This window comes from Aristolochia californica, unplaced genomic scaffold (genome assembly GCF_029961685.1).
Source record: "Aristolochia californica isolate CCGP_79_NKW_82.1479 unplaced genomic scaffold, dmAriCali1.0.hap1 SCAF_16, whole genome shotgun sequence".
NCBI classification, from domain to species: Eukaryota; Viridiplantae; Streptophyta; class Magnoliopsida; order Piperales; family Aristolochiaceae; genus Aristolochia; species Aristolochia californica.
In genome coordinates this window covers 14,547,696-14,691,874 of record NW_027181837.1, presented here as the reverse complement: position 1 = coordinate 14,691,874, position 144,179 = coordinate 14,547,696, and the positions used below count along the sequence as shown (strand labels likewise).

The window sequence follows — 144,179 nt, the reverse complement described above, 5'->3', positions numbered from 1 at the left end:
TTCCAGTACTTGGAGTTTGAGATAGAAAAATATTTTGGGATTCTCCGGTGAAAATGTGGTGGGTTTTTTGGTTCATTTAAGTGCATTAGGTGCATGAAAGAGGAGATGTAAGAGAGGAGCAGTTTAGAGCTGGACTTTCTATATCCAATTAATGGAAATTGGAGAGCCCCCCCCCCCCCCCCCCAATCAGCTATCACAAGTTTCCCCTTGGTCAGCAATCACAAGTTCCAAAACTTTCTTCTCCTATAGAGAACCTTACAGCCTTGTGGCCTTTGCCCAAAAGAATCTAAATAAAACATACTTCTTTGATGAATAAAAGAAGTATATTTATGTCGATTCTATTCAGGAAATGTTTTACAAGCATTAAGGATTAATTTTATGCATTGGGACTACAGGGTGGTCATTTGCTCTGTGTGCCACTTATGAAAAATGTTCCATTTACAATTTCATGTTCCCTATAATCCGAACTGTGAGTTTGAACAATGGCAAAACGAGGAGTTAACTATAAACGAAATAAGATATGTAATGGATCCCTTCCTTCCTCAACTCCATGCTAAAAGAAAAGGTAGCTTCTGTGGCGGAGTAGTGAAGCCGACAAAGGCTATTAAATTTTAGCATAGCTTAAATGCTTAATTAATCACATAATTTTAATTTATTTATTCGTCGGCACTTTTGGTAATACTCTTAAATATAACTTAATTATCCTTTTAATTTTGTATTTACACCTAAAAAGTTTAAACTATGGTGTTATGATTCGTTGAACCAATCCTAATTGGGGCACATCGATTCGATTTTAAGATTAGGTTCCCAAGTTTAACTCGTAGCCTAACTCAGAATTTTAAAGACCGGAGTTGGGTCCGGTTCTAAGTCCCAGTACAGTTACACTTTGGTTAACTTTAAATAAGAACTTCTTTGGATAAAAATATATTTACTTAAAACCATTGCTTCGACCAGAAATGAAAAGAGGGTATTTCAGTCAATATAAAATTTTCTGGTGCGTTGCCACTTGTACCCGGCGCGTAGTGTCGAGGGTAATTTCGGAAACCACGAACTTTACAAAACGGGGTCAAGAAGAAAACGACGACTATGAAATATTTTTCCTGAACTGATCTCTTTTTCTGAGACTAGACGTTTTCATCAGGACCAGAACTCGCTTTCCTGATTTGAGTGTCGTTACGAACGTAAGATCCCACGGAAATATAAAAGGAAAACCATTGTCTTTTCTCTGCTGTCAAAATTTTATTTTTCTTTTCTTTTCCATATAGCTCCAAACAAACCCTTAACGAGGGGAATCCAGATTTTATGGGGCTGCCTCAGATGTTCAGAACCTTGCTGCAGGCTGCCACAATAGTTTGCCAACTTGAACCTTGCTACACTGCTTCTTCCTTCTTCAAAGGACTGTTACAGATGAGGAGAAACGATTATTCTGTGGCTTGACATGGAAAGGAATGCATTCAATTGGATGAATCTGTAGCTGGCCTCAATTTATGATTAAGACAAACGCATTACTCCTACCTAATAATAAATGAGTGGTCCCAAAACCAAGCTTTACTTAAAAATAATTTAATGGAAGAAACCCAACTTTAAGAGCTATGAATGCTCCTTCAATCTTACTTCTCACTATAGGGTTTCAATGTCCAACTATGGAGATTACAACAAATCCATGCAAATCCAACTGTTGTCGCAAATCTACTTGAGAGGGTTCATGAATCCAACTATAAAGCAAGCTGCAGCACTGGTTCAAGGAAGCTTCTCAGACTTGCTGCAAATACCATGAGGCTGAATGCCAGTTAAGTGAATGGTCCCCCACAAAAGGGATGACATGATTAAAGGCCTTAAAGTTGCTTTCAATCAAAGTGATCAACGTAGGAAGTTTACTATTTCCCAACCAACATTGTCATCTCATATATAATACCTCAATCAAAACAGACAACTGTAAGAGCATAAAGTCACCTTTGGATTATCAACCTTTCTCCTACCTAATTCAATGGCAGGTGTTGAAACTCAGAAAAGTATCTTCCCTTTACCATCTCTTTGCATAAGCTCTTTACATGGTGGGCTTACCAGTTGTTGGTTCTGCTTTTAACATTCTCTCTCTCTCTCTCTCTCTCTCTCTCTCTCTTCATTACCATCTCTTTGCACAAGTTCTCACATGGTGGGCTTACCAGTTGCTGGATCTGCTTTTTGCATTCTCTCTCTATCCATTAGCACTTGTTGTTGACATGGTTACTTCACAGTGATAGTGTTTCGTTTTACATTCTCTCTCTCTCTCCTCTCCCTCTTCATTACCATCTCTTGTTGAAGCTCATATCTGACGGTTCACACTGTAATTGTCTCTGTCTCTCTCCCACTTGCATGGCACGTGATGCCAAAATATAAGTTGAAAGGGAGAGCCATGGAGATTGATGACCAAGAGTTTGGGAAGACTAAATATACCCATCATTTGTAAATATATATCATAGACAGCTGCAAGGGTCTTTAAAGCTCCCTAAAATATATAAAACGGTTGGGAGAAGGAGACAAGTGAGAGCTCCCCAAAATATTTTATTTCTCTTTGGTTTGAAACCAAGATTTGCACTACCCAAGTTATAGCCTGGCCTGGCCTGGGAAAACGAGGGAATGAGAACATGGATAAGATTGCTTCATTTTAGAGCCTTATTCATTTGAATTTTTAAAATGCAGGCCTCACCATCACAAACTCCCTCAAGAACTCCAGTTGAAAAGAAGAACCAGAGGAGTCTTCTGGCCTCTCTCTCTCTCTCCCTGCTTGTCCAATACATTTCAAAAGCAAACCTATAGTGAAAAGAAAAGGACTCTCCTAGGTTCGTGGGGCCTTTGGAAAACAGAAATGATTGGAATGATATGAAGAACTTGTTTATCGTGTAAGAGGGTAGTGGATAAGAAACAAAAAATAAATCAATTGAAAAAAAGATTCGTTGCATGGAATGGTTGCTCTGTACTGCATATCAGAAACAGCAGCAGGGGATGATTTTCCTAATTCTATCCAATTGTTTAATATTAGTGGGAGAAACATGCCGCTTCTTCTAGTTTTCATTATTATGAGATTCTTATAGATAGTTTTTAATTACTTTCTGAGTAGGGATCTCCTTTATTCATTTGGTTCAGGAAATCCTTTATTCACGATTGCCCAAAGTGAGTAGTCAGGTCAAGAGGCTTCCTTAACTAAGTGGTCCAGGAGAACCCCATATCCACCACCACTACCACCACCACCACCACCACTATATTCATAGTACACACTTCAGACAACTTGTGAAGGGACCACAGTCCCTCTAATAGAACAGTTCTTGACCTCCCATGATGAGTTATGGGTCTCGTAATACAAAAGATAAGGTGGATACCTTTGTAGAAGTAATGGAAAATATACATACAATTGCGTTAGATGTGCTGGGACCCAATCCCTGACCCCAGGTCTGACATTTAAGTACCCTTTTGTAGTTTGTTTTGTTGTCAACTGCCCCAGATTTCTTGAGATATGGATACCGATTGCATGACAACAAGAGACCTCTGAACAAGAACAAAAGAAACAACTCAAATGTATTTAGGTTTCTTTGTTTTGATTTATATCAGACAAGGTACAGTGAAGCAGGATGGTTGAGTCTTGGTCTTCTACTACTTTCAGCTTGCCAGTGCATTCCAGCTTGCTTCCCTTGCTGAGAAGAAAGAGAGAGAGAGAAACAGAGAGAGCTTTTCAATATAGAGGATTGAGTTTTATGGTCAACTGACTTGATTCATTTCAGTTCATTTTAAGACCACTTGACCTAAACTAGTTGCTGTTTTGAACTGGGTTTGAGTGTAAACTATATTTAAGAAACATTGTTGCCAGCTGCATTTTAAAGAAATCGTCTCTGTAAACCTTATGAAGTCTTCAGAGATGTTCAAGAGAAAACAATTCGTAACGATTGAATCGTAAAAGTGTGTTTCTCAAACTTAATAAAGAAAGAATCCTGGAACCCATCTCTCAGAATCTGCTTAACGGACTTCTTATCATGCTACTTTCATACCACAAATGCCAAGACGATCCTAGTGGTAGAGCCCAGAGATTTTTCAGACAAAAGGGTGACAATGCAGCACTAAATTCAGCTCACCAGCCGCTCAGTAATACCTTATCGAAGAATGGATTTATCATTTACCACAGTATCGATCGTTTACGATCTGTAAAACCCAGTTTGTTTTTATTAACTCAGAGCATACATTTCAAAATATTTGATCAAGTAAACACTGCCAGAAAAGCTGACTGGTTTCCTGGTAAGCAACCTTTGCATGGAAGAATACAGAAACATGTTGTTTTTGTTTTTAGTTTCCTTCTCGTTTATTTCTAACCCATTTTCGTTCTTCCTCAGTCGTACAACATTAGCTGTTCAAAGACTGTTCATTTCGTCCATTTACCTCCTGGTTCATTCGTGGTACTTTGCTCTATCATTCCATTCCCGTCCACATTAATTGAACGTCAACCATCAAACCTTCTCAGCGTCCATCATTGCTCAACTGTCCATTAAGCTTTTACTTGAATGATCCTGGGTTTTACACAGTTACAGTGAATAGAGAGAGATAGACGCCATTGGATTCCCCTTACGGATTCTGCGCTTACAGCTGTCTCGCTCGCAGACTACGCATTCGATTTCTGCTGCCGCGTAACCACAATGGAAACGCAAGGAATTTACTTTAACGCCCCTTCCACCTCTCGTGATATCCTCCGGCGAGCATTGCCGTAGTCTGTTTTTCTGTTTTTTTTCTTCTTCTCCGATTTTGTCGTCTTGATCGATTCGGGCTCTACTGGATTTCTCTAGCGTATCTTCTGGTCTCATGCTCGGCCAAACGGTGAAAGAGAAGAGTAGATGAAACGAGAATCCGTAGTTTTCTTAGTTGAATACAAGAAAATGGAACAGATGCGGTTTCGTAACTTCGGTCCACATTCACGTATACGGAAGGGTGGCTGATAGTTCGTAACTATAATGAAAAAGAAGGGTCTTTCCGGAGAGTAAAGAAAAGGAGAAAAAAAAATTGTATTTTCAGGTATTTTGTTTCTGCAAGTTCCTTGGGATCTCCCAAAATTTCTATATTTACAGCCAATTTCTTCTCGCATAAAAAAAGAAAAAATGGAGAAAAAGCCATCTGGTCTGTACGAATGTCTTCCTATTCCGCAATTGCACTCAACTTGGCATCGAAATTACGTCCTCTGCCATTTCTGCATCGAGCGTCATTCCTCGTCTTCACCAAATTAACAGCGCCAGCCCGCTGCGAGCCAATTTCTCTTCGGCAAGCAATAGCCGGAACAACGGCAGTCTTCCTACGACAGGCGCAGGGCGATCCTCCTCCGCCGCCGCTCTTCCTCAACGCGGAGCTGGCTTTCACTGCCAATGCCGCCATTTCCTCCGCCTGCAGCGGATGCCTCAGCCAGCTGAGCGGCAGGGCGAAGTAGAGCTGCCCCGGCTGCAGCTCCTCGTCGCCGCCGATCGCCGACACAAATTCGTCGAAGTCCATCTCGTCGGAATTGCAGATGAAGCAGGATGGGTTCCTCTGCAAGACGTACGAGACTTTCACCGGGTACGAGAACTCCTGGAGTTTCCCGTCCTGGAGGATGAGCTTGGCCGTCGCGATAGCGGTCGAATCGCACGAGTGGCAGATACCCATTGCGGATCTATCACCGGTGTGTCGCCCGAGAGAAGAAGCAGCGAGATTTTTCTCTTTTTTTCTTCTTTCTGTTTTTCCCGTTTTTCGCTTTTCTTCTCTTCTCCGCCGTGTCGTCGTAGCTGGAGCCTGGGGGGAGATTCTGAGGAGAATTTATAGGAGGAGGAGACGAAGAGGGGAGCTTTATGACGTAGTTAGTATTTTGTCGCCACTTCAGAAATTGTCGTCTTTCGAGGCGCTCATAGACAAAAGGAGCAGTGCGAAACCAACCTGTCATATACTCAAGACAGTTGTATATTGGTTCTGCATTGTCTTTTTTACCCTAACATTTTGCTCAACTTTACGGGAGATGGGACTCTTGGTAGGGGATCTAGTTAGAACTTGATTTAAATATTTTGAACTCAAGTCAGTAGCCTCGAACCTAAAATTGTAATCGAGTTCGAGCCCAATAATTGTAATCGAGTTCAAGCTCGAGCTCGAGTTGAGTTCAAACTTCAACCTACATTTAAAATTTTGCATAAAATACATGTCAAATAAATTATATATAAAATTATGCTTACATTTTACATAAAATTACGCATAACGTATATCTATTAACCCTACATAAAATTATCTATATACTATGTATAAAATTATTCATAAAAGTTTCATAATTTTTAATAAACTTTATTCAATTATCAAACACAAAAACATTCATTTGAAAAACAATGTTAATTTTGTCCATTTGTACTCAATCACATCGTTCTGATTCAAGGACTGGAAAACCAGATCATCAAGATAGATAAAAAATTTAAGAAAAATGGTTTTAGATGATAGAGAAGAAGGAGAGAAAGTTGCGGGAAAGGCTCGCCAATGATAAGGATCGGCGATGACAGACGGGGGGAGGAAGAAATCGAAGAGGAAGAAAATTGTCGAACACTGTTTCCCTATTCCCCCTGATTCCCTAGAAGTCGAGAGAAAGACGAAACACCTCCCGCTCTGTGCTACCGGGCCCTCGTTGAGATAACGAGCCGGCTCGCGAGCTTTCGAACTGAACCATGGTTTAGTCGAGCTCAACTCATTAACTTAAATGAGCTTGATCTGAGATCCAGATTAACTGAATCGAACTAAGCAGAGCTCGAGCCGCTCGTGAACCGACTCAGTTCGATACAACCCCTGTAGCCAACCAAGAAATTTTTTAAACCATTTATCAACTTATCTAAAACATTAATCAAGCTAGTAAATAGAGATTGAATTAGGTGAGAAATTTAGCTACTAGACCAAGAAACTTTAATTCTTGTTATTTTTCTTTTGTTTCAAATATATACCTTTTACAATAAAGTAAAAAATGAAAACCTAAATCTATTTAAATGAGGTAGATCTAATTTTTAATTTAGCCGACAATTGAAATTGTATGTCATTAATTTCAAGGATATTCGTCTCCCTTGTAAATAATTTCTATCCCAAAAGAGGCTCCTGGAACAACCAAATCGAGTTGCTGAAGACAACAGCAGCAACCAATGATTTCCACCCACCCCCACCCCAAGAGGTTCTGTCGTGAACAGCCAAAATAAAAAGCTCTTTGCTCTGAATCTACGAAAAGAATTCTAATTGTTGGAGGAAGCAACAATGATAAAGATAATATACCTGACAGGATCATGGAACATCCACACCCGAGAGTTCCAAGCTCTGAGAATGACGACCACCAATATGCAAGAGAAGTTTGTGAAATCGGAGATCCTCTTCCCCTTTTCCTTTCTCTATTTAAACATAGAATTAGGTTTAGGTTAAACAAGATAGCCCATGGATTTAATTAAAATATAACCCATATAACTTATTAACCTATATACATGTAATTATCTAAACAACTAACATTAATATAATTTCCAAAATATGGTAACATCCCCCTCAAATTGATGCGGGTAAGTCAACCAGCAACAATTTGCCAACCAGAAAATTATGGCGGTGTTGAGTCATGGCTTTGGTGCAGATATCAGCCACTTGGAGATCTGAAGAGATGTGAAGAAGAAATATCTCTCAACACTCCAAGGTGTCACAGATAGAATGATAATCAACCTCAATGTGCTTGGTGCGTTCATGGAAAACATGATTGGTAGCAATCTAAATAGAACTAGAGTTATCCGCATGAAGAGGCATAGAGGTGGTCTGAGGAAACTCAAGTTCTGCAAGGAGACCATGGAGCCATATAATTTCAAAACATGCAGTAGACATGGCCCGATACTCTGCCTCAGTAGATGACTTGGAAACACAATCTTGTTTTTTACATTTCCAAGAAATCAAGGCATTTCCTAAAAACATACACCAACCTGTAGTAGAGCGACGGGTATCAGGGCACCCAGCCCAATCAGCATCACTGTAGGCAACAAGTTGAAGAGACGAGCCGGTAGAAAAGAATAACCCACGAGTAGGTAGGGGTGGCTTCAAACCGAGCCGGTTTGCGAGCGGCTCGAGTTTGGCTTGGTTCGATTCGATATCTCTCGAGCTCGAGCCAAGCTCGAGATCAGAAATCGGCTTGTTTAAATTAACGAGCTGAGCTCGATCGAAGCTAGGTTCGGCTCAGGGGCTCGCGAGCCGGCTAGTTAATTTAACGAGCGGCGGATTTGGGGGGATTTGGGAAATTTTCGGTAGTCTGCCGTTTCCCATGCTAATTTTTTTTTTCGGTCCCTCTCCCAATCTCTCGCTCTCTTGGTCTCTTACTTTCCTTCTCTCTTCTTCCTCCGAATTTTTTTTCTCCCTTTTCCCTTTCACCGCCGTCGTACCTAATCCTTCCCCCTGCGCATCGCCTTCTCTGCCTCCCATCGTCGTCGTCGTCAACTCTCGTAGAGTCGGCCTCGCCTCATCATACCTCAGCTAGAGCAGCTGCTCTGAACCCTCTCCCATCGTCGTCACCCCCTACCATCGCCTGCTACCGTCGTCAGATCAGCCGACCACCGCTCTCGTCGGAACGGCACAAAACCCCCCAGATCAGCCGACTTCCCCCCTCGACGCTCTGTCCTGCACAACGTGCAAACTCGCACGTGTAGTTCTTCACACATACGAGTTTCGCGTGTGCGACTTTTTTATAAAAAAAAAAAAAGAAGCTTGCAAATCCTTTTCTCAGCCTGTTTTTCCTATGGACGATGCAATTTTGTTAGCTCTAACCGCCTTTAGTACTTTTTTTCCTTCGGACGATGCAATAATATGTAAAAATATAGTGTGTTAAAGTTAGCATATGATCAAATTTTCCTGTTTATTTATTTATTTATTTATTTTCTATAATTAATCATGTGCACAGTTAATTGGCTCACATAATTATTCTATTAATGTACAATAAACTGCAATCATTAAATAATATAATATCTAATTTAATTAATTAATATTTTAATTTATTTTAATTATACATTAAATTACTTATTAATGTTGTAATCATGTTTGTTTTACCTAATTTGGGGTTTAAGTATTATGTTTTAATTAAGTATACTATTATAAGTTCCTCATTTTCTTGTTTTTTATATTTTTCTCATTTTGGAACACTAACACTAGAAACTGTTTTTCGTGTACATGAACTCGTCCACACTAATACCAAGTTTGAAATTGAATTTCATGTAGATGAATGAAATGAATTTGAAGCAGGAGATGAAGATGAACTTCAAATTTTAAGTTTGTTGACTAACCCCACCCCCCTCCCCTTATAATTCTCATATCTGAAGTAGCTTCAAATTTTACATTTACTAATATACTCATATCGTTCTTCCTTGGCACCAAATACAGTTCAAACTTTGATTTGTGGCAGTGATTGGGTTTGGGCTCTTCACGGTGTAAAGAAAAATCAAAAGGTGAATTTCTTTGATTAATTATTTATTATGATATTTTTTTTGTATTTTTTTAGTTTTATTTATTAAAATTTTGTTTTATGATTACAGCCTGATAAGAAGAGTATAGAGATAATGCTACCAGCTGCATGATTTTTCATGTTTTTATCATCATGGTAATTTTAATATTTTTAACGACATTAAGTAACTAGTAGTGGAAGAGTATTTTTTTATCTAACAATAACTAATTTTATTTTTTTGTTTTTGTCATAGGTGGAGATTTTGCTCATGCAGGGACGTATATTATTTTCTAACATGAAGTGAAACAATTATAGTTTGTAAATTTATAATGGATTTATAGTTTTTATTTGGGTGATTGTAAATTGATAATGATATTTCATTTAATTTTATTGTGTTTGATTATTGTATGGAGTTTATTCATAATGTTATGCAGTGTATGAAGTGTTTAGACTATTTTATGGAGTGTATGGAGTGTTTATGGAATGTATAGAGAATTTTATGTAGTGTTTATGGAGGTATTATGTATATAAATTATGCCCAATTTTAAGTAGAGGTCATGCCGAATTTCATAAAGGTATTATATACATAGATTATGCTCAATTTTAAGTAGAGGTCATGCCCAATCTTAAACATGTATTATATATATAGGTTATGCCCAATTTTATGTAGAGGTCATGCCCAATTTTATGTAAAATGTATGCATAATTTTATACACAATTTATTTGATATATATTTTTTGAAAAGTTTTAAATGCATGTTGAAGCTCGAAACTTGGTTAAAATTTTTAGGCTCGATCTTGAAAACAATTTTAGGCTCGAGACGAGGCTCGGCTCGAAGCTCGGCTCAAACATAGGCAGGTTCGGGCTCGGCTCAGCTTGATGTCACCCCTATGAGTAGGAGAACCTCGAAGATAACAAACAATGCGTCGGACTGCAACAAGATGAAGATGTCGAGGAGAAGACATAAATTGACTGACCTGATGAATGACATAGGAGATATCCGGGCGAGTCGTGGTCAAGTAGATGAGACTTCCAACTAAACGTCGATAGAGAGTAGGATCATCAAGAAGGTCCCTTTCATCTTTTCGGTATTTTACATTCAACTCCATAGGAGTAGCAACAGAAGAAGTATCCGCCAAACTAGTTAAGGTAATAATATCTTAGGTATACTTGTGCTGATTTAGGAAAATACCTTTGGCCCGATGATGTACTTTCAGTCCTAAGAAGTATGTTAGCTATCCCAAATCTTTTATATGGAAGGTCGAATGTAGAAGCCGTTGAAGCATAATAATCAGACTAGAGTCAGTGCCATTAAGGATAATATCATCCACATAGACCAAGAGGAGGACAATGCCCGATGCCGACTTGTGAAAGAATAGAGAAGAGTCATATTGGCTTTGCGTAAAGATGTGGAAAAAAATTGCACCACAAAACTTCTCAAACCAAGCCCGGGGAGCTTGCTAAAGCCCATACAAAGGACGGTGTAGCTTGCAGACATCCTGAGGAGAAGAAGTAGTCATACCAGAGAGAATTTTCATGTAATTATCTTCTTGTAAATCACCATGCAGAAATGCATTCTTCACATCCATCTGAAGCAGATGTCAGGACTGTGAAGCAGTAATAGCTAAAATAGTACGAACCGTGGTCATCTTAGTAACTGGAGCAAATGTATCCTCATAATCAATCCCATATTTCTGCATGTTTCCCGGAGCTACGAGTTTGTATCGATCCAAAGAACCATCCGATCAAAGCTTTACACAAAAACCTCATTTACTCCCAAGAGGCTTAATAGGGGGGGGGGGGGGGGGGGGGGGGGGGGGGGCGCATTGCCTTTTCCCAACACTCATGTGCCATTGCCTCTTTGTAGCAAGAGAGAATCGAAATAGATGATAAAGTAGCCACAAGAGAGACAGTGGAGGAGAAAGCATACCTATCAGGTGAGCAAGAAGTGCGAGTAGACCGGCGAAGAGTGATGGAACCAGGAGGAGGAGGAGGATCAGGAGCAGGCGCCAGGTCAGGATTAGGAGGGGCCACGGATGAAGTGGGACTGGGCTCATAACAGCTAGGCAAAATAGATAAAGATGCAGATGGTAGCTCAACATGAGAGAGAAAGAAATATTGATTTTCAAAGAAAACCACATTCCGAGAAACACGTATACGACGAGCATGGGGATCATAGAAAACATAGCCTTTTTGTGATATAGCATAACCAAGAAAAGCACACTTAATGAATTTGGTTGTAAGTTTATGTCGTTCATGAGTAGGTAGATGCACAAAACTAACACAACCGAATGTTCGAAGATCCACATATGAAGGAGAATAACCAAATAACTTAAAGAATGGAAAAACATGATGCAATATAGGAGAAGGCAATCGGTTGATTAAATGTACCGAAGTGGACAACGCTTCACACCAAAAACGAGGAGGAACAAATGAATCAAGTAAAAAAGTTCATACTACATTAAGAAGATGACGATTTTTCCTCTCTGCAACTCCATTTTGCTGAGGTGTCAAACAACACGAACGCTGAGAGATGATACTTTGGCTTTGAAGAAAATCTTGAAACTCATTAGACATGTATTCACAGTCAGAATTAGAGTACAATACCTTGATGCTGGCAGAGAATTGAGTCTCAAGAAGCGCAATAAAGCATTTAAATATAACAAAAACTTCAGACTTAGCCCGTAGAAAGTAGACCCAAGTAAAATGGCTAAAGTCATCGATAAAAGTAACAAAGTACATATAATGCGCATGAGAAACAATAGGAGCAATTCCCCAAACATTACATAGAATAATATCAAAATAATGTGTGACATGAGATCCATGATGAGGAAAAGGGAGAACTTTACTTTTGCTAAGTTTGTATGATGAACAATCAAATGAAAGATCAAGAGAAGAACATGTTGTTCTTTTTAATAAACCAGAATTAAACACTATACAAAGTACATCAAAGTTTAGGTGACCGAGACGTTTATGCCACATTTTAGTTCCAAAACTAACAATATTACATGCAAAGGAAAGTAAAGAATCATGAGGTATACTGGTAGAGAGAAAAACTTGGCTGGGAAAGAGTCGTCCCACTTTAGGCCTCTTCGCGATCATCTTCCCTGGCGCTTGATCCTACACAATACAACCAGATCGACAGAACTGAACATTACAATTATTATCAACCAACTGACCAACAGAAATAAGATTTGTGGAGAGACCAAGGGATACAAAAATATTAGCTAAGGGAGGAGAAAGATCTCCAACAGCACTGATAGACAGATCTGCCATCAACAATGTTAATTTTTAGATTTTCATCATACTTTCTGACATTACAAAGAGAAATAGCAGTGTTGGTCATATGGTTAGAAGCTCTGGAGTCAAATACCATGGGCGAGTAGAAACTTTATTCTTACCTGAGAGCCCAAAAGTATAAAAGGCATAAATGATCATTTGTTGTACCATTTCAGGAGTGAGTGTACTTGGACTTGTTGAGACTGTAGAAACAGTATTCAGAGTAATCGGCATGGCAGGAGGCAAGGCAATAGAACTAGAAGCACCTGTGGAGGCATGATAAGTACTGCCCTTCTTCCTTGCTTGGCGAATAGGACAAGCGGCAAGGAGATGACCCGTTTGCTTGCAGTATCTACAGAACTTCTTAGTGTAATCCCGAGCAAAATGACCAAATTCTTTATAGTTGAAGCACTGGACGGGCTTCATGTCTCTACCCTGATTTATCCCTTGTGCGGCATATGCCACAGGAATAGGGGTATCAATATTAGCCCGATGTTCCATGGCGGCCTGAGTGGCAATACGTTGTTCCTCCCTTAGAAGCTCACCCAAACAAGTATTTAGAGATGGTACAGGATAACAATTCATTAGATTGAAACAGGCAATGTCAAACTCTGAACGGAGCTTCATCAAAAATTGGTCTCTCTTGCTTGTCTCATGCACGACCTAAACGGCAAAGAGAGCAGCAATTGGAACAATCTCATAAAAAATCTCAGCATAGTCAGCCCAAAAATTTAGAAACCCATAATAGAATTCTTCAATAGAGAGGCTACCCTGTGTGAAATTAGCCATCTCATATTCCAATTGAAACTGTTGAGCGGTGCTATTTTGGTTGTAAATCTTGTGGAGGTAATTCCACATATTAGCTGCATTTCTATAAGGCCGTAAATTAAGAAAAAAATGTGGCTCAACAGAGCCAAGTATCTAGATAATTACTCGAGCATCCATGGTTGTCCACTTTGACAAAGTTGCGGCCTCTTGATCTACCAGATTGCTTCCATTTATATGACCCTATAGCTCTTTTCCCATAACAAATAAACGGAATTGAAATGCTCATGTAGAGTAATTCTTACCAGTGAAACGAATAGGTAAAACATCTAACTTGTCAGTTAACATGATGAATATAGCAAACCACTCAGATACACAGCAATCCGAGTGCAAAATTGTGCTGAAAAGCAATCCTAGAGTCACTAATTTTTTTTTTTCCACCTAGAGGTTCTGTCGTGAACAACCAAAATAAAGAGCTTTCTGCTCTGAATCTACGAAAAGAATTCTAATTGCTGGAGGAAGCAACAATGATCAAGATAATATACCTAATAGGGTCATGGAATACCCACACCCGAGAGCTCCAAGCTCTGAGAATGAAGACCACCAATATGCAAGAGAAGTTTATGAAATCGGAGATCCTCTTCCCCTTTTCCTTTCTCTATTTAAACATAGAATTAGGTTTAGGTTAAACAAGAAAGCCCATGGCTTAATTATAATATAACTCATATAACTTATTAACCTATATACATGTAATTATCTAAACAACTAACATTAATATAAATTCCAAAATATGGTAACATCCCTCGCTATGGGTGCGCCACAATTTTGGAAGACTAACACGCCACCACTGCACGGCCACGGTACCGTACACAAGAAGAAAACCCATTCCTTAACGTGACTCCTCTCTCTCTGGTGATGGGGACGTCAAGCGACAGTGACGATGATAGTGATGGTGACGGTAGAAACGTTGGGGGGGGGGGGGGGGGTGCGGGGCATCGGCAATGGTGGTTGAGCAGAGTGGAGGCAGCGGGCGATGGGGATGGGGATGTCAGGCGGCAGTGACGATGACGGTAGAAACGTTGGGGAGGGGGTAATGAGAGATGAAGAAAAAGACCGTGACAGAGAACATGGAGAGAAAGTTGTGAGAAGGTCGAGACGAAGACGAAGCACCTCTCGTTCCTGGCTCCTAGGCCCTCGTTGAGTTAGCGAGCCGGTTCGCGAGTTTTCGAACCGAACCATGGTTCGGTCGAGTTCGACTCGTTAACCTAAACGAACCGGATCTAGATCAAGATAAACCGAATCAAACAGAGCAAGAATCGAGCCGAGTTTGAGCCTCTCGCGAACCGGCTGAGTTCGATGCCATGCCACCCTAACTGTGGGTACTCTTCAACACCTCTCCTACGTGAAATTACTATTCTATTATGTTGTTAATCCACTTTTTGTTCCTTAATAGAGAAAATACGGACATGGGTAAAACCGTAAACAAACATTTAAAAAACAAAAACAAAAAAAATAGGCCACGAGTCGTATCGAAGGAAAGACACCACCGAGGCGCACCTGGTGGACCTATAGTCTCAAGAAACGTTTAAATGACAACGTGGCCAAAATGCTACTCCACGTAACGGTCTACGTGTCTCACAGATGCGGCGCAATTCAGTTAGATACCAGGGGTATTTTGGTAAACGACGACCTCGTGCAACAAAACCACGTGGCGCTGATGCGGTTGGTGGGCAAGAGAGAGATCTCGGGAAGGGGAAGCGGCAGACAGAAGCGAGCCTCGAATTTGCCGGGCCGAACAAGCGCAGGGTTCGGTGGGACGAGAACTTCTTTTCTGAATGATTGCTTGATAATTGAACGGCGTGAAACTTTCGAGCTAATCGCCACATGAAAGGGTAACCCCACAAGAGTTTACCTTCGCCCCAACAAAAATTCGAACAACAATAATTTATTATAAATTGAATTAATTATATTTTATTATTTTAAAAATACATTTGTTATATTTCATATAGATTTTTTTTTTTTACTTTGATGATGAAATTCAATATTCTTTGTTTTTTTAAAAAACATTATATACATATGTTAAAGATGGAATAACATATGAACCAACATGACAATGGGCCACAGAGTGGTGATGAGATTAGCTGAGTTTTCCATTTGGTTGATAGAAGTTAAACTTATTGTACAATCACCTTCAATACTCAGGTATTTATTTTTACATAAAAAGTGAAAAATGAATTGATTCAACTTCAACTCATCCTTGGGTGTTAGTATAGACGAGTTCAAGTGCACTGGAAAACAGATTCCAGTGTTAGTGCCCTAAAATGAAAAATATGATATAAACAAGAGAATGAGTAACTTTTGGTAAAATACTTAAATAGAACATATACATAAACAGATAATTAACCAAAATAAGCATGGTTACTACACTTATAAATGATTTAATGTGTAGTATTAAAATATATTAATAAACTAATTAATGAAAGACTATATTATATTACTTAATGATTACAATTTATTATAAATTAATATAATAATTATGTGTGACAAGCATAAATTATATAAAAAAATTAAAAAATAACTTAAGCGAATGTAATAAATAACTAAATTATTTTATAAGTTAAATTTTAACATTAAAATACTAATTTAATACAATAATAAAAAATAAATATAATAAATAAATTATTTTATCAACAACATAATATATATTTTTACGTATTATTAATTAATAATATATTGCCACAAAATTTAAAACCATTGGTTTAATTAAATATAGCAATGGGATAATTAAACCAAAACAATTTATCAAATGTTTATTTTTAAAATATTTTAATTATGACTATTAAATCAATAATTTAATACAGTAATTACAAAATGAATATACTGAATAAATAAATAAAATTATTTTATAAATACAAATATGGATTATTATTTTTATGACGAGCTTCGTCTTCCTCACCAGTGGGAGACAACTGCGGGCCAGTAGGCAACGGTGACGGAGGGAGCACTCCGACAATACGTCGAGAGGGAGAAGAGAGGGATGCCTAGAGACTCGGCCTCTCGAGCTCTGTGATGGCGGCTCTATGACGAAGGCCGAGAGGGAGAGATGCTCTCTGCGATGCGTGTATCCATTCACATTCTTTGCATCCTGTTCTCAAAGTTCACTAAACTTCAGATAAGCAACATCTGCAAGTTAATGGTCATTACCATGTAGGGGAAAATTCAACAGGAACCGCTTCAAGAGTTCCTATAATATATAGAATAAAATATGTAAAATAAGAGAAATAACAACGAGAAATCATGAATAGAAAGAAAGAGAATTAATATCTATTTTTTACTTCTTCCAATGAGATAGATCATTCTCTAACTTCGACTCACTTCTGAATATTTAGAAAGCATGCACTCATCTACTTGTATAAGACTCCATGACTCTTACTTCCATTCCAAAAGTAACTTATTGTTTATTTTTAGAAACTAAATAAAAAAATCAATTATATTTCTTACAAAGGCGAAACTCCTATTTTCATTCCAAGACTTAAGTAGTTGGTCTATTTTGGAGTCTCTTTTGAATTAGGAAAGTTAATCTCTCTCTTGGGATTTGACTAAAACTTCTCGTGCCTTAAAAATCTCGATTGAGAAGGGTTTTGTATTAGACTCATTTTGAAAGTTGACCAATTATGTATGCTTACATTTGGTATCAGAGCCAGGTTTCAATCCTGGAACTTGTAGGCCCATAATCAACAAGTCCCAGGATTGAAACCTAGCTCCGATACCAAATTTAAGTAGTAAATGTTAGACACTTTCTGTAAGTTGACTCATTCTTAATGTTAGACACGTTCAATAAGTTGACCCATTTTTTCTACTTAAATTTGGTATTCGACCCAGGTTTCGATCATGTGACTTGTGGCCGATGACATAGAAGAATGGGTCAACTTATAGAATGTGTCTAACATGGCAATGGGCCAGAGAGAAGTGATGGGATAAGGGAGTATTGGAGTTAACTTTGTTAATGGTTTTTTTTTTAGCTGGACAAGTTTAATGATTAAGTTCACATAGCATTATTGGGTTCTAAAAACAGCCCTCTAATGCTCATCCATAGTGATGAATGTCCCCGTCACTATTACGTGTCCAAGGGTGGTGTTGGGACACCTTTTACTTGACAAAGCCCTTCCACCTATTTTGTGCCCCTTGAGCTGTGAGGAGTGGTAGTTTAATTTTTTAATAATTAAAAAAAATTATGAAGCAAATCTCTTCTCCTGATTGGCATAACTATAAACTATTTTTTAATTAAAAAAGATAAAAGTAATTTAGAGTTTACTAGCAGTACTGAAAATAATCTTGAAATTTCTACTGGGCTGATAGAAGTTAAACCTATTGCACAATCACCTTCAACACTTAGGTATTTATTTTACATCAAAAGTTATCAAAGCTCAATCATAATTCACAAAATGTTAGCAAAATATGAAGTTTTTGTTCTAATTTGACATGAATAGAAGAAACATTATAATATATTTATTTATGTGTCTGGTTGTTTAACATCCACAAAGAAATTTAATGTAAATCCTGAAACAAAACAAGTAAAACTAAATAAAGTAAAAGAAAATAGTGAAATAGCTGTGTAATATATTTATAGTATGTCAAATTATTGACATTTCGTTGTAGCAAGAGGCTTCTAAAATAATGGTGCTCTCTTAAAATTTCTATTGGGCTGGTAGAAGTTAAACCTATTGCATAATCACCTTCAACACTCAGGTATTTATTTTCACATCAAAAGTGATCAAAGCTCAAACATAATTCACAAAATGTTAGCAAAATATGAAGTTTTTGTTCTAATTTGACATGAATAGAAGAGGCATTATAATATATTTATTATGTGTCTAGTTGTTTAACATCCACAAAGAAATTTAATGTAAATCCTGAAACAAAACAAGTAAAACTAAATAAAGCAAAAGAAAATAGTGAACTACCTGTGTAATATATTTGTAGTATATCAAATTATTGAGATTTCGTTGTAGCAAGAGGCTTCTAAAATAATGGTGCTCTCACAAGAATTCTTTTCCGTCTATGACGACGTTTATTACAGATAGTAATCGAGCACAATTGCCTTGATATTTGTTTTTGAGATCGATCAACTTCTTTCCTCGCTTGTTCAATTATCAACTTGAGTTTCTTGTTGGACACCAAATGATGTTTTAGATGTGTGACATTCTGTCCCTCAACTCTTTGAGTCGATGGAAATTGAATCTGCAACTCTTTAGTTAAGTTGAACTTCTGGTTTGATTCCCCATTCTTTATTTGCGTCTCTTTCTCTCTCGGAGGTTTCTCAATCATCGAAACTGCAATTTGCAGTTTTGTCCTTTTTTATCATCCATTAATCAGCTCAAGTTTCTTCTTAGATTTGTCACCTTTCATCTGCTCGTCATTCTCTTTTGGGAGCTCAACGGGTACTTTAAATTTGAACCCCCTCTTTGAACCTCATGTTCTTATGTTACTTCAGTTGAGAGCAAGTTGCAACTCATTCCTTCGATCTGCAACAATTTGAGTTAGACAACTAGGAGTAAATAAAAAAAACACCAAGGTGTATAGTAGCTATATGGTATCCTTATATTATAGAAAATAGAACAGTTTGTAGTTGGAGTCATTTAGCTTCTTCGAACAATTGAAACAATAGTGACCCTTGATTGACTTTTTGCCCCATTCTCTGTGAATCCGAACAACTTGATAATGGTTTTTTACAAAAGGGATGGAAATTCAAAATATCCATTAACTTACTAATGACGCTTATCCGGAGTGAAGCGAACCCAAAAACCTTGTGAACCTCGAGAACGGGATGTGAGGAATGGGAAAGGGTACATGTGTCATAGAGAGCATCACCCATGCACTTCATGTAAAATCTTCTACACAGGTGGCCGTGAGATGTGCAAGAGGGGTAGAGGTTCGTGGATAATAGTGGCCATAGCCATGCAGGGGCATGTTCAATAGGAACCACTCCAAGAGTACCTAAAATATATAGAATAAAGCCTGTGAAATAAAAGAAATAATGACAAGAAATCATGAATAGAAAGAAAGAGAATTAATACATATTTTACTTCTTCCAACGAGATTAGCCATTCTCTAATTTTGACCCACTTCGGAATATTCAGATCATCTACACTTGTCTATTTGTATAAGACTCCATGAGTCCCAGTCCCATTCCAACAACAATTGATTGTTTGTTTTTACAAACTAAATGAATTCCGATTATACTTCTTACAAAGGAGAAACTCCTATTTTCATTCCAAGACTGTAGTAGTTGGTCTGTTTTGGAGGCTCTTTTGAATTAGGAAAGTTAATCTCTCTCTTGCAATTTGACTAAAACATTTCCTGCCTTAAAAGATTCAGTTGAGAAGGGTTTTGTGTTAAACACATTTTATAAGTTGACCTTTTTTTTTGCTTACATTTGGTATCTAAACCAGGTTTTGATCTTAAGACTTATTGAACCATAACCTACAAGTCCCAGGATCAAAACCTGACTTTGATAACAAATGTAACTAAAAAATAATGGGTTAACTTACAGAACGTATCTAACATTCTCCCTCTTGACTCATTCAATACTTAATATGTACCATTCAATATTGATATATCCTCAAAATCTAACCATAGATATAAAATTTTGATACCCAAATAAAAAAAATTAAATTGTATAAATCGTGACAGTAAGTCCTTTTAAGTATTTATTATCTTCCATTTTTTTGCAATGCAACTTTCTCCTTTGAATGAGAACTATATGTGGCCTATATCCGTAAAAATAAACTTCCAATGCTCATTCAGGATCACCTAAATTTAAATATTGTCATTCTTTAAATTTAATGTACAACTAAATAAGATAAAACAAATATAAAATTAATGGAGTTCTTTTTAAAATTGACAAAATACAATACAATCATAAATGATATCTCAATCACATATAAATTACATAGTAGAATTGAGTCTCATATGTTCAATATGTGCCTTATAAGCAATAGGTGGTCGACTTTTTGTCAACGGATCAACAATCATCAATCCAATGTTGATGTGCTCCAAAAGGACTTTGTTTGCTCTGATGTGTTCTCAAATAGCTAAATATTTTAATGTCAATGTGTTTACTATAACTTTCGCTCTTATTGTTATTGGCAAAAAATACTATAATGGAATTATCGTAATAAATCCTCAATGTCTTGGACATTGTGTCAACAATTTCAATCCCATAAATAAAAATCCTCAACCATATAGCTTGTGATGTCGCTTCAAGTCATACTACAAACTCTGATTTTGTGGTAGAAGTAGCAATCAAATATTAATTTGTAGTTCTCCAAGAAATGGTCCTTCTAGATAATAAGATACTGTGATGTTGACTTTCTCGAGTCAAGGTAGGTAGCAAAATCAGAGTCTAAATATCCAATCACCTCTAGATGATCAGATTGCCTATATGTAAGTTTCTAGTATTTAGTCCTTTGAAGGTATCACATGACTTTCTTTGTAGTTCTTTAATAGTCCAAACGAGGGTTACTTTGATATCTGCTCAACAGTCCAAAAACATATACAATGTCAAGTATATTGCAAACCGGAGTATGTATTAAACACCCAATCGTGGAAGCATAAAGAATGTTTTTCATGTGTTCCCTCTCCAAATCATTTCTAGATCTTGTTCTAAACTGATATTATCACTTTTGACAATAGTGCAACTCCAAATGAACAATTCTCCATACAGAATATCTCTAAAAATTTATTGATATAGGTTTATTTAGACAATCCCAATGTCCCTCGAGATCTGTCTCTTTCAATCTTTATGCCTATGACATAAGAAGCTCCACCCATATCTTTCATATCAAATTGGATCGAGAGAAATCGTTTAACCTCATGAAGTAAAACTAAATCACTTAAAATCAAGTAGAATATCATCTACATATATGACTAAGAAAATTATTTTATTCCCACTTATCTTATAGTATATACATTTATCCATGGTATTCTCCGTAAAACTAAATAAAGAAACATCATCATAGAATTTTAAATACCATTGACGAGAGGCTTATTTTAGGCCATATATAGATTTCGTAAGCCTAAAAAACAAGTGATCATTCCCCTCTAAAATTAAACCTTCAAGTTTTTTCATGTAAACCTCTTCCTCTAAGTCTCCATTGAGGAAAGTCGTTTTCACATTCATTTGATGTCACTCCATATCCAAATGAGCTACCAATACCATGATTATCCAAAATGAATCCTTCTTTTAAATAGGAGAGAAGGTATCGTGATAATCAATTCCTTCTTGTTGAGTGAATCATTTGGCTACAAATCTCACTTTAAATCTCTCAATATTGCCTAAAGAGTGAGTCTCTTTTGGTTATAAAAAAACCCACTTACAGCCAATGGCCTCCCCCCTTTAGGCAATTCAATAAGATCCCAGACTTGGTTATTAACCATTGATTCCAACTCTTCCTTCATGGCATCATTACATTATGTGGATTTATTTTCATTCACAACCTATGAAAACGTAATTGGATATCATCAGTATCAATGTCCATGTCAGATTCTTGAAAGTACACAACGTAATCAAAAGAAATTATAGGTTTCCTAACTCTTAAAGATCTTCTTAATATTACTTCAATATTTTTAGGTTGAGAATGTTGAATAATTGGATATATAGGAATATCCTCATGATGATGTGGTTCTTCAATTATTGGTTTTTCTTGAGTAATTGAATCCTAATGATTGTCATAAAATACAACCAATCTATGTGAAGATGTAGGATCACGTTGATAACTGCTATGCTTCTCAAAAACTAAGTTTCGAGGTTGGATACTCCAACTAATCTCATAATTATCAAAGAACCTTGCAATCTTAATAAGCGTTGTTGTTTATTTTATAGGAAAGATTATAATGACATGCTGATTTATTTTTTGAATTTATTTTCATGGGTAAATATTCAATATTTGGCTTCATTGTACATTTTAGTAAGTATTGTTGTTTATTTTGTATATTTTCAAACTTTGTTTGTTCCAAATTTTGATTTCTCCAATATTATTCGAAGGAGAAAATTCTCCTTGCATTGGGGTGCATGGACTTTGATTTGGCACTTCGAGTGGATGAACCTCCAAGGCCCAAGAAATCTACCATTTTTGAGAAAAAATCATATGATCTTTGGGAGCGATCCAATCGCTTAAGTTTGATGTTTATCAAGTCTCACATTTGGAAGAGTATCTATAGATCCATCCTTGATTATGCCAAACCAAAAGAATATTTTCAAGCATTCAGGATCAGTTTTAGACTTCTAAAAAGGCATTAGTAAGCACCCTGATGACAAAAATATGTTCTATGAAATTTAATGGCACCAAAATCATTAAAGTCAAGGGCCTCAAGGACCCATTATTTTTCGATCAATAAAGTCATCCAATTTAAATTATTTTTTTGGTATAAGGATATTGTTGTGTTCACGGACCATAGAACGAGTCACACAACGAAGGGAGAAATCGCCTTGCTGTTATGGATTGGATTCTGGTCGCCGAGACCCCTCTGGTCGACCTATGTTATCGATTAGGGATGAACGATGGTCGGAAATGGTTCGGAAATGGATTTTGGAAGTGAGAAGATGTAAGAGGTTATCGGAATGGGAATTTAGACTCGTCAACGTGAGTCTACACCGTAGGTTCCAGGGGAACGCTGACCTTGGTTCCTTAGGGAGAACGCAGATCCCAAATTCTTCCTTGATTTTTCATTCCAATCGTGAGCTCTTAAGCTCAAAATGAAAACAGAGTTTTTTACAAAATTGCCATTAAGGGTTCCTTCATTACATTCATCAAATAAAAAAAATACCTATACGGATAACTCCTTTTAAGTCCTATTCCTGAGCCAACTCACTGCGTCGCCTCTGGATGACTCGTCCTGCTATCGAGTCCACAACAGATATTATATCTATGGGAAAATTTTGAGGATTTATCAATGTTGGATGTACATATTAAGTATTGAATGGGTCAAGTGGGAGAATGTCAGACACGTTTTGTAAGTTGACCCATCTTTTTCTGGTTACATTTGGTATTAGATCCAGGTTTCGATCTTAGGACATGTGGGTTATGGGCCCATAGGTCCCAGGTTTTGATCCTAGGACCTGTGGGTTATGGGCCCATAGGTCCCGGGTTTTGTTCCTGGGACCTGTGGGTCTAATACCAAATGTAAGCAGAAAGAATGGGTCAACTTACAGAACAAATCTAACATTTTGGTGAAGCCAATAAAAAGGAAAGACTAACTCTAGGAGGCCATTTACAAGCAACTGAAGTGTCACTCAGAACCATAGGTACAGTAGAACAAAGACAAAAAGTTCAAGCCTTCTAACAATGCACCTTGCTATTTGGAGCATCAAACTCCCAGCTCGGATTCCGCATTGAAGGCCTCCTTTTTAATTGATAACATATGAGCTGATCACACCTTTGAATAGCTGGGATCGATTGCGTACGATAATGTGTTAAGCACCTAGCCAATACTACCCAAAAGACTGGCTTGTTAGGAGCGGAAGACATAGGTACTTAACCCCAGGACCGTAACATCACACCCCACCTTCGCGAGCCGATGACCATGGCGGCGCAACAACACTGGCCCAACCGGTGGCCTACTTTAGCGGCGGCCTACTCCTAGTGCCCCTTCACAGTTCTCCAGGTCGCCCCCTCCGCTAGGTCGCCCCTTCCAAACCTACCAGTAATTTTAATCCAGCCTTTGTGCGCCCCGGAACTCGAACTCGTGACGTGGGAGCCCGCTCTGATACCAAATGTTAAACACCTAGTCAATACTACCCAAAAGACCGGCCTGTTAGGAGCGGAAGACATAGGTACTTAACCCTAGGACCATAACACATTGTAGTGATTTTCACTTGCTAAATCCTCTTGTTCGACTATTAATAAAACTACCAAAACCCCGACTTAGATAGCTCCCTTGAGAAGAACAGTTCATTAGGGTTTTGGTGAGGACCACATAATGAATCTAGGATCGCTTCGTCGTTTTCCAGAAAAGGAGGCTGCTTATTGGCAATTGAAGATTCATCCAGCAACGATGGTTGTGGCTATTGCCATCAATCACATCATACCTTATGTTCTCCACTAGGTTAACAAAGAGAACAAGCTCAAGCTCGAATTATGATTCCATTTTTTTTTCCATTCCGACTATCTCATCTTTGTAATTTCATTTTCTTCTAATTTTAGCTTTGATTTGACTTTCTTCGATCCATGGAGCATTTTGACATAAATCGCGCAGTTTTGGGTTTTTCTTAAATGTAGTGATTGAGAATAGTGTGGAAAGTTTCAGAGGTCAAGATCCTGAAGGGAAGAGAGTGACCTTGGACAGTGAACCATAAAAATGTGTTATTTTTTACTTGGAGTGGAACAATACACCTATTGTACACTCGTCAATGTACCAACACAAAAAGGCAAAAAGTGAGGCAGATAGGACATGGGAAGTGAGATTGTCCTTAACTTGAAGAGATGCAAATCAATTTTTTTTTTTATCTTTGGAGGTTTTGTTAGGGAAATTTTGATGCTCTTAGCATTTGATGTCATTCTTTTTATTGATGTTATTAGCTCTTCAACCTTCTTCTATGAGGATGAATAGAAGTTTTTTTTTATCTTAAGAAAAAGACGAGCAAAGTTTATGACTTACCAAGACTCTTTAACCCAATCTATGGACTTAACTTTGAAAACTTTCAGCTTAATGTATATGAAATTGAAAATTTTCACTACCCTTCCATAGGCTTTGGAAACTAGTACTCCTGCCAAATTGCTTAAAAATCTCAATTACACGAATGGGTGTGCACTTGTATAGTTCCATAGAATTCAAGATGTGAGTGACAAAGATATAGAGACAACAAACAATACATTTTTCAAAATCTGAATCCTCATTGCCTAAGATGATTATTGAATATCCATTTATGGGATTCAGATTTGTTACCAAAAGTTGGAAGGAAACAATTGTTGAAACAGTCCTCACTTGCCATTTGTGTTTCATCTCATGAGTAAGTAAAAAAAAATGGACTCTTAAGGTTAGATACTTTGTTCAATGAACATGATTATGAAGAAGCATTGGAATGGTTCATATCATTCAAATGTCACACCTAAAAAGATAACACAATAACATCTAGGCTCATTCAAAAGTGACCCAGAGCATGATATAGGGAAAAACTATTGGATTATTATGTAGAATAATGAGAATCATATGCTTATAACATATTTTCATAGAATTGAAAGTAGTAAAACATTGAAAAATTTAATGGACAAAAAAAGGGGTGGTTCAACCAACTACTTTTAACCTGCATTTAGAAGTAGCTAATCTTGAAGGTTACCTTTTTTGGCATCTTCAATAGAAAAAAAAAATTATGACTCCTTTAATGTAATATCCATTGAAAACATGCAAAGTTTTGACACAACTTGCAACGAGTAGAAATTTTGTCACAACTTTGCCATGCCCCATTGAGATATCAAATGCTGTAAGACAAAAAGTTTTTTACCTCTCATTATACAATGACTTACAATAAGTCAAATCACTAGCCAAAGATGTGAGATAAAATCAAACCATTGGTGTTACCATTTTATTATCTTAGACTGACTTTGTATAAAGCTCGCAACAAGCGAAAAACCCTAGAATAACTCTATTACACCTCATTGACTGTCAAACCTAACATGGGGTTAAAACTTCTTGGTTGGGGGTTACATGGAGCCAAAAATAAGTCAAATCATTAGGGAAACAAGGAGATTGGGTCAAATCATTAGGGAAACAAGGAGATTAGGTCAAATCATCTATTTGATCATTGGATCAATCAAACTGTTTCTAGATCCAGATTTTAACAATAAAATCTGGAGATTGGGCCTTACACCCCAATGTTTTTTACTCTTGGCCATATCTCTTTGTAGAGCAATTCTTATGTTATGCCAACACTTTTGGTATAGAAGACGGTTGGCATATGAAGAGACATGACCAAGAGTACCAATGAAGTGTAAATTCCATAGAAAAATAGGGCAATAGGGTCCAATTCTCTGACATCTGTCTTCTGACTTGGTTTCAATAGATGGTTTATCCAGTTGGCTAATGGTTGGACCAGGTCTCCTTGACCAGCTAGCACCTTGAACTAGTTGTTGGCTGTTATATGATTTTGATGAGAAAGCTTTTTGGTCTTGTGTTACGTTTGATTTCTTAAGGAGGTGCAATAAAGTTGTAGCATAGTGTGGGCTTTTTACAAGCTTTATAGTAAAAATTTTGTAGAGGTTTTAAAGAGACCAGTTCTTAGTTGAACCAATGGTTGGATTTGATATCCTTGTTTAGATAGTGATTGATTTTATTGTTGGCTATTATATGATTTTTTACAAGGAAACTTTGGTACCATAGTTCGTTTAGTGATTGTAAGGAAACATAACAAAATTGTTATAAATTTTTTGTTTGTTGTAAGCTTTTTATCAAGATTTTAGATCCAGTGTTGTTTTAAAGATGTACCATTCTAAGACTTCCACTAGTTTCTTGCTTCTAAATTTTGATCCTACTCTAGAAAAAGTTTCTCCTTTTTATAGGCCAATGGTGGGTGGTTGAACAACCTTTTTTCTCCTCAACTATTATTTTTTCATGTGTTTCTATTTCCAGCGAAATGAAAATATGTCATATGTTATCTCATAGAATATTAATAAATATGTGGTTTCCATACTTTTACCTATAAAGCAACTTATCTTTATATTACAATGATATGTCACTTTAGGATAAACCCATGCATCATCCCTTTCATTGGCTGAGCCAACAAATCAGCAGTTGCCTCAAGGAAGTTGTTGAATTTATGGAAAATAAAAATACTTCATTGACATCAATAACTTATTATAATCAGAGTACATGAACCTCTATTTATAATAGAGGAAGGTAGTAGAGTCCAATTACAATAAAACTACCTTTATCCCAATTACACCCAAACTCTAACACTTAAAAATAAGTCCTAGCGTAATTAAATAACTCAATATAGATAAAAGACAAACATAACTCAAACTAGAACTCTTCTAGGATGTGACCATAAGATAAAGATGCCTTTGTGAGTCCTTCTTGATCTTCCAACTTATGTGATAAGGATGTTTGTGGTAATCATGGTTGAATTTCCAAATATAAACCTTACCTAACCTATGCCACCCCTCAATTAATACTTGAAACTTTCAAGGAAATTTCTTACTTGAATTTTTTGTTTATTTTTGCTGATTTTTTATTATAATTAAATTTTGGAGAATCAGTTTCCTGAAATCAGTTTTATGAGACCAACATCATTATAGGCATGGAGAAATCTCCCGTTTCTTGATTAGCCATCCCATCTTCAACCTTCTTCTCAATCTTGAGACCCTCAGACATTTTCCCCTCTTTTTGTTGTTTCTTACGAGCTCTTCTATAAACTTTATGTAAAAATCTAGACTTCAGTGAAGGAAGATGAGAAAATTGAGAAAAAAAGGAGAAGAAGAAATTTCTGAAGAACCTGAAAAGCTTCATTGGGAACTATGCATGAATTCACATACTTCTTAAATAAGTATTTTGAGTTACAAATTATAAAAATACCCTTATACACTTAATAAACCTTAATCTCCTTATATCTCCCTAACTACACATCCTAAGTACATAAAAATTTAACCACTTATATAATTTAACATACAAAACAAGATTATATAAAGAAAATTAACCACTACATTGGTAAAATGACCAAAATATTCTCGGATGTATATTTTAACACTCTCCCTCAAGCTGGAGCATAGATATCCAGGAGTCTCAGCTTGTTGCAGAATTATATAGATTCTCACTTGCCAAGGGCCTTGGTGAAAACATCTCCGAATTGATCTCTAGATCGAAGAAACAAAGTTACTACCTCCTTTTTCATCACCGCATCTCGAATGAAGTGGCAATCCACTTCTATATGTTTATTCCTCTCATGGAAAACTTGGTTACTTGTAATAAAGATCGTAGTCTGATTATCAAAAAACATGTTCATCGGCTCATCCTCGTTGAAACCCAACTTTTGTGAGACTGATGTAACCCACATCAACTCACTCACTTTGTGAGCCATCACCCTGTATTCAACATCTGCACTAGACCGGGCTACAACATTCTGCTTTTTACTTTGCCAACACACAAAAGTTTCTCTTTGGAAGACACAATATCCAAAGGTTGAATTTCTATCCAGTTTGGACCCTACATAGTCTGCATCAGAGAAAGCTTCTATCTTCATGTGATTGTTAAGTCTACAGAAAAAACTTTTTCCTGGTGCTCTTTTCAAATACCTCAAAATTCTTTGTGCAACTTCTAAGTATACTTTCGAGAATGTTCTATAAATTGGCTCACTTCACTTGATGCAAAAGAAATGTCAGGTCTAGTAACTATTGCATAAATTAAATTTCCCAATAACCTCCAATATTGAGTTATGTCATTTAATTCAACACTCTGTTTATCATGGAGATCATGTCCCACTTCTATTGGGGTATCAGCTGGTTTGGCTCCCAACAAACCATACTCTTTAAGCATATATGTAACATACTTACGTTGTGTCACACAACACCTTCTTTACTTTTCACCACTTCAATGCCCATGAAGTAGTTCAATGGTCCCGTCTTTAGTTTGAAAATGTTCAGACAAATAACACTTGGTATCTTCTATACTAGAAATATTACTCTCAGATAATATAATTTCATCTACATAAACCAAAAGTACCATGATTCTAGATGACCTCTTCATCACAAATAAGGAGTGATCACAATTACTCCTCGAGAACCCCATAGTTACCACAACCTAGTTTAAATTTTCAAACCGAGCACATGGACTCTGCTTAAGCCCATAAATCACCTTCTTAAATCTGCATACTTTATGTGTCTCCCCTTGAGCAACATATCCTAGTGGTTTCTCCATATATACATTTTTCTTTAAGATCACCATATAAGGTGTTTTTAATGTCCAAGTAACGAAGGGACTACCCCTGATTCATTGCAATTGAGAGCAAAATACAAACAGATGACAAACAAGCAAAAGTCAAAAAGGTTTCAAACACATCAATACCAAAGGTTTGAGTATACCCCTTCGCAACCAAGCTTTATACCACTCAATAAAATCATCCGCATTATACTTGATAGTATAAACCCATATGGTAGATCACATAGTAGCTAAGTATCCCGATCTATTAAAACATCCATTTCAACATCCATAGTTTGCTTCCAATGAGGAGACGAGAAAGCCTCCTGCACTAAAGAAGAGATAGTGCATGTAGAAATGGACAAAGCAAAAATTTTATAGAACTCAGATGAGGAACCAAAAGATACAAACTGAGATAACGAATACTAGGTACCTTTACCTTTCCAGACACCCTTATTGAGTGCAATAGGAAGATGTAGATCATTACCTCTCGGATATTGAGACGAAGTAGAGTTGTTGAATTTATGGAAAAGAGAAATACTTCATTGACTTATTTACAATCAGAGTACATGAACCTCTATTTATAATAGAGGAAGGTAGTAAAGTCCAATTACAATTAAACTATCTTTGTTCCAATCACACCCAAACTCTAACACTTAAAGATAAGTCCTAGCATAATTAAATAACCCAATATATATAGAAGACTAACATGACTAAAACACATTTAAATTGGATCTCTTCTATGAGACCTCCTTCCATAATAATTGTGGCCTTATGAGACTTCTTCTTGTGCAAGACTTCTTATTGTATAAGAACTCATCATCCCATAATTGTATGGGCCTGGGGCTTCTCCTTGGTCTATGGGTCTTGAGCCCATCTTCCACATCTGTTGGATGTGTGGGCCTTTCTTGGTCTTATGGGCTTGGGTCCATCTTCCAACACACTTGGATATGTGGGTCTTCCTTGGTCGTGTGGGTTTGGGCCTATCTTCCAACAAGAGTCTTGGTTTGGTGAGAGAGTCGATGATGATACTTATTTTTTCAATTTATATATTTATAATTGTTTCTCGATAGTGACAGCTTGCAACGATCTAACGGGCTCATCAACTGGTATAGGGATAACTGGTGCCAGTTCAGGTGAGACAATAAGATCAGAAGGTAACATCAACAGATACAAATGTATAATTGTTTTTCTAGTAGATAGGAAAAATATTTGTACCCCTTCTATGTGCGAGAGTAACCCAAAAATATACACTTAACTACTCGGGGAGACAACTTATCCCTAGAAGACCCTAATATATGAGCAAAGTAGGCACATCCAAACACGTGGGAAAAATTTCTATAATGGCATGGATGGCAAAATAACCTGCATAAGAATTTTTCCTTCTAACACAGATGAATGCATTCTATTAACCAAGAAACAGGCTATAAGAACAACATCACCCCAATAAGGCTTGGGCACATGCATATGTATTATCATTATCCTAGCTAACTCCAGTAAATGGTGATTTTTTCGTTCAGCTATGCCATTTTGTTGAGGATTAAAGACACATGATGTCTCATGAATAATTCCTTACTCATGACAAAAAAAAACTCAGAATTTATGACTCATGAACTCGAGGTCATTATTAGTATGTAAGATATGAAGCGAAGCAACAAACTAATTTTTTATTTCATTGAAGAAAATTTTGAATACATCAAAGACCTCAAATTTTTTCTTAAGGAAGTAAATCCAAGTAGACCTACTAAAATCATCGATAAAAAAAATAAAATACCTATGACCAAACTGACTAGTCACATGACTAGTACCCCAGATGTTTTAGTGTACAATCTCAAATAGATGGTTGGTTTTATGAGATAAGACTGGAAACAAACTTTTGTGATGTTTGCCCAGTTGAAATGACTTGCACTGAAAAAAAGATTTCGAAGAAAACATTGGCAAGACTTGAGACAATTTTGCTGTAGACGGATGACCTAGCCGTGTTGAAGAGAAAATATGGAAGAGTCTTACATGACTCTCACAATAAGAAGTCTTACAGAGCCAAAATTATTATGGAAGCAGGCCTCATAGAAGAGTTTCAGTTTAAAGGTGTTTTAGTTATGATAGTTTTCTATTTATGTTGAGTTATTTAATTATGGTAGGACTTATCTTTAAGTGTTAGAGTTTGGGTATAATAGGGACAAGGGTAATTCAATTGTAATTGAACTCTACTACTTTCCTCTAATATAAATAGGGGTTCGTGTACTCTGATTATATCAATTCAATGCAATTTTTCTCTTTTCCAGAAATTCAACAAACCGCAAGTGCCATTATAGAGGAGAATCTGTTGTATGTAACGTATGAATACTATTATGCCGATTCTCCAAGTAGTATAGCTCATCTCTCTCACATGCGGAACCAATCATCTCCCTTGTCACAAGATCCTGAAAAACACAATGAGTAGGATAAAATGTTAGAGAACAAGTCATTGACTTGGCTAGCTAATTAACCGAAAAAAAAATTAGAGGAAACTTCAGAACAAAAAGCGTTGTGTGAGGAGACAAAAATGAAGCAAGAGTAAAATTGCCTACTCCTTGAACAAGAGAGGTAGAATTATTTGCAAGATTAACATTTTTGACACACAAAGACTCTTTTAAATCGAAAAACAAAGACAACATACCAGGCTTGTGTTTGGAGGCTTCTGAATCATGAACCCAAGACGGTGACGAGTGAACATGATAAGTTGTCATACCTGAGTTAACACTGGGGGAACTAGGAACTCAGATAGAAGCATGAGCTACAAATGTTGAGGTCAAAGAAAAAATATCTTGGCCATGCATTGAGCAATCTGATACTACTACTGTATCAATTGTTGCATCTCATTTGGAGCACCCAATGTAACCGACATAGAAGAATCTAAACTCCCACTTCCACTATCAGGAGTTGTAGAATTAGCTCATGCAGGCTTGTCAAACTTAACCCAACATCTATTAGAATAATAATTATTTATGCCACAATGAACACACTTCATTTTTTACTTACCATCACCACATCCTCTACCTCTGCTTGGGCCCTCTCTACGTGACCTCTACCTCTTCCTCTAGAAGAATATATAGGTGTTGATGTAGTGTTGGAAGCATTAAGAGTAGTGGCTTCCATTATCTTACCTCATTTACCTGTTCCAGGTACAATAGTCTTTTCAACCCGCATAATCCGATTAAAAATGGTAGAGAGAGTAGGGATTTCGTTTGAAGCTAACACATGGGCTTTAATAGCATCAAATTCAGCACCTAAACCATTCAATTATTTTGCAACAAGCAGCTGAATTTGAAGTTTCCTCAACTCATTTTCATCTGTAGTAAACGAAAGATATACATTGCTCTCCTGCCATATGCCAAAGAATGCACTGTAATATTATGTAACAGTTCGATTTCCTCTTTTCAACCCAAAAAAGTCTTTATATAGCTCATAAACTCGAGAGAAATTACATTCCTGTGCATATAAAGATTCAAAAGACAACTACATAGCCTTTGTTGTCTCAAAGTTCATCATCTGATTTCTAAGAGTAGAATCAAACCATTGATAATCCAAGTCATAACTTGACTATCGTCTACCTCCCAATCATCATCTGGAGGCACCAGAGGATCGTCTCGGATAAACTTCAACTTCTTTTACCCTTAAGATACATTTTGACAGACTTAACCCAATTAAGATAATTAGGCCCTATCAATTTGCCCTATCAACTTCTTTTTCATTAAACCCAAATTTTTCTCTAGCTGGGGTATGAAATTCTCCTGTCCTAGCCATAATACTAAATATATGATGACAAAATAACCAATTTAAACTTTTAGACAATTTTTAGATTTATCGCAAAGGTGTGCCCCACTCAAAAAATTAGGATTAGGGCACAAAAATAAGATATGCTCCTATATACTTAATAAACATTAATCTCCTTATATCTCCCTAACCACATATCCTATGTACATGAAAATTTAACCATTAATATAATTTAACATGCAGAATAAGATTACATAAAGAAATTAACCACAAAAGTGGTAAAATAACCAAAATAACCCTAGATATATTTTCTATCACCATGTGCACTACAAATAAAGACTTGGATTTCATCCCGGACTTGGCATAAGTGTTCGCCTTCAAGATGCTTCCTAATGCTCCAATTCTGCAATTAACAATCATGCTAGCTCCTCTCACGCGTTTGACCTTTGGTTCCCGCTCAATTTCCGTTCCCTTGTCTCGGCTAATTTCCGTTGCATTTTCTTTCGCGGCTACCAGCTTCAATACCAAAGTCATGTCTCCTGTCCACTACATCCTGCACTCCCACTTGGAAAAGTGCTCAACCATGAAACATATCACTCAAATCCATGCCCAGATAATTGTCAAGGGGTTGTTCGAAGAGACGCTAACCGTTGGAAAACTCATCGCTTTTTGTGCCATATCTCTTGTTGGCGGTCTCAGCTACGCTCGCTTGATTTTTAATCAAGTTACAGAACCCAACCTGTTCATGTGGAATAGTTTGATACGTGGGTACTCAAATAGTGATAGCCCGAAAGAAGCCCTTCTGCAATACCATCAAATGTTGGGCACGGGCAGGTTACCCAATGATTTCACCTTTCCCTTTGTCTTGAAAGCCTGCGCGTTTGAATTGGCTTTAGCGGAAACACTAGCAATTCACGTTCAAGTTATCAAGCTCGGGTTCGTGTCTCAAGTTTATGTGCAAAATGCACTGCTCCATGTTTATGCGGTTTGTGGAACAATAGATTTCTCTCGCAAAGTGTTTGATGATATTATTGATAAGAATACAGTGTCCTGGAATTCAATGATTGGTGGCTATTCCCAGATGGGGCTTTGTCCGCAAGCACTTCAACTGTTTGGGAGAATGAGAGATTCTGGTTTGTATCCTGATGAGTTTACCTTTGTTAACCTTCTTACAGTCTGTTCTCAAACAGGTAATATTGAGCTTGGTCGAATTCTGCATCTTTACATTGAAACTACTGGGGTAAGAACTGATTTATTTGTCAAGAATGCCTTATTGGACATGTATGCCAAGTGTGGCTATTTGGCCACAGCAAAAATGCTATTTGATAAGATGCCTGATAAAAATGTCGTCACTTGGACGTCAATGTTTAGTGCATATGCCAATCATGGCCTCTTTGATCTTTCTCGCCAACATTTTGATGAAATGGCAGAGAGAAATGTTGTTTCCTGGAATTCCATGATTTCTTGTTATGCCCAACATGGTCTTTGTCGAGAAGCTCTAGATCTATATGCCCAGATGCAACTTTCAACAGAGAAGCCAGATGAAGTAACACTAGTAAATGTCCTTGCAGCTTGTAGCCAAATTGGTGACTTGGTAATGGGTAAGAAAGTTCACACTTACATATCTTCCAACATGATATCTCCTAGTATAACACTATATAATTCTCTTTTAGATATGTACACGAAATGTGGATCCCTCACCATAGCTTTGGATCTCTTCAACCAGATTCCAATAAAAAATGTGGTATTGTGGAATGTGATGATTGGGGCCTTTGCAATGCATGGTCTGGCCCAAGATGCTATTGATCTCTTTGAAATGATGAAAGACACAGGTCTTTGTCCTGATGGGATTACCTTTGTTGGTATTCTTACTGCCTGCAGTCATGGGGGCTTTTTGCACAAGGGTCGGTATTACTTTGAGGCAATGAACCCAGATTATGGTGTTCCACATGAAATTGAACACTATGCTTGTATGGTTGATCTCCTAGGTCGAGCAGGACATTTGCAGGAAGCTGTTCTTGTGATCGGGACTATGCCAATGAAGCCAGATGCAGTTGTATGGGGTGCCTTACTTGGTGCTTGTAGGATCCATGGCAATATAGAGATCACAGTGCAAATTTTGAAACAGTTGCTAGAGTTAGTACCATATAATGGAGGGCTTTTTGTACTTGTGTCGAATATATTTTGTGACATGAAGAGGTGGGAAGATGTGAAGAGAGTCAGGATTTTGATGAAGGAGAAGGGAATTAGAAAAGCAAATGCACTTAGCTTGATTGAAATTGATGGCAACATTCATGCGTTTCTGGTTGAAGATATAAGACATGAGCTCTCAAGCAGTATTTACTCCATGCTAGATGGACTAACTCATCATATGAGGTCTGTTGGATACTTTCTGAGCCCTTCCAGAGCATTTTTGAATGAGTGAGAAAGCTTTGGTGTAAATGCAGATATTTATAATTAATTGTATGCGGGGCTTTGGGGATCAATGCGTGAAGCATCAGTCAGCAGTCATGTGAGATGGGAAGAAGGGTGAGTGCTTGCTATCCTAGTATCTCAATTAATGTTTTGACTGTAACCAATGTGCCTGTAATCAAGAGTTGGTAGATTTCTGATGTGTGAAATCGGATCTGAAGAGATTACAGAACTTTCTAGCTTTCTGCAGCTGTTGGATGACATTTTCACTACTTGCCAGGGAGTAGACTGACTATCCAATGTGGAGCCTCACATCCCTTGGCACCTACTCAGTGGCACATACCACAACCCAATCACGGCCAACTTCCTGTCAGATACAGCTCAGGATGCCAGTCTACCATTGAAGTTCTGGCTCCACTAAAAATTTTACACTTCTTAAGGGGGCAGCAAGAGGCAGGAAAGCTCTTACGTGTGATGTTGCATAGAAGAGGTGAAATCATCGTCAAAAAGATTGCAAGCTTTATGAGAAAGTAGAGGAGCCACTAGATCACATTCTTCTTGACTGCTCACTAAGCTCCTGGGTTCAGGGAGCAATTCTCCATGTGTTCAGTGTTGGTGTCCAAATTTGCTTTCTGGAATCCATCCCCAAATTCTTAGCATAATGTTGTTCTGGTTTTGAAAAAGTGTAGAATTAAGGGATATAGGAATAATAGAGAGAGAGATGACAGAAAGAGAGTTCAGGAAAGACTCTCCTTAGGGGTTGAACCAGTCCCATTGTATATGTGGCCTGAAAGGAACAAGAGAACATTCAGCCGCACCTCTGATTCAAAATTGGCCAAATCATTGAAAACCATAATCCACTCCGCTCTCTTATGGATCATTTCACTTCAGAGACTACCATTCCCAAGCTTCATAATCAGAAGACACTGGAGGACCATTCCGACTTTCAAAGAACAGCCACCCAATTTGACATACCATGGCAAGGGCTTCTACTAGGACAGTGAAAGCTGAATTTCTTAGGCTTCTACTTGGATGATTAGGTGGAGCTATTGGGGACTATATTAGTACCACATTTCTTGTTCTCTCAGGCCCAAGCGGTGAATGTGATTCTACAGAAGCTGACATTAGAGCCTCCATACGAATTAATCTTTATGCTGGGAAATCTCAGAAAACAATTGTCGTAATGGGAGACCTTGCTCGTTTCTAGTTTCCTCTCCCAGCAGCTCCTTGCTGTTGGATGCTCCCACCCATTTTGTCGTGGAATTTGAAAGAAAGGTGCTCTTGCCCTACACCATCTCACTTCCCACACTCCCATCATCCTCGCAACCTTCTCTCTTTAGCTCTGTATTTTCTTGAATGTGGAGTAGGCCAACAATTGATCATATTTCGAGAAAGAAAAAAAAAGAAACTTGTCAGGAAGCTTATCAGTTGTTGTGCTTATTTTACACTCACCAATGTACAAATCAAATAAAGATGGTTTCTTTTGTTCTTTGGAGGCTTTAGCATGGCAAACTTGGGCTTTCTGTCTAATTGTCCATTTAGAGCCACCCTTTGTTTGGAAAAAGCCTTCCGTTGATTTTGAGCTCTTTCAAATTCTTGTGAGGAATGCCTAGAGGGATTTTTGCTCAGAGAGTTTCTTCCAGCCTTGTCAAGGTCTTGGATCAGAGACGAGGCAAGTTTATGAGTTAGTTTAAAGGTCTTATCTTTGAAATTTTTTAAGCTTATCCTACATGAGACAGAATTATTTCAGTGCCCTTCTCTAGGCTGTGGAAACTGGTACTCATGCTAAATTACTTTAAATTTCAATTATGCAACTGGTTTGCATTTCTCATATATGGGAGCCAGGTTTTTTACCCAAAGTCAGAAAGAAATAACTACATAATCATTCCTCAATTGCCATGTAGTGTTCCTCACATTAGGGACATTTTTTTTTTATTTACTGCAACGAAGAGACGATTAGTGATCTCTGTTCATCCAAAAGCTATTAAGCCCTCTGTATCCACTGACATGTGAGAAGGCATGACAATGCAATTGTCCTCCCACACTTCATGTGATTTTCTCTTGATTCATTGACCTTAAATCTTTCAAAACTAATTTGTGAGAATATTTGTAAAGTCGTGGCTCTAGGGGATATTTGCAAAAATTGTTTCACAATACTTGGAGTTTGAGACAGACAAATATTTTTGGGATTCGCCCGTGAAACTGTGGTGGGCTTTTCAGTTCATTTAAGTGCATTAGGTGCATGAAACAGGAGATGTAAGAGTAACAAATATCAATAAGCTCTTAAACAATGTTGCCATGGAGGTTGGGAGCTGGCCTTTCTATATCCAACTAATAACAATTGGAGAGTCCCCTCGTCAGCAATCACAAGTACCAAAACTTTCTCTTGCAGAGAACCTTACAGTCTTGTTGCGTTTGCCCAAAAGAATTTAATATGAAACACTTCCGAAGGGAAAAAAATAAAAGGGAAAAGAGAAATTGAACAGGGTTCTTCATCCCGGAATTGGTCGAGGGTGCTCACGAAACCTCAGTCGAAGTTTAACATGATACATAGCATCAACATCCGGTGCCTGTGCATCTGCCTGAGTCAAAATGGCAAGCCCCCGAGCGAAGGCAAAAGAGCCAGTACCACCCACGATCGTGAGCTCTTCTCGGAGCTTATTTCTAATGTTCTTGGCCTGAATGCTCAGGCTTCCACAAAACGCTGGCGTTTCGAGGGTGAGGTAAATGATGTTCAATGAAGAATGAGCAAAGTTTTCGATCGGAATAACGAATCCTTGAGCTCTTCCGACAACCTGTGAACTGTTCCGGGGGCCCTCTGTGAGTATGTGATGGAAGATGAGTGCTCCTTCAGCAGCAACGCTGGAGACATGGATGCTGGGAGTTGGCTGGTGGGGGCGTTGTATGTAGAGAGAGAGCAGTAGCCATGGCTTTGTCTGGTTCTTTTGTGACCTCCAGTGTGCTACTGGTGAGACCAAGGCCAAGAGGATAACTGCGACCGTGGCTACAGAGACTGCTGTGCAGAATACGATCTTGGGCAGCATTGTGGAGTCTGGGTTACGATTTGGATTCTCTCTGAACTACGTTATCTGTTGCTATTGCTGGGTTTTTATAAGTTTTGCCTGCTAGATACTTCTTAATTGAATAGCTGCTTTATTTTTTTATTTCTAATCTGTTTCGGTACTTAATCTACTAGGAGGATACCTAAACCATTGGAGAAGAAGAAGCACCTAACCCAGGAGAGTAGAGATCGATATCATTCTCTTTTCGAAAAAGATTAGTTGGTTTTCTAATAAGCATGTACCGAGAGCAGTCTTAACCATCATGCAAAAAAGAAGAAATGGAATGTTCTCCCAGGATTAATTAAGTGTAGTCAATCTGGCGTAGAAGATATGCAGGATGCTGCATGCTGCTCTCAACATGGCTGACTTTGTTGAAGATAAAATTGAAGATTGAAGATAAAGACAGATCTTGTAGATAAATAGAATTTGTATTTTTGAATTGATTCGGATATATCCCTTTTTATAAATCTGTCACCTAATAACATACACATAATTGGAAAACAAAGATTTGTTATGGTATCAGAGCGTACCTGGCTTCTTCCGACAAGAGGGACTCCAATTAGAAGAATCGCCATCGCCATTGTTTAGTATGCACTCAGCCAGTCTTATAGAGAACAAGGGTGAAATAGTTCTTCAGCGTCTGCTTCTCTAAAACCCAATCTATCCATAAAATCCGTCGTTGTGACAGGCTCTATTGCTAAAACCTCTTGGTTAACAAAAATCATGCATCGTGGCAGACCATCAAGACGGTGACAATAGTGGCAGGTAACGTTGCCACTTTCGGCTCCACAGCAGGCCTTATCGGTTTTGGGTTCACCACGATCATTTCCGACTTTGCGACCAGGCAACGTTCAAAGGCTAAAAATCCACAGACATAGACGCCAATGCGTCTCACTAGAAATTAATGTTTTCTGGTGTTTCGAAAGTGAAAAGCACATAGACACCGAGGCATCTTGCTGGAAATCGGCTCATATTTGGTTCCATTAATAGATCAGCACCGGTCATCGTTCACCGACATAGACCCTGCTCACCTCTCCCAAACATCAAGTTAAATCCCCGAGAAGATTTTCCTTCTCTGGCATCGATAGTACCAACCTGTGTGTGCGAAGCTCGAGAAGTTTATTATTCCTTTTTTTCTCTGGCACCGTTGCCAGGATAGACGTGTTAGAAGTCATAGGCAAGACTTTCCACTAATCTTTGGCTCCAAGGACGGTGCTATTACAACACCAATCCATTACATTTACCGCTTAATCGTGTGACCTTTCAACAAGGATATTGCAAGCATGACATCTAAACTTGCTAATCTCAATCACCCATTGTATCTTCACCATTCAGATTAGCCTGGGTGGTACTCGTCCCACAACTCCCCACTAAGGAGAATTATAGCACATGGAGTCATTCCATGACTATGGCTCTAACAGTCAAGAATAAATATGGTTTTGTTGATGGATCAATAAAGCAACCAAACAAGGATGTCGACAATGAATTGCAACAATGGATTAGTTGTGACAACCTTGTCAAAACCTAGTTATTGAGTTCAATCTCCAAGAATATTGTGATGAGTGTGTTCTATTGAGATAGAGCACAAGTAGTTTGGAATGAACTGTGCGAATATTTTTCTTAGGTAAATAGCGTTCAATTATTTCATATTGAAAATGAGATATATGATTGCGTACAACACAATATATTTGTTGGATCCTATTTCACCAAACTCAAAGGATTGTGGGATAAGAGAAATGCTATTTGTCTTATCTCAAAGTGTAGTTGTGGAATCATGAAGGAATTATCCTATCGAGAAACTCAAAATCAATCAAGTTTCTCATGGGATATTGACAATGAATCGTTTGCCAAAGATTGGCAAGGTTTATTCCCTCGTGCTCAAACATGAACAACAGAAAGATGTATCCACTAAAAGAAGCATAGTTCAACCTAAGGCATCAGTTTTTTTTGTAAAAAATTCAAGTAAGAAAGGTGGTACTTACATGTGTGACAAATGTAACAAATATGATCACAATGTTGCAAATTGTTGGGCACATTTGAAGTGCACTTATTGCAGATGGAAGGGTCACACAGTTGATTTTTGTCGAAAACTCAAGAATGCATAATATCCAACTCCTTTCCTTTCACTTAGGAGCAATGCCAGCAAATCAAGCAAATGCTCAGTAATAACAAGTCCTCCATGGAAAATCATGTGGGTAACTCCTCAACCCATGACGAACTCTCAGGTAAAGCCCTCTACTTCTCCTCTCAAAGTAAGAAAGACACATGAATTCTCGATAGTGGAGCAACTGATCATATTGTTTGTTGTCCTGAATTACTTAAAACTTGGAAAACTGGTAAGAACAAAATAGTGGAATTACCAGATGGTTCTCATGTCAATGTTACACATGTTGGTCAAATAGTGTTCTCTTCTAGTTTAGTTCTTAATAATATTTTATGTGTTCCAATTTTCCAATTAAACCTCATTTCTATTAACAAGCTTATTTATAATTCTCTCTATATCACCGTGTTCCTTACTCATTTTTGTGCAATACGAGACCTACACAAAGGAAGATGATTGGAATGGGAACTGAACAGAAGGGTCTCTACTACCTTAATTAACAACAAAAATCATCTTGATGTTATGTTCATTCTCCCTCTAGTCTTTGGCATCAACATCTCGAGCATCCTTCAAATAAAGTATCTGTTTCATTTCTTCTTTTTTTTAATAAAAACTCTTGTAATACAAACAATTGTATGGTTTGCCCCTTAGCTAAACAGACTAAATTGTCATTTTCTTTGAGCACAATCTCTAGCAAATTATCTTTTGAAATGTTGCATGTTGATATCTGGGGGATTACCAAATTGCATATATTTCTGGGGCCCAATATTCCTCACCATAGTTGATGACTTTACTAGGTGTACATAGATTTATTTTATGCGCCACAAATCTGAAAGTTAGACTCACCTAGCTAATTTTATTAGTATGGTAGAAACCCAATTATCTTCCAAGTACAAAATTGTACGTAGTGATAATGACTATGAAGTTACTCTTGCGGCCTATTACTTGTGTAGAGGAACGCAAACATAGATACCTACTAAACATGGCATGAGCCTTACTTTTTCAAGTCCTTCTGCCTAAAATTTTTTGGAAAGATGCCATTTTAACTATTGCTTATCATATAAATCGGATAGCTACACCGATTTTATAAGGTAAAACACCTTATGAACAGTTGTTTAATATTGTACATTACTCACATTTAGGATTTTTTGGATGTTTATGTTTTGTCTCCACTCATGCCCACAAGCCATCCAAATTTGATGTGCATGCAGTCCGTTGCATTTTTCTTGGGTGCCCTTATGGAAAAAAAGAAATAGAATATATGATCTTGAACTCCATAGAGTATTTGAATCTCAGGTGTTATGAAAATTGATCACAAACAAGGATAAATGGTAATCACACGACACAAAAAATTTACGTGGTTCGGCAAATTGCCTACGTCCACGGGAGCTGCAGAGGATTTTATTAAATCAATTGAGGAATCAAAATACAATGGAATCCATTTCTCACAGCAGAAACGACGGCTAACGGCGGCGTCGCAGTTTCACGTGACGGTGAGCAGAAGCATTGTCTTCTCTGCTCGGTCGAGTCTCGAGACCTTCTCAGTTTCTCTCATGGCGCCGAAACCAGAGCTTTCACGACTCTCTTCTTCTCCGACAACAGCGTCGGCGGTAGCACCAGTAACGATGATGGCAATGACGTCGTCCTTCTCAAGCACGCTCTCTACTGGCAACGACGTCGCCTGAAAGTCTCTCAGAAAACCCCTTCACGCTCTCTGTTTTTCGCTACCCTCTCTTCTTGCTGGATTCCGGGGATAGACACCATTCGGAGACCTTGACGACGATAGCGACGACTGCAAAACTCACTGAAGCTCCCTTTCGATTGACGCCAAGATGCTCTGCTCCTCCCTCTCCCTTTATTTTTTGTCGCATCGTCTTCAATTAAAAACCCAAAACCCTATTTTCATTAGTGTCGTGATAAGTTACCCTGTTTCAGGGAAACACGGGAAACCAGAGGATGGAAATTACCTCCATGCCCCTTGGGCCCACCTCTCTGACGGTGGACCAAACTCCATTCAACAATTCTCCCACTTGGAGACTGGTACACCAACTGCATTGCCCTCTTCGTCAAACATGATATCCTCCACCTCTACAACTCATTGCCCCTGTCTTCGTGCTAGAAGACCAACTGAAGTTGCGCACAACTTTAGTTTCTCAAGTGTAACACCCTTTGTCAACATATCAGCAAGGTTCTTACTTCCACAAATTTTCTCAAGTACTAATTGTCCATCATCTAACAATGATCGTATAAAATGATACCTTATCTGAATGTGCTTTGTCCTGGAATGAAATGTTGGGTTCTTGGCAAGGAATATGGCACTCTGACTATCGTTGTCGGGAGTGCCCTTCTGATTCTTTTTGCCCAATTCCTTCAAGAAGTCCTGTAGTTAGATCATCTCCTTTGTAGCTTCTGATACAACAATGTACTCAGCTTCTGAATTAGACAAAGAAATTTTTTTTTGTAGATTTGAACCCCATGAAACTACAGTACCACCCAGAGTGTAAACAAAGCCAATAGTACTTTTTATGCTATCAATATCTCCAGCTAGATCAGCATCAACATAGCCCCTCACCTCTAAGCTCTCTCCTGAGAAACACAAGCACGTCTCTGAGGAGCCTTTTAAGTACCTCAGAATCTACTTCACAACTTCCCAATATTGTTTTCCTGGGTTACTCATGTATCTACTCACAACTTCCACTGCATGGGCAATATCCGGTCTAGCGCAAACCATAGCATACATAAGTGAACCAATGGCTAAGGCATAAGGAACCTTACTCATGTAATCTTGTTCCTCCTTTGACTTGTGTGACTGATCGTTGTTGAGTCTGAATTGACTGCCCAAGGGTGTGCCAACAGGTTTGTCCTTATCCATATTGAACCTACTGAGTACCTTTTTCACATACTCAGCTTGCGAGAGTCTCAACGTACCTCTGACTCTGTCTCTGAAAATTCTCATACCAAGGATTTGCTTCGTAGCTCCCAAATCCTTCATTGCAAAGTGCTCTGACATCTGCTTCTTCAGATTATTGATTTCATCAATACTAGCCCCTGCAATAAGCATGTCATCCACATACAGTAACAAAATAATGTAAGAATTGTCAAAATACCTAACATAGCAACAATGATCTGCCTGACATCTGATGTACCCAACACTGCACATAAAGCTGTCAAATTTCTTGTACCACTGTCTAGGAGCTTGCTTCAGGCCATACAAGCTCTTCTTCAGTCTGCAAACTGAACCTTCCTTTCCCTGCACTGCAAACCCCTCAGGTTGGTGCATATAGATGTCTTCTTCAAGGTCTCCATGAAGAAAAACTGTTTTCACATCTAATTGCTCAAGAAATTAATCTTTAGTAGCAACCATGGACAATACTAACCTGACGGTTGTGATCTTCACCACTGGAGAGAAAATCTTAGAGTAATCAATACCCTGTTTCTATTGAAAGCCCTTTACAACAAGTCTAGCCTTGTACCTCTTACTACCTTCATGCTAAGTTTTCACCTGGTACACCCACTTGTTGTGCAATGCCTTCTTCCCTGGTGGAAGTTCTGTCAACTCTCATGTTTGATTCCCTAACAGGGAATCCATCTCATCCTTCATGGCTAGCTCCCACTTGCTAGAATTTTCATCTTGCAAGGTTTCTTAATAACTATGCGGTTCTCCACCATCTGCCAACAGAATATAATTCAAAGTAGGTGAGAAACGTTGTGGAGGACGAATAGTCCTAACTAACCTGTGAACTGCAGCTGCAGGAGTGGACGACTCTAGATCTGACTGCGGAATAATAGGAGTGGGTGCATTGGACCCACTCTCCCCGTCACTTGCATCTCTGCACTGCACTGTGGCCTCTGGTAGGTCATCCAATCTGACAAACTCGGACTCCTGAGGAGCTGCTTCAGCAACTATACTGGACTTATCCTTGTACACAATCTTCTCATTGAAGATCACATTCCTGCTTCTTATAATCTTTTGACCCTGATCATCCCAAAAACGATAGCCAAACGCCTCGTCTCTATAGCCAATGAAATAACATTTCTTTGACTTAGCCTCAAGCTTACTGCGAGCATCAGAATCAACAAGAACATAAGAAAGACAACAAAAAAGTTTAAGGTGAGAAAATTTGACCTCTTTCCCGCTCCAGGCCTCCTCAGGCAAACCACAATCCAATGGAACTGATGGCCCTCTATTTATCACATAGACTGCAGTACTGACTGCATCTGCACAGAAAGTAGGTGGTAATCCAAAGTGCAGCCTCATGCTTCTAGCACGTTAATGGTTCTATTTATACGTTCAGCAACTCCATTTTGTTGTGGTGTCCCAGGAATGGTCTTCTCCATTCTGATACCCTGAGCTGCACAGTATTCCTTGAACCCGCCATCAATGTACTCACCACCATTATCAGACCTCAAACATTTCAGTTTCAAGCCTGTCTCTGTTTCAACCATGACCTTCCAAATTTTGAACACATTAAATACATCAGATTTATGCTTCAAAAAATAAACCCATACCTTCCTGCTGTGATCATCAATGTACGTGACATAATAACGAGAACCTCCAAGGGATGCCATTGGGAAGGTCCCCACACATTTGTATGCACAGAGTCCAGTTTTTCTTTCTTCAGTGTTCTGCCACCCTTCAAAAAACTGACCTTCTTCTGTTTCCCCATAATGCAACTCTCACACATACTGAGATCAACTGATTTCAGTTCTGGTAGCTTGCCTCTGGACAACAATTCTTTCATGCCCTTCTCACTCATATGACCAAGCCTGCAATGTCACAAATCTGTTGTGCTTTCTGCAACGGTAGTAGCAATAGTGTTCTTCAAACAGGTAGTCGAATAGAGAGTACCAGTTTTGTTACCCCGAGCCATTAAGGTAAGATGTACGGAAGGAAGCCCCTGAATCCAGTATCCAGTCATCAACTGGACTATGAACTGCAAGCAATAGTGCATCCTGTACTTCTTTAGTAACTACATTAGCACTATTATTCTCAGTCTTCTTAGGGTTTCTACAGTTCCTTTTTATGTGGCCAACTTTGCCACAATTCCAGCAAGTTGCCTGCTGACCAGGCCTTGACTTGCTCTTGCCACTGCTGTTTGATTTTGATCTGCCTCTGTTTGAGTTCCTGTCATGTGATCTCCCCCGAGAATCAACATTCAATGCTGAACTCGAACATGAGGTCTCGCCTGAATCCCTCTTGCAAACCGCCTCAACCAAAATCAAATCACAAACATCATCATATATCAATTTTGATTTACCGATAGAATTACTGACAGCCATTCTCATGGCTTCCCAATTATTTGGCAATGAAGCCAATAGTATCAGTGCATATATCTCATCATCAAATTCAATTTCAATAGACAACAATTGATTTGTTATAGTATTAAAATCATTCAGATGTTGTGCAACAAGCGTACCGTCTACCATCTTCAAATTGAATAATATTTTCATCAAATAAACCTTATTATTCATTGAAGGCTTTTCGTACATAAATGACAAAGCCTCCATGAGATCCGCAGTCGTCTTCACCCTGCTGACATTGTGTACAACAGATCTCGACAGGGTTAGCCGAATAATCCCCGGAACCTATCGATCTAACAGATTTCAATCAGCCTCCTCCAATTTTTTTTGTTTCTTCCCCAACAGTGGAAGATAGAGTTTCTTTCCATAGAGGTAGTCCTCTATCTGCATCCTCCAGTATCCAAAGTTTGTGCCATCGAACTTTTCGATCCCTGATACCTTCACTTTATCTCTAACCATCGTTTTCCTCAAACCCGAACCTCAGCTCTGATAACAATTGTTATGAAAATCGATGACAAACAAGGATAAATGGTAATCACACGACACAAAAAATTTACTTGGTTCGGAAAATTGCCTACATCCACGGGAGCTGCAGAGGATTTTATTAAATCAATTGAGGAATCAAAATACAATGGAGTTCATTTCTCACAGCAGAAACGGCGGCGTCGGAACTTCACGCGACAGTGAGCAGAAGCATCGTCTTCTCTGCTCAGTTGAGTCCCAAGAACTTCTCGGTTTCTCTCACAGTGCCGAAACCAGAGCTTTCACGGCTCTCTTCTTCTCTGGCAACAGCGTCGGCGGTAGAACCGGTAACAACGACGACAACATCGTCGCCTGAAAGTCTCTCGGAAAACCCCTTCACGTTCTCTGTTTTTCGTTACCCTCTCTTCTGGCTGGATTCTGGGGATAGCCAAGGTTCGAAGACCGTGACGACGATAGCGACGACGACAAAACTCACCGAAGCTCCCTTTCGACCGACGCTAGGATGCTCTGCTCCTCCCTCTCCCTTTTATTTTTGTCGCATCGTCTTCAATTAAAAACCCAAAACCCTGTTTTCATTAGTGTTGTGATAAGTTCCCTTGTTTCAGGGAAACACGGGAAACCAGAGGATGGAAATTACCTCCATGCCCCTTGGGCCCACCTCTCTGACGGTGGACCAGACTCCACTCAACATCAGGATGTTATTATCTTTGAAAAAGAACTCCCTAAATACATTTCCGCTGCTAATGAGAGTCCCATGATTCTTCCTCCCATAACCTCCATTTTTTTATGACGATCCTATACCAGGCACACCTACTTAGTTAGAAAGTCATGAAATTTTAAATATTGATAATATTCCTTCTCCTCACATTCCTTCTCCCACTCTTATGCCACCCCATGCTCATCGCGTATCTACCAGACCAATTAATTGATCCACCTTTCTTCAAAATTTTCATGTGGAACCGACCCTAGTGTCACGATCTGAACAATCATTTGGCTCCAACATGGTCACAAAATCGGGTATACCTTATGAACTCACTCAATTTCTTTCTAACTCAGTTATCCACCTCTCATAAAAGTTTTTGCCAACTCATTAACCATTACCAAAGAACCAACTAGTTTCTTACAGGCCATGAAGGATCTTAAATGGCATCAATCCATGCATGATGAAATTCAAACACTACAAACTAACCATACATAGATACTCATGTCTCTTCCATTTGGCAAGAAACCCATTAGATGTAAATGGATACACAAAGTGAAGCTCAACTTTGATGGAACCATCAAGCGTTACAAAGCCCACTTGGTCGCCAAATGATACAACCAAGTTGAAGGGCTCGATTATCAAAAGAAGTTTGCCCCAATTGCCAAATTGGTTAGTGTACGTGTTCTACTCAATGTTTTTTCTATTCAAGGATGATATCTTCACTAACTTGACATCAACAATGTGTTCTTACATGGTGATCTTGATGAAGATGTATACATGTCCTTACCTCCAGGTTTTGGACGAAAGGGGGCGACTCGAGTATGCAAACTCAACAAATCATTATACGGCTTGAAATAAGCTTCTAGACAGTGGTTTTTGAAGTTTTCCACAACCCTAAAGACTATTGGATTTCATCAATCAAATGCAGACTATTCATTATTCATCAAATCCCACAAGGGAATTTTTACAACAATACTTGTGTATGTTGATGACGTGGTTTTGTCAGGTAACAATCTGCAACAAATTGAAGATGTGAAATAGTTATTATCCAAGCAATTCAAAATTTAAAGATCTTGGTCAACTTAAATACTTCTTGAGCATAGAAGTAGCAAGGCCTTCAAAGTGGATTTTCCTCTCCCAAATAAAATATACTTTGGAGATATTAGAAGATGCTAGATTTCTAGGAGGTATACCTCCAAGGTTCTCAATGGAGTAAAACTTAGGTTTTACACAATTTGATGGAGACCTAAATGATCCTTCATCATACAATCGTCCATGTTTTCAGATAATTTATGGAAAAACCATATACACCACACCTTGAGGCAGCACATATAGTCCTTAGATATTAGAAACAAACTCTAGGACAAAGTATTTTGTTATCCTCCATAAGTATACTTTAATTAAATATATTTTATATGCAAATTGGAATCACTGTAAGGAAACAAGAAGGTCAGTAACAGGGTATTGTATATTTCTTGGGCAATCACCCATTTCTTGGAAAACAAAGAAGCAAACAATGGTGGCTCGATCAATTGTTGAGGTAAAGTATCATCCTATAGCTACTACATGTTGCGAAATTATTTGGTTGAAGAATATTTTGAAGGACTTGGAAATCAAGCACACTCATCCAGTCATGTTATACTGTGACAACCAAGATACTCTACATATTGCCTCAAACCTGGTCTTTCATGAGCAAACTAAGCACATCAAAATTGATTGTCACTTAGTTCGTGAAAAGATTCAAACAGGCATGATTAAGACAATACACATATGAACCATCAACCAAACTGTAGACTTATTCACTAAGGTGTTGAGTTTGTCCCAATTTGTGGTATTACTCGACAAGTTGGGTATCATTAACATACACTCCAACTTGAAGGGGAGTGTTGAAGATTGAAGATAAAGACGAATCTAGTAGATAAGTAGGATTTGTATTTTTGAATTGATTCGGGATATATCCTTTTTTATAAATTTGTAACCTAATAACATAATCATAATAAAAAAAATTAATATTTTTTAGACTTTGCTATTCGTCCGTGATTCCGAAAGGGAAGAAACTCTTTTCCAATTCCAAGGTGCACACAAAACTTGGGAACGAAGAGTGGATCTGATAAACCACGAATAAGTCTTGGGCTACAACATTCAAAGTCCGATTCTTTTGGGAGTTTTTATTTCTGCTTTTTGTATTTAGTTTCTGTTAATACACGTTGGGTGTGGTCATGAGTTTAGGAAGAATTGTTAGAAATAGGTGTATTTAAATTCTTTCAATGAATGAAGAAGAGAGAAAAATTATCCCAAATTTGTGGTATGTTCTCACCCAAAGAGAGCAATTTATCCTTGAGTTGGGACCTATCAATGGTATTAGAGCTCGGATCGCCATTTTTTCCGGTGAGAAGCTTCTCCTCTGCGCCATTGCCATGCTTCCGATGTTGCCCATCTCTGCACACCGGCATAATCGTTGCCCTTCTAATTTTGTCACTGACACGTCGTTCAGCACCCCCCCTCGCCGCGACTCCAACTGAAAGCCGTCGGTAACCAGCGAGACGAACTGAATCGTCTCTATCGTGACGCTCTAGAGAAGCCTCATCAACGTTTTTTTATTTTTTTGAAGGACCACCGACCATCTCCGATGAGAAAATCGACTCCAGGTGAAAGTGGTCAGAGACGAATTGAATCGTCTCGGACACTCATTGTGACTCCAGCTAAAAGTTGTCAGTGACGAGAGAGACGTTCGCTTCTGTCACGACACTCCAAAGAATCATCAACGTTGGGATCACCGACCGTCTCCGATGAGAAAAGCGGCGCCAGGTGAGCCATTGGACACTCACCGCGTCTCCAACCGAAATCAGTCGGCAACGGGAGATATGATCACTCCTCCATCAACGTTTTAATTTTTTTTAGGGACCACCGAAATCGGTGTCCCACAAAATTTTGACATTTTAAAGTATTGAAGGACCATCGAAATCGGTGTCTCGCAAAAAAAAAATTAGCCGAGTGACCTTCGCTACAATGGCATCTAACAAAGAGTGGATCGAAGCTTTGGAGGCTGGGCTCGATGGAGTTCAAGAAGGAATGCAACGATTAGAGGAATTCATCAACAAGCTCTCGAAATTCCAGTCTACCAAAGAAACCTTTAACAACAACAACAATTGGCAAGAAGGATTTTTCCATTCGCATCGAGAGGAGAACCCCGTTTGCATCGAGAGGAGAACCCCGATGGCAGACAAATTTTCTCTTCCAAAATAGCAAAATTAGAATTTCCAAGATACTTCGGAGATGATCCAACAGAATGGTTCAACCAAGTAGCTCAATTCTTTGAATTTTAAGGCATGACAGACAACCAAAATGTCTCTCTAGCATCTTGAAGGAGAAGATAATCAATGGTGGCAATGGTTGCATCGCGCTTACCAGGAGGAAAGCCTCTTTGTGTCGTGGGAATTATTTGAGGAGGAACTGTGGGCTCGTTTTGGACCAATAGAATGTGAAGATTTTGATGAAGCCTTATGCAAAGTTTGATAGGTCGGATCCCTTCATGATTACCAAAAATAGTTCGAGAGACTAGGTAATCGGTTTCACGGTTGGTCACAAAAGGTGCTCGTAGGGTTGTTCATGGGTGGTCTGCGATCAAAAATTACTGAAGCGATTTGTATGTTCAAGCCTAAAACCTTAAAGGAAGCGATAGGCTTGGCAAACATGAAGGAAGAACAACTACAATGACAAAGGAGGGTCTCACGCCCGCCACTACCTACAAGCACCCCGCTGGCTCTACCAACAACAACAAACTCTTCACCTATCAAGAGACTATCTTGCGATGAGATGCAAAGAAGATGTGCACAAGGACTTTGTTTCAACTGTGATGACAAATTCTCTTATGGTCATAGATGCAAGGACCCTCACCTTCTTCTATTGGAAGCTAACATCGATAAAGAATCTCAAGGAGACAATAACGAGGCCAACACCGACCTGCCTTCTACTCCCGATATTTCATTGCAGTGGAATTGCAAGAAAAGCTCCTTGCTTTGAACCTTGAGGACAAGGTTCTAGTGAAAGTGGGGGGTATTGATAAACTACAAATAAGTCCTGGGCTTAGGGAGTTGTTATTTTTGCTTTCTATATTTAGTTTTTGTTAATACATGTTGAGTGTGGTCATAAGTTTAGGAAGAATTGTTAGAAATAGGTGTATTTAAATTCTTTTAATGAATGAAAAAGGGAGAAAATTATCCCAAAGTTGTGGTATGTTCTCACCCAAAGAGACCAATTTATCCTCGAGCTTTTACTGGGACCTGTCAGGATCCCTTTCCCAATTTGTTGTTTAATGAAACATGTAAGTGACTAATCCTTAACTAAATTATCTTAAATTAAATCATACTCTATAAAAATGGGGGAAACTTTTCTTTAGAAACAGTATCAGGGAGAGGTTAAAATACAAAACTCTCTCTTTATTCAATTAATAGATGTTCCATTTAATTATCAAATGGTAGGCAAATATTTAGATATGTAAAAATTTTGGTTAACAGCAATAGAATGAGTCACGTAAAAGTCTCACCCTAGTAAGATCCATGTTAACAAAATAAACTGGTAGAAGTTTTTCGATAATGAAAAACTAACAATAGAGTTTCTGGTAGAGAGAAGTGGGACAATTAATTCAGGTTTCCAATTTTACCACGGAGAAGTGCAGGTCATCGGTGGAGTTGCTTGAGATGAGCATGACATGTGGAGAGCTTCTGGCCTTTCTTTTAGCAAATGGCCATGGCCGCCTTTCCGTGCTCTTATTCTCCTTTGACTATCTTCTTAGCCACCCTTTTGCCTCTGCAGTCCACTCAATCTCGCTTTGCTGCCCACTTACTTTTTTTTTTCTTCTTAATTCAGGCATGTTGTCATGACAGAGGAATACCCATTTTGATTACATGTTATCACTGGTAAGTTATTAATTTGTTTGTATGGGCAAAGAAAGATAGGGCTTTCTTTTCTTTGTTTCTGTTAGAAAAGTCGTGTCGTCTCTTTCTTTGATGCATGAAGGCAGAAAGGCGAAGAGAGAGGTGACTTGGATCGTATCTGGAGTTTGGGCAGAAAAGAAAGGGTTTCCCCTAGTTTGTTTCTGTTGGCAAAGACGTGGACGTGGAAAGAGCAGGAGCAAATTTTAGCAGAAGCAGATGAACTCGATTCAGCCAATTGGAGCAATAATATTAAGCATTAAGGATTGGTAGGGCTTTGTAAGTTTTGACTTGTAGAGTCCTTTCCATTACTATCAACCTTTCATGGCCCTGTTTACCCATAAGAAAATGACTGATCAAGTATATTAAAAACTTTTTATTATTCTTCACTATGAAGATTAAACATCATAAACATAACTAGTGCTCTAAAGGAGAGTTGAAAAGGCTCAACGCTAGAACTCCAATCAAGCTCATCTTACGCTAACAATGCTGCTACTGGAGCATCAATCGGAATTTGGATGATTTAAAAATAAAAAATACTCGTAGGCCTGGACTCTATGCATCCATCCTTTGAATGCACGTTAATGTTCATCAAAAGTAGGAAATACTATAATCAGGTCACCGACAGAAGATCCGTCAGAGACGATATTCTCATTGTACACTCACCAACAATAACGAATATAGATTTCTCATTTTCTGATCGGAATATGTGTCAGATCCCAACTGCTCTCCACCCAATCTGACGAAATAGCCGCCGTCCTCCACCGCCGTCTCCCTGTGTACATCCCCAATAATCTCCGGAAACAGCACGCCCAGATATCGCTCAGCCCGAAGCTTTCCTGCGTCATCGTCGTCATCATCTGGACATCCTTCGCTTTTTATTCCTTTCTCTGTCAACAGGTTCTACTCCAAGAGTTTGGTTTTCTGGGAAGAGGATTCGAGTCTAGGAAGTTTTGACCCATGAGAGGCTTTGCATGGCAAAGGTGGAGAATTGAATGGGAAAGATGAGATATCGGGGAGGAAGAAGGATTAGTGTCCCTGGATCCCATGCACCATGGAGGAAACGCCTGGCTCTTTGGGGACGAAGACGAGCTTGTCCTTGCGGTTGGGGCAGGCAATCTTCTCCTCCGCTTCTCTGCTCTTCATGTCTGTTGGGGTCGAGTTTTACAGCTATACAGCTTTCTGGTAATCATTCATGCGGCTCCCTACTTTCTTCTCATATTTTCCGTTTGATTTGTATTTGTTTCTCTATCTTGATCCGATACATGTGAATGACCATTACCTATATGATTTCTGTATTCATTTGTCTGAGACATTCATGCCCTGCCTATTTTGATCGCCGGACATGGAGAAACCTCCAGTTTCTTCAGTACGAATAACACCATGATTCACCTGTGTCAATCCTTGAAATATGTCAAGCTTTTCAGAATAGATACATGTGAAGAGAAATTGTTACGGTAAAAATTAAACCCGTCCTTCCTTTCGATTTCATATGAAGCAAGCCAAGTTGCAGATAAATGATGTTTCTTTCAATCTCTTGAAATAACTTTTTTTCAAAAAGTCTCCAGAGCATCGAGCATTCCTGGCATTTCGGAGGTCAGGGAATACAGAGAACAAACTCTTGTTTTGTGTAACACCATCTTCACTGCGTAGTAGCTTAAAGAGTGATCCTAGCTAGTATAAGTCTTCAAATCATTATGTCAGAACCAACAGAATAGACAGGAAAAACTGTTTACCTACATATCTACTGAGTCCAAAATAATTGACAAAACAGCCATAATGACATGATTAATACTCAATATTTTCTGATTTTTAATGTTTTGACCATGACAACTCATCTTAAAATGAGAAATTTTGGTATGTTTTTCTTCTTTGGCAGAAAAGCAGTTGAGTATTCCATAGTTTAAAGCACCATTCTCACCTCTGGGGTTTGCAGTTTCCTACTTAGGAATGAAATTTACTGTGGCTCAGCAGGAGACACCTTCATGAGAGTATTTTTATGCCAGAATTGAACCCGGTGAAAGGATAACAAGCTATGGAGAGTCTTTTTTAAATGATAATCAGCACTTACATTGAAGAGTTGCATCTCCTTATCTGCAACGGTATTCGGAAGGATGTTGAGCCTTCGGTTGGAACATTGCTGGTAGGGGGAGAGCCCTCTGTAGATCCCTCACCTATTTCAACTTGATAATGCTGATCATGTGCTAATTGAAAGTTGATTTACGAACAGAAAAAAAGTTTCAAACTGGAACTGTGTCCCTTCCCAAACATCAGTTACTGTTGCTTGGAATCCTTTAGACAGACCTTCTGCAACAGCTGAATCTTATTTCTTACCATGAATACAGTTGTTTACCTCTATTAGAACATTAAACAAGTCTCTGATCTCTACTCTTACACTTTCTTTTGCAGCTATTTAGTTACAATTATGGGTTTGGTAATACCATGGAGTTTTACACTGGCAATGGTGGATGGATACTCACTCTTCATTCAGTGTCCTCTTAGGCAACCAAGCATCATGGTCATCATAGTTTTTGGAGATTGGGTAAGTCTCCAGTGCTGATGGTAAAACTTTTTATGAAGTCACTGACAAATCCTCTGCTCTGCCTCTAGATGACCAGATTATCTCTCTGCAGGTCTTATCCATGCTCTCATTGGCCGCGGCTAGTGCCACAGCCAGTAGTATAGAGCTCTTGCTGAAAACAGATGTGCCGTTCTGCGCCCCAAAGTTCTGTAGCAGATATGAACTCTCTGCTGCAATGGCTTTCATGTCTTGGATTCTAACTGGTGTTTCTTCTCTATCCAATCTATGGATCCTTGCTTCATGGTGACTGCCCAGTTATATCCAGCAGGCACAATCAAGAGAGACCTGGATTCTTCAAGATTGAATTTTTGTGTATAGTAGTAGCTCTTCAGAACTGGAGCTACAAGCAACAGTTAGTTATCAACATGTGTTGAATTCATTTTGATTGATTGCTGAAATGTGCTCACATAAGAAATGAGCTACCGTGAATAATTGCTCCTCAGATTTCAACATCGAATAGTTGTCTACCCACATAGAATGGAGATCTCCATAAAAGTCTCTCCGTTAAGTATGTAAGTGTCACCTCGCGATGATTGTCACTACTGCCAGTTCCGGAGAAGCCCATTTGAACCATTTCTTTCTCCAGTTTCTTTGCATTGTCAATATCCCTATTTTCCATATACCCTCCAATAAAGGGCCTGTAAATCTCCATGTTTGGGACATAACCTTTCCCAACCATGTCAGCCTGAAGCTTCAGTGCCCCTTCCATCACTTCACATAATCCCAATATCAAGGAAACATAACTCTTCCGACTGGGATTAAAACCTTTCCTTTGTGTATCGTTAAACCTTCAAACCTTCACAAATCCCTCTCTTCCTACATAATTCTTCAATCAGTTCATCAATTGTTGCAGCACATGACCTGAAATTCTGCGCATATCCTTGTAAGGAAGCATCAGTCCAATCTTACAATGTCCTTTTATGAGATGCTCTTAAGTTACACAGGTCGGCTGAATCTCTCGTAACGCCATTTCCCGTTGAATTTCTACCCACTTTGTCATTTTCACATAAACCTTCGAGTAAGGTATTATAAGCCATAATATCAGGCTCAATTCTCTTGGTATGCATTTCTTTCCAAAAGTTTTCAGCTTCAACGATCTTACCCTTGTCACAGGACGCTGTGAGGAATATACAGTAAACTAAAAACGTTTGGCCGGCAGCCGAATTTCTCCATTTCCAGCCAGATGACTTTCAACTTGCCCGTTTCTGGCGACAATAAAATGAAGGCAGCATTGTGTTGAAAGTCTGCAGATTTGGAGAAATTTTCCCACCGTTGCCGCCGAAAAGCTGCTTAAAAAGCTTTCTATCCGTCCTCCGGTCCTCTGAGCTGAGAAACAGATCGACTTAACAAATTGCAAGTAGGAACCATCGGAGAAATCCATCTAGACCGCAACATCCGGGCAATCTTAATCGCCCGATCGATCTTCTTTGCCTGCAAACAAGCATTAATGAGCAAATCAAAGACAAAGGACGCCGAGTCGCAAAGCCGGTAGGTTTCGGCGAGAACCCGGAAGAACTCCGGCGGCTCCGGACGGCAGAGATTCAGAGACACAGATGGCCCCCTGGATTAGGGCTTGGACATCAGACATGAGGCGGGAGCTGGCGAGAATGTGAATGAAGATGGAGTAGGAGAGGAGGTCGTGAGTGCAGAGAGATGTTCTCCTCGGACCAGAGGAAGCAGCGAAGCGCGAGACGAACCTTTTGGGGGGGGGCGTCATTTAATGTCTTTTAATGTCAGAAGCAGAAAGAGATAAACATGAGGTTAAACAGCGGAAAATAAGCCCAGAATTTCACAAAAAATAAAGAATGAAGGCAGATTTAGGGGGCGAAACTCGGGGGGACACACCACGAAGAAAGTTATTCGTACCTATTTTGGGAATCAATCGATCGAAGTAGCCCGACGTGCGTTGCTCATTCCCCTCTCCCCCCGCGATCCTTTAGCAAAGGTTTTTTTTTTCCTCCCTACTTTCTCGGCCTCCCTCTCTTCCCCACCTCACCCCCCTCAGCCTTCCTCCCTCTCTTCTCTTTCTCGACCTCTATCGCAGAGCCTCTCGGCCTCCCGACTTCTCTTCTCTTTCGGCTTCCCTCTGTTCTCCCTCTCGGTGTACCGTCTAAACATCGCCGTTGCCTGGTAGCCCACCGTTGAGGAAGACAACTCGTGCTAATAAAGGCGATGTTTAATTTTTTCTAACTTAGGAAAAATTAAACCATCATCATAGTTTCATTATTTAATTAATTAAATCATTAGCTTTTTATTTTTGTTAATATATTATTAATTAATAATATATAAAATATATATTATGTTATTGATAAATTAATATATTTATTTATTTATTATATATTTATTTATTTTATATTAAAATAGTGAGCTTTAATGTTAAACTACGTATTACAAAATAATTTATTTATTTATTATATTCACTTATATTATTTTAAATTTTTTTATTTATTTTAAATAATTTATTTAAATCACATATAATTATTGTTTTAATTTATAATAAATTATAATAATTAAATAATATAATATAGTTTTTTATTAATTAAGATATTAATATATTCTAATACTATACTTTAAATCACATTCAGGGTCACTAACACTGGAATCTGTTTTTTAATGCACTTGAGTTAAAGTTGAATCAATTTATTTTATTTAAGTTCAATTTAATTCTTCACTTCAATTAAGTTTTTCGTAAACTAACCCCATTACTCAGCATTGTACCGGCGAATTCCCCGCCCGCTCCATGATGCTCGATGATACTAGGAAATTCACTGTCACTCGTCCTTTGTTTATCAATCTCTCTTTGTTCTGCTCGTGGTCCCTGTCTCTCGACTTCCGAGTTTCGACGCCTTCCTCTTGGCCCTATCCCTCTTTATCTCAAATCATTGTTAAATCTCGACGTTCGCTTGATGCTGAGCCTTTCCTGTTTCCTCTTCCTGTTCGTCCTTGTTTATCAATCTCTCTTTGTTCCTCTGGTGGGCACGGAAGACTCTGAGTTTCCCTATCGATAGTCCCTCTCTTTCGACACTCATTGACGCTTGGTTCCAAGTTTCGACGCCTTCCTCTTGGCCCTATCCCTCTTTATCTCAAATCGTTGCTAAATCTCGACGTTCGCTTGATGCTGAGACTCCTTTCCTCTTTCCTCTTCCTGTTCGTCTTTGTTTATCAATCTTCCTCTTGTGGGCACGGAGACTGTGAGTTTCCCTATCGATGGTCCCTTTCTCTCGACACTCATTGACGCTTGGTTCCGAGTTTCGAAGCCTTCCTCTTGGCCCTATCCCTCTTTTATCTCAAATCGTTGTTAAATCTCGCCGTTCTCAACCTTTCCTCTAGCCGTCTCAATGACCTATCCTGCCTCAACTCGCCTACTACGCCTACCTCAACGACATCAACCTCCACACTAATCAACTAATTCGTCCCATTCCACAGGAATTGGGTATGCTCTTCCGCCTCTACTCTTTTGAGATCTCCAAAAACCACCTCTCAAACCCAGATTGGGTTTCCCCCGTGACTGGTAAAAAACACCAAGGGCTTGTCAGTCAAGGCAATCGTGGGGATTGGATTATTGAGTGTTGTCGGTCATGTAATTTTGTAGCTAATTCCAGATTATTGAGGACTTATTTTTATTCGTAGAAGTAAAATGTCCAGATTGATTTTTTTTATTGAACTATTTGATTCGAGTAGAGATCAAAGTTGAATGAAAATTTTGGATTTGGTTTCTTTTCTTTGCATGCCTGAAAAAGGGGGAAAAGTTGTTGCAAAGAGCGATTAGGTGAAAAGAAATTCACCATGGATTTTGTCTTCTTTACTATTACTATCAAGCCACTAAGCATTTTCTTTTCTTCTTTTTTGTTATTTTCCTATCAATATATAAGCCATAAGCTACAACCATTTGCCGCAATTCCAAAAGCTTTCAGATTAGTATGTAATTATACTTTTTTTTTCTGACAAGTATAAACTAATTTAATTGAATTTTAATGGAAATACTCATCTTATTTTATTAATAAAATAGCCTATTTATTTATTTATTATATTCATGACTTTTAATATCATATTAAATTACAAATTTAAGTGTGATAATTAAGATATTATAAAAGAAAGAATTTGATCAAGTATCTAGACATTATAAAAGTAAATATTTATGTTTATTTATTCTATTTTTTATAATTAATTAAATTAATTTATTTTATTTTATTTTGTAATTATCATCTTAATAGACTAAACTAAAAATCTATCTTCTTTTATAAATAAAATACACTATTTATTTATTTATTATATTATTGATATTATATTAAATTACTAATTTAAGATTGATAATTTAGATATTGGAAAAGTAAGATTTTTTTTAAGTATCTAGACATTATAAAAGTAACCATGTTTGTTTAGGTATATTATTTTTATATTTAATTAAATTAAATTTTAAAATTATTTATCTTATTTTGTTAATTAAAAATAAATAAAATTAACTTAATAAAGTTAAATCTATCATAGTATTTTATTAATAAACTTGCTCTCCTCTTTCCACTACATTTTTATTATGAACACTAACACAATAAAGTATTTTACACTGTATTTTACTTTGACCACGCTAACACAAAAAAGTAATTTTCATTCACTTTTGTAGAATTTAGGATCTCATGAAATGAACTTTAGATCAACAAGAAAGAAGAAGAAGAAGAAAATAGAAGGAGAAGAGAAGAAGAAGAACGAGGAAGGAGAGAGTTTGGATTAAAGGAGAAGAGGGTTGCATCAAAAAGAAAAATGAGGGTTGGACGAATTTGTGGAAAGAGAGGAGAGTGTTTCAATGCCCTACCTCTTAGCCAATGCCTTTATTTATAGTTTTACAATGCCCTTAGGGACTACAACTTGATAAAACAAAAGACATAAAAGGGACACATATTTACACTTCTATGTCATCTTTATGGAAAGTATCATATTTTACACATATGTCACTCCTTTGACGTGTGGGTTCTTGTCTTGAACTCGTGGGCTTGAGCCCATCTTTCAACACTCCCCCTCAAGCCGGAGGAGAAAAGACATCATAAATACCAAGTTTGCCACATATAAACGATAGGATTTTAGATGTAACGATTTAGTGAGTATATCAGCTACTTGCTTTTGAGATGACACATGTTTGAAAGAGATTATTCCTGCTTGAAACTTCTCCCGTATAAAATGACAATTCACCTCAATATGTTTAATTCTTTCATAAAAAAACTGGATTTGAAGTGATATGAATGGCTGCTTGATTATCACAATGCATATTCATGGACCCCTTTTTATAAAAACCTAGTTCGGTAAGAAGGGTCCTGACCCATAAAAGTTCACTAACGGTATGGGCCATAGCTCTGTATTCTGCTTCGGCGCTAAATCTTGCAACCACATTTTACTTCTTACTTTTCCATGTAACCAAGTTTCCCCCAACCAGAGTACAATATCCTGATGTATATTTTCTATCATCAGGAGATCTAGCCCAATTTGCATCTGAGAAGCCTTCTATGTTGAAGTGCCCATGTTTTTTATACAGCAATCCTCTTCCTGGAGCTCTTTTTAGATAACGTAATATTCTCTCTAAAGCCTGCCAATGGGTAATTTGTGGTTTGTGCATGAATTGACTCACCACACTTTCAGCATATGATATGTCTGGCCTAGTTACCATGAGATAAATCAATTTGCCCACGAGTCTTTGATATTTGCCAATATCAATATCTTCTTCATTTGTGGCACATAATTTTACATTTGTATACATAGGTATGTCAACTGGTCTACAACCCTTCATTCATGTTTCTTAAAGGAGATCATAGACATAATTCCTTTGAGACAATGTTATCCCATGTTTGGATCGAAGAACTTTTATACCCAAAAAATATTTAAGCATACCAAGGTCTTTAGTCTTGAATTCCTGACATATTATCTGCTTCACATTTTGTATGCTCAAAGCATCATCACCGGTTAAGATAATAACATCCATGTATACGGTCAATAATATTTTCCCTTTGACCGTATCTTTATAATATACGGAATGATCAACTGAGCACCGATGAAAACCAAACCGTAGGAGTGTTTGACTAAATTTATCAAACCAAGCCCGAGGGGACTGCTTAAGCCCATATAAAGACTTTTTTAACCGGCATACTGACTGCCCCTCAACCACTTAACCAGGTGGTTGAACCATATAAATTTCCTCACTGATATCACCATTTAAAAAAGTATTTTTAACATCCAACTGATAGACGGGTCATGAGGAGTTAGCAGCAATAGATAAGATGATGCGTACTGAATTCAATTTTGCAACAGGAGAAAAACTCTCCTCAGAATCCATCCCATTGCACTGCGTACAACTCTTAGCAACTAGTCAAGCTTTAAGACGAGCAACCGATCCATCCGGATTATGTTTCACCAAAAAAACCCATCGACAACCAACTGGTCTTTTACCTTTCGGATGTGATGTTAAATACCAGGTTTGGTTTTCGTATAAGGCGTGCATTTCTTCATCCATAGCCACCTTCCATCCTGGATGTCTCAGGGCCTCCTGATACGACTGCGGAACGGAAGTAGAAGAAAGGGACACAAGAAACTGAAAAACACTCGGAAGACAAGCGATGGTGAGACATAAAATTTGAGATAGGATGTGAAGTAGTACAAGAGCGACATTCTTTTCTTAAAGCAATAGGCCGAGTATCAAATTCAGGTCCATTCATAGGAGGAGAAGGACTTACCTCGGGTGGATCCGGCAAATCCACAGGTGAAGGTACGACCGGTGCATTAGGGGATGGACCCACTTCCAGATTGAACGGCACAAGCGGACGAGTAGTAGAAGGACAAGTCCATCCTGGAGGAGCATCATGGGAGGAGTAGCAAAGAAAGTCACATTCCTAGAGATAAACATCCTCCGAAGGGTAGAATTGTAACAGACATAACCTTTCTAGGTGCGAGAGTACCCCAAAAAAATGCACCTCATAGACCGAGGATCAAGTTTATTTTTATCTAGGGATGTAACACGTACATCCAAACACTTTCAAAGGAAAAAAAAAATCTTCCCCATTAAATAACACAGAGTAAGGAGTTTTATGATGAAGGACTGGTGAAGGTAACCTATTAATGAGAAAGCATGTTGTAAGTATAGCATGAGGCCAATAGAAATAGGGTACCTTCATGGAGTAGAGGAGGCCCCGAGCAACTTCAAGAAGTTGACGATTCTTCCTTTCAGCAGCACCATTTTGTTGAGGAGTATAGGCACATGATGTTTGATGAATAAGCCCATCACTCTGACAAAATTATTTGAAGTCATGAGACGTGTATTCCTTAGTATTATCAGATCTAAGGGTTTGAATTTTCTTCCCAAATTGTGTCAAGACCATAACATGAAAATTTTGAAACGAAAGAAAGAATTTCAAAACACTCTTTAAATAGATATAACCAAGTCACTCAAGTAAAATCATCAACAAAAATGACAAAATATTTAACTTGGGAAATATTTGAGACACATAAAGGGCACCATACATCATAATGTATTAGCTCAAACGGAACAATACTTGTAGTTGTAAGACGAGGAGAATATGTACTCCTGATATGTTTACTTAATTGACAAACCTCACAACTGAAATTAGAAAGTCCTTTTAAAGATGGAACCAAAGAACTAAGTGAAGGGATATACAGATGACCAAGTCGGTTGTGCCAAAGTTGGGCCTCAGATTTAGTGGACGATAATGCAGCTAATGGTGGAAGAGTGAAGTAGTACAAGCCCCCCTTTTCATGGCTGCCACCAATCACCCGCTTCGTAGTGAGATCCTGAAAGACATAAGAAGACGGTGAGAAGGTGATAGAGCTATTTAATTGTTTGGTCAATTGACTAACCGAGAGCAAATTTAAAGGAAATGGAGGAACAAACAAAACATCTTGAAGGAGAATAGATGAAGTAAGAGAGAATGAACCTTTGCCAAGGACCTTGGTTTGGGTACCATCAGCAATAGTAACGAATTTATGAGGATAACAAAGAGATAAGGACTACAACAAGTGTTTGTTACCTGATAGATGTTCGGAGGCCCCAGAGTCGATGATCCAAGAGGAAGAGGAAGAAGAGGAAGAAAGCATACCTGAGGCAATAGTAGTGGCAACAGTAGATGATGAGGGAATAGATGATTCCATGAAGGACTTCATTTTTTAAATGCAGCATAGTCCTCAGCCGTAAGAGATACATTTTTGGATGATGATTCAGCCTTATCTTCATTTTTCTCAACGTTAATCGAGATTGGGTTAGTTGTGGCCCAATCAGGCTTGCCATGAAGTTTCCAACATGATGCCACAAGGTGGTTCTGATGGCCACAATAAGTGCAAAGTTGAGGCTCAGTACGAAAATAATTCTGACCTATTCTACCACCTCTATTTTTCAGCTCCTCTCATATTTCTACCCCATCCTCGGGATGAGGAAGATGTTCCCTGATTGCTAGAGAACAATGCTGATGGAGCATCAATAGGAGAAGGAGGGGATGGATCCGGTATCCGAAGTAATGTAACATCTAATATCATCAAAGGATGGAAGAGCAGAAGAACTTAGAAGTTGAGTTTTGGCCACCTCAAGGTATGGTTTAATATTCGATAAGCAAATGGTTGTTGCCAAAGCTTCTCTTTGTCGTTCTTGAACAGCAATATCAGTGGAATATGGCTGAGCTAGTTTCCATTCTTGAAGAAGACCTCGAAACCGTGCCAAAAATTCGTGAATATTATTTCCTTGTTTCGTATGCGGCATGTTTTGTAAGACATCATATATTTTTTGTAATGAAGCAGTGCTTGAGTAAAGCTTGGCACAAGTGTCCCATATGTTCTTGAAGGTTTCCAAGTGGACTACATTGTTGGCCACCTACTCTTTCATGCTATTAATGAGTCAACTTATCACCATGTTATCATCCTTAACCCACTTGTGGTAGAACGCATCTTCTTCATCAATCGGAAGAGGAAAGTTAACAACATGGTTCAAGAGGTCACGAGTAATAAGAACATCTGAACTGACTATGACCAGCTCATGTAATTGGAGAGACCTCTAAGTGGAATTGTAGTAATACGGAGTATATCACTCTTATTACTATTGTATCCAATCTCCATGATAAGGCAAGTAAAATATGGAGGTCAAGGGAAAAGGTCTTCTTCAAAAAACAATTACTCAATGTAATTTGAAGAACCCGTAGACCAAATCAGTCACCAACAAAAGAGAACAAGAACCAATTTCTATCACGAGAGCAAGTACCAAATTATCAACAAATTTGTGCCTTTAGAAAGTGATAATAACATCCAGCCATCACTCAACTTCTCTTGTATTCATAAGAACAAAGAGAAGAAAGTAGATACAACCGATTAGGCCTTACTCCAAACTCCAACACAAACGAGCAATAGACAAAAATTTAGAGAAGATTTAACAGCAAACCAAGACACTTAGAAGAGATTTATCTTCAGCTCATGGGAGACTTCAACTAAAAAAAATTCAATTGTTGAAGTAAAAAAAAAAAAAAGGAACTACAAAAAGTAAATGACTGCTGGAATTTCATCAAACATATAATGGGCATCCAACAACATAACACAAAGCCATGAACAACCTTAAGTAGGAGAAGATACAGCAACATGTGCTGGAATTCTACCTCAAATGAGATGGATCCAAATTACATAAAGGTAATTGAATTTTACTCATCAATCTTAATAAGATGCAAACAACAAATGATCTTGATCACTCTTGTAATTGATTTATAAGGAGTCAAGATTATAACATCAATTTAGTCATAGAAATAAATCTTTACAACATATAAAGATTTATCTTGACTTGATGTGACTCAAAATTCAAGAAGTAAAGAAAAATAGTAAAAAGGAGTATGTAAATAAGAAAAGGAAACAAAAAAAAACGTAAATAAGAAGAGCATGAACTTATCTCTTCATGATTGAACTCCTTTTACAACTTCTTGAACATATTTCATAATAACTCCATGAAGAGAGATCCTAAACTCCTTGCTCTGATACCATGTAGAATTTAGGATCTCATGAAAGAAACTTTAGATCAACAAGAAAGAAGAAGAAGAAGAAGAGAGAAGGAGAAGAGAAGAAGAAGAACGAGGAAGGAGAGAGTTTGGATTAAGGGAGAAGAGGGTTGCGTCAAAAAGAAAAATGAGGGCTAGACGAATTTTTGGAAAGAGAGGAGAGTGCTTCAATACCCTACCTCTTAGCCAATGCCTTTATTTATAGTTTTACAATGCCCTTAGGGCTACAACTTGATAAAACAAAAGACATAAAAGGAACACCTATTTACACTTCTATGCCATCTTTATAGAAAGTACCATATGTTACACATATGCCACTTCTTTGACGTGTGGGCTTCTTGACTTGAGCTCATGGGCTTGAGCCCATCTTCCAACAACTTTCACTAGTTCATTCACATTCACAGCATTGTCAGCATTAAGGCTTTTATCAAGTTCGGCAATCCATAAGAAAATTTTGACCTTTAAGAGGAGCACACAAATGCCAAATAAGAGCCACCTCATGATCAGATGATGACAAAGACCATCCCATAATGAGGGAGTAAGTAGAAGAGAAAAAAAAACACCACTAGCTTTCGACCACCAAATCATTGAATCAATCATTTCTAGAGGAAGGGATCATCTCCAAAAGGCCTGAGGCCAGCGAAGCGATCAAGTCATCCAATCACATCAGAGGTGAATATCCCATGACCAAGATCTCCAGGCATCAACAACAAAGAGGCAACACTGAGAAGAGGCCCTCAAAGGCCTGGAACTCACCAATACTCGTAGAAACGAACCGTGTGACCTTTGCCAACATGGAAGCGAATACCCAAGCTAAAAAGGGGAAGGTGAAGGAATATAACTCTCCAGATTGCAGAAAGCAGAGCTCTCTTTCCTCCCGAAGTCCACCAATGATTCTGCCAGTTCAGCTTATAGGACACCATCACCTTCCAAAGATTACTACCAAAAGTGTTGAATTTCCAAAACTACTTAAGCAGAAGAGTCGTATTCATATCAATGTTGAGTCGTATACCCAGCCCTCCCCTAGATTTGGAGATGCACACATACTTCCTCCCACAAGATGATAAGGAATCTTTTCATCAATCTATCAATTTGCTTACAAAACGAAGTAGGGTTGTGAAGAAAGGAGGAAATAGTTGGGAATACCGGCCAAACAAGCTTTAAGAAAGACAAGTCTTCTAGCTTTTGAGAGGAATTGACCTCTCCAGGTGGCCAAATAGGATTCCAGTCGCTCAATAACCAGGGTCCATAATTCCTTACTAGTGTGAGGGGTAAATAGGGGAAGGCTGAGGTATGTGGTCAGGGTCGAGGATAATGTTGATTTTCAGGACTTCATAGATTTAGCTCATAGAGAAAAACGGAGAGAGACCTTTTGGGAGAAAACCAGAGGAAGAAGAGGTTATGGACTTGATGTCCTAACTCTCCCCCTAGAGCTCTATTTATAGATTAATGAAACTACTGTATTACAATAATACCTTTAAACTTAGGGTATAGGGTTTAGGGTTTTAACTCTGGAACTTTAACCTAATTACAGCAATGTCATCTATATGAGATGACTTTTTTATTTACCATCTTGCCATCATTGTATGTGGGCCTATGGGACTTCTCCTTGATATATAGGCCTTGAACCCGTCTTCTATATTTCTTGGATGTATGGGCCTTCCTTGGTCTTATGGGCTTGAGCCCATCTTCTAACACACTTGGATATGTGGGTCTTCCTTGATTGTGTGGGCTTGGACCCTATCTTCCAACAAATAATGAGCATTTCAACAAATTCGCCATTACCTGAAGAGAATTTGGTCTGGTGCTAAGCCCCAAAAGAGTGGTTTTCAGCCAATTGATCTTTTGGCCTGAAACAATCTCAATAACTCTAGTAGTGCCTTGATATTCACGGCATAATCAAGGGTACCAACACAAAAAATAAGTGTGTCATCCATGTACTGAAGAAGAGGCACATCAAACTCTGTTGTGTAACTAATCGAATCCAACCACCCAACATCATTGGCCTTGTAGATCATAGAAGATAAGAGCTCAACAACAATGTTGAATAAGAGAGGAGAGAACATATCACCTTGTTTTATTCTATAGGACCCCATGAAGAAGCCGCAAACAATCCCATTAAGCAAGAGGGAGTAGGAGGCCATAGATTTGAAACTCCTAATCCAAAATCTCTACCGATCACTAAACCCTATCTGACCCAATAAGTCATCCAGAAGATCCTAATTCACCTAGTCAAAGGTCATTTTAAGATCTAGCTTCAAAGAAAAGTGAGGGGCACTGGACCGAGAGAAGTGATCAAATAATTCATGGGCCACCATAGTAGAGTCTAGAATATTGTTGCCCCTGAGGAAAGCCCCTTGGCCATTATGAATCACTAAAGGCAGGAAGGTCTTCATACGACAAGCCGGAAGTTTAGTAAGGATCTTGTATGAGCTAGAGATGAGGCTAATAGGCCAGAAATCCCCCGATTGCTCCAAACTAGCCTTTTTAGGGACCAAGGCAAATAAAGAATCTCCAATACTCTGAAATGTTAACTTTTTTGTGGAAGCCCCAAACCATAGCGTTATCATCTTGTTTTATAGTAGGCCAAGCTCTCCGATAGAAATCACCATTAAATCCATCAGGGTCAGGCGAACGATCACATGCCATGCCAAGAACTGCAGCCTTGATCTCCATGTTAGAAAAAAGGAAGCTCCAAGGAGGCAGATGTAGTAGAGATTTTGGCAAAGTGGAGGTGTTGAAGTCTCGGTCTACAAGGGCACACCTCTATGAAGAGATTTGCATAGAACTTGATCAAAGCATCAGGAATAGAGGATATATATGTAGTTACCTCATTGTCATTGCATAACGAGGTAACTCAATTAGTCCTTCGCCTCGACGAAGTGACAACATGAAAGAATTTAGTGTTGGTGTCACCATCTATCAACCAACGAAATTGGGCACGTTGTTTCCAACGCTCTTTCTCCAAGTGGAGAATAGAATAAAAACAGGATTGAAGATCGATCCGAGAGGAAATTTTAGTAGAGCAAAGATACCTTTGCTCCACGATCAGGTCCAAGATCTCAATTTGGAAAAGGAGGGAGTCTTTCTCAGCTCAGAGAGAGGAGCTCATATTAGAAGCCCAAGTCTTCAATTTTACCTTGAGTAGTTTCAATTTTTAGGGGAGGGACCAATCAGATCTACCATCAATAATAAGACTCACCCACCAGTTAGCTAGGAAGCTTTCAAAATCGGTATCCATCAACCAGGAGTTCTCAAAATGAAATGAGGAGGTATTCCATCGCCCGAAGGAGGTGGTCAGAAAGATCGGCCAATGGTCATAGCTCATCTGATTTAGCACCCTACCCAACACTATGTCATAAAGTTGAATCTAATCTGAACTCACAAGGATTTTGTCAAGCTTAGAAAGAATGGGTTGCCTTTGACCATTTGACCAAGTGAAGGTCTTTCCCGACTACAGGATCTCCACAAGCTCATAGCTACCGATGAAATCAGCAAAACCTCACATGGAAGGGGAGATCCGGGTGGCTAGCAGAGACTTTTTATATCAGAATCTAATGACATTAAAATCCCTCGTAATTAGCCAAGGAACTGACCAAAATTGAAGAAGATCATATAGCTCATCCCAAAAGATGATGCACTGGTGATAGCGGGTGGGTCCAAAAACTCCCGACAGGCTCCAAGTACAGCCCAAACAGCAATCACGAATCTGCAAGCTAATGGAGAACTGGCCAATGCGAAAATCAAGAAGGTCCAGCCACACCATTGGAGTTCCAAAGGATGATCAAACCTCTCGAGTGACGCACTGCATCAATGGCACACCAATCTAACCAGGAGGAAGACAAAAAATCTCGAGCAATAAGATCAGTCATATGCTGACATATAGTTTCTTGAAGAATAGCAATAGTGGCTTGCAAGAAGAAAGAAAACGGCTAATTACAACATGGTCCGGGTCCCGAGTTCTATACCGATTTCTCCCACAACTCGACTCGACTTAATGGCTTCCCTCAGTCTAACTCGGTGCCTTGCCTTCGACTGGAGTATTATCTTGGATAATTGACAACTTAATACTCGATCAACGTATTATTTGGTGCACAACTTTCTGATGGGCTCACAACGGATTTTTTTTTATGTGTCCTTTTTAGGGACTTTTAATATATGGTACTTGTTATTTGGGCCCTGGTCTATTTTTGTTGTTATTATTATGTCTTTTTGGCTGAGACACTATTATTGAAGGACTTATCAGTCGCTGACTATTATTAAAGGACTTCTCGGTTGCTGACCGTTGTCAACATTGGTTATTCTGATGAAGAAAAACCATATGGTTGCCCAAACATTTTATCTTCTGGTGATTCCCCATTACCCTCTTATTATCACTTCTAACAAATATTTATAAACCCACTACTTACAGAGGATAGGAGTATGCCAACATCCAGCGTGAGTCAAGTCTATTATTCACCCAAGAAATATTTTTTTTAGCTACCCTGAGAAAGTGGGTAGACTGTGCCCCACAATTGGGCTACTTTTTCGCCTTTGAAATTGAGTGAAAAGTATCTTTTACCATGACCAATTGATTGAAGTATGGAGCTTTGTCATAAGGCTAAGAGTGATTTTTCTCTCGCCATTATTATGCCGGTTGGGTCACTTGACAAGAATAAAGAGATCACCAACTTGAGGGGGAGTGTTGGAAGACATGATGGGCTGCTATTTATATTGGAAGATCCTATACACCATTATTCACCCAAGAAATATTTTTTTCAGCTACCCTGAGAAAGTAGGTAGACTGTGCCCCCAATTGGGCTACTTTTTCGCCTTTGAAATTGAGTGGAAAGTATTTTTGACCACGACCAATTGATTGAAGTATGGAGCTTTGTCATAAGGCTAAGAGTGATTTTTCTCTCACCATTATTATGTTGGTTGGGTCACTTGACAAGAATAAAGAGATCACCAACTTGAGGGGGAGTGTTGGAAGACATGATGGGTTGCTATTTATATTGGAAGATCTTATACACCATTTGTAATAAGTTAGGCATTTATGATGTTCCTTCACCCCTAATTTGAGGGGGAGTATTGGAAGATGGGCCCAAACCCACACGACTAAAGAAGACCCACTTATTCAAGTCTATTGGAAGATGGACAATAGGTTCAAGCCCACAAACCAAGGATGGCCCACAGAGTGGTACCACAATGGTAAATAAAGAGTTATCTAAAAAAATGGCATTGATGTAATTAGTTTAAATTTTAGTGGCATAATTATAATATTATAATTTATTCATCTATAATTAAATTTTAGGAGGAGGGTTTGGACACAAGTCCATAACCTCTTTCTTCCTCCTGTTTTCTCCCCAACATACCGTCTCTCCTTTTCTCCATTAGCTAATCCATAAAGTAATCTCTTAGGGCGACTCATGCTGGGGAGACTGGCAATATAGCAGTGGTAGACTCCAAATCAGAATTATCCAAATCAAGATGAGGATGATCAAGAGAGGGGGGGCAGGGTGGCCATTTCTGCAAGAAGTTAGGAGTTGGGGTGGGGATGGGATGGTGAGAAATGGACTCAAGTGGGAGGTGTTTATAGTGCTTTTGGAGGGGTCTGGAGGGGGAATGCAGAGGGGTTGAGATGGCCACGTGTGTACTGTGTAAGGGAGGAGTTTTTAGGTGGTTGGGAGGTGGCAGTTGAGAGTCGGGTAAAGGCGTCAAGTACGGAGGTTGTTGTCCAGGCTAGGAGTTTAAAAGATTAGGTTTGGGGGGGGGGGTGGGGGGTGGTGAATCTGTGGTGATAAGGTACGGTAGGGGAATTGAAGCGTCTAGCAGAAGAGCAGGGGAAAGGAGGGAGGCGCAGGGGTGCTTGAGCAAGATAGTGAATTCAAAAAATCAACGGAGGTGGGTGCAGAGGCCAGAGAGGGGGTGGCTGGCTGATTGTCGGGTTGAGTCAAGCGACTCGGTTTGACAATGACTCGGCTAGAGCGAGTCACCAAAGATAGATGTTGCAGCGAGGATTGCCGTTCACCATGTTAGTGGTTGGAGTACGTGACAGTAGAAAAATCATCAAAAACAGCGTTGGCCCGGAAGCAATCCTCCCCGGCCATTATCTTGAAGAAGCAACACATAGTCCAATGTTGATTCAGAATAACATCTAGAAGAGACTGAGAGGCAGAGTTTGGGGCCAGCGAGAGAAGTTGACTGAAGATGACAGCAATTCAACGAAGAATGTCTCCAAACCATAGTTCAATCGGAATTCCCCAAATCGAGACCCACTATCCGAAATGAGAGATAGGCATCGAAGGTTCCCGGTTCGTGAATCCGGCGACAAGAGCTTGGCAACAAGAGAGGGTGTTCAAGGCAATGATCTTGTCATCAGCGGATTGAAAGGGGATCAACTAGACCAAGGGGTCCATGTATGATACCTGTGGGTGATGATCCAGTCGAAGGCGTGTGCTAAACCACGCAACGAGGCTTGCGCAGTTCCAGGTGGTACCGACCATGATGGCAAGATCAGCAGTTGTGCGAAGTTGTCTTCCCCGTAACAATGAATCGGGGAGAAGATGAACATTCAGTGGTGAAGGCAAAGGGTAAGGGGATGGGTTTTGGTTCGAGATGGTCAGTGAAGAAGCTGGGTTTGAAACAAGGTTAGAGATTGATAATGGTGGAAAGCATGCATGTCGTAGAGGGAATGGGTGTTGAACGTCCGGAGATTGTGTTATTGGAGAAATAATTTCCGTTGGGAGATAATCTCTGAGAGCCACTTGGAAAGCGGACAAACCGAAGGACCCGACAAGCTCGGGGATGTAAATGTGTGCCATAACCAGATCACCACGACTCTAGATGATTTTACACTCCTACCGATCTTTGTAACAGAATACGGTAAAGTGGAAGATGAGATTTCCGACATGTAGATCACTGGATCAAGTGTTGTGTGAGTCCTCAAAGGTGATAGCATCGAACTGTTGGAGGAAGATAGCGCAAGCTGTCGCCGGAAAAGAAACGAATGCTTGCTTCCCGTCAGTGCCAATGGTGATGCGAATGGATGGTCCCGTGCACCCAATAGTCAAAATCGAGCCATGGAAACTGAAGGTTGTCTTAGAAGATCCCGTCCTCGCTCTGCGAAAAGTCCTCCAGTTTTTAACCTTCGTCTAGTCGCAGTCGTCTTCTTCATCTGTCGGATTGGCTCCTCTATTTCCTTCATCAAGCTTATTTGAGTCGAAAGAAACCTCCATTCCCTCCTCCCAAGACTAAGGTTCAAAATTGGAGGACTTTTCGCAGGGGGAGAGTTAGAACATAAGTCTATTAGCTCTTTCTTCCTTCTTTTCTTTCTTAATATGTCTCCTTTTCTTCCATGAACTAAATCAACATGATATCAGAATAATGATTTTTAGAACCCATAACTATGATTTTTTAAATTCATATTTTTTATATATTGGGTGCATGCCTCAGCATCTGTCTCCTTTTTTTTTTTTTTTTATTGAGAGCTCTCGATATGGTTTTTTATACGAAGGGGGAGTCGATCAATCCTCTTTACAACTAAAATCATGGGTCCTAGCAATAGGAGCAGGCTGCTTGGCGCAAGTTTTCACAGGACCGTCAAAAGGCGAATTGAGCTCGGAAGACACAGAATCATGTTCCAAGGCGTGCTTATGCAATCGTCCATTTGCAGTTTTTGTTAAAGCATTTCCACCCGATTCGAACGAGTGGGAACTATTGGAGGGTGGATTTGGATCTCGATCAGTCAGGCTATTCACGAGCCCCTTTTAACGAAACCGATGGTCAAGAACCACGGCACCATGATCTGAAACGGACACACCAATCTTTAGGGGTGGCTTCGAACCAAGCCGGCTCGCGAGCGGCTCGTGTTTAGCTCGGTTCGACTCGTTATATATCGAGCTCGAGCCGAACTCAAACTCAGAAATGGGCTCATTTAGGTTAACGAGCCAAGCTCGAGCAGAGCCAGGTTCCGCTCGTCAGCTCGCAAGCCGACTCGTTAATTTAACTAGCGGCGGGATGGGGCAAATTTTCAGGAGTCTTGCACTCTCTCTCCCGAAATTCTTTTTCGGTCTCTCTCCTGCCCTTGGTCTCTTCGTCTCCTCCTTCCCTTCTCTCTTCTTCCTCCGAAATTCCCTCTCTCGGCCTCCATCTCCCTTCTCCCTCTCGCCGTCGGTGCCCCTTCCCCCCGCTCATCGCCTTCTCTGTCTCTCATCGTCGTCCCCGTCGACTCCCGTAGCGTCACCCTCGCCTTGTCGTACCCCAACTAGAGCGGCTGCTCTGGACCCTCTCCCATCGTCGTCACCCCACTACCACCGCCTGCTATCGCCGTCAAATCAGCCGGCCACCGATCTCGCCGGAATGGGAACCCCCGGATGCCTAAAGTTCGGAGACCTAAGTTGAGGGGGGAGATTATTTTCCCCCCTCGACGCGCCATACCACACAGCGTACAAACTCGCACGTGCAGTTCACACATGCAAGTTTCACACGTGCGGTTTTTATAAAAAAAAAAAAAAAAAACTTGCATATCCTATTCTCAGCCTGTTTTTCCTAGACGATGCAATAATACATACAAATATAGTGTGTTAAAATTAGCATTTGATCAAATTTTCTTGTTTATTTTTTATAATTAATCATGTACACAGTTAATTGGCTCACGTAATTATTGTATTAATGTATAATAAATTGCAATCATTAAATACTATAATATCTAATTCAATTAATTAATATATTAATTTATTTTAATTATACATTAAATTACTTATTTTTGTTGTAATCATGTTTGTTTACCTAATTTGGGGTTTAAATGTTATGTTTTAATTACTATTATAAGTTACTCATTTTCTTGTTTTTTATATTTTTCTTATTTTGGGGCACTAACACTCGAAACTGTTTTCCAATGTATATGAACTCGTCCACACTAACACCAAGTTTGAAATTGAATTTCATGTAGAGGAATTAAATGAATTTAAAGCAGAAGATAAAGATGAACTTCAAATTTTAAGTTTGTCGACTAACCCCCCTTATAATTCTCATATCCACAGTAGCTTCAGAGTCATTATTTAGTGCTGGTGGTAGAGTAATAGACTCGTATCGTTCTTCCTTGGTACCAAATACATTTCAAACTTTGATTTGTGGCAGTGGTTGGGTTCGGACTCTTCACGGTATAAAGAAAAATCAAAAGGTGAATTTCTTTGATTAATTATTTATTACGATATTTTTTAGTATATTTTTTAGTTTTATTTATTAAAATTTTGTTTAATGATTACAACCTGAGAAGAAGAGTGCGGAGATAATGCTACCAACTACATGATTTTTCATGTTTTTCTCATCATGGTAATTTTAATATTTTTAACGACATTAAGTAACTACTAGTGGAAGAGTATTTTTTTATTTGACAATAACTAATTTTATTTTTTTGTTTTTGTCATATGTGGAAATTTTGCTCAAGCAAGGACGTATATTATTTTCTAGCATGAAGATAAATAACTATAGTTTGTAAATTTATAATGGATTTATAGTTTTTATTTGGGTGATTGTAAATTGATAATGATATTTCATTTAATTTTATTGTGTTTGATTATTGTATGAAATTTATTTATAATATTATGCAGTGTATGGAGTGAGACTATTTTATGGAATGTATAAACAATTTCTTGGAGTGTTTATGGAATGTATAAACAATTTTATGGAGTATTTATACAGGTATTATGTATGTTGATTATGCCCAATTTTAAATAGAGGTCATGTCAAATTTTATACAGGTATTATATATATAGATTATGTTTAATTTTAAGTAGAGGTTATGCCCAATCTTATACATGTATTATATATATAGGTTATGCCCAATTTTATCTAAAATGTATGCATAATTTTATATATATTTTATTTGATATATATTTTTTAAAAAGTTTTAAATGTATGTTGAGGCTTGAGTTCGGCGTGAACTCGGTGGGCTCGAGCTCGATAACAATTTTAGGCTCGAGATTAAGTTTGGCTTGAAGCTCGGCTCGAAATATTTAAATCAAATTCGGCTCAAACATAGGCAGGTTCGGGCTCGGCTCGGCTCGATGCCACCCCTACCAATCTTTACCAACGTGACTAGTAGCAGAATTAAAAAAAAAATAACTCTTCAAGGTGGGAACAGGCGACTCTGCCGTAGTAGAAGAGATGCTCAGAGATTCCACCCCGCAATTCGGCGTTGAACACGTAGAGTAACTCAATTGTACACAACCACTTTTAGAAGACGAAGCGGTTGTGGTAGCCATCACCAAATCACTCAGAAACACCAAAAATTGATGTCTTCGATCAATTTCCCAAACTGGGTATCCAAAAATCACTACGAGGAAGTCGCACTGATCTTAATTCATTGGAGCGGATTAATCATTCCGCCATCGTATCTTTCTTCTTTGGCTAGAACTGTTGTTCTTCGATGGCCTTCCTTGAGATGCATTGGTGCCGAAGTATAAGGTTTTGATTATCTGACGGAGAATCATGTGGTAGCTCATCATCATTCCAGCAAATTGTATCTCCATAACAAAGCATTTTCTTCATTCTGTTACAGAAGTTGAAATCTATGCAGCTTAGTTCTGCCGTTTGTTGCTATTTTTCTCTGATTGACAATGTCAATCTCATTATTCTCTGGTTGGCATGATATCTCCTTCTGAAGTATATCTCTGTAAATCCGCGAGAGTATTTTATGGATCATTTTTAAGGATTTTCATTATTTGGTACATGTTAGTTGGATCCAGGCTCATTTCGACTATTGCTATTGTGTCTCTCTGATTGAAACATTATTATTGAAGGAGAACTTCTCGATTGACTGTTGTCAGCATTGGTTATTTTGATGAAGAAGAAAACATATGGTGGCCCAAAATATTATCTTCTGGTGATTTACCCCCTTATTTGGTAGTTTTACTCCTACCATTTGAGAATCGGTAAACCTACGACCTACAAAGGATAGGAGTGTACCCAACATCCAACGTGAGTCAAGTCTATTATTCACCCAAAAGGTGTTTTTTTTAGTTATCCTGAGAAAGTGGGTACACTCTTACTCCACAGTAGGGCTACTTTTCTGCTTATGAAATTGAGTGAAAAATATTTTTTACTATGACCATTTGACTGGAGTATGGACCTTAGTCCTACGGGTAGGAGTGATTTGACTCTCTTATATTATGTTATCTGAGTCTCTTGAACAAAACAAAGAGACCACTAGTTTGAGGAGGAGTTGGAATATATGGTGGACTGTCATTTTATACAGGGAAGATCTTATACACTATTTGCAGCAAGTTGGGCGTTCATGATGTTCTCTCACCTCTACCTTGAGGGGAAATGTTGGAAGATGGGTTCAAGCCCATACAACCAAAGAAGGCCCACATTTCCACGAAAGGTGGAAAATGGGCTCAAACTCATGGACCAAGAAAAATGCCCACAGGCTTACAAGTGATAGCATGATAATAAATAAAGAACCATATTATTAAGATGACATTGATGCAATTAGTTAAATTTTAGGGGTATTATTATAATATTATAATCTTATTCATCTATAAATTGAGCCTCAAGAGAAAGATTAAGACATAAGTCCATAACCTCTTTCTTCCTCTTGTTTCCTCCCAACATATCATCTCTCCTTTACTCCATTAGCTAAATCTATGGAGACCTAAAAATCAATAGGATTTGTTATTAACCACTATATGACATTCGATTAAGATGATAGTGAGTTGACTAGTTCTCCTTCAACTAGCCTCTCTCCTTTTTAACTTTCATCTATTCTTTCTTCTCTTTTTTATTTTCAGCTTGGAGCTTCTCCTATCGCATCAAAATGTAATAAAAAATGGAGGTAGTTTCAGACCAAAACATTCTCCATACTCATTGCAGATATAATCTAAATGGTTATAAGAAGACAGCTTCTTTATCACCAAGGAGTTGTGTAAGGGCCATCTTTTTATAGGAGATTTTCTTCTTGACGATTTGAAAAGTAGCTTCATTATTTTGCCTTAAATAAAAAGAGAAGTGGGAGGCAACAAAGAGACAGAGTCATACTTCCATTGAAACAAATCCACTAGTTAGTTCACTAGAGAGAAAATTCAAGATCAACATCATGCTCAAGTATTCAAGTGAAAGGTAAAAGTTTGAGTGTTTTTAAAAATATTTCGTTTTTATTAAAAAAAATCAAAGTGAAAATCACCTGTTTTATTCACCTCGTTTCAGAATCTTGCCTGAACTGGCTTGACTCTTTGCTGGAAGAATTTGTCAACCATTCCATCTACGTAAATAAATACATCAGTGGCAGAGCACAAACTAGAAGCTGATTTCATAAAAATGTCAAAATTCTGATCAATAGAGAAGACAAGAAACATATAGAAGACTTCAGTTTCAGTTTGGCTTCAAAACCTGAACTTTGATCAAACTTGGCTCCTTGCTGAGATGTTCCTAAACCTCCATTTTTCTTCACTTCCCATTGCCATCTGGAATTGCTTCAATCTTCTCTTTGAGTAGATAACTAAATTGGCAGAGTCTGCAAGTTCTTCCTTTCAAAACTCCTTTACCAGCAAGAAATTGAAACTAACAATTTTATCAGTTACAAAGACTGGAATCCCCTCCATGGTGAAGGTTACAGTCCTCACCAAACAGCAGGTATTTTTATACATATAAATTACAAACCAATCAAGAGCTTTTCATAGCATTCATATAAATATGTGATGTTGGAAACAATGAGCTGCAGCAGCTCACAGCTCGATTTATGAAGCATAATGGGAACTTTTCTTCCCTACTTCAAAGCCGCTTATTCAAATCAACTCACAGGAAACCATTTAATACAAGGATACTTAAGATTCTGGAGGATAAAACCACCAGAAAATCTGAATACTGAAATCGTTACACAAAACTTGGAACATATTTCATACAGGTGGTCTGCGAAATGGAATGTCTAAGGATCATCTCATTGACAAGGATAACCTGGAGAACCTTCAACAAGAAGTATCCTCTTCTCAGGGCCAAGCATTTGCACTATACTATTCCTCAAAATTTGTAGTGTCCTTTCGAATTTTACCAAGCAAACCAGAATAAGAACAAAGAAAAAAACGTTTTCATTTCTTCCCTGGGCCAAGCATTTGTACAACACCATTCCTCAAAATTTGTAGTGTCCTTTCGAGTTTTACAAAGTAAACCAGAATAAGAAAAGAACTTTTTTTATTTTCACAAGTGGAACACATTCATGCCAATGCACCTTCAAATTATCGTTTCAATTGCAAAATACTGAAATGCCGACCAAACGTGAAAATATTTCGATCTTAAGCCCACCTTCCAATTGCTGCATGACTCCATTGGTCAACTAGTAAATCAATATATGCAATCATCCTTATACCTTCTTCTTGGCTAACTTCCCCAGTTCCTTGACTTCTTCAAGCAAGCGACCCTTAGCGCGTCTAATCTCTGATTCCTTCTCCAGAAAAGCGACAGCTCTATTCTTCTCCACGGCAGGTTCGTCGGATTTCTGGACGCGATAGAACAAAGAAAAAGAAACAGAATCAAGCCACAGCGACGACAAAATCAAATGACCAACCGACAACATGAAACTGAAACAACAAAACGGATAACAGAAATTAGAGATAAACCATTAGAGGCAATTCAACATCTTCTTCAACCCTAGCCTCGAAAGAGGCGAATGCATCATCCTCAGACAAATTAATGTTCCTCTGCTTCTCGGCATCGTATTTGTCATACTTTTTGCAAATCTCGTCTACCCGAAATAGAATATCGTATTTGTCATACTTTTTGTAACGAAACCCAATACCCATGTCCCAGACCTCGGACACACCATTCCCTCACTCTTAAGGGAGGTTCGTCCTCCATGAAATTGTGAAGGTGGGATTTGAACCCGACCAAGCTTTGATACCAAACCTTAGGAAAGAAGCGCTTACCATTCTACCAAAAGCTTAAGTTGTCAGTAGGGCGCAACTTCTTCCTTTAACCCAAATCAGACATGGGTCCCTCTATCAAGGAGGCTATTGTATGCAGATTTTAAGTCTAATTTAGATCCTAAAATAAAGGAACAGAATCACGGATTGATGAAAATAATTAGTTTCATACAATTAAGCTAATCTAATTTACATTACATTCTATTACAATTTGCACACAGATTCCTTCAACTTTTTCCCCCTTCTCTTCCGCCAGCTTTTTCTTCAACTTGCCCTTGGCAAGATCAGCTTTTGTGATAGTTTCGTTTTTCATTTCAGCCAAAGTCATCTCGTGCTTTGTTCGTTTTGCTTCTAGGATAGTCAACATCACACTGGAAAACTAGAAGAAGGAACAACAAACATCGTTCTCCTCTTTGTCGGTACTTCTTGAAATAAGTTTATTTTCCTCTTCGTAGAAACCCTAAGCCTGGAGTTGGACCTAACCCTCATTCTACTATCCTCCTCCCCACACCATCACCATTATGCATTTCACCATCTGAATCCTTATCGTCTACCTCAACAGCTAAAAAAAATTTTCCTACAACTAGGACAAATCAAACGGTGCCCAACATACCTCCTCTCAAACTGATGCAAAAGCCAACAAGCTGTAAACACCTTCCAGAAAGTATCATCTAGACGCACATGAGCAACAGACCGCTCAGACTACAAAGCAGCGGTTCAAAATCGCAACAAACAGTCGAAACAAAGCTCCCTCCCGCCGTTGTCGAGTCCCTATAGGTGAATGGGTTTTATTTAGTATCCCGGCTCACGAGCTTACGAATTGACCTGAATCTGAGCCGAGCTCGAGCTAATTACGAACCGGTTCGGTTCAATGCCACTCCTACTCGTCACAATGTTTTTGTATGTGTTCCTTTTTAACTCTACTACTATTTGACGTTACAAAGCTCTTTTCTTGTTTTTTTTTTTTTTTTTTTTTTGCCTTTAGGATGCTTATCTATTTGTTAAATGTGCTTTTTGACTTGCAAAAGTTCCATTGTTAGATATAAGCTAGAGAGAGTTTCTCATACATTTTCGTCATTTGGCCCAATTTTTCAAAGGGAAAAATATTAACATTAAACATATTTCTTTCTCGAAACATTGTAGTTGAGCAGGGAAGTTGAGAATTCAACGAGTAGGGAAAGAACCACAATTTTAGAAACACATAGTCGTGTCATTGTGCTCAAGCAAAAAAAGTTTTCATGGGTAGAAAAGACTCCTCCATTGTTTCAATTTTTCTTCTTCTATAGTTTCAGCACAAAATTTTGCTTCAATTGAGCTTTGTTGAAGTTAAAAGAGCTATTGAAGATCAGGTATGGATGAATCTCACATGACTCTCATAATAAAAAAATTTATTTAGCCAGAATTGTTATGGAAGGAGGTCTCACAGAAGAGTCTCAATTTAAAGTTATTTTAATTATGTTAGTCTTTTATTTATATTCAGTTGTTCAATTATTTTAGGACTTATCTTAACTTTGGGTGTAACTGGGATAAAGGTAGTTTAATTATAATTGGATTTTACTTGTTTTCTCTATTATAAATAGATGTTCACGTACTCAAATTATATCATGTTAATGAAGTTTTTCTCTTTTTCATAAATTCAACATGGTATCAAAGCAGGTTTTATGAGTTAACTCGGTCAACCCATAAAGATAATATGATCTTTTTCTGATCTATCATCTCTAGTAGTTTAAGTTTATATTCTATCTTTTTTTTTCTTTCCAATACCAGTACCCCCCCTTTTTTTTTGTATTCACATCCCCATACTTCTCCTGCTATCTTCTTTTATTGTGAATAAATCTCACCATCATTTCTTAGTGTCGAAGCACCTAAAGGAAATGGGCATTTGCCTCTAAATTCGTCTGATCGCAAGATGAAGATTTGCTTAGCAGTCTCAATAACTTTATAGCTGATAAGAGATAGAAAAATACGATGAGTTGGTGGAGCTTACTGCAGTTTAGTGGTTGTCCTAACAACAACATTCAGAACTCAACAAAAGCAGCAAGCCTCAAGTCAATAGTCATGCTAGCTAAAAAAGAAAGAGTATTCAATTATGCGAGATTAGAGTGTCCAAAATCTATCAGATTATTTCTCTCAAAATAAATACATTTTATGAATAAATATTAACTTAAATCAAATTTATTGAAGTCTAGTTTTATAATGAGAAAATTTTATGTCAATCTTATCTATGTTTAAGGATATATCCACATTGGAGTCAGTCAAGGTCAAACTACAGAATGAAGAGAATATAGAGGTCATAAAAGATTCAAGAAAAAATTATTTTATGTCAAATTAGATAAAAAAAATTAAATCTCTTTGAGTCTAGTTTCTTGAACAACAAACCGTTTGTGATTCTGAGCTATATTTGGAGAGATGTTGATATCAGAAGTACTAAAGGTCTGTCCTACCAAAAATCTCTCACTTTTTCCTATTTTCTCTCAAATTATCTCTCCCCGAGAATTGAGTTTCATTTTCACCTAAAATTTGAGTTCTTTAGCCAAATTTGCCTTCTTATAAGAGAATTTTGGCCCGACTTAATCACTCCATGATGTGCTCATTCAAGATATGTAATATCTTACATCAATGTTGTTTTCAAGTTTTGTGTTTTTGTTACTTGTGTATCTTTCACATAGATAACTCCAAAAAATTGTGGTCACCCCAAAAAAAAGTTATACTTGGTCAAATTTGTTTAGTTATTTTATCACTACCGTTACAATCTCCTTCTTATTAAGATGATGCTTATTTTCTCTTCCTTTAATTCCCTATTGACCTCTTACTTGGCAATATTTCTCCTACCGGGGGGGGGAAATTACTGGCATTACCCATTTTAGTGATTATTATCACTATTTTTTTCGAAATCCTATGAGGTCGACGTATATTTTTATCACCCATTGTTTACTTTTTGAGAGGTTGTGTTTGGTTTTGTACTTATCCTTAGACACTTTGATGGAGGAGATCATTACTACAGCTATTTTATTTGTTTTAAGCTAGGAGGAGGTAATGGCAATAGAATTAGATGGGGATGAGATTGGAAATTGAGTACTGCAATGGTTGCGCCTCCTTCCAAAATCTACGTTTCAGAAGAAGTAGTAGTATAATTTACAATGAAGAGGGAGTACAAAATGTGAAGTTTTTGTATCTATGAATAATTACATTTGTGATTTTTTTTCAACAAAATAAAATTAAGAACTAAAAATCTTTTTCATTACAAGTTGAAGTTATAAACTCCAGTTTGAGGAGGAGTGTAGAAGAACTGGTATGGAAGAGTCTCACATGTTTCTCACAACAAGAAGTTTTACAGAGTTAGGATTATTATAGAAAGAGAGCTCACTAGAGAGTTTTACTTTAAAGGTGTTTTAGTTATATTGGTCTTTTATTTATGTTTAGTTGTTCAATTATTCTAGACTTATCTTTTAATATTTAACTTTGGGTATAATTAAAATAAGAGTAGTTTAATGTTTTTCTATAATAATTTTAATAAATTATCACATAAAATAGCAACAGTGTTAACTTGTCTATTATAACTCAATCAATGTTTTTCAACCCACAATCGAACTAATCAACTTATCTCACCAAAGGGAACAATTGGGTTTTAACTTAAAAAATACAAATACGTTATTATTATAAAAAAATTACATTAAAAAAAGGCCTAAAGTCGGGCCCACGTCACACCGACCTTTTGCGCAGATTAATACACTTCACCAATCAGCGCGTGGGAAACTAAATAAACATGTACGGCGTTATCATCTAAATTTATTGCATGTTAGCAGGTACACAATAAGGTGGATGGATGGATGGATGGATGGATGGATGGAATCAATCGTTCCCCGGTGGAACTGGACGGCTGAGATCAAGTCTTAATTGAAAAACCCAGGTAATAATTTACAAGTAAAAAAAAAAAAACTATTTATATTAATTATAACATTTGACTGGACTGGACGGCTGAGATAACTGTTTCTTCGTAGAGTCGTTTTTTGTCAACATCCACAAGTACACTTGCTTGTACATTTAAAGCAAGATTACTATTTTCTTTGTTTCTATGAAATTCCCAAGGCTCTTGGGTTTGGGGTTTGGGGTTTGAAGCTTCCATGGGGCGTCCTGAGAAAGGTTTGCGCTGTACGCACTCCCCCGAAGGGGAAAGATAGGAAGCGCCTTAAACACAAACCCGACATTGTGCCCTTGTCCACAAAATACGTAGCTTCTATTGACGCGTGTCCACCGCTGCCGACTCTCTATCCTCGTCAAAGAAGAGCATCTCCCGCGACCGCCCAACAAACCCAAAGTTGCAGACAAGCACCATAAACGACTGAGAAGAAAGAAACAGACGAACTTACCGCCAGGATGGGCCCGCCGCCCGAGTACGAGTTCGAGTGGAGTGACTCCCCAGCTTCGTCCCACCAGTCCGACTCCACCGCCCTTCCCGTTGATTTCAGTCCCCCCCTCATCGCTATCGTCGTCGTCGTCGGCACCGCGTTTCTCATCGTCACCTATTTCCGCATCATCTCCCGATATATCCTCCCACCTGTCCTCCTATGGTTTCAGCGGTGGCGTAATCGTCGGCGTCGGCGTAATCGTCCGTCTTTCTCTGCCTCCGACGTCGAGTCTCCCCCGCCGGGGGCTCTGTACGAGACGACCGCCGGCGCCTTTCACTTTTTATCGCCGTACGGCCTCCACGAGTCCATCATCAAGACGATTCCGCTGTCGGTGTATACCAACACGAAGCGGCGATCGCCGTCCAGCGAGAGCGGCGGGCGGGACTGCGCCGTGTGTTTGCTCGAGTTCGAGGAGAACGACTACGTCCGAACCCTCCCGGTGTGCTCGCATGCATTTCATGTGGATTGCATCGATATATGGCTTCGCTCGCACGCCAACTGTCCGCTCTGCCGCGCCGGTGTGTTGCAGCCCGAATCGCCGTTCGTGCCTCTGATGGCGGCGAGAATCCGGCCGAGCCTCGATGAAGGCGTGCTGGATTCGCTCTTCCTCGAGCAGAGATCAGACGGCCAGGGATCACAAGTACAGGAGATCACGGCTGCAGAGGCCTCACCGAGAATCGACGCCACCGAGGATCGGAATACCACTACCAATGCTCGCGACTTCCTCCTGAAACGCTCCTACTCGTTTTCCTTCGAACGGAACCTGGCGTCCGATCGAATGATCCTCGAGCCAGCGACGGCATCGCCGTGGAGATACCGACGCGGCGGAGCCTTCTGGCGACGGACCTCGCCGTTCGGCTCCGCAAAGTCTCGAGTCTTCTCGTTCCGACACTACAGAGGCATGAAATCGCCGTTCCTGCGACGGAGAAGCTACTTCCAGCTGTCAGAGTCGAGCGTCCGGTACGCAGGCGGCGGATCGTCTCGGCGGAGCAAGTCACTGACGAGCCCGATCTTCATGCGGTCGTCGACGGCGGCGTCCTCTTCGAGCCGGCTGAGGTGCGGCGATCCGGAGGCGCTGCTGTCGCCGGAGAGGCTGAACGGACGGTAGCCGGTAGGGGATAGCCGCAGGAGATAAGCGTTGATGACCGGGGAACGGCGGTGACAGTGGGCGCTGGGTCGTTTTTAATGGGCGTGGCGTGCAGGAATTAAATGAGTTGACGGGGAGCTGAGTCATTTAATGTGCATGGACGAGGCAACCGATATTGCGTTTAGTTTTTCTTTATAATTTACCGCCCCGTGGCTGGTGAGGATCATAAATGCACACTCGCCGAAGCCGGAAACTGAGAGGACGCCTCAACTGCTTCCTTCGACGGTAAGAGAAATCTTTAACTTGCACCAGGGGTGCGAGCTGCGCACCGCGTCGGTCCGTTACCAGCCAGCCCCGCGCCTGGGGTGACTCCTCTACTAGAACCAACGGCTTGCCCGTCTCTTGACCGTTACTGTGTATCAGGGTGGGCTACTGGGTTCTCTGATAGGGTATCAAATACCCAAAATTTTAATTATTTATGGTCACTGTCTGTTTCCACCCATACACTCCTCCCACGGACTCATACAGTTATGCAATTGTATTTTTTTAAGCCAAAATCTGATACGTTTACTAATACACAATCTTATCACTTACTCCTCATAGATGTAGGTAGGGGTGGCATCGAATTGAGCCGGTTCGCGAGCGACTCTAGTTGGGTTCAGTTCGATTCAATTTATCTAGATCTCGAACTTATTTGAGTTATCCATTGTTGTAGTTGCCTCTGTCGCCCTCGACAAATGTTCACCAGTGGTCTGGTCGTCTTTGTCATTGCTTGGTTCGATTTCTTTCACCCATAGTCTGTCTTTACCTCTATTTTTGTCGCAGTCGTCATCCCCGACAACAGGTCCTCACTAGCGACGCTAGACCCCCTTCCCTCTTTAGTGGAACCCCCCCCCCCCCCCCCCCCCCCCTCGAAGACGATTTTGCACGCGTTAGATCATAAACAAGTGAAAAAAAACTTTTTCTTAAACTCGGGTTGTCCCTTCTTCATGACTCTTGAAGAAATTGAAAAGATATTTTAGTAGAAATCCGTTTCTAGGAACTATTAGTGATTTTTTCAAAAAATATTGAAAAAACATTTTAAGTAGAAATATGTTTCTATGGACTATTAGTGCTTCATGTTTTTTGGAAATATTTTTTTAATTAGAAATTCTTATTAAAAAAATTATATAATATTCTAAGTAAGATTTTCTTGCCCTAGAAAATCGTATAGAAAATTTTTGAATAAGTATTTGACAGTTGATACTATAATACTTTTAGCATGAGACAATTTTTATATCAATTTTGTGTTTGACATTTTATTTGATTAAAAAATTATCGATAAGTATAATAATATATTAGATTGATTATTAATTTTTATTTATTTCCCTAGAAGAGGCAATAAGAGGTCCATTAATTTTCCTAAGAAAATTTTAAAATATTTTTTGTAATTTTCTAATAAGTCACTAATAGTAATAAGATTTTATTTAAAGTTTTTTTTTTAAATATGTATCCTAGGAAAAACATTTCTATATTTTCCTAGAATAAAAAATTTCAATCAGGAGCATTAAGGAGGTCGTAGTGAATTTATGGTCAGATTAAAAAAATTAAAAAATGCAAGACAACATTTGGGATAAAAAAGATTAATATTGGTGCGTTCTAATCCATTATCGAGATTCAATCCCGAACTTACCTTATCATTTTTTTTAAAAAAATCTATACATAATTTTATATATAATTTATTTGACACATACTTTATGTAGAGTATTAAATGCAGGTTAAACTCGAACTCGGTTAAAATTATTAGGCTCAAACACGATTAAAATTTTAGGCTCGAGACTAGGGTATGCTCGAGCTCGAGTTTGAAATATTTAAATCAAGCTTGGCTCGAATATAGGAAGGTTCAGGCTCAATTGGATTCAATGTCACCTTTATGCCTAATTTTAAGTAGAGGTCATGCTCAATTTTATGTAGAGGTTATGCCCAATTTTATGTAAAATTTATGCCCAAATTTATATAAAACGTATGCATAATTTTATATACAATTTATTTGATATATATTTTTTGAAAATTTTTAAATGATATTAGAGCTCGAACTCAAGACATGTATTTTTTGAAAAATTTTAAATGAATGTCGGCTCAAGCTCGGCACAATGTCACCGCTAGCTGCAGGTACTCGTATGTGACCCTGTAAATTATTCACTATCTAGAACTACAAAAGAAAGCCTATACAATAAAAAAGAGATTAGTAAGTATAAAGATTTTAAATTTATTAGTAAAAAAAAAACAAAAGGTAATTATTTTGGGATAGAGGTTGTTCCCAGCAATTATATCTGCATTTTACCAACTAATAAGAAGATTGGTAAGCTCGGCCAATCAAACTGATTATCGTTGAATGAAAGTTTGATTTGGAGTGTCTCAGAATGCTTAGTAAAGTGAGGAAGAATAAGAACTAAACACGAAGAGAATTTACAATGCAGTAGACGCTGGAACATCATCTTACTCTTTATGCAGTCTTAGTTGGAAAAGAAGAAAGAAGAGAGAATCAGTCTTTTCTTAACAAAAACCCCCGGAAAAATATACAAGGAAAAACACTCTAAGACTCCAGCTGCGCGTACCAGATCCCTTGGATCTTCACATCCTTGGGAACCTTGGCGCCCAAGTCCGTGTCCGATGGCTGCACGCTCTCAAACACTCCGATCACCTCTCCTGTCTCTGGTTTGCTCTTGGTGACGCTGAGAGTTATCGTACCCGAGGATGATGAAGTGTTCTTGACGTTTTCCTTGAGCAGCTCCTCCTCGTCTCCTCTTCCTCCGGCCGGCAGTGCGACGGCGTTATCGTAACCGGTGGAGCCTCCTCTGCCTTTTGGGTCCAAGAAAGAGGAACCCCTGTAGGAGGGGACTAGGAACTGGCCGCTGAAGCTCTCCGGCTTGCCGGAGGCGACGAGTTGCTTGATGGTGAAGAGGAAGGGCACGCGCTCGCCTCCAGGGAGCTGGACGGTGACGGCGGCGTAGTCGATTCCGTCCTTCTCCTCGAATTTGACGGTTTTGTCGGGGGAAACCTCGAAAGGGCCCTCGATCTCGTCGAGAGTGTAGGTGAGACGGGTCATGAGCTTGGTTTTCTGGAACTCGGCTGGGGCGTTCTTGCTGACGCCCTCGGCCTTGACGGTGAAGGAGGTGGGCTCCAGGCAAAGCTTCTTCACGTTGTACTTGCCGGGCTTGAAGGCGAAGGAGTCGACGCCGCCGTCGATGGTCGGGCACTGGTTCGCCGTCCCTGTGCCTTTCACCTCCATGTAAGTCAAGCTCTGTATCTCGTCGTAGGTCAGACGCTTGGGTACTCCCTCCGCAGCAGCTCCCTGCAATCCATACGCAGCAATTTCTCCTATCATTAATACACTGTTGAAGCCCAACAGTACATTGCATTTCTAGCATCAGAAAACAAAAATCACTATAGACACAATCATGCCAGTTCTTCTCAGACAATCAGACCCTGTCAGTTCAGGGTAAAGAGATCGGAACCCAGCTTCACCAAATCAAGTAACAACGAATTCCTCTTCAGTATTCATCAAATCCTGTTAATAAATCAATTCAATATCTCAAGTGGACGTGGGTCCTTCATGGTTTCTCCAAAACTTGTATATTTTCACAATAAAAAATTCAGAACCGTGCAATTCGAAAAAAAGATCTTTCTGCTATCTTATTCTCGTAAACTCTGAAATTTTTATCAGTACGTAAGAAAAAGCGGAAGTAATTACCGAAACGACTAGTGCGGAAGTGGCGAGCGCGAACCCAGCGATCTTGGTGGCATCGGCGCATTTCTGAGCAAACTCCTTCAACTCAGTCTGCAGCGAGCAGGTCAGCCTGGCACTGGCCGGCTCGTAACCGAACACCTTCGTGACGTTGGGGGAAGATCTGAACTGCAACCCGCCTCGAGACGAGACGCCGACCTTGCTCGGCTGCATGAGGGTTGCCGCTGGCTGAAGTGATGCTGCCATGACTGTGTACAGAATTGCAGATCCCTCTCCCTTCCTCTGTAAAGCGTGGAGAGAAATGGAGGGGAAGGTAATATTGGGTGGAATTCGTGCGAGGAGGATAAGAGATTGGATAAGGCGACTCGACTATTGGTTGGTCGCAGTCGCTTCTCAAGCATCTCCTCTCGCCACGTGGCAGTTTGTTTGATGGTTGTGTGTGATCATGGTGATCAGTCTCTTATCGTCTCTGTCGAGGAAAGATCAGAAAATTAGACTCCATTTTAGTGGTCAATTGGTAAGGGACCCACGAGGCAGGAGATTATACACCACAAGATCCGTTTAGAGGTAACCCACCGGTTGATATTTTGGTCTTCATTTGGGTGACTTAAAACGTCCAATATGTTTTGGATTTCAGATAAGATTTTTATGTAACATGTACACTACTGTACATAATCAATGTTAAGGACATCACAAATATTGAAATATAATCACCTGTTATTTAACTTTGTTATAATTTTGAATTATTTATATATTTATTTATTATCGCAAGCAGATGTTAATTTGAATTTTTTATTTTTATTAATTTAAATGATTAAATAGAGATAATGTTGTTGTTATAAATATAATGGTATTCTTGTAGATAACATAAATCTTTAAAAAAAAAAAAGAAAAATTGGGTGCAGCCATAGGTAACTGGACTTGAATCCACTTTCCTTTACTTATTACATTATATGTGGTGTGGCATACATTTCGAGTTCTTGTGATGCCCACCCTTATCTTTCGACAGATCTATAATCGAGGTTATTAGCATGTAGTCTCCATCCCATATTCAAAAAGAATATTGAATATCTATAGACATGTAGCTAAATTTAAGAAGGTGTTTATTTTGTGCTAATACTTGCAAATTTAGCATTTCAGATGTTTTTTCCTTCAAGAAACATAAAAATCAAAGTCTTTGCAAAAGAATTGGTAGATGCATATCAAGACCTCAAACCCTATTAATGTGTCAAGTCATCTTGAAGAAACACCCACGAGTGAAGAAATGATCAATGAAAGTTTAGAGTCCACATTGTCTAGCAAATTTCATGAACGCTAATCTTGTAAGGGAGCAGTTCCCAAATCTTCAAAATCAAGGTACAAATGACCTTTTTGAAGCTTTAGGGCATATTGCATTCACAACATGTATATCCAAGTTTTAAACACATTAAAATCACTTAGAATAAATTTTTATCATGCTTTGAAGCACAAATCAGAAAAAGTGACTTTGGCATGATTGATCATTACATGTCAATGATTACTCATCCATTGTGCAACTTGACCGTAAATATAAAACATAAGAACTTGGCCAGAATGAGCTATAAAGCATGATCAATCAATCTCATCAGACTTGTCCATCCTTCTTGTCCACGCATTGAAAAATTATAAAGCATGATCAAACATACCTACAATATTGATCATGTCAGCCTTGGTGACTTCTCAAGAGGGTGTTAAATTGAGATTTACAAGTTAAAATTTAACTAAGGCATGAAAACATAAAACATGCAATTTCAATGTAAATACATTCACAAACCATAGGGAAAATACAAGAATTTTTATTATTGATGTTCCTATATTCGTTTTCACCGCCCAAAATCTTGTGCTTGGGAAAATTCCACTATTTTAGCTCTAACAGTTGGAATTTACGTCAAAGAGATTCCAACTATCTTTAAGCCACGTGTAGCTCAAGTATACATTTTTACAAAACAATATCCCTAAGAGATTGGCTACATTCTAGCTCTAGCTAGGCCAATTCTATCTTAGATTACAATAAGTTCTAGATAAACATTTTACAAAAGAAAAAAAAGAAGGTAAAACACTTACGCCCTTTCACTTGGAGAGTACCTTCTCCTTGAGAGATTCAACCATCCAATGTTGCAACACAATATGACGAATAAGAGCTTGTCTAATGCTAATGCAAAGAGAGGTAGAGGAAAAAGTTTGTAAATTTGCAAGGGAATAACTCTTTCTTTCACTCAAAAAGTCCTTTGAGAAGTAATTTCACGACTTTGAGAATAAAGGCTCAAGGATATGCCAATAAATGCTCGCTAACTTCTCTGTAGGAGGTTTGATGGGGTATTTATAAGTTCTCCAAGCCAAACTAGCCCTTTTTTCCCCGATTTCAAAAATCAGTGTTTACACTCTAACGACTACTTTCTATCAAAATGTGTCTTATTGATCGATGGTATGATCGATCAATATATTTCTGTTGGATCTATCATTTTATTGATCAATCAGAGTTCCCTTTGGTAGTGTAGTGCAAGTATGACCGATCAATGAATTTCCTATGATCAATCATGTTTTATGTCCCTGACTGACAAGATTCTGTCTAATCAATCAGTCATGTAGGATGATCAATCGTTCAATGCAAAATTTACTTGTCTGGACAACATTGATCGATCAGTACAAGTGGGATAATTGATCATGCTTGATAGCATGAAATTGCAATATTCTGAATAATCGATCGATCAACTTAGGTTGATCAATCACGCTTTATAATCTTTGCCCATGCACTTCTAGATGATCAATTGTTGGCAGAGTTTGATTGATCATTCTAGTGCCAATTCATCTAATTTAACTTTTAAAAGAATGAGAATGAATGATCCTAAGTGCTCTAACATGTTTTAAAAGATGTATATCATATTTTAAAATGGGTATGAATGTATGTATGCCCTAAAGCTCCAAATTTGCGTTGTACCTCAAATTGAAGGAGTTTGGACAACTCTTTTACATTGATAGAGTTTTCTCATGTACCAGTAAATCTTAAGCTCTACCTTCACTTTGTTTTCTTCTTCCAAAGGTGCTTCTTCAAGAGTTGTCTTTCCATGAAGTTTGAGGCATTGAGTAGGTTTGATTCATTTAGAAACTTAGACCTTGAAACACATATCTCTTGAAGGTAAAATATCTAAAATACTTAATTTTCAAATTGTAAACTCTGTTAAGTTTTTTTTACCATCAAAAGCAAGAAGGGAGTCAACCTATGGTCAATAGATTGATCATACAAAATATGCGAATAAGGGACACAATGCATGATCGATTAGACACAAGTCATTGAACGATAATACATAGTTTTGCATAAACAAATGATCAAAGTATAACCAATCAGTTAGGGTGGATTCATCAACCAACTTAAAACTTCTAATATGCCAGACATGCATTGATTGATCAATTGATCAATCCATTTAGCCTAAAGTATAATAAAAATATAGTCATTACACACGATTGATTCATAATTACTTCTCATTGATTGATAACTGAGTTGTCAACTTTTTTCAAACGGCCATACTATACTTACTGAACATTTATTTATAAAGATACCACATTCAAATCATTTTTACTTCACTTCAAAATAATTTTTGAGAGAAAAAGAGCTAGAAACTTTGTAAAATTCCCCTTATCCCAAGTCTCTCCTTCACTTTACAATCAAGCTCCAAATACATCTTCATTCGTGCTTCAAAGTTTGAGGCATGGAAATTTCAAAGGAGAAGGTTGTCTCTCCATCAACTACAAGGGTGTAAGCTTTTCTTCTTTTGTATTCTTTATTGTTCAATTCATAAGTTGATCAAAAACCTTTAATTCTGGATGGAAGAGCTTGCTAGAGCTAGATTATAGCTAAATCTCAGGGGAGAATATTGTGATCGTGTATTTGAGCATACACATGACTTAAAAGAGAACTGAAATCTCCTATATAAATTCTAGCTAATAGAGCTAATTAGTGGAATTTTCCTAAGCAAAGATTCTTGGGCAGTGAATACCACTAGGTGAACATCGATAATAAACCATCTTTATGTTTTTTTTGGTGTGTGCATTTTATATTTGCTTTAAACTTTAATTTAATACACTTAGTTTAAAATTGTAAAATCTCAATCCATTGCTCCTCTTGAGAAGCCACATTGGGCCCAATAATCTTCCCTAGTGTTAGAGCTAGAATCTAACTAAATCTCAAGGGAGATTATTGTGATCTTGTATTTGAGCATACACATGACTTAAAAGAGCTAGAATCTCCTATATAAATTCGAGCTAATAGAGCTAATTAGTGAAAATTTTCCAAGCAAAGATTCTTGGGCAGTGAATACCACTAGGGGAACATCCATAATAAAACATCTTTATGTTGTTTTTGGTGTGTGCATTTTATATTTGCTTTAAATTTTAATTCAGTACACTTAGTTTAAATTGTAAAAATTCAATCCATTGCTCCTCTTGAGAAGCCACATTGGGCCAACAATCACATGGAGTAATATAGGAAAATAGTTTAAAAAATAAAGTAAAATGTATTTATATAATTAATATTACGGTTTTGTTATTGGAAAATGGAAACACATGAAGTGATTATTTTAATTGAAAATTTAATTTATTGAAGTGGTAACTGGCCAATTTGTAATATTTGAAAATTTGAGTTAGAATAGGTGAGGTTTTGATGTATCTTAAACAACAAGTAAATGTTGTCCAACACTTCCTTAATAGGCCATTTGTAGAAAACACAACCACATTAATGAATCTTTTATTTTAGTTTTTTAATTGAGAGATTAAAATTAAGGTTAATTGAGTATGAAAGTGTTGACCTTGGTTGACTCTCGTCTTGGTGTTAGTTTTTCTAGTTCTTCCTAATAGACCTTGAATTTGTGTCTCTTGAAGGAAATGCATTTGTCATGCTAGAATTTCATATTAGTTCAATAGCTTCTAGTCATCTTGAAGAAACACCTACAAAGTGAGCTTGAAGATTTGAAGACCTAGGCTTAGAGTAAAAAAAAAAAAATCTCAAGAACTCTACCTTTGAGTCAATCATGTTTTATCAATGAATAAATTTTTATAAACTCCCTAAAAAATAGCCTAAATCATGCTTAGAAATCATCATTTTATACTGCTAATAGGCATGACCTATCATCTTGTAAAGGCTTGGTTGATCATTCAAAATACAGTCAGACATATTTTATAAAGCATGATCGATCATCCTTTATAAGCATGATCAATCATATCTGTTGCAAGACACCTTGAAGTGGCATTAAGAGAAATACCTTCCCCATGTCAAGGTGGTGACAAAGGTCTTCTCATAAGGATGGCACAAGGGTGTAATTAAAGAAGATGAAGTATGTCTACTTATGTCTTTTCTTTTTGGGAGCTTACAGCTCCAAGGGCATTATAGTAATTGTAAACTTCCTTCCTTAACTATAAATAAAGGTTCAAGGTATGGGGTAGATCATTAAGTCTCCCCTCTTCTATCTCAAATTCGTCCTTAGACTTTTCTCTCTCTCTCTCTCTCTCTCTCTCTCTCTCTCTCTCTCTCTCTCTCTCTCTCTCCATCTCTTTAGCCATCCCTCTCTCTACTTACTCTGCTCTTCCTTCATCCTCTCTTTTCTTCACCCCTTCCCCTTTCCCTCCTCTCTCACCATCTTGGTCGAGATCCTTATCATGAGATCCTAAATCCCACATGGTATCAGAGCTATAGATTTAGGATCCTAACGTTACGGTGGTGATTAAGTGAGTTTATCAAGCTTCATGTGGTTTTGTTGGTGAAGCATAAGCACGACAAGAAAAGATAAGTTTCTTTTATTTCTTTACCCTTCATGAGATTTTTTATGATGTCTTGATCTCAACAAGATGATTACTGGTTGATTCTTCTCATCTGGATATAAGATAAGTATTACATCTCAGTTTGCATTGAATCATGCAAGATGATAAACAAAATGTTAAATGCTCGATTTAAGCATAGAAGTTCAGATCTATCTTACATTAAATATAAAAATATAATTGCCATATAATCATCCACAAAAATCACAAAGTACTTGGCTTAAGAGGTATTTGGGATATTAACTAGTCCCCACACATCTGAATAAACTAAAACAAATGGTTAAGAAGTAATATTGTTTTGCTTGGATTGATCTGTAGATCTATGATGTTTTCCAAGCTCAAAAAATTCACACAATAATTGAGAAAGGAACTAAGAGATGGAACCATTGACTTCAAATTTTGCAAAGAAGGGTGTCCAAGTCGGTTGTGTCAGTGTTATGCTTCTTTGTCTATAGTTTCTACAACAGTTAAAATGGTGAGATGCATAAAGTAAAGACCCCCTCTCTGACAACCTCTACCAATCACTTGTTTCAACTTGATGTCCTAAAAATTATAATCAGATAGAAAAAAGGTAACAAAGTAGTTAAATAATTTGGTTAACTGATTGACGTACATAAGATTAAGTGGAAATTGACGCATAAATAAAATATTATTGAGTGTGAGAGAAGGAGATAAGTTTGATGTACCAGTGCACTTAATTTTTGTTTGGGATCCATCTACAATGGATACATACCTTTATGAAGTACATGGTGACAAATTTATCAAGGTATTTATATGACCAATGAGATGTTCAAAGTAACTTGAATCATTATTCCATGATGAAGGGCTAGAATTTGAGACAAAGGAAAATGCACCTATAGTAGCAACAATTGTTGTAGTAGTATCTTGAGGGGCTATCGTAAAAAATTTGAACTTCTGAAATAAAGTATAATCTTCTTCTAATAATTTCTTACCTTTTGTGGGTCACTTGGCACTTCATGGCTTACTTGTGTTGCATAGGTGGAGGTTTTATGGGCTTTGAAATAAACGGGTTTGCCATGTAGATTCCAACACTTACCAACCAAATGATTATTGAGGCCACGAAAAGTATAATTTCTGTTTTGACCAAAGTTGGAGGGATTAGAGTTTGAATCACTACCACTCTTTCCTCTAACTCTACTGTTGGAATATATGATGTAATTAGGGTGGCACTGATATAATTAGTTTACGTTTCTTGTCTCTTCTTCACTCTTATTAGGGTAAAGAATATACTTGTAATAGTGGTAGTTTTGATATCTATAAATATACTTTATGGGGGAGTGTTTGGATCAGGTCCATTACTTTAAGTTTTCTCCCAAATGGTGTCTCTCTTATTTTTCTCCATGACCTAAATCATGGAGTCCTGAAAATTAACATGATATCAGAGCATTGATTTTCAGGACTCACATCTATGGTTTTTCAAGATTGAAAAAAACCCCATTATTTTTTTATTTGCTCACATTCTATTTTGTTTTTCGTCATTACTAAAGTCCCTTTCTATTGTTGAGCTTTTTTATATTTCTGCTTCTTAGCGAATGAGTTTGTAAAGCATAATTAGACTCTTCTCTGGTGTGTTTAGTGTTGCTCGAGTTTGTAAATCAAATCCCTTGTTACCAGAAGAGAAGAAGACGTTGTTGCTCTAGTGTTTGCTTCTCTCTGCGATTGTGCCTCATTACTCTATTTGGGTATGTTATAGAAGATCAAACGAATTCTCCATGGAGGGAAGAAGGCAATTAAAAAACTCAACTCTCTGTTGGTAAGTTTCTTTTTTCCGTTCCAAAACTTTTGCATGTTTCTATAAGTTCTGGGACTTAGACTCTGTAACATCATGTTTCATTCATGCAAGCTTCAAAAGAAAGCTTAAATGGCATAGTTTCCAATTTGGAAACAATGTTGAGAAAGAATGAAGAAGGAAAACCTTTATGAACTTGCGAAGGTTCTATTTTTATGAAAATTTTATATGTGTACAACCATAGTGGTTCTTCAATTCTGAAATTCATAATGAAAAAAGTTTGTTGATGCTATAAAAGTAGTACGAGACGTGTTTGTTGCTGAAATATGTTGGTTTTGTTGAAAACTATTGAGGCTCTGGCTGGACAATGAGAGTCTCTGGTCATATTGACTAGTCGTTAATCTTCATCCTCTGGTATACTGCTGCCATGGCGTCGTTTAAGTTATATTTATTCTCTGGTATATTGATTTTGTTATCCTCTGGTTTTTGGCATCTCCTGAGGGATCATCTCTATCTTCTATCTACATCATTTCTGGAATTCTTTAGTTGGTATTGCTGTTATCTTGCACACTCACGGAGGAAACTCAACAGAATCAACAACTAGCACTCAAATTTATGTTCGCCAAGAAAATAGTGAACCAGATAGCCATGGTTCATATTCTTCCCTCATAGCTCACGTAATCTATTCGCTACTGCTTCTCTGGGAGATATCTCCATTGCTATTTTTGGAAACTCCTCTGCTGATTGATCTTTTGTCCACTGCTTCTCCGAGATCCTGCCGTGATTGTCACCTGAGATCTCCTGATCTCTTCGGCATCGAGAAGGACGCATTGTTGCTATCGGAAAGTCTACCTTCTGCTGCTAACTATCTTTGGAAAGATTTTCTAGAAAGTCCTCTCGCGCCGATTAATCTGCTGGATTGCTATTATTCAAAAAATATCCTCCCGAAGAACTCTTTGTTTTCGTCCGCTTTGTTCGGAAGTCGGGATGAAGACACTATTCATATATTTCATATTTCCTAAGTTAGGAAACATGAAATAATCACCCGGGCCGCTTTGTTCTGCCAAGACCCGGACTCGCCCGAGTCAAGCCAGTAAGCCAACAAACCAGCCAACTGCCGAGTACATGAAACTCTATTTATAATAGAGGAAAGTAGTAGAGTCCTACTACAATTAAACTATTTTTATCCCAATTACACCCAAACTCTAACACTTACAGATAGGTCCTAGCATAATTAAATAACCAAATATAAATAGAAGACTAACATGACTAAAATACCTTTAAACTAAAACTCTTCTGTGAGACCACCTTCCATAATAATTGTGGCTCTGTAAGACTTCTTGTGTAATACTTCTTATTGTGTGAGACTCATAATGCCACCTCACGTGAATGGTTGGTCCCACTAGCTCGTGTGATCATGGTGGGTCCATATCTTATGGGCTTGGTCCCATCTTCCAACACTCTTAGATATGTGGGCCTTCCTTATTCGTGTGGGCTTAGGCCCATCTTCCAACACCCTTTAGGTGTGTCTTTAAGAAACACGGAGTGATCTACAAAACATATGTGAAATCCGGCCCGTATCAGTGCTTAGCTAAATTTATCAAACCATGCATGAGGAGATTGTTTCATACCATAAAGGGATTTCTTCAATTGACATATTGACTCCATCTCAACCACAAATCCAGGTGCTTCTTTTATAAATTTCTTCCTTTATATCCCCATTGAGGAAAACATTTTTCACATCAAGCTGATAGATCGGCTAGGAAGAATTAGTCGCAAGAGATAATAAGATACGTACCAAATTTAATTTGGCCACTGGAGAAAACATTTCCTCATAATCAATCCCATAACATTGCATATAGCCTTTGGCAATGAGGCGGGCCTTAAGGTAAGCAACTGACCCATCCGGATTGTGTTTAATTGTATAAACCCACTTACAGCCGACAATTTTTTTTCCTGATGGAAAAGGAATTAGAGCCCATGTATGATTCTCATAGAGTGCTTGAATTTCTTCTTCCATTGCCGCCTTCCACCTTAGATGTCTTAGAACCTCCTAATAGGACTATGGGATAGAGATGGAGAAAATAGACGCAAGAAATTGACAACATGAAGAAGATAGATGATGGTGAGACACAAAATTGGATATGGGGTGAAAAGTAGAGGGCCTAGTGCAAGCTCTGGGTTTTTTCCTTAAGGCTATGGGTCGAGTATCATATTGTGGTCCAAAAGGAAAAGGAGAAGATGAACTTACCTCAATGGGATCCGCAAACTCCACAGGTGTGGTGTTAGCCAGTGCTTTAGGGGGTTGAACAATTTCCGTAACATGGGGCACAATCGGTTGAGGAGAGGCTGGTATAGTGGAGAGACCTGGAGGGGTATTTTTAGAGTAGTATGAAGAGTCTTCAAAAAATGTTACATCCATAGACACAAGTAACCTTTGGAGAGTAGAAATTTAGCAAACATAACCCTTCTGCGTGCAAGAGTATTCTAAGAAGATACACTTGACAGATTTTGGATCAAGTTTACTGTGTTGTGGAGAGGTAATATGAACAAAGCATGTACACCCGAAGACTTTCAGGGGAAGGATTACCATGTGAAAACAATAAGGAATATGGGGATCTATGATAGAGAATGGAAGAGGGTAGCCTATTTATAAGAAAACATGAAGTAAAGATGGCATGTGGCCAATAAAAGTATGGTACTTTTATGGTATACAATAAGCCACGAGCTACCTCAAGAAGGTGGCAGTTCTTCCGTTATGTTACACCTTTCTATTGAGGGGTGGATGTTTGATGGATAATGCCATTCTCTTGAAAAAAATAATCAAGATCATTGGAAGTATATTTTTTTGCATTATTATACCTAAGTATTTTTATTTTTTGACCGAATTGAGTGACCACCATAACATGAAAGGATTTAAAAATTGATGGTATTTTAGATCACTCTTTAAAGAGAAATAGCCATGTGGTACGAGTAAAATCATCAATAAAGGTAATAAAGTACTTAACTTGGGAAATGTTTGAGATGCTCAAGGGTCCCCATACATCTAAGTGAATCAATGAAAAATGAGCAACACTTTTAAGTTAAGGACGAGGAGAGTGTGTGGTCCTCTAGAGTTTTCTCAGTTGACACACTTCACAATTTAAACTTGACATGTCCTTAAAGGTAGGAAAAAGAAGATGAAGAGATTGTCCAAATGAATGTCCCAACCGATTGTGCCATAAACTTGTCTCATTGTGCTTGGTTGAGATGACACTTATTTGAGGCATGTCCTGGTAGTAGAGCTCCCCTTGTTCATGACCTCCACCAATCACCTGCTTTATTTTAAGATCTAAAAACGTACAAGAAGTGGGTGAGAAGGTAATGGAGCAATTGAAACGTTCTATTAGTTGACTAACAGATAAAAGATTCAAGGGAAAGGTAGGAACAAAAAGAATATTTGTGAGTAGAAGTGATGGTGTAACAGAAGTGGATCATTTCCCAAGAACTTTAGTTTGGGAGCTATCAACTATGGTAACAAATTTATTCGAGAAACAAGGAGAGATAGAGTGGAGTAGGATTTTGTTACCTAAGAGATGCTCAGAGGCCCTCGAGTCAATTATCTAGGATGAAGAGGAGGAAGTGGTAGAGTATACCTGAAGAGGTGGTGGTAGCAGTAGTTGAGGAGGAACTTGGAGGACAAACCATCAAAGTTTTCATTTTTTGGAATAAGTCATACTCATCATCAGTAAGGTTTTCCCTTCTGTTGGTGGGGTAGACTTGTCCTCCTTTGTACCACTTACTGATGCTTGATTAGTCTTAGCCCATTCTGGTGTTCCATGGATTTTCCAACATTGTTCGATAGTGTGGCCATATTCCCCACAATGGGTGCATTCCTTGCATTTTGTTCTGGATGAACCATTCCTTCCACCTCTTCCTCATCCTCCTCTATAATTTTTTCCATAGTCTCAGCCACGGTCGGTTGATGTTCCCCTATTCCTAGAGTACATAGCGGATGATACTTCAATGGGAGAAGGGGAAGAAGAGTCTGGAATGCAGAGTAATATGACACATACATCATCAAAGGTGGGAATAATAGAGGCGCTAAGCAGTTGAGTTTTAGCAACCTTGAGATATGACTTAATATTTGCTAGGCAAATGGCAATGGCTAAGGCTTCCTTCTACTTATCTTGGATAGATATTGGTGGAGTTAGGCTGAGCTAGCTTCCATTCTTAAAGAAAACCTCTAAATCGAGCTAAATATTCATGGATATTTTCTCATTGTTTAGTATTAAACATACTTTGGAGAATATCATATGGCCTTTGTAAGTTGTCAGAGCTAGAGTACAACTTAGCACATGTCTCCCAAATTTGCTTGGCGGTGTCGAGATGAACAACATTATTGGAGACAAGTTCTTTCATGCTTTTAATTAGCCAATTAATGACCAAACTGTCATTTTTTAACCACTTAGCATAAGAAACATCTTCTTCATCAATGGGTGGCCCAAATTAGGTTAGGTTACCAAGTAGGTCCTTGTAATAAGATACTGTCGAACCGATGTGGACTAGCTCAAGTAATTTGATATCCCTCGCAAGGGTATGGTAGTAATCTCGAGAATATCATTCTTGCTACCCATGTATTCTTCAACCATAAAAAGCAATTCAAGGGTAATAGATTAGCTCAAATGTGAAGTAGCCTAAGTAAGCGGCTTGTAGAATTAAGTGAAGCCATGACTAGATCATGTATATGGGAGGAGAACCCGAGCTTATCAAGCCTTTTAGGCAAGTAAACTTGTTGTTCAAAAAATTCTATAATTAATTCTCTAGTCTTCCTTTTAGAGAATAACAAAAATCAATCAATAAGCATGAAATCAAGTAAGGTGAGGTGGCATTCTGAGTTAGATCATTCCAAAAATATATTTGACTCCATCTTGGAATAAAAAATTCTAGATTCAATCCCTCATGAGTTAGGCAAGATATGATTGATTGAAAATTAAACAACTCAAGAAGATATTTATTGAATGTGAGATTTAAAAAAAAATAGCAATCATTCTTCAAATAGATTGGCGCCAACTAGACTTTCCAAAGAACCACTTCCTTAATTATTTTGCACTTGCTTCCTTTTATGTAAAACAAAATATTCCATTCTTGATTTTTCAAGAGCAAGCAGCCAACTCATGGCTTTGAATCAAACAAGGTCTGACCTCCCCGTTTTTAAAAACTCTGCACAACACTTTGCACAAAAAAAATAACCTTCTTCTTTTAGCTTTCTCTTTCTTTTTTTTTAATTCAAAAACTGATGAACTTTGGCACGAGAGATGATCATATCTCTGTAATACTAATATGAACACTGAGACCTCAAAAAAAATTCTCCAAAAAAAGTCACAAAACCGAGTATCCAACTCTTCAAACAACTCAGTTAATAGAGAAGTTTAGCATACATGCTAAGTAATTAGATTTCTGAAATCCAATGGATAAAAAACCACTTATAATAGGCTCAAGAACATTGTTCTTCATTAGAAACATCTTGTTCCCATGAAATAATAATTCTTCGTTCAAAAAATCTTAACATAAACTGATTTTCAGCCAAGAACTTGCAAATTGACAAAAACAACCTGGTAAACTTCTTCTAATCCTGGATGCATAAATCTCAATACTTTCATATGATGGAGACAATAATAAAATCATTTCTGAACCATCTTCTAGAGGTAAGAAAACCAAGAGCATGAAGTTATAATAACAAGAATGAAAAACAAACTTATCTCAACAAGCTCAATCTTGCTTCACAAAGAGCCTTCTACAAGTAATTTTGATCATAACTTATTATGAGCATCCTTCTGACATGGGGATCCTAAATTCAATGTTTTGATACTATGTTGAATTTAGGACCCCGTGCTTGAAACCTCGAGCAAGATGAGAGAGGGAGAAGAGAAGAAAATAGCAAAGGGAGAGAGAGCTCGGGTAGAGAAGAGAAAATAGGAAAAAGATAAGAAAGACTTTAGGCTAGCTGAGAGATTCTTCCACGAATTTGAGAAAAGGAGAATTTGATTAAAGTCTTCAACCGAGACATAACCTTTTTTGGAGTTTTTTTTTCTTTTCTCTTTCTCTATATTTTCTTTCCACTTTTTAGGTTCCAAACATAGCCTTAATATGTATATATATATATACAGGATACATTGCCACTATAATTATTTATTAAAACATCAGTTTATTCATCGTATAAGAAGGTTTACTAGTAGTTGAGTTTTCTTAGATAAACAAAAATAAAGCAGAAATTGAGCATTTTGGATTTTGTTCATGAAAGATGAAACTGCATTATCGCATTACAAAATTGAGCATGTTATAACTCATATTATTAATTTTGCAAAGAACCAGCCTTTGCGCTTTTAACTCGGAACAACCGGAAATTAACCAACCGTAGGTACTCGAGAAATCAGACCAGTCTCTGGTTTGCAGCGGCGACAGATTCCATTGGAAGCTTGAAGCTTTGAATTGAACGAACAGTCGAAAGAAAAAAAAATACCTGCGAGGACGCTGGCTGCTTCGCCTTCATTTTGTCATTTTTTTTCCCTTGTTAAAAGAAGTGGAGATTAATTTCGCAGACGCCGCAAGCTCGAATCGCAGGGCCGTACAGTGATGGCTAGATCGAGTGCTGACGACCAGGAGCTCAGGCGAGCCTGCGAGGCCGCCATCGACTCCACGGGGACCAAGCAAAAGGTTGTCATGTCTATCCGAGTTGCCAAGAGCCGGGGGATCTGGGGGAAATCTGGCCGATTGGGTCGGCAGCACATGGCGAAGCCGAGGGTTCTCGCGATATCAAGTAAGTGCTTTTTTCTCCTCTCCGAATTTCTCTCGGATTTCTCAGTTTTCGTTTTTCCTCTCTGTTTCTGCTTGTTTTGGTTGTCAATAATCCTGTTCTTCTGTGTCGTCTGAGATCTGTTTCAGTTGACGTGTGACGGCAGAATAATTCTGTAGATTGACGTTTTGCTTACTGGCTTCGTGGGGGGCTTCTAGTGTTATATCTTGTGTTCCAAGTCTCTCCGGGGCTTTGCATCGATTGTGTGTATTGTGTGTTTTGCATAAAATAAAACAAATGTCATTGTAACTCTATCTGCTTAATTATAGGATTAAACTTCGAACAAGGTTATGCATAACCATCTCTTTTGTCAATGTAATTTCATCGTTCACTGTTTAGATATGCAAGTTGTATGATACAAACCATGAAAATAAAAATGTGGGAGCCTGTACTTAAGAAAGTGTGCAGTTGGTGACATATGGGAGTTTCAGTTGTCAGTATCGAGGTTTGAAAAAACATTGTTGATAGAACTTCGGCTTGGTTCTCGTATAATCTCTTGGCGGCTTGCTGTAACTTGGGGGCCACCAGTTATATTAAAAATGCTTTGGGAGAGTGTGTGATGCGTCAGCATGCTGCCGTTGTTAACCCTCCTGGCTGGTTCCCTGAAGCTGAAGGCTTAGCCTCTGTCTCCCATTTGCATTTTTATCTTTCAACGTAATCTACTCATTTTCTCAACCAAAAACTGGAGACAAAAAATGGAGTTCACAAGGGATATAACAGAATAGCAGAGTATTCAAATTAAAAGCAACAAAATTTGAAAAAAACTTTGATGATGCCCCACTACATACAAATCAAGTGGGTATCTGACTTGAAGAAAAGAGTAGAGCAATGTTGCCAATATTCAAAAAGCAACTTTGAGAAACTTGCCCTGGTGGTTGCTACATCTCTTTCTTTTGCAAGTTTCTCCGAGCACTACACTTATTAATTTCAGGGCATGCTCATCTTCTTTTCTATTTTATTTTGTTCTCTTTGCAAATTTGATGAGCTTTGCATTAAATACTATGGAATATTTTTTTTGAAAGTAGCAAGACATAATAGGAAATATTAATGAGAGTGAGAGGAATAAACTCAAGCCTTTAGATACTAGGGGGATGGTGTTACCCGCAGAAACATGCTGTTGAGGGAACAGTTTCATTGGCTTAACTATCTGCTTTCAGCCTGTAAGTGGAAAGGAGTTAGTATATGATAGTGAAATTTATCCATAGATACGCTCCAGCCTCCAAGGAGGAGGAGATCTGCCTAAAACAATAGTGGAGTGTCCTTCAATGGTTAAGGGTAAGAAGAAATGCTGGTAGTAGAGAGCTTAACACTGTGGAAAAAAGCATTTATCTAGGGAGGCCTTGGCCTCCTCAAAGTTGCATCTGAGAGCTGAACCTGAAAGAGGAGGAGAATCTTACGATTGTGTTTCCTGATGACACTTCCTATCCAGCTCACCTGAAGTTTTATAGGAATTACCATTTAAGTTTAGCTTCAGCTACTCCAGTCTAGTGGGAACCTAGGTAGTAAGGTTCAGAAGACACATGTTCTCTGAAGTACGCATGATGCCTCCAATGGTGTTACCAAAGAGCTGGAAGAGCCACTTAATGTCTTCTTATATTGCCGTCATTGCACAACCCCCTGGGGCAGTTTCAATGGCTAATTCTAGAAAATTCTGTTGGCCTTGTGAGACCTGCAAGAGTGAAACTGAACAAGAAGCTCAGAAAAAGGAGTATGGGAGGCATAAATAAGCCCCAACTTGCTGATGGACCCCCAAGTAGCAAAAGTTAGAGGACAATGAAGGAGGAATGGAGGATAGGGCTTGTTGTATCTATAAGCTTTAATGAAAACCTAGAGGCCTCTTTCACTGAGCTTACCACAAGTTATTTTATCCAGAATGCTTGCACACTCATAACTGGTAGAGTCATGTTTCCTTGGAAGAAGGTTATCACATATTACTTATTACTGGGTTGGGCAGAATATATTTTTGAAATTGTAGGTCCTTGTTCCATGAAGCAGGTTGTGAGATTGTTTCTATCAATTCTACAGAGATAGTTCTGAGGTGAGCTTGGAGTGGGAAGTTTAAGAAAATGTCATCACTGAAAACTAAAACTTGCAAGTGAAAGCTGATGAAATAGCTATAGAAATTTGCAAGATTATTTCTCATGCTACCAGTTGCAAGAAACTGAATAAATACAATCTAGAAGTTTTGGTACTGACGGTGATGGCTATTTACAGGTGCCATATCCTGTGAATAAATATGTAAATTTGATTTTGGCATCTTTATCAGACTTTCTGTGCTGTCATGGAGATCAACATGCAGCTCACCATCTCTTGAGAGTATGTCCTTCGCGAAGCCAATCATGTTGTCGACTCTCTTGATAGGAATGGAGTTCTCCAACTATGCCTTGTTGTTGGGGACTCTACTCCTTGGCTTGGCTTAGTGTTGTTTGAATTTAATTTTCCTTTTTTTTATTTTCTTATTTAGTTTTGCGTTGCTGCTTTCTTCTTGTATCCCCCCTCAGGGCCCCCCAGTACTTTCTCTGTTTCCATTTTCTGAAAAAAAGAAATCAGTGTAGAGTATCTATCCTTATTCTCCAGCCTTCACTTCACATTTATATGTTTATTTGCTAAGTCATTTGATATTTTTGATTATGTTCAAATTGGTATCATGGTCATATTGGAAGAGCAATTACTGCTTGTAGTGTATATCACTCTTATCTCTGACATAAAAATGTGAAGTGCTTTTTGTTTACCTGACTTAATGTTGATACAAGATGTGACTGAAACTTTTCTTTTGCAGCCAAGACTTCCTCCAAAGGTCAGAGGACTAAAGCTCTTCTCCGTGTTCTGAAATATTCAACTGGAGGAGTTCTTGAGGTAAATATTTGGTTCATGTTGTATTCTCTTGATGTTCCTTCTTATGGTACTGATTTTGTTTCTTTTCATTTGAAATGCTTTTGGTTGTCTAGCCAGCAAAATTATACAAACTCAAACATCTTTCAAAAGTGGAGGTTATTGCAAATGATCCCTCTGGCTGTACGTTTATGCTGGTAATAATCTATGCATCAATTCACTTAAATGGTTTAGCCTGTAGAGAAGTTTTTCTTTTCCTGTGCAGGCTGCTAATGGAATCTTATTTTGTACTGTTATTACAAAAAAAAAATAGTATATATTCAGCCAAAGAGAAGAAGCCAAATTATGGTTCCCTTGTGAATTTTTCATATTTATGAATTTCAAATTTCAAAAAATACTTATCTATTATATTTGTTCTCTGTTTTTATTGTATCTATATAGGGATTTGACAACCTTAGAAATCAGAGTGTGGCTCCACCTCAGTGGACCATGCGCAACCTTGATGACAGGTAATGACTCTTGAGGAAAGTTTTGTATGTCAATGTTGTTTATTTATTTCATACATTATCTGTGAATCTTTTTCTAATTGCACATAGGATGACGTTCTAGAATTTCTGAGATAATTATGGTTGCTATATTTACAGTGCATTAAAGAAATAATAACTTCACAACTTGTTTTCTCTTTTTCAGGAACCGCCTTCTTCTGTGTATCTTAAACATGTGCAGGGAAGTATTAGGACGTCCTCCTAAAGTCGTTGGTATAGATGTGGTTGAGATGGCTCTTTGGGCAAAGGTATGTGAATATTTAATTTTCTGCTATTTAATGAGAGTTGCATTTCTTTTTTTTTTAAATATTTTTTTCATGCTGAGTTTACATCCACTATTCTGGATCACTCTTTGGCTAAAATGCAGTTTAAAAGAATTTGTTGCGTTCCCCTCAAATTTTGATTCATGATTCTCTGCTTTGCTAAACATGTCTGTGTTTTGGTTTAATTTAAGCTTGTGAAAGTCAACAATAAGCCAATTCTCATTTTCTCCTATTTCTGAATTTTAGTCTTTTGATTTTCACAATCTATTACCAAAGTCTTTATGAGATTATCTTGCATAATACTGCACTGCTGCTGTAAGAAACTTATTTACATAGAATCTGATAAACTCCACTTTAACAACAACATTATCAATTTCTACTAGGAAAATACAACTACAGTTCCCAATCAAGTGATTAGTGATGCTGGGCCAGCTGTATCTCTAATAATGGAAGATGACATGAAAGTCACTGTTGAAAGAGACCTCGTTTCCCAAGCTGAAGAAGAGGACATGGAGGCTCTTCTTGGAACGTATGTACTATCTATCTCTCACATGTTCTGAAAAAGAAAGTTGTAAGCTTTTTCTACGCAGTCCCTTTGTCTTAATGTCAAATACTTGAACTTGCTTTCTTTATAAATAAAAAAGAAGCACTTGATCTTGCTTCTCATTATAAGAACATAAAATCAGTATTTGTGAAGAGCCAATAGGTGTTGGAGGAATTGACTATTTATTCTCTTTTAGGTTTGTGTTGTTACATTGTGCTGTTCAAACAAATTTGACCATTTTATACTGATTTATACAGGTATGTTATGGGGATTGGTGAAGCAGAAGCATTTTCTGAAAGATTAAAGAGAGAGCTTCAAGCACTGGAAGCTGCAAATATACATGCTATTTTGGAAAGTGAACCACAGCTTGAAGAGGTATGTCTAGCATTCTTCTATATCATGTTATCTTCATGGCCTTGGAAGTACAAGAGGTTTGGTTATGATGTGATGGCTCTAATCAGTGTACATTGCATAGAGTTTGGACAGAACTGTGTTAGTATTTGTGCTAATATTTTCCTTAATTGGACTTCGAAGTTGTTGGCAGATTCTTTATCTTTTAAAGAAGTTGAATCTGCTGATATGTTTTGGTTGACCTCTCATTTTTTTAAATGCTGTGAGCTACAACAGGTGACACAGGGACTGGAAACTGCAACTATTTGTCTTGAAGATATGGATGAGTGGCTAGGTATTTTCAATGTGAAGCTTAGGCACATGAGAGAGGATATAGAATCGGTATGGCCATTTTTCTTGTTCTAGTGGACTTCATTTTAGAAAGCTAGTTGGATGTCAGCCTCTGGTAATATTTTGTTGTAATTGATTACTTGTTGTTTCCTTTCTCATTATTGTTCTGGTGGTATGAGTGAGAAGTCTTGTTATTGTTTGAATTCCAATGTCTTTCTCATTCCCATTCCCTCTACTGTTTGTTGTTCAGATTGAATCCCGAAACAATAAATTGGAGTTGCAGTCTGTGAATAATAAAACACTCATTGAGGAGATTGATAAGCTTCTTGAACGTTTGCGTGTCCCATCTGAGGTATGCTCTTTCAAATGATTTTGCATCTGCATACTTTGGATATACTTGTTTTCAGTTGGTTTGCCTATTGTTTTCAATACCATGATAACTTCTAACAATTTCTTTCAACTACAGTATGCAGCATCTTTGACTGGAGGTTCGTTTGATGAGGCTCGCATGGTCCAAAATGTTGAAGCATGTGAATGGTTAACTGGTGCTTTACGAGCTTTAGAAGTTCCAAATGTGGATCCTTGCTATGAAAATATGTGTGCTGTATGTTAACTTCTTCACTAGTAACTATGATTTTTAGCACAAATGTAATTTTTGTGGCCAACTCATGTTTGTACATGTTTAGCTAACAGGAGTATTTTAACGAATATTATATAAAACTTTAACTTGAAAAATAACCTCAAATTTTCTACCCATGTGGTTTGACCTTGAAGTTAAACTCCATTGCTGACTCACTCGCTTAGAAAGGAGCTTCCTGTCAATTAAGCAGCTGTTCTCCTATTTAGCTTGTGCTTGGTCAGCTTTATTTTCCTGTTTGTTTCTTCGTTACATCTCTGGGTGATGGGTCTGTTTATTTTATTTTTGTGTCTAAATAAAATTCTTTCTTCATTCAAATGAAAAGAAAGTTTCATTTCACCTGGTTGTCAATGTTTAAGATATATTGCGAATGCAAAATTTATGCTGTCATTTCATACTGTAATGCATACTCTTAAAAGTTTGTGATGAAATCTCCACAGGTTAAGGAAAAGCGTGCAGAATTGGAAAAGTTAAAAGCTGCATTTGTTCGTCGTGCATCAGATTTTTTAAGAAACTACTTTGCTAGTTTAGTGGATTTTATGATACATGACAAGAGCTACTTCTCTCAGGTAAATATCCTTTTGGTGCATGTTGATTATCCTGCCACTGGTTAAAGATCTTTTGCTTAATGAAATCTCACTGTTGGCGATTGATGGGATTCAGAGAGGTCAATTGAAGAGGCCTGATCATGCTGACCTTCGTTATAAGTGCAGAACATATGCACGACTTCTGCAGCACTTGAAGGTTTTCTAATTTTAGTGGAAAGCATTATTATGTATTCCTTTTCAGTTACTTGGGATGTTGCAATTCATTGTTCTGATAATTGAACTTTTCAGAGTCTTGATAAAAATTGTTTGGGCCCCTTGAGGAAAGCATACTGTCATTCCCTGAATTTGTTGCTTCGTCGGGAGGTGAGTAGAGTTTTTTTTTTTTTTTTTCATTAAATGATCTTTAGCACTGGTGATGAATTTACTACAAAAATTGAAAAACCTAGATCCTTATGATGTACAGGCTCGCGAGTTTGCAAATGAGCTCCGTGCAAGTACTAAAGCCTCTAGAAATCCAGCTGTCTGGCTTGAAGGTTCTGTTGGTCCCAACCAAGCAATGAACAATGCGGATACTTCTAATGTTTCAGATGCATATGGAAAAATGCTAACAATTTTTATTCCTCTCCTTGTTGATGAGGTCACTCTCTTCCCTCTCCCACTCCAACTCCCTTCCTCTCTTCTCTCTGTCATGCTAACAATTTTTATTCCTCTCCTTGTTGTTGAAGTCACTCTCTTTCCTCCCCCACCCCTACCCCCTAACTCTCTTCTTTCTGTCATGCTATGAAGTTTTAACTGCTTGTTCACTCTTACCATGCAGAGTTCTTTCTTTGCACACTTCATGTGCTTTGAGGTTCCTACACTTGCTCCAAACAAAAATGGATCTGATGATGATGCTAACGATGATGATTTAAGCCCTATGGACATGGACGGGAATGACATCAAACCTAGTAAATGTTTTTTTCAATTTCAAATGTTTTTTCACAAAATTTTAGTATCAAGGGACTAGACTTTTCTTGTTTCTTGTTTTAGGTAGAACTTCTATAGAGCTGGGATCACTGAATGAATCACTACATGAGTTGCTTGATGGGATTCAAGTAATATTCTAATCCTTTAATCTTACGGATATAATTTCTTTATCCTTTCCTGCAATAATACATGTTATTTCTGACAAAGATGGGTGTCTCGGCTTCGACTTGTTGCCCCTCCCTCCTTCCCTTTGCAAAGGCTGGGGATTAATCCTCCTTTGGCTGTATTGTTTGTCACCTATGAAGTAAATCACTTCACACCATTTCCAAAAAAAATTGTTTCTAGCAATTGTCACCAATGATGTTACTTCTTGCTTCTTCTATATGAATTTTCAAAAATTGCTGCTTAGCTTTAAGAGATGATTTTAGAAGCTACCAAAAATGCTCCTCTCTTCCTCTTGAAGAAAGAATTAATTGTCAATGATGGTGCTTTAATATCTCTAAATGAAGGTATAAATGACCATAGATCCATCTAGATTTGTCTAAAGGAAGACAAACTCTTCAAGGAGGCAACAGGTACCTATATTTTGAGATGGTTGACTGATATCCTTTCTATGGAAGCACTTAGCTAAGTAGATCTGTTATTAACTTAATCTGATGATGGTCAAAAGACGGTACATGAAATGGCCAGCACCTAAATGGAACACACCTTGCTTCCACTGCTACCATGATTGTTTTTCCTTCTAAAGTACAATTCTTTTTAAAAATATTCATTAAAGATGATTTCTCAGTAAACATTGTGGGTGCCTGAGATTTGCAGGAGGACTTTTTTAGTGTGGTGGACTGGGCGTACAAGATTGATCCGTTGCGCTGCATATCAATGCATGGGATCACTGAACGCTATCTTTCTGGTCAGAAAGCTGATGCAGCAGGATTTGTGCGCCTCTTGCTTGACGACCTGGAGTCGAGAATATCTTTACAGTTTAATAAAGTTTGTCAACTGTGTCTCTTTTCATCTTTTTGTTTGTCTTTTTTCTTCCCTTGATATCTTTCGCTCATTAGAATTAATTAGTTACATATAAAAGTCTCATGTCCGTCTTTCCAGTTTGTGGATGAAGCTTGTCACCAGATTGAAAGGAATGAGCGCAATGTGCGGCAAACGGGTGTGCTTTCTTATATCCCAAGGTGAGCCTCAACTAAGGTGGTTGATGGTGAATATGTAACTGCAAAGCAGTGTGTCCATTCTTCAATATTTTCTTATTTTTGTTGAATACCTACTTTGAATAGATTTGTACGTCAATATTTGATGAAATATCTTATTCCTTGTGTATGTCTGCAGATTTGCAATTCTTGCTGCTCGTATGGAGCAGTACATTCAGGGGCAGTCCAGAGATTTAGTTGACCAAGCATACACTAAACTAGTGGGTATTTCTTGTCTGCTGATATCTGGTGTGTATTATAGGTTGTCTAACTGCAGGAGATGTTTTAATGCCATGAAATCTTCAACCTGAGGAGTTAATTCTAAAATGTACACATAAAAGAAGAACCTTGATATATTAACTTTACAGCTTAAAAGTTGAAACTTGACATGCAGGATGATATTTTATCTTGATCCAGGTAAGCATAATGTTTGTGACATTGGAGAAAATTGCACAAGTTGATCCTAAGTACGCTGAAATTGTTCTGCTGGAGAATTATGCTGCCTTCCAGAACAGGTACTGCTCTAAATAAAGTCCAAGCTTTTTTGTCTTTCTAAACGAAGAGGTTAGTTTTAGATTGATTAGAAATGAAACTTTTTTTTTTTTTTTTTTTTGAAGTATCATGTTAATATTTAATGCTCCACTTTCAAATGACAATATGCTTTATGCAGTCTTTATGAACTAGCCAATGATGTGCCAACACTGGCAAAGTTCTACCACCAAGCAAGTGAATCTTATGAACAAGCATGTACACGCCACATCAACGTGATCATATATTATGTAAGTAGTTTGCTGCAACTTCCTTGTCTGTTTTGGATTTAGCATTTGCAAGTTGTGAGAGGTTTATGTTTCTTTTTGATCAACAACTTGGTCATAATTGTCTTTTATCCTGCAAGTTAGAGATTCTATCCTGTATATGTGACAAACTCTTATTCCAATGCCGTTATTTCCAGCAATTTGAAAAACTGTTCCAATTTGCTCGTAGAGTTGAGGATTTAATGTTCACTATTTCGCCAGAGGAGGTAAGAGAGGATGCTGATGCAGTTCAATTAGTATCTTTGATCTCTCTTCGGGGACATCCAATATTTTTAGATTCAAAATATTACTGACATATGGTTCAATTTTCTCAAGATTCCTTTCCAACTTGGACTATCAAAAATGGATCTCCGGAAGACACTGAAATCAAGCCTATCAGGGGTATGTGGAAAGGGTATTATTAATATTAAGCTAAGCCACTAGATCTATTTCCTATTAAAAGAACAATTTCTATGTTGTGCATACAGGTGGACAAGTCCATCAGTGCAATGTACAGAAAATTACAGAAGAACTTGACGTCTGAAGAGTTGCTCCCATCATTATGGGATAAATGCAAGGTATAGGTGGCCTGTTTCCAATGTTCATCTGTTTTATGTCTTTTTGGGAAATGTCAGCTCCCATGGGTTGTGAATTTTTGGAGATGAAGCTTGTGACAACTTGACTATGAAATGGGTATTCGTCACCTAACAATATCCTTCTGTCTGCAGAAAGAGTTTTTGGATAAGTATGATAGCTTTGCACAACTGGTTGCCAAAATTTATCCTACTGAGACCATCCCATCAGTAGCTGAGATGAGAGAGCTCCTTGCTTCCATGTAGGAAAGTGGGTCAATTATTTTGCACATTGTGTACAGAGAGTCCTGGTCCTTTTCTCAGAAAAAAAAAAAAATGTAACTTTCGTTGTTTCACTTCTTTTGTGCTGTTTGGGCCATTCAATTCATTCTTATGGAGAATAGAGGATATTCAGTAGACCACTTTTACCCAATCTGGGAGCATTGTCTCCGACCTTCTGTATTAATAAAACCATTCTGAACTCTAGGACCAGCTTGCTTCTCATAAATGCTGTCTGCACTGAGTATTGATACTGTGGTCACTGAGGGAATGGTACAGTAGTTGAAACCATTTCTTAGCAATCAACAGCTTTGAAATTTAATTTATACAGGCTGGTTTGCGTCAATTTTGATGGGGTTGCTTATCTATGATTAAATGCTTAGAGAATGGCCATGTGCATGTGCCCTTCAACTGCAAATTCTCTTCACGCAGAGGCAGTTGGCCAAGAAGACCTTGTCGACTTTAAGGCAGATTTTTGGCTAAAAGCCGGGTGACCCTATTAAGGAGACCTAATGTGGACATTATTTGAAATGCTGAATGCAATTTTCAAAAGTATGGTTGCACGCACAACTGGCACACATTTGGCCATGTTAGTAAATGAGGAAAGTTAAAAGGAAGAATGTAAATTCTCTCAAGAATTTAACTAAAATGTATTAACACAGTTTAGGCCCTGTTAGTGCCCAGCGTAAGTGAGATGTATTTCACTTACGCTGGGTAAAATATGCCAAAAGTTGATAGTGTGCAGCGTAAGTGCAGGGGGAAAGTAAAATACAAATGTATTTTACTTTTCCTTGTTTTAGGCACAATGGGAGGGAAAGTGAATTCAGAGGGGTCGAACTTTGAATTCATTTTCCCTCAATTACATCGGGTTGTCGGGAAGGAAGACTCTGTCGAATGAGAGCTTCGGAGAAAAAAAAATCTTTCTCGTTCGCGACCGACCTTCGGCAATTTCAATCGCCCTTTGTGCGACTTGTCTCTGGCGTTCGACTCTTTTCCTCTTGCCATCCCCAGCATCAACGACCTTTGGCGACTTCTCTCCCCTTTCTGCAACCTCTCCGACTCTTCTCTCGCTCGTGACCTTCGGCCATTTCAATTGCCCCCTCTGCGACCTTTCCCCGGCGCTTGACTCTTTTCCTCTTGTTGTCCCTTGCACCAATGACTTCTCTCCTCGCTGCAACCTCCATTATTCACTCCACTCGCTGCAACCTCCGTTATTTGTTCCACTTGCTGAGCGAGGAAGACGAACTGTAACTCAATGCAACGCACGCCATAATAACTATTATTAATTTTTTCTTTTAAATAACCATTGTTATTATTTATGTTCTATTTTTTTTTTTTATAATCTCCTTTTTCTATTTTTGATTTTATATTCATATTTTGGACTTTTTCATTATGCAATACTTAGTATTTAATTACTTCCCAATTTTATTTTTTAATTATAAAGTATATTAAAGCTAATAATTTATTTTTATTTTCTTTCGTTCCTTTTAAAATAATTTTACCTTTGTTGAATGTTTGGGTCAAGTGGAGTTTCTAAACACTTAACCTAACCTCGAGCCATATTTTTAATAACTCAACTTTACCCCGAACCCGTAACCTTAAACCCCAACTTCTAATTTGACAAAAAAAAGCTAAAAAAAGGAACTAGATCCACCCTATTTCCCCTCCCTAATTTGACAAATATTTTGTGTGTTGTATTTTTGTATATACAATTGTAATTTTTTATATTAAATAAGTGATTGAGTTATATTTGTATTATTTTTATTTTTATTATTACGATGTTTGTGTAGTACGTTGTGTAGTACGATGTTTGTATAATTATTTCATATCTAGATATTACAAAATTAAAATTTTAATAATATAAAAGTAAGAATTTATTTAATTGTTATATTTAATATATTTTATTTATTAACTAATATTAATTTAATTTTTTGAAAGTTAGATATATCAAAATATTTTATTTAATAAATAATTTATTTGTACTTTACACCACACTTTCCTTTGTGCACACTAACACAAATAAATAATTTACACTGTACTTTACATTGTGCACACTATCACAAACAAGTACTTTACATTGCACTTTTCATTGCGCACACTAACACAAACAAGTACTTTACTTTCCCTCCCACTTTTCCCTGAACTTACCAAATTCTTGTTTTCTTTTATTTTCTGTGAGGTTTGAAACGGACCGTTAGTGTCTCTAATTTTCAAAAATGAGTTTGATACATGAATAACACAAACTTAAATAGGAACCATGCAGAACATAACAAATGCCTTAATACATGATTTATTAAGGTATCCACTTTCATCCAAAAATAGCTCACAGGTTTCATTCTTCCCAGAATCTGCTTCAGCCAACAAAATGAAAACTCCTATTAATTGGTTCCTCAACCTCCTTGTACGATTGAAACGCTCAAATATATTCCGATCAAAAGCTGACAGTTCAAAACTCATTAACGAAGCATGTAATTACTGAGTAATTCACGGTAACTCCACTTCTCAAATGCCTTCCACAGATCAACTTATACATCTTGTTTTGAGTTCTTTTGATTAGACATAGTTCTTCCTTTTTTAGCTTGAATATTAGCATCCATCTGGTAAAAAAAGGTATGATCTCATTCTCACTTTCAGCTTTAGATTTTCCATTGAACTCTCTGCAGGGCTTCTTCATGACCATTGATTCAATCACAACTTCACCAGTTGAATCACTGCAGAAAAAGCTAATCCGAAATAGCAGTAGAACAAAGCTGTCTTCCTTGAAAAGTTTTCCGTGGGGATAGTTAGAGGAAACAGACAATTTAAGGATTGGCATTTTGGGATGTTTTGTTAAAGAAATCAAAATCGACGCCAACTACATTTGTTTATGCTTTACACAGGCCTAATCAGACAGATTTTTGTTTAGTTTAACATCACTGATTGCCATTTTCATAAACCAGATTCTGCAGAAAATGGCAGACTAAAATGTCTAAGAAGAGGAAGAAGAAGAGAAGAATGAGCTTATTTAATTCGTCTTACAGAATGGGTCTTCTTCTTGTCTGTTTCGATAAACACAAGGAAGACAAGCCGCCCGGTTGAGTTGAAAAAATAAGCTTATCGCTCTGTTTCTTTAATGCTCTTGCTGTCCCTTGGACTTGTTTTTTTCTCAGAGGACGGCAGAACTTCATTTACTCCAATTGTTTGCCTTTCTCCGAGTCTGGCCTCCCATGGTTGAGATTAAAAATTTCATTTCAGACCTTGTTGCAGACTTTCTTCCGATCTTCTCAAAACATATACTTTACCAGTCAATTCGACTACGACAAAGCAGGAGGAGTTTTCAGTTTTATAGAAATTCAAAGCAACGATTTGATCTTAAATCAAATAATGATCAAATGGTCTGGAAACCGAATCATTCAAGTCCGTTTCAGTTTCTTTTTTTAAAGTTTTTTCATAGAAGTTTAAAAATTATAAATAAACGGCTTCGAGGAAATTCTTCTTCCGCATTAACATTTTCAACTACTTTGAAGCTTTCCTTTCACGTAGTGGAGAAAGCCATTACCAATTTACATTCCAAAACGGTTAAGAAACATCTTCTGTCATCTATGAAGGGCGGACAACCACTCAGCATAATGCCGTCTCCACCTATAAAAGGGTTAACCAGTTTAGCTTCATTAAACGCCGCTCGGAATTTGGTGGAGCTTTCTCGTCTTTAAGCAGTCTGAATTTATTGCTGCAAGCTAACCACCTCTGTCTGTCTCCGCCACTTATACGGATCTTATCCCATTTGATCAACGATGGGTTGTTTCTATCCTTTATTCTCATCGCAGCACAGAGAGGAGCAGCGAGTTGTGGAAGCCATGGATGTCTACACGGTGAAGGTGGAGGAGGAGCGGCCTGCCCAGGGAGATAAGCCTACGGCCGGTCCTGTGTATCGCTGTGTTTACGCCAAAGATGGGTTGCTGGAACTGCCCGAGAGCTTACAGTCCCCATGGGAGTTCTTCAGGTTCTCTTTCTTCCTCTTTATATTCTTGTTCTGCTCATCGAGTTTTTAGCTCCTCTCTCACGACGGTTTTTCACCTTCTGGTTTTTTTGCTAAAATTCTGTAAGAGTTTAATGAGTTAAAAACATGGTAGGGTTATTTGTTGTAAAATAACCATTAATTTTGCTGGTCACTTTGAGATGAATATTAAATCATAAAACAACAGCCAAGCAGTCTGACAGAGTTGCTTCCAATCCGCTAGTGAGACAACATATGGAATTACCCCAATGGGTACCAGAGGTCTGTCAATGCACAGGAAATGTTGTCTTTTCTCTTTCTCATATGTTCTCTTTGTTTGTTCTCTCTCTCTCTCTACTTTTGTTATAAAGGCAGCCACTAATCCCTTTCAGCAATGTTTTTAATATAAAAATATAAAACCTATTTGATGCGAAACGATATCTCAATTATCCGATCACAATCAATGACTATCTCAATCGTCCGATCAATAACTATCTCAGTTGTATGATCAATGGTGCAACCGTCCGATCTGAGATAGTCATTTGCATGTTTTGCACCTAATGGTTTTTCATATTGGATCACCCATGTATGTCTCATTTGTTAACTAAAATATATAAAAAAGTTACTTATCTCAAAAGGGCTGATCCAATACGAAAAACCATTTGGTGCAAAACATGTTAAACGATATCTCAATCATTTGATCACGATCAATGTCTATCTTTGATCAATAGTGTAACTGTCCGATCTGAGATAACCATTCGCATGTTTTGTACCCAATGGTTTTTCATATATTGATCACCCATATATGTCTCATTTGTTAACGAAGGCCCTAAAATATATAAAACGTTACTTGTCTCAAAAGGGTTGATCCAATACAAAAAATCATTTGGTGCGAAACATGTGAAACACTATCTCAATCATCCTATCATGATCAATGACTATCTCAGCCATCTAATCAATGGTGCAACCGTCTAATCTGAGATAGCTATTCGCATGTTTTGTACTAATGATTTTTCATATTGGATCACCCATATATGTCTCATTTGTTAACCAAGGCCCTAAAATATAATCCAACACAACCTTGAGCCAGGGTTGAGATTTGAGTCTTTTTTAAGTATGTAGGATTCATGTCTCTTGCAAGGATCAAAAGAAATAAGAAGGCAGGAAAATTTCTTATCGTCGTCTCATATTAAGGGTTTCTCGTAGTATAGTTTCCCTGCAGTTTTTCGTGTTTCAAACAGCTTGAGGCCATGTATTCAAGCTTCCTTCAAAATGATAGAAGAAAAGACCCTGCTTTCCTCCATGGATGAATTTTTTGCACTTATGCATCTTTTCCTGTCGATTAATCTCTGTCTAGTTTTAATTGCATTTGCTTGGCTGTCTATGTGGAGGAAAAGCTCGCTGCATCTCATGATCGATACTGCTTCTTCCTTTGTAACAGTCAATCCGTTAAGAGGAATCCCAATAATCCGATGCTTGGTCGTCGTGATGTCGTGGATGGGAAGGTAGAACACAATTCAGTTGTCTGTTGCTTTTTTTTTTTTTTCTTTCTTGTAGTATATTTAAATCTGCAGATGCTACTATGTTTCCTTTCTGGCTTTGGTTTGTATTGAAAGGAAAATGGAATGTAGACTAATGTGAGTGGAACATTTAGGTCGGGCCTTATGTTTGGCAAACATACCAGGAAGTCTATGAAGAGGTTATTAGAGTTGGAGCTGCCATCAGAGCATGTGGAGTTAATCCGGTAACACTTTTAGATTTGAGTATCATTCTTGTCCCTGGGATAAATTTCTTTCAAGCTTATCGGACTTAATTGTCTTTGGTTGGAATGAACCTTTTTTCGTGTCACTAGGGAGGTCGGTGTGGCATATATGGATCAAACTGCCCCAAATGGATAATAGCCATGGAGGTGCGGCTTGGTATTTGTGGATGTGTAAATTGTAGTGTTTGTGAACTGTTCGAGAATGCTTTTTTAAGAAATATATTACAGTGAGAAAGTTGTGTGGAATCGCCTGTTTCAGGGGTTACAAATGTGATAATTATTTTTTTTTGGTTCTTGTACAGGCTTGCAACAGCCATGGAATCTATTATGTGCCTTTATATGATACACTTGGTGGGTCCTTATTTTTTTTTTTGTTCCATATCCAAACCTGTGATAAGAAAGATCAAAGGACTGAATGGTTTGTATCAAAGTAGTCAACACAGTGCTGGCGAAATGATGTTTTTGTATGTATCTTGCAGGCGCCAATGCAGTAGAGTTTATCATCAACCATGCTGAAGTTTCAATTGCTTTTGTTCAAGAGAACAAGATTGACTCAGTATGATTATCTTATCTTTTGTTGATTACTTTGTTTTTGAATTATTTATTTATTTTTTATTTTTTGAAAAGCCCCTTTCTTCCTCCCAATCAAGTCAAGGTCTTAAAAAGTGACCAGAAACTAAAAACCACCCAATTTGATGTTCTTGCACCTTTTACTGTGAAATTGTCTTTCTTTTTTAAATTGGGCAGGTGTGTGTGAAAGTTACGTGCACCCAACACAAGAAAATAAACAGATGAACATAAAAGTGCTTTCTCCAACTAGTTGATGTTGCATTTTTTCCCGTATATTTTGTGTGGCAAACACCAATGCACATACTCTTTGAGTTGTCATCTTATGCATGTAAAACCTAAAGAAGTAAAAAAGCTAAGCTTGGATTTCTATATAAGTTCTTTATAATAGAAGAAATTTGCTTGAAATAACAAATTTGGGCTAATTTTTCAAAAGTGCATACTATTGAATATCTGTCCACTCTAGGCTGCACAAAACATCATGTTCTCTTCGAGGAGCCATGTAACTGGTGCGTTTATGCCACTTTGACATGGACAAATTATGCAGGGTGCCGTTGAGGAAAAACTACAGCTTAAAAATCTCTAAATGAAAGAGTATGAAATCCATTTCATTGATGGTATGCTACTTATGGATTGTGGGTTGTCTGCTTTTGTCTATTTAAGAAAAGTCAATTGATCAGATAGATCTGTCATTTGACGGGTAAACTTCTTGGATAGTGACCAATCTAATTGGGAGCTTTCTGTAGCTACCTGTATCAGTTTTGTTTGAAATTTGAAGCTGTTTCTCACAATCTTCATTGCAATTTATCTTTGTTTGTTTAGCTTTACTAAGCACGTTTTGAAGTGGTTTTGATTTATGTTGTTTTGTTCAGATGCTAGCTTGCCTCTCAAATTGTGCACAGTACCTACAGAGTATGTATTAGAGCTTGTGAAGTTCAAGTGTTTAAGATCAGTTCTTTAAAGGCTTCTAACTTCTTGCAACTTGCCTCAATTTATTCAGCAATTGTTAGCTTTGGAGCAGTTACTGCTACACAGAAGAAAGAGGCTGAAGTAGTTGGAGTATCTTGCTATTCTTGGGAAGAGTTTCTCTCACTGGTGAGGCCCAACTTATCTACTCATGGAGGATCCTATTCCAAACTTGTATTTTATTATTTTTCTTCAAAAGAAATTTTAATGTTCATTTGTGGTTTTTGATTGTTTCCTTAGGGAAATCCAAGTTACAAACTTCCTCCAAAAGAAAAGGGAAATATTTGCACGATAATGTACACTAGTGGAACTACTGGTGACCCAAAAGGAGTTCTTCTTAGTAATGAGGCCGTTATGTTGGAGGTCCTGAGTATAGAACATTTACTTCAGGAAACAGATAAAGCGGTAAAGTGACCTACAAAAAAGTTCATAATCTTCTTTCTGTAGTTGTTTGTCTTTCACACCCTCCCCCCTATCTTGAATTACATATCTCTGGGTGCCCAAGTGATGCAAATATGATTGCCAATGCCATCTTAGCTGGTTGAGGTTTTGATTCTTAAGGGTAATACTATGAGCAGGGTGTTTATTCTTTTTTCTTGTTTGATCATAGGTGACTGAAAAAGACAGATACTTTTCATTCCTTCCTTTGGCGCATATATTTGATCAGATAATTGAGACATATTGCATCTATAAAGGTGCTTCAGTTGGCTTCTTTCGTGGGGTAAAACTTCTAAATTGTTGATCATCTTAGATCTTGTCTTCTCCTTGCTGTTTTTGTCACTGTAAAGTTATACCATATTTATGTTATTGTTTGGTTGTGAGATTTTAGGATGTTCGCTTTTTGGTTGAGGACATCCAGGCATTAAAGCCCACAATTTTTTGTGGAGTTCCTCGAGTTTTTGATCGTATATATACAGGTATGGGGTGTTTCTTCTTAGGTTGAGTGTTAAATATTTGAATCTTTATTTTTTTGTGCTTCAATTTCTCTCTTTGTGTAGGTATAAATGCCAAGATTTTATCTGGAGGAGCTCTCAAAAAGATACTGTTTCAATATGCCTATGATCAGTATGTTCGGCCCGATATATTGCTCTGTATGTGATTTTGTTGACCCTTGTTGTTTATTAATACATCTGCGTCTTTGTGGTTTCAGAAAATTGAAGAACTTGAAGAAGGGATTTAAACAGAATGAGGCATCCCCATTCTTTGACAAGCTAGTCTTCAATAAAGTCAGTCAGCTATAATGAAAATTCTTTTTTTTCCTTTATCTACTTATTTTATATTGAAGTTAATCAATCTTTTTTTTTTTTGAAATGGTGGGAATTTCTTTAGAAAAAGAGAGCTGGAATACATAGAAGTGAAGGTCCAAAGAAAAAGGAAATTGGTTAATTCTATTATAATTTTTTTTTATAGATTAAAGAAGGATTAGGGGGACAAGTACGTATCATGTTATCTGGAGCAGCACCATTGCCTCAGCATGTTGAGGAATTTTTGAGAGTAACAAGCTGCAGCATTTTGTTACAAGGATATGGTAAGAGAGTAGTTGTTTATAAATTTATGGAGCACCTTGAGTAGTTAAACATGACCTGCAGTATTAACAAAGATCCTTTCTGATTATATGCATGCAGTCTCAACATGCAACCCTGTTCTTGTTGATTATTACTGTAGAATGATGTATGATCTTAAAAAGTCGAATTTAGGAAAATATTCTTCCCAATGAAACAAGTAAATTGTAAAAGCGTGCTATTTATTGAAGGTAGAAAGATAAAGGACACTTAACTAGGCCAATGGGGTCCAATATTCACATATAAAGTAGCTAAACTGCACTGTCGTTCATGTTTCGCAGGTTTGACTGAAAGTTCTGCTGGTTGTTTTACATCCATAGCAAATGAATTCTCTATGATAGGAACTGTTGGAGTTCCAGTCACAACAATTGAAGCCAGGCTTGAATCTGTTCCAGAGATGGGATATGATGCACTTGCTGATGTGCCACGTGGTGAAATTTGTTTGAGGGGTAAAACCCTATTCTCAGGCTACTATAAGTGCCAGGACCTTACAGAGGATGTCCTCGTAGATGGATGGTTTCATACAGGTCAGACTCTAGGTTCCTTTTCCGTTCTAAAATTTGAGTAATATTGTCAAAAGAATGAAAGCACTGTAATGAAGCCTTCTTGGTACTGTGTATATATACTGCAGGCGACATTGGAGAATGGCAGCCAAATGGTGCAATGAAAATAATAGACAGGAAAAAGAATATTTTTAAGCTGTCTCAGGGGGAATATATTGCCATAGAGAGTGTTGAGAGCAAATATAGCCGCTGCCCGCTTGTGGCTTCGGTATGTCACATAACCATAGTGGCTTATTCATTAATATGAGCTTTAGTAATAGATCGAAGACATTGGTTAGGTGCATTTACAGTTCTTCTAGTTTTGGTGTATCTGTCCACATTCAAATTCCTGCTATACTATAACAGGATAAGGAGAGTTGAATGTCTGCTGGGCTTTGAGGCCTTGTTCATGTTTCTTCTAACATGAGCTTTCTTCCAAGTAGATATTTCAAGCTTTGTTACATCTGCTATGAGCTTTTTCTAATTCTGTTGTTTGGTTGCATGACTTTACATTCTTCCTCAAGTGCCATCAACATCTTTCTGGCCTTCCTCTATTCTTTGTAAATTCATCAAGAAGAGAGACATGGTTTCATAACTCTTATTTGTTTTCTTCCTCTAATACTGAAAAGCTTTCCTACTTAGATTTGACATCAATTTATTTGCCTAGCTCAAAATTTCAATGGTGTTCTGAAGTTCATAGTTGTACATGCCAAGCCTTTTGGTGGCGACATGGTTGTGGTTGTGGTTGTTAATACTTCCAGAAATTTTTGGATCTCCAGTGGTTGTTACCTTACTCTAGATGTTTGAGAATGGGATAATCTGTTAAGTGTTTTTCCTATAGCTCCTGAGACTACTTACTACTGGTTGTTTGCATAGGTTTGGGTATATGGGAACAGTTTTGAGTCCTTTCTCGTAACAGTGGTAGTTCCAGAGAGGAAGGCCATAGTAGAATGGGCTGCTGCAGAGAACGAGAAAGGAGATTTTGAAATACTCTGCCAAAACCTGAAGGCAAGAAAGTACATTCTGGATGAGCTCAACAAAGTTGGACAGGCACATCATGTATGAATCTCAATTCTGTTCAACTTTATTTAGATTCAAACACCCTCTTGAGTGACCCTACTACTGTTTTCTGCACAGTTGAGAGGTTTTGAGATGTTACGGGCAGTTCATCTGGAGCCAGTACCTTTTGATGTTGAGAGGGAATTGATAACCCCAACTTTCAAACTCAAGAGGCCACAGTTACTCAAATATTACAAAGTAATTCTCGAACTCAACTGTGTTTTTTTGTTTCATTGCCTAGGAAGTTACTGTCTTTTCCCTCACTAATCTAGTGTAGGTTACCTTTTTAAATCTCCCATTTTCTCCACACTAGACGGATCCTTGCCTGGATGCCCTCTTCTATTAATTACCTAATAACTGTGTTCATAATTTATATTGCATTGCAGGAGATTATTGACGAACTCTACAGAGAGGCAAAGGAGACAAAGAATTGATACTACTGGGACATTGCTGAATTTCTTGTTTTAAATTATTTTTATTTTATTTTTCAATTGCTAATGTAAATAAAAATTTTCAAAATAAATTGATAATACTAGAACTTATGGACCTTTTTACGTTAGCTCTTAGACATTGTGCTATTGAGAAAGTGGTTCAGGACTCTTCAATAAAGAAAAGTAACGCTTATCTGCATCCATGGAATTGAACAGTGAGCTCATATTTGTTGAACCCTGGGTTTTATCTACACGTCTGAAAGAAGATAAAAAGAATCAACATTTGATAAATTATTCATCTTTTTTTGTTTGAGATGTTTTAGATGCGAGTAACCCCCGCAATTGCTTTTCAGCAGTCTTCAATCGTCAAGTAAAGCTGTTCCATGAAACATATCATTAAATTGGCAAGGCATGTTGTTGGAAAATAAGAAATAAATTCATCACTTGACAAAGAATCTAGTAATGGGGGTTAGTCAACATGACTCAGGACAAGAACTTCAGGCGCATTACTTAGTTTCTGTCTTGAGGTCGTTAGGGAGCGCCAAACTTCATGTTATATATATGATCATCCATGACTCAAGAGATCATGTCCCAAGAGAAAACGGCGGAAAGTGTTTTCTGCCCGATTTTGAGAATCATGTACATGAAACGAGCGCAAGGCTCTCTCTGCCACACACCCTCTTGCTCATTTCTGCCATTTTGTTCCCGCACCCCTCTCTCGTTCCCGCAGCCCCTCTGTCGTCTCCCTTAAACCCAAGCTCTCTGCTCCCTCTCTCGTCTCCACCGTCCCTCTCCGGTCTCCCTCTCTACGGCCTCCATCTCTCGTTGCGAACGTCCTTTCAGCATCCTTCACTCCATCTCGGACTCGCTCTCCCTCTGAACCTCCCACTTGCTTCTCCATCTCTCTTATCCCTCTCGGCCTCCCTCTCTTCTCTCTGTCTCTTCTCCCTCTTTTCTCCCTTTCGGCATCTCACTCCCTTCTCCCTCTTTTCTCCCTTTCGGCATCTCACTCCCTTCTCCCTCTTGTTATTAACTTTTCCCCCAAAATACCTTTCGATTTCCTGCGATTTCCCCTATTTCGGTTTCGATTTTCTTCGATTTTGACATTTGGGCTTCAATTTCTTAATTTCTACTTTGATTCGGCATCGATTTCCCCATTCGGCTTTGATTTCAGCCGTCGGGTTCAGTTTTCCCCAAATTTCAGAAGGTATGACTAGACCCTAATTTTTTTGTGATTAAATGAGTGTTGTATTTGATTTAATTTTAGTTTCAGGGCCTAATTTGGTGTTATTTGTGCATAATTGTGGGATTTAGTGTTACAGTTTAGGGTCTAAATTTTTTATTAGGGTTAGGTTTTAGTGTTTTTAGGGTTTGGTGCTCTGTATTTAGGGGTTAAGTGTTTAGGGTATTGTTAGGGTTTAGTTTTTTTTTCATTTTTTTTTCAGTTAAGGTTTATTGGGTGATAGGGTTTAGGGTTTAGGGTTTGGGGCTTTTAGGGTTTTTAAGATCTAGGGTTTTTTGTTTAACTTCTGGAATTAGGGTTTAGGGTATAGGGTTTAGGAGGTTTTGGGGGTATGGGGTTTAGGGTTTAGGGTCTAGGGTTTTTTTAAGGTTCTCAATTACGGTTTACGGTGTTTAGTCCAGTTCAAACAAGGTTGAGTCGCCTACATGGCGTCCATTAGCCAACGAAACCCGACCCCCATCACTGATGAGGTACAGTTCGTAGTTATTGTAAAGTCATATGGGGCTCTACCAGGGGTTTTCGGCGAATTTGGACTTGATGTGTGTGTGTGTTTGCATTATTTAGTACATCTCCAATGGAAATAGTTGATTCAATTTGGAATGTTTTAGAATGTTGTCTAAAATTTTTGAAGTGCTATGTAATATTTTTGTCATGTGGTGAGGAGATTCGGCTGTTATAAATATCCACCACATGGTATTTTCTTATTTGTGGTTTTTGTTTTCGTGACGGGTAATGGTTGTCTGATAAAGTTTTTTCCATGAGGACAATCTCGGATTTAGATTGAAAATGGCTACAAGAAAACAACCAAGTGGTCGATCATATGACTTTTGGAGCTTTGAAGAAGACAACAAAATGCTTGATCTTTTAGTCGAGCAGGTATATATGGGGAACAAGTTGCCCAATGGGGTTTGGAAGCATGAGGTATATACGAAATGTGTCAATAAGTTCAATGAAGATGCAGTCAATAAAAAAACTGTTGAGCAGCTTAAGAATCAAACAAGTCATGGAAGAAAACATACAAACGGTAACGAGTTGTCTCAACACTAGTGGGTTCGGTTGGGATGCAACCACACAATGAGTTACTGCATGTCATTTTGTATGGCAAGACTACAAAAATGTCAGTAAATCATGATATATTGTAAAATAGTTTGTATTGTTTCGCATTACTAAGAACTCTATTCCATTATAAATGATGTTTTATTCTTGTAGGAGCATAAAGCTGCTAAGAAGTATAGACAACAAGGTTGCCCCCTTTATGACAAATTGGCTATGGTAGTCGGAAACTCAACAGCTGTAGGGAGTGGTAGTACAACTCCTATAGATATGGGCGATGAAATCATCCATGATGAGTCGGCTCCTATCCCGATGGACAAGCCCGACAATGTTGATGTAGTTATGGGAACTCCACCAGAATTCATTAGCGGAAATGATTCGACAACGGATCAATCTCATAGAAGTAAAGGGTCATCTTTAGGTCGTCATAGAAAGAGAAGCTAATTGCCCACTGATGACAATAGACAATTAATTGATGCAGTGAGCCGAATCGCTGAAGCAATGAATTGTGTTATGAAGTATAAGGAGCGCGATGTCGAAGAACCTTGGATCAATGCCCTCATGGAAATCCTAGACCTGTCAGATGCACTGAAGTATGACGCTCCTGGATGGTTGGATACACCAAGTAAGAAGGCCATGTTTACAAAAATGACAGTGGCAGAGCGGGTCGGGTTACTTAATTATTATGCAAACAACTAATTGTAATGCGTTTTATGTATAATATCTTTTTTGGGAAGATTGTTATGTATTAAAGACGGTGTTTGAATTATAACGTTGCTAGACTTATCAGTATGGTTAAGGTTTTTATTTTATATGCTTGTTGTCTTAATATATTATGTGGATAATATGGTGGATGAGTATGGATGTGAATATGATTGTTGTGTTTGGATGAATAGGTTATGATTGAAGATTGATGTTTATTTTTTTTATGACTTTTTAGAAGATTAGATTTGCATATTCTCATGGATATTATGACAAAAGAAGAAATGGATGTAACTATGGTTGGATTGACATGTATTATTATCATCATAGTAAGATACTATCTATGCCATGGCAATAGAGGTATACCCGTTCTTGTGGGATGAATGGTCCGTTGTATTTGCAAAAGGCCTTAGACAAATCTCCTGTTAAATTTTGAAAAGTTTACAGGAATTGGCAAAAATACTTAATAGCAGAGGGTTTTTATCAGCGACAAAGACCATCTTTGTGGAGGAACAACTTGCCTATTTCTTCCTAACTGTTGGTCAACAATAAGCCTATAGTGTCACAATAGAGATGTTTGATAAATCGAACTAGACCATAAGTAAATATTTCAACAAGGTGTTGGATGCTATCCTCAAACTTCACTCTGATTACATCAAACAACCTTCAGAATGCACACACCCGAGGATTTTAAACAATTCAATGTGTTATCCATACTTCAAGGTAACATCACTTGCCCTCTAACTAAATTTAGTAATACTAATTGAAATTATATAATTAGGATTGTATTGGGGCTATTGATGAAACGCATATCAAAGCGAACATCCCGCTTGAAGAACAACCAAGGTTCTGGAACAGAAATGGCTATCTCTCACAAAATGTGATGGCAGCATATACATTCGACATGCAATTCACTTATGTACTAGCTGGATGGGAGGGATCAATAGCCGATTCTCGTGTGCTGAAGGACGCATTGACTCGCCGAAATACACTATTTGTACCTGAAGGTAAATAATATATTTTTATGTAGTAATCTTTTATCTATTTTATCTTTATTTATTTTATGTAAAAAATATTTTGTATTGTAGGTAAATATTATCTAGTCGATGCTGGTTATGCAAATCTACCAAGATTTTTGGCTCCATATCGAGGAACTCGGTATCATTTGCAAGAATTTGGAGATAATATTCCTAAGAATGAAAAAGAATTATTCAATCGAAGACACTCATCTTTGAGGAATATTATTGAGATAACTTTTGGTGCTTTAAAAGCTCGATTTCAAATGTTGAAAGACACTCCATTTTCTTTTAAGATGCAGACAAAAATTGTCATTGCTTATTGCATATTGCACAATTATATACATAGAGAGGATTACAATGATATATTTGATTTGGAAGATGATGATTCGGATGACGAGTTTGGTGGAGGAGGTGATGAGGTCCAATTATGTGCAATGGACGATACAGACAACGATGATAGCAATGGTCTTGTGGAAGAGAATACCCAAGTAACAAGCTTTCGGAGGCAGTGTGCAGTAGAATCCACAAGAGCCGCACAATTTCGAGATGACATAGTGACTTGCATGTGGAATGATAACTGATGATTGTATCTTTTATTGTTTTTGAACATGTGTTGTTCTGATATACTAAACTTGTAATTTGATGATTTTAATACTAATCATGAATTGGTTATTACAATAAAACTTTATTAAATTAGTAATAAAGTTGTATATTTATTTATATATTATTTTTATTAAATTTTATTACTATATTAAACTAGATATTTAAGTTTAGTAAATAAAATATAGTTACAATATGCATTTGATCAATTGATTAATTTCAATTTTTTGGAAATATATTATTAATTAATACTACGCCATAGTACGTTTTTAATAAAATAATTCTTTATTTACTCATTATATTTATTTTTTATTTATTGTATTATATTAGTGATTTAAGAGTGGTAATATTACGTACAAATATAGTGTATTAAAGTTATGATTAGATCAAGTTTTCCTCTTAAATCATTCATTTTTAGGTTATAGTATATCATATGTTATTAATAAATTAATAGCTAAACATATTACTTTCATTTTTTTTATTTATAACGTTATTTATTTATTACTTGTAATTAATCATGTGCGTATTTCATTGGCTCACGTAATTACAATATTAATGTACAATAAAATATCTAATTCAATTAATAAATATATTAATATATTTTAATTATATATTAAATAACTTATTTGCGTAATAATAATGATTTTTTTACCTAATTTGGGGTTCAAGGATTATGTTGTAATTATATGTGTACTGTAAAGGTTTAGGGATTCTCTTGTTTTTTATGTTTTTCTAATGGGTGGGCACTATAACACTGGAAACTATTTTCCTGTATATGAAGGTGTCAACACTAACACCAAGTACGAAGATGACATTCATGTATATGACTGACATGATCTTCATGTTGGACATGAACTTGAACTTCAAAAATCCATTTTGTTGACTAACCCCCCCTAAAAGTCAAATCCACTTTGACCATAATGTGAAAAAGGCAAGGAAGAGAGTATGGAGAGAGGAAATTGAAGGAGGAAAGAGGGGAGAATTTGAGAAGAGAGTCTCAATTAACTCTTGTAAGGGTCTGTGCTTGACCTCTCATCTCTTTTATTAAGTGGAAAAAAATATTATAGAATTACCCCTATGCACTTAAAATCAAGAAAGAATTTTTAATGTCAAACTCACATAGTTGCTATCCCCAGTTCACAACTATAGAGATAAAATACAGATAGAAGATAATTTGGTAATTGGAATGAACGTCTCATAAATATCAACTCCATAGGTCAGTGTGCAGACCTTTGACTACTAATATGACCTTATATTTCATCGAAAATACCAATTTGTATTCAACAATTGTGGCACCTGGGGGTAGACCACATAATTGCCAAGTTCCTCTATCTAATAGTGCTTCCATCTTAGCATCCATGGCTTGCTTCTATTGAGATCCTGTATGGAGGTAGGAATAGTGCAAGAAGACAATGACAAAACAAACTAGTTGTATCGGTTAGATAAGGAATCAAAAGAAACAAAATTTGACAATGAATAACGAGTACCTTTACTTACACCCTTCCGAAGAACAATAGGAACGTGTAGATCACTTACCTCAGGATCAACAAATGAAGTGGGTTCTTGATCCGGTATGAGAGAGGGAAATGTAGCCTGATGTAAAGTTACTCGTCTTCTATGATATACCTGTAAGTTAGGGGTGGCATCGAGCCGAGCCCAAACCTGCCTATGTTCGAGCCAAGCTTGATTTAAATATTTTGAACTCGAGCTCGAGCCTAAAATTGTTATCGAGCTTGAGCCTAATAATTTTAACCGAGTTCGAGCTTCAACATTCATTTAAAACTTTTCAAAAAATACAAGTCTCGGGTTTGTGCTCCAACATACATTTAAAACTTTTCAAAAAATATATGTCAAATAAATTGTATATAGGGTTTAGGATTTTGAGCCAAACCTTGATTCGGTCGAGCTCGGCTCGTTAATTTAAACGAGCTCGATTTGAAGCCACCCTACTTGTAGTAGTAGTTTCTCAATAGTAGCACCACGTGACAGATCAGGGATATCCTCTAAAGGTGTAGGAATAACTATCTCTAGATCTGTAGTAGTAGAAAGAAACACATCTATAGTGGATGACGCAAAGAAGAGAGTATCCTAGAAAAATTCAACATCTACAAATATAAATGTTTTCTTTGTAGAAGGACAAAAGCATTTGTGTTCCTTATGTTCAAGTATACTAGAGGAAAATACACTTCAGTGCATGATGAGAAAAGTACTTATCATTTAGTGTTTAACTTTGGGTGTAATCGGGATAACTTTAGTTTAATTGTAATTGGATTCTACTTATTTCTTCTAGGGGGGGGGGGGGGGGGGGGGGGGTTAGTCAACAAACTGGAAATTTGATCTTCATCTTCATCTCATGCATCTACATGATCTTCATCTTCGAAATGGGTGTTAGTGTGGACAAGTTCATGTTCAAAATCTTCGAAATAGGGTGTTAGTGTGAAAAAGTTCATCTTCATCTTCATCTTCGAAATTTAAAACTATTGATTTTATTAATTATAAAAATGAGTTAATTAAACCAAGTGTTTGAGTTAAAAATATTTTAATTGCCACTATTAAATCACTAATACAATAGAGTAAAAAAAAATATATAATTAATAAATAAAAAATTATTATATTAATCACATAAGATAGATTTTTTACATGGTATTAATTAATAATATATTTTTCACAAAATTAAAAGTAATTAATTAATCAATTGCATACTTTAATTATATTTTATTTACCAGAGACTTAAATATGAAGTTTAATATAGTAATAAAATTGATATAGTGCTGGGTTACTGGGTTGTGTCAGGCGCTGAACCGGCGCCACATTAATTTTTTCCTAACTTAGGAAAATCAAATTTTCCAACAGTGTCTTCTTCCCACGGCGCCGAAAAACCAGAGATCACGACGAACAGAGAAAAACAATCTAGGTAGCTAATCAAGCTCCAACCGAATTTACGAAGCAAATCAATACGGCTTGTCCTCAAGCTCGAAAGTAGGGTCTGTATGCTGATGTCCCCACCTGTGCCCAAGTAGCATCCGCGATAGCTATGTCCACCCTCTGGACGCCCAAAATTGGAGCTTATTTTTATTTATGATTTTTTTTTTAGTTGGCCCAATCTGAGTTGGCCTGGGTTGACTCGGTTTAGTAAGCCCAGTCTGGCGCGTGACTCAGCTTACTGCGTTGGTTAAATTTTCCTAACTTAGGAAAATTGTAATCAGAAGCCTTCTTCCTCCTTCTGCGGAAATTTTATTGATGGGTCGTTTGCCGCTGTGCTGTCGAGATGGAGGTTGAGCGGAAATGTAGCCGATGGAGTTGGCTGCTACTCCGGTGGCGAATCACAACCGTTGGGGCTTCGCCGCGTGGAGAGTTTCTGAGACAGAGGGCTCTCGAAAACCTGTTAAGCTCTGTTTCTCAGCCCTCCAGAATAGAGAACCCTTGTGAAAATTTCGCCGACGGAGTCTCCTGCTTCTTCGGTGGCGAATCGCAGTCCGTTGGGGCTTCACCGCTTGGAGAGTTTCCGAGACAGAGTGCGGGAGAGAGGAAGAAAAAAAGGAAAATGAGGACGCGCGAGAGAGGGGAAAAGGAAGCGTCGCGCGTCCTTCATATCAAAGAAGATCAAATATGACCTTCTTTGAGATGAAAGATTTTAAACCGTGGAGATGAAGGACCGCTTCATCCCCTACATCCTGATAAAATGTCATATGCGCTCCACTAACGACTTCAACTGTTGAACGACGTCATGCGGTTGAAGATCATCTCAGACTTCAAATTGACTAACCATCCCCCATATAAATAGAGGTTCATTGTACTTAAATTACAACAAGTCAGTGATTTTTTTTTTTTTTTGGAAATTCAACATCTTGTAAAAAAACCATGAATACTCAATACTTGATAAAAAAAAAGTCTCTTTAAATAAAAAATGTTAGAATTTTGAAGGATGAGTGCAGAAATTTTAGCACATAAGATGTTGAGTAAATGGAAAATTTCTAAGAATGAGTTCATAAATACTTTGCTCTTATGCAATTGGCTTTTTGAAAGCTCATATAATCCCCAAATTTGATTTGAAAGTAGGAGTGGTCATTTTTGCTTGAGGAGTCCAAAGCAAAAGAACTTTTGGAGTGTAATTGAGTTAAGTACATAAGTTCTCAATGTTCAAATATTAAACATTTAAGCTTGGAAGTTGGCCTTTAGTAATTTTTTTTTAAATTAGATGAAATTCGACTAAATTCTCATTATGAGCAACTAATTACATAGATAGGTCACATAGAGATTTTGGAGACCTATCTTTGTTGAACCAAAACCCTTAGTCTCAGTCCAAAACTTTTGTGGAACGCATGTTTGGATCGTTGTGACTTGAACAATTAACCTTCGTATGTTACTTTATTTTCTTCGAGGCACCCGATTGGTTGGTCAAATGAGCACTGCAAAGACATTTCTCTTTCATCTCATCCAATTGGGGTTTATTCGATAGATAAATTGTCTTTCCCTTCTTTTTCTTCTTTATTCCTTGGTGTGCCTTGCTCATCTGGTCATTTAGACAGACTATTGTAACCCAAGCCTTTTTGTTCTTCTTGTTAACCGTTTTTATGAAAAATGGTTAACTCATTCATCGTGGTCTCAAACTTCTGGCAGTTGCAACTTTCGGCAGTTGCAACTCCCTCGGTAACACGAAGCCATGAATAACCTTGATGGGAGGTTGGCTTCATATTGTAATTTTTGGTCCCCTGTCTCGTGACTCAAGCCCCTTCAGTTGAGCCATCGCCGTGAGTGCTCAGAAATCGAAAGCACCGAACAGAGAATGAAATTTGAAGCATATGGAAGGAGGTATGATTTAGCTTCCGTTTAATTTATATGATGAATTTCATGTTGTTATTAGATATTCATGTTTAGGCTTACAGTTGGTTTCAAAGTAGACCTCTGATCCAGTGTTTCAGTTCCATTTGAGCTTAAATTTAAAAGCTTTGTTTTCGGTCTTTATTTTTGTTTTTTAAAACAAATTTTGTGCGGTCCCTGTATGCTCCCCTTTTGCGACAACCGGGGCTCTTGCATGGTGAAAAGCGTCAGAGAAAGATGCAGCACCGACGCCGGCGACCATTCCGCACGGTTTGCCGTCATCAACATTGTATAAAAAAAAAACAATTGGTGCCGACACTCTCTGTCCGCTCTCAGTACGGGACTGTCGGCGACTCTCTCGCGACGCCTTAGAGCGTCGGAGCCGCAGCGCCAACGCTGGCGACCATTCCGACATTTTTTCGGAGTCGATGACTTGAAAGAATTTCGGCGGAATGCCGGTGAACTTTCCTTCTGCGCGTGGCTGGAGGTTGAAGACGACCTCCAGCATGCAGAATCATGTTAATTAAAATCATAAGGTATTTTTGTAAATATCATCGAGTTGGCTCAGGATGAGTCTTCTGCGACTCACCGTTCCAACTCGGCAACTGCGACTCAGGTCGGGTTGACTCAGAGATTAAAAGAAAAAAAAAACTGTTGAGTCGACTCGGACCAGTTGAGTTGGCTCGCCTTTCCTGGACCGAGCCGACTCGGTACTTAAAATCGCTTTTGCGCCAACGGGATTCGAACCCGCGTCTTGGCAAAAACAATTGTGCCAGTGATCATTAGGCCACTGGCCATCGGCTGTTATGTATATTGGAAGTTTTACATTTATTTCCTGTTACAGTTTTTATGCATTTTTGGCATATATTTAAATGCATGAAATTAAAGTTATGCACAATATTATAATTTTTAATTATGTATATCTTATGAGAATATTTTGTGCATAATGATAACATTTTAGTGTAAGTTAAAAGTATGCCATTCATGCTATTCTCATACATTTATGAGATTTAATGTCTAGTGATCCATATAATTTTTATTAATTAAAGAGTAGCCACAGTATCTTTAACTTAATAAAAATTATATATTATGATTAGGATCACATAAAGAATATTAGACATTAATTATAACTAATTTTACTTGATATAATAAATTTTATCCCATAGGAATTTTTATTATATTTGAGTTTATTAGTTAGGATAAAATATCAAGTTATTCATAATTTACCCACAGGAATTATGCATTCATAAATAATTTGATAGTTTTATTATAAATAAAAAGTAGAAATTAATTATAATTAATTATACTTAATATAATAAATTTTATCCCACAAGAATTTTTATTATATTTGAGTATATTAATTAGGATAAAATATCAAATTATTCATAATTTACCCATAGGAATTATGAATTCATAAATAATTTGATAGTTTTATCATCAAGATTACTCATAAAGAATATTGAATCTGCTTGAATTAAAAAATATTTAGCCCACAGGCAATGTTTTTTATGTCAATTGATTTTATTTTTAAGCATGATTTACATTGGTAAAGCATGATATGTAATTTGTAATTTTATGCAGTTGTACAACCTGCACATTTCTCTGATATTCGTTGTGATATCCCTGATCTTAAGGGAGATAACTATAAGGTCTGGAAAGAGAGAATACTTCTTCATTTAGGTGGATGGACATAGATTATGCTATTAGTAAAGACGAACCACTAGTAATTACTGATACCAGCACTGCAGCTGAAATTACACTTTATGAACGATGGTAGCAATCTAATCGCCTCAGTGTAATGTTCATTAAGACTAAAATTGCTGCTGGTATTCGTGGTTTTGTTGAGCAGTATGAAAATGTCAAAGATTTGCTGAAATCCATTGATGCTCAATATGTCACTTCAGATAAGGCATTAATAAGAACCCTAATCATGAAGTTCTCATCCCTAAAGCACACCAGTATGAGAGGTGTGCGCGAGCACATCATGCAAATGAGGGATATTGCGGCTCAATTAAAAAATCTCGAGGTTGATATGTCAGAATCTTTCATGGTGCATTACATTTTGAATTCCATTCCGCACCAATATGGACCCTTCAAAATTACGTATAATACACATAAAGATAAATGGTCAGTTAATGAACTTTTGACCATGTTTGTTCAAGAGGAAGGTGATGGAACAAGGAGAAAATGTCATGTTGGCAACACATGGAAAGGGCAAGTATCAAGCCAAACAAAAAGGGAAGGGTAAAATACCCTCCCAAGCTGGTATTAAGAAAAATTTCAAGTGTTTCTTTTGTAAAAAGAAGGGACACATGAAGAAAGAATGCACCAAGTTTCAGAAATGGCTTGCTGACAAAGGTACACCAACCTCATTTGTTTGTTATGAATCTAATATGGTTAATGTCAATAATTACACTTGGTGGATTAATTCTGGATCAACAATCCACATCTCGAATTCCTTGCAGGGTTTGCAAAACCTAAGGAAACCAGTGGGAAGTGAGCATTACATTTTCTCAGGAGATAAGATGAGCTCACATGTGGAAGCTATAGGAACTTGCTATTTAAATTTTAAGTAGTGGCTTTTTTTTAAAATTAGAAAAGACCTTTTATGTTCCAAGTTTCTCTAGAAACTTGATTTCAGTTTCAAGGCTTGTACCTTATGGATATTCTTTGAAATTTTCAGACTCATCTTTCAGTTTATATTATAAGTCTGATCGTGTTGGGAATGGTACGTTGTCTGATGATCTTTATAACATTAATTTACAAAACAATGCCACTTACGGTTCAATGCATGTTCACATAGGTCATAAAAGAGGTGTTATTAATGAGGATTCCTCTACATTATGGCACCGGAGATTAGGTCATATCTCCATAGATAGAATTAAAAGATTAGTGAATGAAGTAGTACTTAATACTCTCGATTTTACTGATTTTGAGACTTGTGTAGACTGCATTAAGGGAAAGCAGACTAACAAGTCAAAGAAATGTGCCAATAGGAGTTCAACCATATTAGAGATCATACATACTGATATGTAGTCCAGACATGGACTCACATGGTCAGAAATACTTCATCTCTTTTATAGATGATTCCTCATGATACATGTATCTCTACATGCTTTATAACAAGAATGAAGCATTAGATGCCTTTAAGATCTTTAAGGCTGAAGTAGAGACACAATGCGGTAAGCAAATTAAGATCGTGAGATCAGATAGAGGTGGAGAATACTATGGTAGATACACAGATAATGGACAAGCACGTGGGCCATTTGCAAAGTTTCTTCAAGAACATGGGATTGTTGCCCAATATACAATGCCTGGTTCTCCGAACCAAAATGGTGTAGCAGAAAGAAGAAACCGAACATTATTAGGCATGGTGCGGAGTATGCTTAGCAACTCCAATCTTCCTAGATCCTTGTGGCCTGAAGCACTTAAGACGGCAGTGTATATATTAAACCGAGTTCCAACCATGGCTGTTCCAAAAACGCCATTTGAATTATGGAAAGGTTGGAAACCGAGTTTGCGACATATGCGCGTTTGGGGATGCCCGTCTGAAGTGAGAATTTATAATCCACAAGAGAAGAAATTGGACCCGAGGACCATAAGTGGGTATTTCATTGGATATGTTGAAAGGTCTAAAGGTTACAGATTTTACTGTCTATCTCACAACACTAGGATTGCGGAATCAAGAAATGCAAAATTTCTTGAAAATGACTTGATCAGTGGGAGGAATCCAACTCGGAACATAGTTTTTGAGAAGGATCATTCAGAATCTCAACCTTCCACCTCAAGTGATAGATTGGTTATTTTTTTCACAGCACCCCTCAAGTACAAACTGGTGTTGAACAACCAATCATTGAAGTTCCACAAAATGCTGACAACATTCCAGTAGATCAGGTACTTCAAGAGTTGCCAAGCACTTTTGAACAACTAGTTGAACCACATACTTCTCAAGAAAATGATGATTCAACATTAAGAAGATCTACTAGACTCAGGAGATCAACAATTCCGATGATTATATTGTGTATCTGCAAGAATCTGACATTGAAACCGCAAATGATCCCATGTATTTTTCAGAAGCCATGAGTTGCAAAGAATCAAAATTATGGTATAATGCCATGAAGGAAGAGATGAATTCTATGAAGAGTAATGAAGTCTGAGATCTTGTTGAGTTACCTAGTGGATTTAAAGCCATTGGATGTAAATGGGTATTTAAAACAAAGAAAGACTCGTTAGGCAACATTAAGCGATACAAGACAAGACTCGTTGCTAAGGGATTCACTCAGAAAGAAGGAATCGATTACAAGGAAACTTTTTCTCCTGTATCTAAGAAAGATTCCTTGCGCATTATTTTGGCATTAGTACCCCATTTTGACTTAGAGTTGCAACAAATGGATGTGAAAACGGTATTTCTCAATGGAGATCTAGAGGAGGAGGTTTACATGAAACAACCTAAAGGATTCCCCTCTAGTGATGGTGACCAATTGGTTTGCAAGCTAAAAAATTCAATATATGGATTAAAACAAGCATTCTGCTAATGGTATTTGAAATTCCATAATGTAATTTCTTCATTCGGGTTTGTAGAAAATATTATGGATCAATGTATATACCAGAAGGTCAGTGGGAGTAAAATTTGTTTGCTTGTTTTATATGTGGATGACATTTTGCTAGCAACCAATGATAAGGGTTTTCTACATGAGGTAAAACAATTTATCTCTAACAATTTCGATATGAAGGATATGGGTGAGGCATCTTATGTCATTGGCATTAAGATTCATAGAGACAGATTTCGAGGTATCTTAGGTCTGTCTCAGGAAACCTGTATTAATACAGTGTTAGAGAGATTTCAGATGAAGAGTTGTTCACCAAGTGTAGCTCCCATTGTGAAGGGTGATAGGTTCAATTTGAACCAATGCCCAAAGAACGACCTTGAAAGGGAACAAATGAAGGACATTCCATATGTTTCTGCTGTTGGAAGCCTAATGTATGTTCAAGTCTGCACAAGACCTGATATTGCATTTGCTGTTGGAATGTTGGGGCGATATCAGAGTAATCCCGGGTTAGACCACTAGAGAGCTGCAAATAAAGTAATGAGGTACCTTCAAGGAACCAAAGATTACATGCTGATGTATAGGCGGACGGACAATCTAGAAGTCATTGGTTACTCAGATTCTGACTTTGCTGGCTGTATTGATTCCCGCAAATCAACATCAGGATACATTTTCTTATTGGCCAGTGGAGCAATATCACGGAGGAGTGCCAAACAGAATTTGACCACCACATCGACTATGGAAGCCGAGTTAGTTTCCTGTTTTGAGGCTACTTCACATGGTGTATGGTTTAAGAGTTTCATTTCTGGGCTTAGAATTATGGATTCTATCGCTAGGCCATTAACAATATATTGCGATAATTCAGCTGTTGTTTTTGTGGCCAAAAACAACAAAAGTGGAAGTCAAAGTAAACACATCGACATAAAGTATTTGGCCATAAGAGAACGTGTTAAAGAAAAGAAAGTGGTCATTGAGCACGTCAGCACTGACTTAATGATCGCAGATCCTTTGACTAAGGGCATGCCATCGTTTAAATTCAAGGATCATGTTGTGAATATGGGACTTGGTTTCATTATGTAAATTTTTCTTTTTATGAACAATGTTATTTCAATGAAATTCTTAATTAATGTGATGTTTTTTCTCATATTTATGTGTACTTTAATTTTGAGAAAATTCATCTGTGTTGGACCAAGAGTAAACATAGGGTTTATTCATAAAGTATAAGTAATACATGGAAGATAATACTCGTCATTAGAGGACCTATCGCCATGATTCATGTATTTATTACTTAAATTCAGATTATCGATGAGTTTAAGATTATATTTGAAGTTTGGACCAAGTGGGAGAATGTTAACCGTTTTTATGAGAAACGGTTTTCTCATTCATCGTGGTCTCAAACTTCTGGTAGTTGCAACTCCCTCGGTAACACGAAGCCATGAATAACCTTGATGGGAGGTTCGCTTCAGATGGTAGTTTTTGGTCCCCTGTCTCGTGACTCAAGCCCCTTCAGTTGAGCCATCGCCGTGAATGCTCAGAGATCGAAAGCACCGAACAGATAACAGAGTTTGAAGCGTATGGAAGGAGGTATGATTTAGCTTCCGTTTAATTTATATGATGAATTTCATGTTGTTGTTAGAAATTCATGATTAAGCTTACACTCCTACCACTAGTAAAAGGTGATTCTTCAAAAACTCAGTAGCGTTTCTAGACTCTTTTTATTCTAATCACAAAACGAATAGTCGCAATTACGAAAGAGAGTTGGAAAAGGTTACATGCAGTCTTCTTCTCCAGGTCCACCAAAGTAGATGTGTCTTCCTAGGACTGGATCATAAGTTTTTAGATTGTCGACAGTACTGTAGCAGTAGATATTGTCATTATAGGTCTGCACTCCGTCGGGTAAACCTATTCCATTGGCTATCTTGTCAAGCAAATGAACGTCACTGATAAAAGCAGCTTCCGTGTAGCCATACTCAGCCCAGCGTCCACTGCCCATCTGTGGCCACTCACGACTCCCAGCTTTTGTAGTAACCACCCCACCCAATTTGAAACTCGTTGCGTATTCATCCAGCCAAGGGAAGTCTTCTGCTGGTCAATAACCCACTGCAGTTCGTTCCTCTCCGTATGTCAGCCACCAATGCTCCACCCACGGATCCTGCCATCAACGTAACCATTCTTCATTTTCTAATCTCTTTTAACCATTCTCAACCTCAAATGATCTTATTGGCACAATACCTTGTATAGGGAAAGCACAATGCTCTCTTGTTTCCCATTGTGAACAGAAACGTCACGCAGTAGCATCGGAAGTGGAATCTCATTGTTGACGTGTATGAAGCGGCATTGTCTGTCTAAGCAGCCTGTCTGATAACCATCGTTCTAAAATCCAGAAAACCCATTAATGCACTGGAAACACTCTATCTTCTACATGAAAAACTAAAGAGTTGTTTACAACTTACTGTGCTATAGGTAAAGAGATAGGCAGATACATCTGGATAATTTATTGGGTCGACCTGTGATTCACAGATACCTAATTAATAATATGAACCAGTGAGAACCGAGCAGAAAAGGGAGGAAATAATGGAGGGTACTTACCATCCATCCTGCCTCCACTGTATCGAACCCATACCCTTCTTTTCCAGCTATGAGCCACATTTGAGAGGCACTGATTTGCTCATATTGGGTTAAGTTTGGAGCCCAAACGTTAAAACGTGCACTCAGTCCATAATACTCTCCACCAATCTTTTGTGCAACAGAAAACTGTGAATAAGATAGACATGAATTAGTTAATGAAAATTTGAAATACATACGTCGTTTAGGAAGATGAAACATAAAATAAAGCTGCTTACCACACCTCCGCCACTGGGAACTTTTCGACTGAAGTTACGATGTCCTATCTCTACAATGCGTTTACCTTTTCCTGCGAGGGATTTAGCTCTTATCAGGTGTTCCATGGTCATCCTTTGAAGAGGCACCGTTCCTTGCGGGCATTTAGCTCCATCCGGAAGCCTGATATCAACTGTTGACAGTGATCCAGACCCTTCTTTCTTGGCTACTTCTGAGATAAAGGATGGTTGCAGCTAAGCAATACAAAATAAACGTCTACGTGAAAGTCTGGATTGAAAGGCGCAGAGGAAACGAGTCTAGAAATAAATTAAACTGAAGGACGAACGGTAGTAACCTGAATGGTGTGATTCTTAAGACGAGGGTTATCAAAGGCGGGTTGCTTATAGATCTCGACACAGTCATAAATCTCCCCGTATTTGGTCTGAAATGCATCTTAGTTAAGCAATTAAACAATTTCAAAGAATTTAGTCTAACTAATTAGAAATGGGTGAATCTCACCTTGATAACCGTAACACCTGGTTTATTGAGCCTTTTCACCTCTCGCTTCAATTCAAAATACTCCTGAGTTGACAGAGACTCTCCATTCTCCTTAACGGGTAGAGTCTTTCCACTGGAGACGACAAACAAGAAAACAAACAGAGTACAAATAATTTTTCCTAGGTAGGTATCTGTGTTCTTGTCCATGGAGGAGATGATGAACACAGTACAGGCCTGGAGACCAGGTATGACTGGTTTACCGGAGATGGTTTAAAGAAAAAACGAACGATCTGGGATTAATATCTGTCGTCATGAAAACTCTGATTAAATGTCCTCTCGTGAATGATACCCAGCCAGCATCTGGTCAATTAAGTATAAAAGGTACTAATCCATAAAAGTGACATAACACAGCGAAATCTTGCAGTAATCTTAACTGGAGGGAGTAGGTTTCCTTTAGTTGATGGGAAGTTCACGGAATCCATATATCTTTACACTTATAGCCAGCGGTATCAATTAAACAAAAATTGGGAAAGTGAGCTGTTCCTTACGCAACTTTAGCTGCAGACCAGATCATTCTTGCAGGTCTCTTTTCAAGTGTTTCCATTCTCATTCTTCATTACCTATTTGCCTAAAGTATTCCAAAGGACACATGGAGCGTTATCATGTTTTGACATTGGAGTTAATGTACCACATATTGGTACACAGTGAGACTGAGAATGGGTAGATTCGCGAACTTGTCAATCTTATGTAATATCTTATAAAAAAAAGTTTTTTTTTCAACAATATATGTTACATCAATGCTCTTGGGCTATATGTCGCTTGTGTAGGCATGCCGATCCTAGGTTGTCACCTTGGCGGCCTACCGTAAAAGGCAAACTATGGTTAATCTACTATGCTTTTGGATGATGACCTTTACAGACCATTGAAGTAATAGTACCAGGCTAGAGACCTAATGCCTCTTAGTCTGCAAGACTGGCTCAAAATCATGGAAGATCGGTCATATCTACACATGCATGGATCGAGACACAAGGTTCAATATGTTGGGGATAAAAAGGATATAGAGACCCACCTTGGACAAAACACTATGTGGGAGAAGAAAATCACTCCTAGATGTACGATAAAGTTCCATACATAAGTCAAAAGATTAACTGAAGAAATACAAGAGGAAAACAACTTTAATCGGAAGAAGGCAACTATGCAACACTCATACTTCCGAACAAATCAAGAATATGATCATTTTTTTTGTTGAAAAACTAGGGGAGACTATAACGGTAAAACTTAAATAAATTTGACTAAGTCTCATTTTTTTTGGGGGGGGGGGGGGGGGGGGGTGACCAAAATTTTTGGAGTTGACTATGCGTAGAATACACAAGCAAATAACAAAAACGCAAACCTTGGAAACAACGTTGAAATAACAAATTTTTGCATACCTTGAATGAACACATCATAGAGTGATTAATTCTGACCAAAATTATCTAATTAGAAGAGAAATTGGGCTAACAAACAAGATTATAAGAGAAAAAGAAACTCAATTCACGCCAATGCAAGGAGAGATAATAGGAGAGAAAATAGGAAAAAAAGAGATTTTCGTGAGAACTAACCTTTAGTACTTCTGAAATTAATATCTCCCACAATATATATCAGAATCACAAACCGATTGTTGCTTAAGAAACTTGACTCAATGAGTTTTAGTTTGATACCTAATTTGACATAAAAAGCTTCATTCTTGAATATGTTATGACCTCTTTATTTTTTTCATTCTATAGCTTGATGGTTGTTGACTCTTATGCAAATATCTCCTTATTCGTAGATTAGATTGACATTACATTTTCTCCTTATGAAACTAGACTTTGATAACTTTCATTCTAGTATATTTTTTCTTCATAAAAAATATTTATTTTGAGAGAAAGATTCTAATAGATTTTGGATTCTATAATCTGACTGAACTGAGTACTCTTTTTTCTTTGGCCAGTGTGACATTGACTCTTCCGATATTGATATATCCCTGTAAAAAACTCAGATTGAGAATTTTTTAATATTTAAGAACATAGACTTACGAATCTATCTTTAGACATATAAGTCTCCATATAAATTCTCATTCTTGGTGGTATAACATGCTTCAAAAGTTGAAGTTTTTTGTTGTTGCTCGAACCTCTCTTGTAGTCTGACCTTTGTTTTTTCGCATATTCATTGCTTTTTGTAGAAATCTCTGGTTGCCAAAATTATTTTTGTGTTGTAAAGTAGATTTGAAGATATTTATGTTAATATATAATTTAAAATAAGAAAAATTTAGTATGGAGGTGTGAATGTTAAGAAACCAACATGTACTAGGATAGGAAAGAAAAGAAATAAAATATGAACCTAAACTACTAAAGATGATAGATTATAAAAGGATGAAATTATTTCTATGGGTTGACCGAGTCAACTCACAGAACCTGCTTTGATTCCACGATGAATTTATAGAAAAAAGAAATACTTCACTATCTTGTTATAATTTGAGTACAATGAGCCTCTATTTATAAAAGAGGAAACAAGTAGAATCTAATTAAATTGAAACTACCTTTATCTAGGTTACACCTAAAGTTAAACACTAAAAGATAAGTCTTAGAAAAATTGAACAATTGAACATAAATAGAAGAATAATATAAAAAAAATAATTTTAACCGAGACTCATCTATGAGACCTCCTTCTGTGAGACTCCTGCAAGTCTCCACCATATTAACTTTGGCTATGTGGGACTTCTAGTATCAAAGCAGCGATATCAGGATTCCAGTTGTTTTTCTTTTCTACTCAGATTATGAGATATGAAGGTGTTGTTCGATCTTGAAGATGTGAAGATTAAATGGGTTGTTCCGGTTTCAAGGAGCTGCCTAAGTTGATTAAAAAAATATAAATTCTTTCTCTTGGTTTCTCTATCTTCCATATCTAATGTAGTAGATATATCATGTTGTTCTTATTATATGTTTCATGATTGGTATTTGCTTCTTTAAATCTGAAATTGGCAGCAAGATGTCGTGTATTATGAGATAAACACGGCTAGAAGATATATATATATATATATATATATATATATACACTATCTATAAATGTGTGTACTAAGAGATAAACACGTGGCATTAAAACCAAGGTTGAGACCTATTTGGATTTTATTATTCACTTGCAATATTTAGGTAGTAATATAGAAGTAAAAACACTGAAATTTCTTGCACAAGAATAGCTGCAACCAACAGAGCTTTTATTCTCATCTGCAAATGATTTCAGAATTCTCTTTCAACTAACAGCGGCCTCCAGGGCCCCCAAAGAAGAAATGTCTGGCCAAGTCTCCACCTGGGTTTCCACCATCCACCACATTGTAGCAATTGGGGACGTCCAAGAAAGGAGAAGCAGTGGTGGGTGCGTCGACACGGTTTAAGTTTCTGTCGACGATCTTCACTCTTCGCACATACCCGGCTTTCCCGTAGCCTTCATTAGCCAAATGACCACTTCCCATTTGAGGGGCAGGATCCGCAGAGTTGGCGTTGAAGACCTCACCTCCCCACTGAATAGAATGTGCGACATCTGCTAAGTGGGTGAAGATGGACTTCGGCCAGTAACCCACCAATTCGTTCGACTCTCCAAATGTCACCCACCAGTTTCCTGTCGCTGGAGCCTGCCATAGAGGGAGAAGCATCAACATCTCTTCATTAGCTTCGGCTGTTATAAACCTACTTCAATTGACAAAATAAGTTACCTTGAACACAGTCAGCTTCACGTCCTGTTGGGCTCCGTTATAAGCAGAAACTGGTTCAATCACTTGGCCTAGAGCAATTTTGCTGCTCACTTGTACAAACCCCGGGCAAAGAAGGTTATAACAGCCG

The 144,179-nt window shown here is 37.9% G+C and overlaps 10 protein-coding genes and 1 long non-coding RNA gene across 12 annotated transcripts in view; 5 read left to right on the top strand and 6 right to left on the bottom strand.

The window, feature by feature from the left end:
• Positions 1-4,974: 4,974 nt before the first annotated feature.
• On the bottom strand, positions 4,975-5,761 carry LOC137953919 (uncharacterized). The gene has a single exon (XM_068801474.1). It carries the CDS (start codon positions 5,650-5,652, stop codon positions 5,155-5,157), a length of 498 nt encoding a protein of 165 aa, XP_068657575.1. The 5' UTR covers positions 5,653-5,761; the 3' UTR covers positions 4,975-5,154.
• Positions 5,762-33,734: 27,973 nt separating this feature from the next.
• On the top strand, positions 33,735-36,979 carry LOC137953928 (pentatricopeptide repeat-containing protein At2g22410, mitochondrial-like). Its single transcript, XM_068801488.1, has 2 exons — positions 33,735-34,767; positions 34,840-36,979. Exons 1-2 carry the CDS (start codon positions 33,750-33,752, stop codon positions 35,589-35,591), a joined length of 1,770 nt encoding a protein of 589 aa, XP_068657589.1. The 5' UTR covers positions 33,735-33,749; the 3' UTR covers positions 35,592-36,979.
• A 1,091-nt stretch (positions 36,980-38,070) lies between these two features.
• LOC137952646 (dirigent protein 11-like) lies at positions 38,071-38,622 on the bottom strand. Its single transcript, XM_068799711.1, has one exon. The coding sequence runs from the start codon at positions 38,620-38,622 to the stop codon at positions 38,071-38,073; it is 552 nt and encodes a 183-aa protein (XP_068655812.1).
• Positions 38,623-53,216: 14,594 nt separating this feature from the next.
• LOC137953808 (CASP-like protein 5C1) lies at positions 53,217-54,990 on the top strand. The gene is made up of 3 exons (XM_068801324.1): positions 53,217-53,347; positions 54,572-54,704; positions 54,796-54,990. The coding sequence occupies exons 1-3, from the start codon at positions 53,217-53,219 to the stop codon at positions 54,988-54,990; spliced, it is 459 nt and encodes a 152-aa protein (XP_068657425.1).
• On the bottom strand, positions 53,272-56,864 carry LOC137953809 (uncharacterized). The gene is made up of 3 exons (XR_011112432.1): positions 56,610-56,864; positions 54,234-56,467; positions 53,272-53,554 (listed from the first exon to the last, which is right to left on the bottom strand). It is a non-coding gene; the product is annotated as an uncharacterized lncRNA (long non-coding RNA).
• Positions 56,865-82,686: 25,822 nt separating this feature from the next.
• LOC137953031 (RING-H2 finger protein ATL65-like) lies at positions 82,687-84,707 on the top strand. The gene has a single exon (XM_068800216.1). It carries the CDS (start codon positions 83,038-83,040, stop codon positions 84,175-84,177), a length of 1,140 nt encoding a protein of 379 aa, XP_068656317.1. The 5' UTR covers positions 82,687-83,037; the 3' UTR covers positions 84,178-84,707.
• A 1,896-nt stretch (positions 84,708-86,603) lies between these two features.
• Positions 86,604-88,184, bottom strand: LOC137953664 (oxygen-evolving enhancer protein 1, chloroplastic-like). The gene is made up of 2 exons (XM_068801121.1): positions 87,890-88,184; positions 86,604-87,490 (listed from the first exon to the last, which is right to left on the bottom strand). The coding sequence occupies exons 1-2, from the start codon at positions 88,127-88,129 to the stop codon at positions 86,732-86,734; spliced, it is 999 nt and encodes a 332-aa protein (XP_068657222.1). The 5' UTR covers positions 88,130-88,184; the 3' UTR covers positions 86,604-86,731.
• Positions 88,185-101,845: 13,661 nt separating this feature from the next.
• Positions 101,846-112,500, top strand: LOC137952891 (exocyst complex component SEC3A-like). Of its 2 annotated transcripts, XM_068799994.1 has the most exons (25): positions 101,846-102,258; positions 105,074-105,150; positions 105,243-105,323; positions 105,568-105,635; positions 105,817-105,919; positions 106,318-106,463; positions 106,736-106,853; positions 107,106-107,210; positions 107,410-107,511; positions 107,626-107,763; positions 108,237-108,365; positions 108,460-108,540; positions 108,633-108,707; positions 108,808-108,981; positions 109,162-109,291; positions 109,374-109,438; positions 110,130-110,300; positions 110,415-110,494; positions 110,649-110,730; positions 110,927-111,024; positions 111,180-111,288; positions 111,462-111,530; positions 111,640-111,705; positions 111,792-111,881; positions 112,032-112,500. In XM_068799994.1, the coding sequence occupies exons 1-25, from the start codon at positions 102,075-102,077 to the stop codon at positions 112,140-112,142; spliced, it is 2,652 nt and encodes an 883-aa protein (XP_068656095.1). In that variant the 5' UTR covers positions 101,846-102,074; the 3' UTR covers positions 112,143-112,500. The 2 variants fall into 2 exon arrangements, 1 of the variants encoding a protein (XP_068656095.1); XR_011112331.1 differs by lacking the exons at positions 111,462-111,530; positions 111,640-111,705; positions 111,792-111,881; positions 112,032-112,500 and having other exon boundaries at positions 110,649-110,734; positions 111,180-111,267.
• Positions 112,501-115,949: 3,449 nt separating this feature from the next.
• Positions 115,950-123,166, top strand: LOC137952800 (probable CoA ligase CCL6). The gene is made up of 19 exons (XM_068799870.1): positions 115,950-116,136; positions 117,572-117,635; positions 117,785-117,874; positions 117,983-118,039; positions 118,195-118,243; positions 118,372-118,448; positions 119,332-119,371; positions 119,460-119,554; positions 119,666-119,830; positions 120,036-120,146; positions 120,255-120,342; positions 120,424-120,490; positions 120,576-120,651; positions 120,836-120,953; positions 121,269-121,514; positions 121,619-121,758; positions 122,406-122,588; positions 122,667-122,786; positions 122,975-123,166. Exons 1-19 carry the CDS (start codon positions 115,991-115,993, stop codon positions 123,020-123,022), a joined length of 1,980 nt encoding a protein of 659 aa, XP_068655971.1. The 5' UTR covers positions 115,950-115,990; the 3' UTR covers positions 123,023-123,166.
• A 15,606-nt stretch (positions 123,167-138,772) lies between these two features.
• LOC137952645 (protein neprosin-like) lies at positions 138,773-140,926 on the bottom strand. The gene is made up of 8 exons (XM_068799709.1): positions 140,871-140,926; positions 140,344-140,455; positions 140,180-140,266; positions 139,848-140,078; positions 139,594-139,758; positions 139,458-139,511; positions 139,237-139,377; positions 138,773-138,997 (listed from the first exon to the last, which is right to left on the bottom strand). The coding sequence occupies exons 1-8, from the start codon at positions 140,924-140,926 to the stop codon at positions 138,773-138,775; spliced, it is 1,071 nt and encodes a 356-aa protein (XP_068655810.1).
• Positions 140,927-143,469: 2,543 nt separating this feature from the next.
• The window catches only part of LOC137953982 (protein neprosin-like), a 1,909-nt gene continuing 1,199 nt past the window's right edge, over positions 143,470-144,179 (bottom strand). Inside the window, exons 6-7 of the mRNA XM_068801557.1 lie at positions 144,053-144,179; positions 143,470-143,971 (exon numbers count right to left, since the gene is read on the bottom strand). The exon at positions 144,053-144,179 is cut by the window's right edge and continues 20 nt beyond it. Of these exons, the coding sequence (XP_068657658.1) occupies positions 143,597-143,971; positions 144,053-144,179 (502 nt within the window). The 3' untranslated portion in view covers positions 143,470-143,596. The remainder of the gene's footprint in view (positions 143,972-144,052) is intronic.

What these genes read in the sequence shown, in the direction of transcription:
- LOC137952646 (XM_068799711.1), bottom strand. Translation starts at nt 38,622, where the DNA reads ATGCTGCCCAAGATCGTATTCTGCACAGCAGTCTCTGTAGCCACGGTC.
- LOC137953928 (XM_068801488.1), top strand. Translation starts at nt 33,750, where the DNA reads ATGAAACATATCACTCAAATCCATGCCCAGATAATTGTCAAGGGGTTG. An exon ending in AATTGGTGACTTGGTAATGG is followed by an intron (nt 34,768 to 34,839) that starts GTAAGAAAGTTC and finishes ATTCTCTTTTAG; the next exon opens with ATATGTACACGAAATGTGGA.
- LOC137952800 (XM_068799870.1), top strand. Translation starts at nt 115,991, where the DNA reads ATGGATGTCTACACGGTGAAGGTGGAGGAGGAGCGGCCTGCCCAGGGA. An exon ending in GTGATGTCGTGGATGGGAAG is followed by an intron (nt 117,636 to 117,784) that starts GTAGAACACAAT and finishes TGGAACATTTAG; the next exon opens with GTCGGGCCTTATGTTTGGCA. An exon ending in AAGTTGGACAGGCACATCAT is followed by an intron (nt 122,589 to 122,666) that starts GTATGAATCTCA and finishes TTTTCTGCACAG; the next exon opens with TTGAGAGGTTTTGAGATGTT.
- LOC137953664 (XM_068801121.1), bottom strand. Translation starts at nt 88,129, where the DNA reads ATGGCAGCATCACTTCAGCCAGCGGCAACCCTCATGCAGCCGAGCAAG. An exon ending in CTTCCGCACTAGTCGTTTCG is followed by an intron (nt 87,491 to 87,889) that starts GTAATTACTTCC and finishes TATGGATTGCAG; the next exon opens with GGAGCTGCTGCGGAGGGAGT.
- LOC137953919 (XM_068801474.1), bottom strand. Translation starts at nt 5,652, where the DNA reads ATGGGTATCTGCCACTCGTGCGATTCGACCGCTATCGCGACGGCCAAG.
- LOC137952891 (XM_068799994.1), top strand. Translation starts at nt 102,075, where the DNA reads ATGGCTAGATCGAGTGCTGACGACCAGGAGCTCAGGCGAGCCTGCGAG. An exon ending in GAGGGTTCTCGCGATATCAA is followed by an intron (nt 102,259 to 105,073) that starts GTAAGTGCTTTT and finishes TTTCTTTTGCAG; the next exon opens with CCAAGACTTCCTCCAAAGGT. An exon ending in CAACTGGAGGAGTTCTTGAG is followed by an intron (nt 105,151 to 105,242) that starts GTAAATATTTGG and finishes TTGGTTGTCTAG; the next exon opens with CCAGCAAAATTATACAAACT.
- LOC137953808 (XM_068801324.1), top strand. Translation starts at nt 53,217, where the DNA reads ATGGAGGAAACGCCTGGCTCTTTGGGGACGAAGACGAGCTTGTCCTTG. An exon ending in TACAGCTATACAGCTTTCTG is followed by an intron (nt 53,348 to 54,571) that starts GTAATCATTCAT and finishes TTTCTTTTGCAG; the next exon opens with CTATTTAGTTACAATTATGG. An exon ending in TCATAGTTTTTGGAGATTGG is followed by an intron (nt 54,705 to 54,795) that starts GTAAGTCTCCAG and finishes ATCTCTCTGCAG; the next exon opens with GTCTTATCCATGCTCTCATT.
- LOC137952645 (XM_068799709.1), bottom strand. Translation starts at nt 140,926, where the DNA reads ATGGAAACACTTGAAAAGAGACCTGCAAGAATGATCTGGTCTGCAGCT. An exon ending in CAGTGGAGGCAGGATGGATG is followed by an intron (nt 139,512 to 139,593) that starts GTAAGTACCCTC and finishes TGTGAATCACAG; the next exon opens with GTCGACCCAATAAATTATCC. An exon ending in TTGTGCTTTCCCTATACAAG is followed by an intron (nt 138,998 to 139,236) that starts GTATTGTGCCAA and finishes GAGTGGCCACAG; the next exon opens with ATGGGCAGTGGACGCTGGGC.
- LOC137953031 (XM_068800216.1), top strand. Translation starts at nt 83,038, where the DNA reads ATGGGCCCGCCGCCCGAGTACGAGTTCGAGTGGAGTGACTCCCCAGCT.